A 144,179-nucleotide genomic window follows, 5' to 3' on the forward strand; every position below is an offset into this window, starting at 1 on the left:
ACACCGACGGGAGAAGCTGCCGCGCCGCCACGCGCTCCGCCCGCAGCAGGACAGCGAGCGCGGCCGCGCACCGCGCGTTCCCGCCGCTTCCTTCCCTCCCGACTCTTCCTTTTCCTCCTCCAGGCCCAGCCCTCCCACCCCCGCGCCGGGGACGCGCCTGCGCAGAAGCTGCCCTCCCCTCCTCCTCCCCCGCCCTTCCTTCCCTCCGCTCCTCCTCCCGTGCCCCGCCTTCCTTTCTCTCTCGTCGTTTTCACTGAGCGCTCCAGGTTGGGAGCGTTCAGTTGATTTCCCAGCTACCCCGCCCCCCTTCCTCTTTTCTCCCCACCCCTCCCTTCTCAGCCCCGTGGAGGATGAAGCGGCTGCAGTGGCCCCAGCCCCAGCAGCGGCACCGGCGGTGGCTGCGGTGGGGGTGGCCGGAACTGGGGTGGTGAAGAAGCGGTGGCGGCGGCGGCGGCGGCGGTGGCTGAAGGAGCGGCAGCCGCCCCAGCCGCTTCCCCTGTGCTTCCCTTCCTCTTTAGTGCAGCCAGGAAATTTTTCGCTTCTGTGCATGTGTGTGTGCGTGAGTGTGGGTGTGTGAGGTGAAGGTTTGGGCGGCGTTTGTGCAGGCGCTGGGTTTTTTGCCCACTTCTCTTCCCGTAACCCGGGTAGCTCCCGAGCCTGGGCTGTGGCCCGAAGAGGGGGCGCGGCGGCGGGCTCTCTCCTTTTGTTGTTGTTTCCTCCGCCTGGGGAGCTGAAGGGGGGACGCGCCTGGGTGGGGCGGCTCGGAGCCGGGGCCTGGTGGCCCCCGGGGCTCCCGGGCGGGCAGGGTAGGGCAGAGCAGAGCGGGCTTCAACATGATGGCGGCCGGGACCGGCAGTGAGGAGGGCGGCCCGGTCACCGCCGGGGCAGCCGGAGGCGGCGGGGCCGCGGGCTCGAGTGCCTATCCGGCGGTGTGTCGGGTGAAGATACCCGCGGCCTTGCCTGTGGCCGCCGCCGCCCCCTATCCTGGGCTGGCGGAGGCTGAAGTGGCCGGGACTCTGGGTGGCGGAGCCGGTTTGGGGTCAGGGTTCCTGGGACCCGGGTCTGTGGCGGGGGCACTGGGGGGAGCCGGACTGTCAGGGGGAGGTGCTGCTGCTGGCGTGGCCGGTGCTGCCGCCGCTGGACCCGGCGGGGAGATGGCTCTCACCAAGGGGACCACTTCGTTGCCTGCTGAGACCTTCGGGGCAGGCGGCGGATTCCCTCCTCTGCCGCCGCCTCCTCAGCTGCCCGCTTTGGGCGCGGGCCTGGGAACAGTGGACGAAGGTGACTCTCTGGATGGACCAGAATACGAGGAGGAAGAGGTGGCTATCCCGCTGACCGCTCCTCCAACTAACCAGTAAGTCAAAACCACTGTTTGGGGGAAGCTGACTCCCGGAGAGAAGTGAGAAAACATGTCTCGTTTTTCAGCTGTGATTCGTTACGAAAAGTTTTGAAGCTTAAGGTTCCGTGCGTAGGGATTTAATTTGATCACTCATCTTCCCTACAGGCATACTCCTTGGCGTCTTTGTATCTTTATTGCTCCTCTGGGAAGATGTAAAGTTTTAAAGATGGGAAGCATGAGAAAATGTGTATCCAGTGAGAACCGGATATGGTTCTGCCCCTTCCAAATTGGGGTGGCGTCCTGGGATTCAGCTGAGTTTGCAGCTACCAAGGCAGCCGCAGTCTGTATTAATCTGGTCGTGTTCCCTGTTGAAGCCAGATAATTAGTGAGGAGCTTTGAATACAAGTATTTGAATGAGTATACTAATATCACTTGAAACATGCATTGGTCAGAATGCTTTGTTTTTGCTGCCCTGCAAATCCTAACTTCTGCCTATTGAAATCAGCGTTGCCGAAGTCTTTGGATCACTTTTGAAAACGTGGGTCAGCAAGCAAGAAAAGGAGTTCAATGAATTTCAGGTGTGATTAAGGGCCCATACTCTAACATTATCTGTAACTTGTGTGGTAGAATTCCCATTTAATATTAGTGTAATTCTTTTATAGTTGAAACTTTTTAAGTAAAATACTGGCGCAAAACAAAATTAATAGTGTGCTTCCCTTCAGCACTTTTTATTGGTGACCATACAGCATTCTATTTGAAAATTAATTTTGACAGTCTTCTGCAGAATAGGTAGGACAAATGACTTTTCTATATATAGAACCTCCCGCTGTGCTCTTCCTAAGTGAACTTAGGTGTGTGTTCATAAAGGTGGACCTTGATGAGAGGAAAATGTTGATGGGAAGCGGTAATAGCAGGGAAAACTTGTTTAATAGTTCCTTCATATCTGTTTTAATTGACCTTTAGAATTTTTACAACCTTGCTGAGTATCAGGAAAAATGATTTGTTTCCTATGTTGACAATCACTCTAGACAATAGAAAGATTTTTGTTTAGTTTTTGGATAAGCTTCTTTGGAAGATTTAGAAAAGACTTAACGAATTAGGACATTTTTGACTTAAGGCTACATCTTTTGATGGAAAAGTAAAGTTAGGCTTGTTTATGTCAGCTGTAGGGGTGTTGTGTTCCTTTTGTGGTGTTCATTCTGAATTCAGTTCTTTTTGTCTAATTTTATTTCAACTTATTTCATGCCTATATATTGCAGACTTGAAGGTCTTCTGAGAGTGTTAAAAATTCAACTTTTACAGTACTATTTACACACCTTAAAGCCTTTCTGAAAAAATCAGTTAAGTATTAAGGGCCCTGTGGTTATGACAAAGTGCAACTTTTCATACCGAAAGAATATAGTCTTATGCCAGTTCATAACTAAATTGAATTAGGCATATTTAATATATTGCAATTCTGTTTTTTCTTAATTTGTTTTGTAGAGCAGATTTAGGTTCACAGCAAAATTGAGCAGAAAATACTTAGTGTTCCCATTAACTTTTAAATAATAAACATGAATGAATACATAGGAAAAATTGTTTGTGAAAAGTCCATTGTGTGAGATTTTAATCATTATTACATGTATTTGGGAATAGAAATAATATTTGTATGATTATATATAGGAGAGTTGTTTGTTTTAAAAAGTGTCCTCCATTTCTACTATATTTTTAAAATTTGCCACTGAGAAATATAAATTTCCCTCTTTTCTTTATCTTAGATATCAACCCAGAGTCACTGGAGGCAATACAGTGTAGTGGTTAAGCGAGCAAATTCTGAAGTTAGACAAGATTTGGGTTGGAATCCTGACTCTGCTACTTACTAGCTGTGTGATCTTGGAAAGGTCAGTTTCCCCATCTGTAAAATGGGGATGATAATGGTGTCTCCCTCATACTGTCGTTTTTAAAGTTTAAAGAGAACCCTGAATGTATGCAGCACAGTACCTGGCATGTAGTAAGTGTTCAATAAATTAATAGTCTCCCCAAATAACAGTACTATAATTTTATTGTCATTAAATTGGCAACTAATTTTCTAGCTATAGGAACTCGGTTACTAGTAGCTACTTTAGAGAATGTTTTGAATTCTGAAGGCCTATCTGCCATAATTAATTATATTAAAATTTTTATTTTAACTTCTAGCAGGTTAAGCAGGTTTGGAGATGAAATTCTAATATTTTATATAAATTTTTATTTTTAAATAAAAGGGAAAACCTTAACTTGATTAAATAATGTCAGGTCTTTCATAAAACTATTGAAGAAATGTTTTTGGACTAAATGAATACTTGACTACTAGTGACTGGTTACCTTAGTTGTTGATACTAAGGAGGTTCAGATCAGAGGATGGAGTCCACAGTGGTTTGTTAGATAGACCAGGGTTTCCTGGTCACAGAGTTCAACATTGTGTCCAGCTAGTTTGGTGCTGTTGGTCACAAGAGAGTCAAGTGACAATATGTAGATACACCAGTACAAATATAATAACACTGTTAGTATTTTGCATCTTGTTTTTCTGTGTGCATGGTGAATCGTTAGTCTCATGTTTATTACTGAGCATTTTCATTAGTTTGGTTAAGGCCAGAAAAGTTTGTGTAATTTTAACTCATATATTTATTTGAATATTCTCCTTTTTTTTTTTTTTTTTGCAAATTTTGAGGAAAAAATTCTAGAAAGAAAAATCTCCCTATATATTTTAATGTTACAAAAGGGTCTGTATATAAAACTGCTAACAAATTTCTTTTTTGAGAGAGGTTAAATTAAAGGAGTTGGTCACTGGTACTCCCTGTACTATTCCGGAGCTGCTTTTCATGGTCCTAATTATTTCTTCCCTCTCTTCCCAGAGGTAAGGGGTGATGGTAAAGGCTATTGTTCCCTTAGTCCACCTTCAATTATATATAGAGATTTTTAACAATGAACCTGCAGTAGCAGGAGGCTCTTGGCCTGAATCCTCCCAACAGATATATATATATTGCTTGCTCCTAGTATATTTGGAGCATTTAGTGATTAGTTGCCGCCATTTAAAAATAGGAAAATGTCATGTTTAAGAAGTCTCAATTTCTTTTTTTTTTTTTTTCAGCACAATGCTTCAGTCATACATGAGTGTACATATATTCGTTTTCATATTCTTTTTTTTAACTTTTTTTATTGAGTAATAGTCATTTTACAATGTTGTGTCAAATTCCAGTGTAGAGCACAATTTTTCAGTTATACATGAACATACATATATTCATTGTCACATTTTTTTTTGCTGTGAGCTACCACAAGATCTTGTATATATTTCCCTGTGCTATGCAGTATAATCTTGTTTATCTATTCTACATTTTGAAATCCCAGTCTGAAGAAGTCTCAATTTCTAGCATCACTTGAGAAATCACAGGACTTGGCTCTACCTGATTGCTGTTCCTGCTTAAGATAGATTTCTGGAGCCGAGTAGTGGTTGCCCCCATTTAGGTCATTTCTGAGCCCTACGGTTATCTGTAGTCTCCACCAGGCCTGCTTTGCCTTTGATGTTACTTGCCTGGCATCTGGCCTAACTAGATCTTACCCTGGACCTAAATTGCAGGCTTCTTAAGCCTGAAACTTGAAGGAAAAAGAATTAAGGAATGTAAATAATACCTTTCTTTTCCTTAAAAGTCATCTAGTTGTTTCTATAAAAATAAAATCATTCTTAATTGAGTCAAATAATTGTTAAATGTTAATGTTAGGACGTGTAGCATTCATTAACTTTGTCAGTAATTGCATTATAACTTTGACTGAGTCATTAGTTCTTCATAAAAATGGGAGTGAGAATTGCAAAGATTAGTTAAATACAAAGTGGTTGCTGACTAGGACCAGATATTTTTTACTGTATTTCTGTGAGTAGTAGAGCAATGTAGTAGGTGCTTATTTGATGGATACAACAATGAGTAAGATGCCGCTTTTCTCAATAAGTCTCTCTTCTGGGAGAGTTTTAGATGTAGTGGGAAATTAAGTAAACCTATTACTGTGATTCAGGCTATCTTAAGATAAATATCATGAGTGAAGTTTGAACAAACATGGGTTAAAATAATAACGATATTTATATAATCAGAATCAGTAAAGTCGCAGAGGAAAAAATAGCAGGTATGTTTTGCATGCTGCTTAATTTATTCTGAACAAGAGGTAATTGGTTCCTATGCCCTGTGCCTAATGATTCTGTCAGGTAAAAAAGAATTACGAATTAATGAGTATAACCTTTTGACCTCTAGTGCAGAGTCTTTCCTACTGAACTCTTAATTATTTACCTGTGACCTGGGGTAGGTTGAATGGGGTGCTTATAGTTACTGAGAATACAGAGCACAACCAAAGGCTCGAATTGGTCTGGATCATTGATTAGCCACTCTAGGAAAACGAGGCAAACGTTATTGACAGAGACCAAAAAAAAAAAAAAAAAAAAAAGCGGTGAAGAAGAAAGAAAATGAAGAGATCTTTTGGTTGCTTTAGTCCCTATCAGTTTACTGGCCATTAGGGAAATGAGAGAATGCCTTTAAGAACAGCTCAAATACTCCATACAGTACCCTGGGGTAGGGGGTAGGGAGGCTGTGATGGAACTTACAATGATTACTACTAGTAAGGATTATTACTACTGACATTTTCTAGTTGCTTACTACCTAACAGAAACTGTTCTAATTGGTTTACATGTATTGTAGCTATGTATTGCTTCATTCCAAAACTTAGTTGCTGAAACATTTATTTGCTCTTGATTCTAAAATTTGGGCAGGGCTTGATGGAGACTGCTCCATGTGTTATCTGTTTGCTGTAAAGTCCAAGGTAGCTTTTTAACTCGTAAATCTGGTACCTCAGCTGAGATGGCTGGCCCAGCTGGTGGATAGCTGAGCATCTGTGTGTGTGTCCATGTCTGTCTCCCATTCCCACCCTCCCCAACCTCCCAGCCTATTTCATTAGCTTGAACTTCTTCACAGCATGGCAGATGGGTTCCATGAGGAAATGTTCCAGGAGGACAAGCCTCACCATCCCAACACTTAGTAGGCCTCTATGTTTTCATGTTTGCTAATGTTCCAATGGCCAGTGCTAATCACATGACTCAGACCAGATTTAGTGTGAGAGTGAACTATACCAGGGCACCAATACTGAGAGTGACATTTATTGGGGGCATGAAAGTAACTGCCTACTGCATGTATTATTCATTTACATGTAAATATCAAATATTACTAGAATACTGTGGTGAGGGAGGACATGGAGAAAGGACAAGTACTTTCAGGGTTTTCCCTAGGGCCTACATGGTAAGTTGTCTTTCATCAAGTGATTCCGATATCCCCACAATAGATTTTGCTTCTGACCGCCGTTATTAATTTTAAAGCAATTATTGAATATAGATGTTGGTTATTGCTCATTGTTTAAATATGTAAATGTATGTAGGCTAAGTGTGTTATCTTGAAATCATCTGCAGTACATTTCAGTTGTGGGCTAAATAAAAATTAGTTGTTACCAGGTAAAATTTACTAATATCTTCCCCATATATCTAATTACATATCAATAGGATTTAGAGTATTTTAGGTGTTTCAGTGATTACATGATTTTGTGAGTAAAACAATTACCATTATGGGGGACAAAAAGAAATAAAAAAGAATATACAATCTAGTTGGGCAATAAGACATTAATGATAGAGAAACAGGATGATAAAATGAATCTTCTGACATATTGTACAAATACATTTTTCAAGTTAGGATAGTTTTGAAAGAGTTGAAAGAATGAAAGTATATGGAAAAGTGATAATAAAATTTTATACCATAATTCTTTTTTACTAAAGCTTTATAGAAAATTTGATTAGCATTTGTAGCATCAGTGTTTGATGTTATAGTAGTTCCCCCTTATTCACCACTTCACTTTCCACAATTTTAGTTACTCTTGGTCAACCATGGTCCAAAAATATTAAATGGAAAATCCAGAAATGAGCAATTCATAAGTTTTCAAAATTGTATGCCTTTCAAAGTAGTGTGATCCATCCTGCCCAGACACGAATTATCTCTTTGTCCAGTGTATCCTGCCATCACTTAGTAGTCCTGTCTTGGTTGTCAGATCGACTGTCACAGTATCACAGTGCTTGTGTACGAGTAACCCTTATTTTACTTAATAGTGGCTCCAAAGTGCAAGAGTAGTAATGTTGGCAATTAGGACATTGCCAGAAGGAAGCTATAAAATGCTTACTTTAAGTGAAAAGGTGATTTTCTTTATTTCTGTTGATTTCTATTAAGTCAAATTCTTGACTTAATAAAGAATGAAAAAAAATCATATGCTAAGGTTGCTAAGGTCTATGGTAAGAACAAATCTATCTGTGAAATTGTAAAGAAGGAAAAAGAAATTCGTAACAGTTTTGGTGTTGCACCTCAAACTGCAAAAGTTAAGAATACAATGTGTAATAGTGCTTAGTGAGTATAGAAAAGGCATTACATTTGTACAATAAGGTATTTTGAGAGAGAAACTACATTCACATAAGTTTCATTACAGTATATTGTTATAATTGCTTTATTATTATTGGTAATCTCTTACTGTGCCTAATTTATAAATTAAATTTTATCCTAGGTATCTGTGTATGGGATTCAGTACTAATTTGAGGTTTTAGGCATGCCTAGGAGTCTTGGAATGTATCCCCTTAGGATAAGAGAGGACTACTGTATAATCATAAGAGTGATATGTATAGACACATGGTGTTTTGCTGACAGAGGAAACTCTCATTGCCCAGGTGCAAAAGCAGAGTCAGGTAGAATGGCTTGCTTAATTTAAGGTCACATCACTGAGTGGTGGTAGAAGTGGGACAGAATCCAGTTCTCATGAGTTTTCAGATATTTTTTTAGACTTGAGTAATATAATTATTTTGGGGAGGAAATGGAAAGGCAGAGGACCATTATTGAGTAATCGTGTACTATATTCTAGGCACTTTATATAGGTTATCTCATTTGATTCTTACAAATAACACAGTGAGAATAGATATTATCCACATTTTGTTGTTGCTGAGAAATTTAATAGAACTAGAATTCTAATGCAAATACTACACTTGTTCCTTTGCCTTGCCCCTTCCAGTACGTTCAGTACACACATAGGTATGTGCACCCATAGAAAACTTAGCTTACTGCAGGGCTGACTAGCCACTAGGTGTTACAGACTGAATTATGTCTCTCCACAATTCGTAGGTTGAAGCCCTGACTGCCGGTGTGGCTGTATATGGAGATAGGACATTTAGGAAAGTAATCAAGGTTAAATGGGGTCATAAGGGTGGATTCATAATTCAGTAGGGCTGGTGTTCTTATAAGAAGAGGAGGAAACAAACAGGAGTGCACGTGCACAGAGAAAATAGGTCACATGAGTTCATGATGAGAAGGTGGCCATCTCCAAGCCAAGGAGAGACGCTTCACTAGAAACCAGCTCTTTGGCACTTTAATGGACTCAGACTTCAGAACTGTGAGAAAATAAATTGCTATTACTTAAAGCCATCTAGTTTATGGAGTTTTGTTATGACATCCTGAGCTGACTAATACACTGAGCTTTGGATGATTTTGGAGCAGATTAAATGCACATTTACTACTTGAGAAACAGGATCTTCATTCTTATTTCCTCTTTTTCACTGTAGGAAAGAAAAACTTTCCTTATACTTTACCTTCTTTTTTTATGAATTAGTGACTTATAGCTCCTCTTTTGGGTATACCAGTGTTGAAAGATTGAAAGCACTTACATGCATGTCTGATTATTATAGTATGAAAATATCCTACACAGGACCGTGGGTGGTAGATGTAGAAATGTCTCACCTATGGGAGAGACATTACTCCAGCAGACTTTCTGTATTTACTCTGTGTTCATTGCATAACATTCGTGTTATTTTTCAAATCTTTTTCTCTTATGTGTCTGTCTCTAGCTAAGGGAAAGACTAGAGATCCCTTTCAACTCTTTTAAGACTTCTTTGTAAGTATAACCCACCAGACTGTGTTCACAGTTAAGATCTTTGTATAGTAGCAGAACAGCATCTCTACCTAAATACTGACATATCACTCAGATTTTTCAAATTAAACTTATTTTGACGTAATTGTAGATTCATATTTAGTTGCAAGAAATAATACAGAGATATGATCTTCATTTTTCCTCAGTGGCAACATCTGGTGGTAACACAACTAGGAAGCAATTTCACTGATATAATTTACTTATCTTATTCAGATTTCACTGTTCTACATACACTCTGTGTGTGGTGTGCATTTAAATCTGTGCAGTTTTATCATATGTGTAGATTTGTGTAATCATAACCACAGTAAAGATACAGAAGAGTTTTATTATTACTAGGATCCTTTGTGATGTCCTTTTATAACCAAACCCACTTTCCTCCATCTCTAACTCCTGGTGGCCAGTAATCTGTTCTTTATTTTCTCATTTCAGAAAGATTCTTTAATTGGAATTATATAGTTATGTAACCTTTGGGGATAGCAGTTGTTACTCAGCACAGTCCCCTCAAGATTCATCCAAGTTGTTGAGTATATCAATAGGAACAAAGGTGCCTTTTGGTTGCTGAGTAGTGTTCCATGATATGGATGTACTACAATTTGTTTGATCATTCGCTCTCTGGACAACATTTGGATAATTTCCAGTTTGGGCCATTATGAAAAAAAAACTTGCTATGTGCATTTGTGTTTATGTTTTTGTGTGGACATAAGTTTTCATTGCAGTCAGATAAATGCCCAAGAGTGAAACTGCTGGATTGTGTGGTAATTGCATGTTGTTTTATAAGAAATTGCCAATCTGTTTTCTAGAATGACTATCTTTTTACATTCTCACTAATAATGCAGGAATGATCTTGATTCTCTATGTCCTCACTAGTCACCATTTTTAATTTTAGCTACTGTCATAGCTGTCTAGTGATACTTCATTGTGATTTTAATTTGCATTTTTCAAAATGACGACGATGAAAATATTTTTATATCCTAATTTGCTATCTGTATATCCTTTTGGGTGAATTGTCTGTTTATCTCTTTTGCCCATTTTCCAGTAGGATTGTTTGTTTTTCATTAGAGTTTTGAGAGTTCTTTATGTATTCTAAATATTAGTCCTTTGTTTGATATGTGGTTTGCAGATATTTTCTCCCATTCTGTAGCTTGTCCATTTCTCCTCTTAACAGGGTCTTTGAAAGAACAAAAGTTTTAAAATTTTGTGAGGCTTAATTTATTAATATTTTCTTTTATAAATTGTGCTTTTAATTTGACACAACATTGTAAAATGACTATAACTCAATAAAAAAAGGTTTAAAAATATTCTGCTTTTAAAGTTAAGTCTAAGAATTCTTTATCTAGTGTAGGTCTCAAAGATTTTTCTCTTGTGATTGTTTCCAAAAGTTTTATAATTTTATGTTTTACAGTTAAGTCCATGATCCATTTTGATTTTGTTTTTATAAAAGGTATGATTTAAAATGAAGGTTATATTTTTGCCTAGGGATATCCAGTTGCTCTAGCACCAATTTTTAAAAAGGCAAATATCTTTTTTTCCATTAAATTGCTTTTGCACTTTCGTAAAAAAAAAATTGGGCACGTATGTATGGGTTTACTTCTAGTTCTTTATTGTGTTCTATTGATAATATATCCTCCGTCTGCTAATGTACTCTTGATAGCTGTAGCTACTTAGCAAGCCTTAACATTGGATAGAGTGAGTCTTCTCACTTTTTAGTATAGTTTTAGCTATTCTAAGGCTTATATCGTCACATAAAAATTTTAGAACAAGCTTGTCCATGTCTACAAAAACTTTGTTGAAATTTTCATAGGAATTGGATCATACCTATAGATAGTTTTGGGAGAACTGACATCTTTATTATGTTGATGTGGTATATATCTCCATTTATTTAGGTCTTCCTTGATTACTTTAATCAGCATTCTGTAATTCTTAGTATTTTGATCCTGTACAGCTTTTATTGAATTTATACTTAATTCTTTTGTTTCCTTTGGAGCAATTTTGTAAATGTTGTTGTGTTTTTAATCTCAGTTTTTGTATGTTCATTGTTAGTAAATAGAAATGCTGAATGATTTTTGTATGTTGGTCTTACATCTTGTGACCTTGTCTAAACTTATCTTTTAGCCCTAAGAAACTTACAGATTCATTGGGGTTTTCTACATAGATAATCATGTCAACTGTAAATAGGGACAGTTTGCTTTCTTCCTAATCTGTATGCCTTTTAGTTCTTTTTGTTGCTGTTGTTTGTTATATTAACAGTGGCTAGGACTTCTAGGACTATATTGGATGAGAATGGTTAGAGCAGACATCCTTGCTTTGTTTCTTGTCTGAGGTGGAAAGGATTTAAATGCATTTCATAATTAAATATGATGTTAACTGTAGGCTTTTTGGAGGGGAGAGTGGCTAGATCGTCTTTAGGTTGAGGTAGATCACCTCTCTTCATAGTTTACAGTGAATTTTTTACCATGAATGTGTGCTGGATATTTTCAAATGGTTCTAGGTCCATTTATGTATTTTTTTTATTTAGCATGTTGATATGGTAGATTATATATATATATTTTAATGTTGCAGCATCCTTGCATACCTGGAATAAATCTCATTAGGTTATGGTGTATAATGTTTTTCAAGCATTACTGAACTCAGGTGTTATATGTTGAGAATTTTTGTGTCTAAGTTCATGAGAGATGAAAGTCTAACTTTCTTGTGATACTTCTGTCTTGTTTCAGTATTTGAGTAATACTGGCCTCATTGTAAGAGGTAGGACATGTTCCTTCTCTTCTATTCTTTGGAAGAATTTGTGACATTTTGGTATTAATATTTGGTACAATTCTCCAGTGAAAACATCTCAGCTTGGGTTTATTTTTTTGGAGATTTTAAAATTATGAATTCATTTTTTAATGGTTATAGGGTTATACATTTTATTTATGTTCATTGAATTCTTGTAGTATGTGGTTTGTTGAAGAATTGATTCATTTCTTATTTGTCTAACATAGCAGCAGAAAGTTGTTTGTAATATTTCCTAATTACCCTTTAAATGGCTGTAGGATATTTAGTGATATTCTCTTTTATTCCTGATACTTGAATTTGTGTCTTATCTCCTTTTTGTTTTGTCAGTCTTGCTAAAGCTTTATAAGTTTTATTAATTTTTTTCAAAGGTTTAGCTGTGAAACTTAGCATTTTAATTATTTTTAGGTGTATAGTTCCATGGCATAAAGTACACTCACATTGTTCAACCCTTACCACCATCTATTGCCAGAACTTTTCCATCTTCCCCAACTGAAATTCTGTACTCAATAAATACTTCCTCTCCATTCCTCTTTTCCTCAGTCCCTGGCAACCACTATTTTATTTTCTGTTTTTATGAATTTTGAGAACTACTCTAAGTACCTCATATAAATGGAATTATAGAATATTTTCTGCAACTGGCTTATTTTATTTACCATAATGTCTTCAAGATTTATCTGTGTTGTAGGATTTGTTGCAAGTTTCTTTTTAAAGCTGAATACTTACCCCACATTTTGTTTATCTGTTTATTCATCAATGGATACATGGATTGCTTCCACTTTTTGACTGTTGTGAATAATGCTGCTTGAACATAGTGTATAAATATCTGTTTGAATCACAGCTTTCATTTTAGGGGTATACCTAGAAGTGGAATTGTTGAATCATAATGGTAATTCAGTGTTTAAGTTTTTGAGGAATTGCCATACCATTTTCAATAATGGCTATACCATTTTATAGTCTAAGGAATGCATTAGGGTTCTAACTGCTACATAACCTCACCATTACTTGTGTTTTCTGGCTTTTTTTTTTCTTTTTTGGTAAAAACTATTCTAACAGGTGTGAAATGATATCTCATTTGACTTGCATTTTCCTGATAAATAGTGGTGTTGAGCATCTTTTCATGTAATTATTGGCTGTTTGTGTATCTTTTTTAGACAATTGTCTATTCAGATTATTGGTTAATTTTTTAATCAGGTTGTTTGTTTTTGTAGAGTTGTAGGAGTTCTTGATATATTCTGGATATCAGTCCTTTTTTGGATAAATGGTTTGCGAATATTTTCTCCTGTACTTGGGGATTGCCTTTTCATTCTATTGATAGTGTCTTTTGATGTTATAGAGGTTTTTTAATTTTCATGAACTTCAACTTACTTAATTTTTTGCCTCTACAATTTTTATTTCATTCATTTGTTATGATTTTAAAACTTCTTGAGTAGAAGTGTAGTCTGTTGAGTCTAGTGTAACTTACCCATATTTTTGCTTTTTCCATTGTTCTTTCTTTCTTAATGCTCCAAGAGTCTTCTTTTTATCACTTGAAGAATTTGCTTAGCCATTATTGAAGGATATATCTGCTAGTGACAGATTCTTTTAGTTTTTATTTATCTGCTGTGTCTTTATTTCCCCTTCATTCCTGAAAGATAATTTTGACAGATACAGAATTCATGGTTGACAGTTCTTTTATTCCAGCTCTTGAAAATTTTTTTTGTTACTTTCTTCTGGCATTTGTGGTTTTGGATGAGAAATCTGCTGTCACTTGAGTTGGTGCTCCTGTGTAAGGTAACGCATGTTTTCTATGTGGTTGCTTTCAAGATTTTGCTTTGACTTTGTTTTTAGATGTGAATGTCATGCTGTAATTTCTGTGGCTTTACTTGTTTGTGGTTTGCTTACTTGAATCTGTAGGTTTAAGTCTTTCTCTTTAATTGAAATTTTTCAGCCATTTATTGAGTATTCCTCAACTCCAGTCTTTCCCTTTTCTTTATGGGAATCTAATGATATGGACTTCCATCTTTTGTTATTGTCCTATCTATCTATGAGACGTTGTTAGTTTTTTTCAAAGAGAAGATTCAAAGATTTTTCTCTTTTTTATTCAGATTGGGTAGGTTCTGTTGATCTACCCTTAAGTTCACTAACTCTGTTCTCTGTAATACCTACAATTGAGCCCATCCAATAAGTTTTTGGTTATCTTTCTTACTGTAATTTTCAGTTCTGTAATTTCCCATTTGTTGGGTTTTTTTTTTTTAATAATTTCTATTTCGTGGCTTAGATTTTGTCTGTTTCAAGAGAATTTGTAATTGATTGATGTTTATGATGGCTGCTTTAAAATCTTTGTCAGATAATTACAATATCTAATTCATATCAGTTTTTGCATCTGTTGGTTATCTTTTTCTCATCCAGGTGGTGATTTTCTTGGTTCTTAGTATAATGGGTGAATTTTTATTGTATGTTTGACATTTTGTCTTCTGTATAATTTTTGAAAATCACTTTGTTCCCTAAGTATGATTAATATATGTTTACTACTGTAGAAAATTTGGAGCCTGTTGGAAAATACAAAGAAAGAAATACTTTATATTGCTAAAGGTAGCTGTTAATTTTTAAATTTATTTTATGCATGTATATGTATAAAACATCCATTTACTTATGGATGTTTAAATAAATACATCCTTAAATTTGAATGGGAAGCAATAATAGGCCTTTTTTTTCTTTTTTACAGATTTTTAATCTTCTTTTAAAAGTCATCTCATTTTCTCATTTTATTTTGTGATTTTACCTCTTAACAACAGAAAAAATGCCAGATTTGATCACACTTTTAAGAACATTTTTTTCTCAATGTCTATGCTATTGATTGATTTTGAAAAAATTTCTAATTATACCATGAAGTATACTTATGAAGGTTGTACTGATAATCACTTTCACCTAGTTCTGACTTAAGATGGGTAATTGGCAAGTTATAATTGAAGGTACTTAGTAAGATCACATTCAGTGGCATAATTAGTTCCTATTTTAGCTTTTTTCTGCTTTTAATATTGGTCAGTGCTCTTAGAATTCTTCTATTGTTTATAAGATGGTGAGAAAATGTCTTCTTCTGAATAAGTGTTCAGAAACGTTGAGTTAACCCTATTAACTTCCAGTTTACCAGCATACTTTCAGGAATCAGTATCTTGAGCCCATTGAGCCTTCATTCATCACCTTTTTTTTTTTTTTTGAAGTAAATCATTATTAGCTTCCTTATTTATTGAGCAACAAATTTTATAGAGATTCTTCTACGTATTATCTCACTTAAGTGACTGTAAATTCACCTATCACATTATATGTAGTGAGCTTGGTTACTTATCTGTATCATTGGATTTTAGATTAGCATGCATTTAGGGGAAATTCCTAATCACTGGATTAAATAGTGACTACATGAGGCCTTAGGAATATTTTACTGCCTTTTAGTTTCTCCTTGACTAAGAAAACTGATGTAGGTATCTAGAGTGGAGTTAGTACTGTACTTGTTTACTTACGGCAGACAGCAGTGGTAAGGTGATGGTAAGAGAAATTAAATTAGTTTTCAGTAGTTCTTCGGAATCCTATTAGAGTTTTCTACATTTGTCACTGCTAGCAATCTAAGATGAGATAACTGTGGTTTAATATTTGCTGTTAGTCGTTACACAAACTTAGTTTTTCATGGAATTAAGAAAAAAGGAATACAGATCTCACATTGACAGGGGACTGGTTAAGGGACTAGAGGATTAACTAGCATCCTCTAGTTAATACTAGAATTCCTGAATATTATCCTCAGAATGTTTTCATCATGAAGCCATTTTTGCAATAATTATGAAAGTGAATAGAAAATACCTGATACTTTTATTTTGACACTGTGTTTTAGGGACCTGTTCTATGTAATTTGATAAAATAACATTTAACATTACAGTGTCAGAAATGATACAAAGTCTTAGAGTGCTGTGGAGAAATAGTGCCTTTTAATAAACTAGTATTAATTTTTATGAAAGTGGTATTACTTGGCATGGGGCCTGTGAGTACAATAGAGGAAAAGTTGAAATGTAATAGCTCACAGATACATCTCGCTATACTTTAAATACCATAAGGAACTTGTGCATTGACTTGTAGGTATGTGAATTCCACAGAATGCAATCTTCTACTTAACTTTTCAAAACTTTTTTTTTGGTCTTTTAAATTTTAGTCAACTTGCATTTCTTTTTCTCCTTTCTGCATTCCAATGTAATTGTTTACTGTGATGTTTCTTTTCTACTTCCTAAGTTGCTTTAGAATCTTAACTTTTTTTTTTTTAATCTCCTGTGGTTTCAGATCCTTATTTTCTCTTTCCTTCTTCTGGCATAGTCTGTTAATTTTTTCCCTGTCCCTAATCTCTTTCTCTGCCAATTAATAGTTCTCTTTATCAGTGATTTTCAAAATTTTCTTATTTTGTCCAAGTTAAAATTAAGAAATTTGTTGTACATTGTGACACAACTTGCATGTGTGTAAATACCAAAAAAAAGAAACAAAATTTAATGAAAAATACCCTTTTAAAAATTACTATCTGTGACACTTTCTATTTTCTTTTTAACTCTATTCTACTTTAAAAAAAGCATACTAGTAGAGAGTAACTAAACTGAATTTGAGATCCCCAGCAGTTTGAAAAACTGCTTTATATTACTTCCAGGATGATTTTGTAAAGACAAATTGTACTGTACACTCTCTTGAGATGATTCCATGAGTATCCTTTTGTGTAACAGAGTAATGGCTTTCAAACCTAATTTTAACCATGACTCACCAAAAGAAATAGAATTTACGTGTGTGACTCAGCACATACATAAAACAAACATACATAAGAAACAAAAGTTAATGAAACAGTACTTACTCTTACTACCTTGGTTGCACTCTTTTTACTGTTCTGTTCTTCTCTAGTTCACTTCAGTATTCAAACAAACAAACAAACAAACAAACAAACAAACAGATTGTGACCTACTAAATTGATTTCTTGACCCAGTGGCTTGAGACCTGCAGTTTGAGGCAAGAAAATTAAAGCTTTAGTGTGATACACAATGCTGTTACCTTGTTCTCCAGTCTTTCATATTTCATCCATACTATACTCTTTATTGCTTAAACTAGCTGTGCCTTCTATCTCTCCTTTTCCTATTTATTCTGTCTAGGATACCCTTCTCTGTACCTTGATCGTGTGACGAATTTCATTCATTCTTCTGAATATAGCTGAGATGTTAGTGAAAGTGGTACATAATGACAAAAATAAAAGTTTCTTCTCAAGCAGTGATGACAGTAGTCTCATTAAACAAAACTTGGAAAGAAATGTTTTCTAAGAGAATTAAACTGCAGTATCTCAAGTAAATTAACATGTGATGAATTAAAGATGCTTTCTGTTTTGAAAGATCTGACATGAACCAGTTGTTAGTTCTGACATATTTAAATACTGGAGATTGTAGCAAATGACAGTCTTAATGGACTCATAGAAAATGTAGCCTTATTAAAGGTGTGTCACCAGTGATCATCTAAATTCAAGGGAATGTGCCATTTTAAGCCCAAGAATGAAACGATTTCTGGTGCAGTTATTTTTTTAATTAGACAAATGTTTTCATTACATACATGAATTATCTATATTCTTTGTCCAGATTTCATGCTCAGTAAACAACCTCCCCCACAAGTTTTTAAATTGGAAAATCTGCAGAAAAGTTGTAAGAATAATATACTGAGTAACCGTATATCCTTAACCTTGACAGTTTGCCACTTTTTGTTTATCCTTTAGTCTTTATACATTCATTCACATATTGTATTATTATTTTTGCTAAACTGTGAGTTACTTACAGAGATCATGTGACTTTCCTTTTATATTCTTCATCTTGTATATCCTAATAAGGCAATAGTCCACATAGCCAAATATAATGAATTTAATATTAATATAGTATTCATACTCAGATATCAGCCTATAATGTCCTTTATATCTGTTTATTTTGTTTTAATGAATTGCATTTAATTGTTATATCACTTTAGTCTCCTTTAATCTGGAACAGTTCCTCCAGCTTCTTTTTCTTCCATCATATTGACATTTTTGAAAAGTCCAGGACAGTCATCTGGCAGAATGTGTATCAGTTTGTATTTGTCTGATTATTTCCTCATAATTAGATTCAGGTTAGCTATTCTTAGCTGGAATACTCCATTGGTTATGAGTTCTTGGTACATCCTATGCATGGCACATGATGTCATTTGTCTTATTGATGATGTACATTAAGTTCAAACTTACTTTAGGTAGATCCCACCGGATTTCACCATTTAAAAGGTAAATTAGTAAATAATAAGTACTCAGGGTCTTAGTATTCATTGATGACTTTTACTTGAATCAGTTGTTACTCTGTTGTAGTGGTATTGTAAAGTGGTTTTCTTTCTTATTTATCACTCCTTTGAAATTTATTAGCTTTCTTCATTACACAAGTTTATGATTCTAATTTGACTTCCCAGTTAATAGGCTTGCAGGGGGAGAGTAAGCTGGGAAGAGCTGTATGGAGGCATTTATTTCTTCTTATTAATAGAAAAATTGTTGCGGTTTCTATGTGAGTCACTTGTAAGCTTTGTTAGAATGCATCAACAACCTTGAATCCAGTCTGCTTGTGAAACTTGGCAAACTTGAAGTTGAGTAGCAGACCCTGGAGAAGTCACCTGGGCTATTACTACTTCATGAAGTCTCTTGGCAGCCAGCAAGTTAGTTTTGCCTAACATCTTACCCCTTTGTTTTACTGTTTTTACAGTGATCTTTTCCAAATAATAAGGGCTGGGAGAATGCATATCAGAAAAGGTGTTGGATTTAATGTTAAAGGTAATGTATAATTGTAGGAATGCTATTTGAGTAAAGTGGTAAATGCTTGTAGGTAAGAGTAAAGGAGTATTGTGTCTACCCAACCCAATTTTTTTGAGTTAATAAACTTTATTTTTTACAGCAACTTTAAGTTCAAGGAAAAATTGAACCACAAATACAGAGAATTCTCATATATCCCTGTCCCCACACATGCACCCCCCCAATCAACATTTGACAGCACAGTGGTACATTTGTTACAATCGATGAACCTACAATTGACTCTCTCAAAGTCCGCTGGTTTACATTAGAATTCACTTTTGGTGTTGTTCATTTTAAGGGTTTTGACAAATGTAAATCTCATGTGTCTCCTACTGTAGTGAAATAGTGAGTAATTTCACTGCCTGTCCTGTCTATTCATCCCTCCCTACTCCACGCCTTGCCAACCCCTAGCATTCTTTTTACCATCTCCATAATTTTGCCTTTTCCAGAATGTCATATAGTTGGAATTGTACAGTAGGTAGCATTTTCAGTTTGGTTTCTTACACTTAGTAATGTGTATACATGTCTTTTCATTGCTTTCTGGCTCATCTCTTTAGTGCTGAATATTTTTGCATTGTCTGGATGTACCTCAGTTTATTTATCCCTTCATCTATGGAAGGGCTTCTGTTGGTTGCTTCCATGTTTTGTCAATTACCAATAAAGCTGCTGTAACCATCATGTTCAGGTTTTTGTATGGACATAAGTTTTCATTTTATTTGGGAAGATACCAAGGAGCATAATTGCTGGATTATGTGGTAAAGAATATGTTCGATTTTTGGAAAACCCTAAAACTGTCCTGCAAAGTGGCTATACCTTTTTGCATTCCCACCATCAAATGATGAAAGTTGCTGTTGCTCCTCATTCAGGCTAGCATTTGTTGTTGTAAGTGTTGCAGATTTTGGCCATTCTAAAAGGTGTCAGTCCTAAGTAAATGTCCTTTGCAAGTATTTTCTTCCAGGCTTGCCTTCTCATTCTCTTGGCATTGTCTTTCACAGAGCAGAAATTTTGAATTTTGATGAAGTTTAGCTTACCCGTTATTTCTTTTAATGCTTTTAGTGTTGTATGTTGAAAGTCATCACGGTACCCAAGGTCATTTAGATTTTCAACTATGTTATCTTGTAGGAGTTTTATAGTTTGCTGTACATTTAGGTTTGTGATCCATTTTGATTTATTTTGTGTGTGAAGTTTGTAAAGTCTGTGTCTAGATTTTTTTTTTTGTATTTAAATGTCCAGTTGGTCAGCATTGTTTATTGAAAAGACTATCTTTACTCCATTGTATTGCTTTTATTACTTTGTCCAAGATCAGTTTGATTATATTTGGGTCTGGTACTGGGTTTTCTGTTTGTTACCATTAATCTATTTGTCTGTTCTTTCACGAGTACCACCCTGTCTTGATTACTGTGGCTTTATAGTAAATCTTCAAGTCAAATAATGTCAGTCTTCTGACTTTGTTCTTCTCTTTCAATATTAAGATGACTATTCCTTTCCATATAAACTTTAGAATTAGCTCGTCGATATCCGTAAAGTAATTTGCTGGGGTTTTGATTGAAATTTCTAGAACGTAGATTGAGAGATCTAGAAAGTAGATCAAGTTAGGAAGAAATATGACAGCTTGACAGTGTTGAGTCTTCCTAGCCACGGACATGGAATGTCTCTCCATTTATTTAGTTCTTTTGTGATTTTTTCATTAGAGTTTTGTAGTTTTCCTCATCTAGATCTTGAACATGTTTTGTTGTACTTACACCTGACTAATTGTTTGGAGTGCTAATATAAATGGAAATGGATTTAAATTTAGAATTCCACTTGGTTATAGCTGGTATGTAGGAAAGCTATTGGCTTCTATGTATTAACCTTGTCTCCTGAAATCTTGCTATAATCTCTTTAGTTCTAGCAGTTTTTTGTTGATTCATTTGGATTTGCTTCGCGGATGTTCATACTGTATGCAAACAATGACAGTTTCGTTTCTTGCTTCCCAGTTGTACACCTTTTATTTCTTGTCTAATGCATTGAGACTTCCAGTACAATAATGAAAAGATGTGGTGTGAAAAGATATCCTTGACTTGTTTCCAATCTTAGTGGAAAACTTCATTTGTCACCATTAAGTGTGATGTTACTTGTAAGTGTTTTGGAAAGGTCTTTAAAATTGATAGATCTTTCCCAAGTTAAGAAAGTTCCTTTGTGTTTCTAGATTTTTGAGTTTTCTTTTATTAATGGGTGTTGGATTTTGTCAGTTTTTTTCTGCATATATTTATATGATCATGTGGGGTTTTTTGTTTGTTTTTCTTTCTTGGTTAGCTTGTTGACGTGATGGATTATATTAACTTTCAAATGTTGAACCAACCTTGCATACTTGTGATAAATCTTACTTGGTTGTGGTGTATATTTTTATACATTGTTGGATTTGATTTACTAATATTTTGTTAAGGAGTTTTACATTTGTGTTCATGAGATAGTCATCTGTAGTTTTCTTGTAATTGCTTTGTCTGGTTTTGGTATTAGAATAATTCTGGCCTCATAGAAACAGTCAGGAAGTATGCCCTCTCCTATCTTCTGGAAGAGATTGTAGAAAACTGGCATTAATTTCTTCCTTAAATGTTTAGTAGAATTCAGTGAACCCAACTGGGCTTGGTGCTTTTTGTTATTGAAAGTTACTAATTATTGATTCAGCTTCTTCAGTAGACATAGGCCTATTCATGTCATTTATTTCTTCTTGTGTGAGTTTTGGCAAGTTGTGTTTTTCAGGGACTTGATCCATTTGCTCTAGGTTATCAAATTTGTGGGCATAGAGTTTTTATAGTGTTCTTTATTACTCTTTAATGTCCAGGGGATCAGTCATAATGTCCTGTCTAATTTCTCGTGTTAGTAATTTGTATCTTCTTTCCTTTTCTCTTAACCTGACTAGAGGTTTATCAGCTTTATTAATGCTTCCAAAGACCAGCTTTTGGTTTCATTGATTTTCCTTTATTATTGATTTCCTGTTGTAAATTTTGGTGTCAGAAAACTGAGTTTTGCTCTTAACTTTTAAATTTATTTTCTTCTTATTTTGGGTTTTATTTGCTCTTCTTTTTCTCATTTCCTAACATGAAGGCTTAGGTTATTGATTTTATATATCTTCTAATTCATTTAGTGCTATAAATTTCCTTTTAAGGATTGTATATGTTACATCCCACAAATTTAATAAGTTGTATTTTAATTTTCATTTAGTTCAAAACATTTTAAAATTTCTCTTGAGATTTCTTCTTTGATGCATGTGTTATTTAGAAGGGTGTTGTTTAATGTCCAAGCATCTTGGAATTTTGGGGCTATCTTTCTGTTATTAATTCTTTTTTTTTAATTCCATTGTTGTATGTGACCAGATACTGTATGATCTCTGTTTTAAACTTGTTAAGGTGTTTTTACGGCCCATAACATGGTCTATCTTGGTAACTGTCCTATGTGAGCTTGAGAAGAACATGTTTACTACTGTTGGATGAAATAGTCTATAGATGTCAATTACATCTAGTTGATAGGGTGTTGTTGAGTTGCAGCTATGTTCTTGCTGACTTTTTGCTTGCTAGATCTGTCCATTTCTGATAGAGAATTGGTAAAGTCTTGAACTGTAAGTGTGAATTCATATGTTTGGACTTGCTATTCTAGTAGTTTTTTCCTCACATATTTTGATGCTCTGTTGTTAGGCATGTACACACTTAGGACTGCTCTGTCTTCTTGGATTATTGATTGCTGTATCATTATGTAATGCCCCTCTTTATCCTTGGTAACTTTCTTGCTCTGAAGTTTGCTCTGTCTGAAATTAATATAGCTACTCCAGCTTTTTTTTCTTTAATTAGTATCAGCATGGTATTTTTTTTTCTCTTTCTCTTTAGTTTGACACATAATTATCTAGCTACATTTCTTTTGTTTGTAATGAGAACGTTTAAGATCTACATCTGTTCTACTTTTAATCTTTGTGTATCTTTGTATTTAAAGTTGGTTTCTTGTAGGCAATATATAATCAGGTCTGGTTCTTTGATCCACTCTGACACTTTCTGTCTTTTAATTGGTATATTAGACCATTAACATTTAAAGTTATTATTGATACAGTTGGATTAGTATCTACCATTTTTGTTATTGTTTCCTGTTTGTTGTCCTTGTTTTTTGTTCCTATTTATGTCTAACACATTTTTTTCCCTGCCTTTTGTGGTTTTAATTGAACATTTATATGATTCCATTTTCTCTCCTTTCTTAGCATATCAGTTATACTTCTCATTTTACTTTTTTTTTGGTTTTTGCCCTAGAGTTTGCACGATACATTTACAACTAATCCAAGTCTACTTTCAGATAATACTATACCGCATCACAGATAATGCAGATACTTTATCATAGCAAAATATTCCTAATTCCTCCCTCCTGACCCTTGTGTCATTGCTGTCACTCATTTCACTTATACATAAGCTTATATATGTATGTGATATGTACATAAGCATACATAATCGAATATATTGTTGCTTTTATCTGCTAGATTAATTAAGAATAAGAAAAATAAAACTTCTTAAAAAATGGAAGTATAGTTGATTTACAATGTGTTAGTTTCTGATATACAGCAGAGTGATTCAGTTATATACACAGGAATACATATATACATGTATATAAATTCTTTTTCATATTCTTTTCCATTATAGGTTATTACAAGGTAATTGAATTTAGTTCCTGGTGCTATACAGTAGGGCCTTGTTGTTTGTCTGTTTTATATGAAGTAGTTTGTATATGCTAACCCCAAACTCCTAATTTATTTCTTTCCTTTCCCCTTTGATAACCATAAGTTTGTTTTCTATGCCTGTGAGTCTGTTTCTGTTTTATAAATAAGTTCCTTTGTATCACATTTTAAATTCTATGTATAAGCGATATGATATTTGTCTTTCTGTCTGGCTTACTTCACTTAGTATGATGATGTCTAGGTCTGTCCATGTTGCTGCCATTGGCATGATTTCATTCTTTTTTATGACTGAGTAGTATTGCAGTGTGTGTGTGTGTTTGTGTGTGTGTGGACACAGCACAACTTTATCTTTTCATATGTTGATGGACATTTAAGTTTGTATATTTTGTAAATTAATCCTTTGTTGGTTGCATTGTTTGCAAATATTTTCTCCCATTCTGTAGGTTGTGTTTGTTTTATGGTTTCCTTTGCTGTGCAGAAGCTTATAAGTTTGACTAGGTCCCATTTGTTTAGAAAAATTAAAACTTTAAATGTATCTTTACTTACTCATTCTCTGATACTCTTCCTTACTTTATGTAGATACGAGTTTTTGACCTATATTTTTCTTTTCTCTGAGAAACTTTTAACTTTCTTTGCAGAGCAGATCTACTGTGAACAAATTTCCTCCATTTTTGTCTGAGAAAGTAGCTCTACACTTTTGAAGGATAATTTCTCAAAATTCAGAATTCTAGGTTGGTGGTTTCTCTGAACACTTTAAATATTTTACTCCATGATTTTCTTGCTTGCATAGTTTCTGAGAAGTTGAATTTAATTTTTATCTTTGCTCCTCTAGGTGTGAGGTGCATTTTCTCCCTCTCTTGCTTCTTTTGAGATTTTTCTGTCTTTGATTTTCTGAGGTTGGAATATGATATGCCCAGGTGTAGTTCTTTTGGTATTTATCTTGTTTGGCGTTCTCTGAGTTGCCTGAATCTGTGGTTTGTTGTGTGACATTACTTTGGGGAAAATTTTAGTCATTATTGCTTAAATATTGCTTCTCCTCCTTTCTCTTTTTTTTCTCCTTATGGTATCCCCTTTACATGTGTATTATATCTTTGTAGTTGTCCCACATTTCTTGGATATTATGTTCTTTTTTTTTTTTTTTTTCTTTTTAGTCACTTTTTTTTTCTCTTTGCTTTTCAGTTTTGGAAGTTTCTGTTGTCATATCCTCAAGTTCACAGATTCTTTCCTCAGTTGTTTCCAGTCTACTAATGAGCCCATTGAAGATGATCTTCATTTCTGTTACAGTGTATTTTGATCTCTAACATTTCTTTTTGATTCTTTTGTTGAATTTACATTTTTCTGCTTACTTTATTCTTCTGTTTCTGCATGTTGTTTAAACTTTCCATTAAAACTCTTAGCATATTAATCAAAGTTTTTTCAAAAAACATTTCTGGTCTGCTAATTCCAACATTCCTGACATTTGGCTATGGTTCAGATGCTTACTCTGTTGCTTCAAACTGTGTTTTTTGCCTTTTAGTGTGCGTTGTAGTTTTTTGTTGAAAAGTGGACATGATGTACTAGGTAAAAGTAACTGTGGTAGCTAGGCCTTTAATAAAGTAGTGCTAAGGTGTTGAGAGGGAGGAAGTGTTTTTATAGTGGTATGATTAGGTCCTAGTCTTTTGGTGATCTTGTGCCCCTGGATTGTGAACTTCAGTGCCTCTCATTTTGTTTTTTGTTTGTTTCTTTGTTTTGTTTTATCCCCTTAAGTAAAACAGGAAGGTTGTAGAGCTGGGTATTTCCCTTCCTTCAGGTGGTTTGGACCCTTGATAAAATCCCAGCAAGTTAGGCTCTGGTAAATTAATTTCTTCCGGGGACAGTCCTTGTTAAAAATAGAATACTCTGGTGTTATTTCAAAATGCTTCCTTTCCCTCCCCCTGCCAGAAGCATGAGGTGATTTTTCTCAGCTATTCACTGAGGTCCTGGTAGAGCTTCTGAAAGTCTTGGGGTGCTCCTTTATGCTTGGGTCACCCTGGAGTTAAAACTCCTTGAGGTGTTCGCTCTGTGCCTCCAGTAATTTGTCAGTTAAAGTTCAGGTTTCCCTACTAGAGTGCGGGTTCCCTGGGGAGGTTTCTGCTCTGGTAAGTTATGATGCTCTTTACCTGCCTGTCTGCCTGTCTCTCAATTTTGGAGGCAGTGGTTTGCCCTGGGGCCTCACTTCTCTGATGAATTCAAGAATTATTGATTCCTCAGTTTGTTGAGCTATCTGCTTGTTGTCAGGACAGAGTAGCAACTTCTGTAAGTTCCTTATAGGCCTGACTAGAAACCGGAAGTGGCTTAAAAGGAGTTTTAAGTTAAAACTTTTAAAGAGGTTGAAAAGAATTTGATTTGTGGGAATTTGAAGGAAAATCCTTTAAGAGAATGGTAGCTAGAGGAGATAGCAAAGTGAGGGGAGCAGCTTTTTGAAAATAGATAGCAAAGAGAAGTGCTTTTTTTTAATTCCTAATAGTAAATATTTAGGTGTCTTTTTAAACAGTTACTTAGCTTCAATTTCTTGTTTTTACTCAAATATATTCAAAAGCAAGTTATCCTTTATTTTTCTGTCTAATAACATATTTAATCAAAGTCTAGAGAATTAAAGTAGAGATTTTATCATTAAAAGAAAGTACTTTGAAAAAATAGGTAATTACTAGCCAGCCAACAAGTGTTCACTGTTTCTTAAGTGTCTCATAGCATTTTGTAAATTGTGCACTGCATTAAGTTAAAGGATACTGGTATTCTCTGACTTTTTCGGCAGTGAATAATTTGGGTCTGTGTTCTTGGAAATCCAGAATGCACATAGTACAGGATTCCTAAGAGTATTTAATATATTAAGCAACCTTTTTGTTAAGTCTGCTTTTCCTAAACTTAAGTTCATGCTTGATGAACGTTCTTTGTAGAGCATGTTCTGAGAGACAGTAATAGTAAGTAGCTAGGTTTCTGTCCACCTTGTGTTTATAGGGGAAGTAGTATAGAGGAAGAACTCATAGTTTAGTCTTCAGAAAACTTGAGTTTCTGCTTTTAATCCTTTTAGTGAGTCACTGTATTGGAAAATATATTTAATTTCCTCATGATTTAATTTTCCTTTTGTGAAATATGGTAACTTTTCTCCTTTTCTAACTCACAGTGATGTTGATATTATAATTTATAATTATCAAAAAAGCTTTAGAAAGTAAGGTTTATGTATGGTTCTTACGGAAGGTGAACATTTGATGCCTACCTTCTGGGAGTAGGTGACATTGATGTGAATTGTCATAGTAACCATAAACCTGTATAAATATTGAAGCTGCAAAGAATCAAGTACTTAAGTGGATGTCTTGTTAACTTTAAGGCAAAGCAGCAGTGCTAAGAATTTGTTTTCATATAATTTTTTTTCTTTGTACATACTATAATTTGTGGCCAAGATAAGATAATAATAAAGCAAGAATAAATACACATTTTACTGTTACTCAGTAAGATTTACAGGGATAAGAGGAAACTTCCCTAGCTGGGAAGCTTATCCTAATTATTAATGACAGAAATAAGATAGAAACAGGATAGAAAGTTTTGGGGTATAATCATGCAGTTGTTTTTGAGATAACTTCCTTAGCAAAAGCAACTAAAAGTACAGATGTTAAAACAGCTTTAGAATAATGCCTACAATAATTGGGGGTGGAAGAACTTTTTATACGAAGAGGACTAAAGTATTCAGATTTTTTTTTATTATTGAAGAAGCTTAAAATGATGGATATGATTAAAGTTTACATAATTAATTAATGAATAGAGAAATTGAAAAATGGTGACAAAATCCCAAGAGGTATAAAAATACACATGCCAAAGAGGTGGAAGCATATATTCCCATCATGTCTCTGACCTCAGTGATCATGAGTTGTTAGTCACAGGAAGACAACTGGTGAGATGGGGCTAGGGCCTGGCTCTGTGTCATCCATTGACTTAGCTGCTAGTATGGATCATAGACTCTTAGGCTGTTGAGCAGAACGTAACGTAGATTTGCAAAAATTTCCAGAGTCTTGACCTTTGCAAACATTTGACACTACTAGGGGTTAAGGGAGATTGAGTCCAAGATGATACAATACATGAAGGGGATGGCAACAGTATACTGGATAATGTACTGGTATGCGGTGTCTAATGTAGATGTAACTTTGACTGCATAGTATTGTTTGTGTGTGTATATAAAAATATATGTAAGCATGCTGCCCTTTAATATTAAATTTTAGTATAAATAATTTTTCTGTACTTCAAATTGCTTTTTTAAAGTATGCTCTCTTTTGAAGTACAGTGTACGTAAAGTATAGTATCATGTTATCTCAGTGAATTTTAACAGTATTAATAGGTATTGTATATGTATAATACTATGTATTAATGCAAATTAATATATTACTAATATTATTTGCTAATATTACCTGTGTAATCCAGCTTTAAATCAAGAAACAGTATTAGCAGCATCCTAAAAGTTCTTCTGTGCCTCCTCCCAGTCTGATATCCATACTGCCTATGCCAAAGATAAACACAGTACTGACTTTTATACCATAGATTATTTGGGGGTTTTGAATTTTACATAAATTCAATTTTATATAAATTGAATTTTATAAAATTGAGTCATGTAATATGTATTTTGTGTTATTTCATAAACTTTGCTATGTTTATGAGATTTATTCATATTATTGCGTGTAGCAATATTTCATTCTTTCATGGCTTGTAGTGTTACACTGTTACTATACCAGTTATTATCTTTCTACTTTGATGGACATGACATTTAGGTTGTATCTACTTTTGTCTACTACAAATAGTACTACTGTTAATTTTCTTGTATTGTTTTTTGATCAACATAAATGCAGTTAGGATTAGAGTTGCTGGGTCATAGGATGTTCATCTGATAAGCATGGTAGATACTGTTAAATGTTTTGCCAAGTTCTTAGACCAATTTACATCTTCAGTAGCAATATATGAGAATTGCAGTTACTCCACATTCTTGCCAATAGTTGGTATTATTTATCTTTTTCATTGTAGCTGTTTTGGTGAGTGTGTGATGAAATAGTCCTTACGGTTTTAATTTGTGTTTTCTGGATGTAATGAATCACATTGGTGTCTATCTTTTTATATTTATTTACTTACTTGTATAACCTTTTCCACAAATTGGCTGCTAACATCCTTTGCCATTTTTCCTGTTGGCTTTTCTTTTTTCTTACTTATTTCTAGCTGTTCTTTATCCTGGCCATGAGTCTTTTGTTTTATATATATGTTAATAGATACTAACTTTGTATCTTTTATTTTTCTCTTAATACTGCCTCTAATGAACAGAAGTTCTTAATTTTAATGTATACATTTTTCCCTTTATAACTGGTGCTTTTTTTTTGGTCTTAAGAAATCTTTGCCTGCCCAAAAGGCATGAATGTATTTGCCTATATATTTTCTAGAAGCTTTACTATTTTACCTTTCACCTTTAGATGTAACATACATATGGAATTGATTTTTATATCTGGAGCAAGGTAGAGGTCAAGATGATGATTCTTCTGTGTGTGAACCTGTTGTTACATCTCAATTCTGTCCTTTGGTTTGCTTGTCTGTCTTTACAAAAAGTCTTGATAAATGATAGTGTGACTAATTGTTCTTCTGTGGGACCTTAAGATGTTCTCCCTTTACATTGCTGAAATGATAATTTATGACTTTTTTGATTAGTTTTGCTAGAATTATCAATTTTATTAATCTTTCCAGAAATCAACTTCTGATTTGTTTTCTGAAGTTTTGTTTCAATATCTTTGCTTTTGATTTCATTAATTCTGTTCTTTTCTACTTTCTTTTTCAGATTAGATTTTTGTTCTATCACTTATTTCTTAAATAATGGATATTTAAATAATTACTGTCATTCTTTTTTGATACAGGCATTTTAGGCTACAAATTTAACTCTTAAGTGTAGTTTCAGCTGCATGTCACAACCTTTTATATGTCCTAGCTTCATTATCATTCATTTAAGTACTTTCTATTTTCCATTGTGACTTCTTTGATTCAAGAGTTAAGAATTATGTTGGCTAAGTTCCAAATAGATGTGAGTAGTGTTTTTTTAATTTTCTTTTTTCTTTCTTTTTTATTTTGTTTAGTGATTCCTTGATTAATTCCATTAATCCAGAGAACATACTCTGATTTCAGTCCTTTGAAATGAGGATTCCTTTTTGATTCAGCATATGGTAGTTTTGATAAATGTTCTATGTTCATTTGAAAAGAATATATACTATTTTGTTATTGGATATTATTTCTGTATAGGTCATTATATTGTATTTGTGAATCTTGATCATATCCTTTTATGTTTACTGTTTTTTTTTTTTTCCTCTATTTTGTTTGCTTCTTTTATCAACTATTAAGAGAAAGGTGGGAAAGCTTCCCAACCTACTGTGGTTTATATTTTGATGTTACTTTCTTGAATATATGCACTATCAGCTTAGCTTAAATTCCTGATGAATTGCCCCTTTTTTATTATGAAATGCCCCTTATTAGCTGTTAAAATACTTCGTGTCTTAAAATCTAGTTTGTCTGACATCATTTTTCTTTTGATTAGTTCTGGTATATAGCTTTTCCCATCCTTTTACTTTCAACTTTTCTGTTTTCTTCCATTTTAAATGTATCTCTTATAAGTGTCTTATTTTTTATCCTTTCTGACAATCTTGATCTTTTAGTGATTGCCTTAGAGATTATAACACATATCATTGATTTATTGCAATCTCCTGAAAATATTTATTTTTACCACTTCCTTAACAATGCTAAGAACTTAGAACACTTGAAGTCTACTTACACTTCTCCTGCTTTTTACCTTATTGTCCTGAATTTCTACATATTCTTTAATACTCATTAGATAGTATTGCTTTATACAGTTAATACTTATTTAGATTTATCCCTGTGTTCCCTTTTTTACTTTATACTGTATTTCTGGGCTTTCTTATGTGAATCTTTTTTTTTTTTTTTTTTTTTTTTGCCTATATAGAACTTCTTTGCCTATACAATTTCTTTTGCTAAACATCAGCTGTCAACAAATTTACTTTCTGTTTATCTAAATACACACTTGTACATACGTCTACCTAGATGAGGCAAGCGGTCTTTCTTTTCTTTCTTTTCCCTTCCTTCCTTTCGTTCCTTCTCTCTCATTGTCTCTGTCTATTTCTCTCATTGTTTCTAGCTTCTTGAATCTTTTGATTGATACCTTTCTTTGGATTTGCAAAATTCTTGGCCATTTTCTCTTCAGATTTTGTCTTTGCTTAATTCTCTTCTTCCTTCTTCTGAGACTCCACATATATATTAACCACTTTTTTATTATGTCCCATCCATCTTATGTGCTCTTTTCTCCAAAAGTTACCCATTTTTTTGTTTTTAAAAATAAACCTAATTTGCTGTTACTCTCATATTTAGTTCTTAATTTTGTAAATTCAGATACTTTTTAATCATTTCAGTTTGTGGTTAAATTCCAGCTTTGTTTTACCTTTTCACGTATTTTTGTAAATTATTAAAGTCTCTTTATTAATTTCAGATTTATTTATCTGTGAGTCTGAGACTGATAATCTGTGGCATTTTTTTTTCTTTTGATCATTTTTTCCAGAATTTCTCCAAGTTGTTAATCTCTTGCAGAACAACTTTTTTTTCCTGAAGTTTTATATTATATCTTTGTTTTATTTTGCTGATTTATTTTCTTTTATTGGATCCTGTTTCTTGGTGTGCCTAATTTTTAATTAGATGCCAGACATTGTGTTTGACAGTTTATATAGGATCTGAGTGATAATCTGCTACAGAAGATGGCTCACCTTTTCCTCTGCTGAGCAGACAGAATGCGGTCAAATCACTTGAGTCACAAAATTTTCAAAGACTTCATTTTGCTATGCATTCTTTCCTGAGCTGCTTATTCCTGTAGCTTCAGAATTCAGTAAATGTCTCTAGAGGAGATTTAGTTCAGCCTTCGGTTCAATGTTCTCTTTTTCCTTTATAATGAGAATACTGGCCCTTCAGGTCTCCAGTTGGTTTCACCAGCTTTGCGTGACTGCCGAAAGCTCTGCTGGATCCCTTCCTCCTAACAGGACGCAGGCAGAAATGCTGGTCTTTTGCATGGATTCTCAGCCTCTTGCTTTATGACTGCAGTCAGCAAATACTGTGAGGGCAAGAGTGGGAAAGTGAGTGCTGGATGGCACTCTACTTTCTGTGAAATTTGGCTCCTCAAGTTTTGATTGCCCCCCAACTCTTAGGTGACTTCAGCTGGACAGGCCTCTGGTTTTGCTTGTATTGTCTGCCATTTCTAGTTATTGTTGGTTGAAGGATTATTCTGTGGCAAGTGATGTAGCAAGTATTACATATATACCCCTTGTTAAAAAAAAAATAAAAAAAGGAAAATGTCTCCACTCCACTTCTTCATACCTTCCTAATCTTACTGTTCTTAATAGTAACCATTGCTATTACATATAGATATATGTCTGCTGTTATATATATATGTCTGTGTATATAAAATATATATTTTTGTTTATACATATATGTATACCATATGTGTGATTGTTATGAGTGTTATTATTATAATTATTAAGATTATTAAGTTTACTAGTGGGCAGTATATACTTGCACACAGGGAAAAGATGCAGTATGTGTAAAAAGATCTAAAAAATTATTCTTTAGTTAAAAAATTTCTTTCCGCCATTAGCTCTGAGTTCTCTAGTTACACTTTCTAAGTTTAACTGTCACTTTTTGGGTATATTTATTTAACAGATAAACCTTTCTGAACCTATCTTGTGCCAGGCACTGTTCTAGATGCTTAGGAGAAATGAGTAAGCAGATGAAGATACTTCTTTGGAGGTTACATTTTGCTGGAGGAAAGACAATATACATGTTAAACAAACTGTACAAAATGCTAGAAGCTATAAGGGCTGTGATTAAAAAAAGAAGAAAAATTGGACAGGATAAAGGGGTATTGGTAGTGCCAGTGCAAATTTTAAATTGGGTGGTCAGAGTAGGGCTCGTTGAGTTTTGTCATCGTGTATGTTTGAACTACCTAATTCTTTTAAGTAGCTGTGTAGTTTTCTATTGGATGTATGTAATTTATTTACTCAGATCTCTTAGTCATTAAGTTTTATCCAGTCGTTTATATTGTAAATAGCTATAGTGATGTTCCTTGTGTGTGTTATATGATTATGTGTGCATTTAATACTCTGCTTACTTTTATTTTGACATACTCAGTTTTTGTGCTGTCATATCGCAATAATTGTGTGTATATATATATTTTTTTCTTTTTTGGCTTTTAAGCATGGATTGTCATATATCAAGATTTTTATAGTTGGTTTAAAAAAGTAGTTAATTTCTCTGACATTTATTTTGTTTGGGAATCTTAGTTGGTTATTTTCCAAACATCTAGTTGATTGTTGCCAGGACTATTATTGAATCCTTTTTGTGATATGCCTTCCATTGTATATTCAATTTTTATATGTGGTAAGGTACTTTTCTGGAATTGATGTGTACATGGTAGTTGAAAGTTAACGCTGCTTGTTGGATACTCTGGAGGGAAGGCTTTAGAGGGAAGAAGAGGAAGGAGGTATTTGTAATGTTTTGACTAGAGGAAGGACTCAGGTTGTTCACTATAGCAAGTAATGCCAAGGAGCTTATTGATTTCAAAGATCAATTGAGTGATGATTAACTGGCTTGAAATTCATTTCTTTTTGCATAACTTAGAGGGATCTCTAAGTAAGACATTCCTATTATGTTAAAGATAAGGAATGTAGCAAACCATCAAGTAGAAACTAAGGAATTTTAAAAGAATTTTGAAGAATTCCATAAGCTTAAGATTCAACTAAAGAAAAATTAGTAATCTAAAGAGAATGGAATTGATCATCAAAATATTAGTCAGTAGAAGGAAGATGTCAGCTAGAAAGTAAAAAAAATCTGAAACATATCAATAAAATGTTTGAGTTAATAAAACATTTGTAAATTAGGTACTTTTATAATAGAGTTTATCTTATATAAAAACAGTGACAACCAAACATTCATACCTCATGGAAGTTGGTGAGCTTGGCATAAAGAAATAGGGAAAAATTAAACTTTTGTTATAATATTGGTGATGGCCTTGTCTTTCGTATAAAAGATGATAGGCTTAGCTGAGATTGTTCAAGAGGTTGGGATAGCGTCCCTAGAATTGATAGACCACTGTAGTCTGCTTTGACTAAGATGCTGGCTTTGAACCCTGGGGTTTCCTGAGACCCTTTCAGTAAATCTATAAAGGTTTTCGTAGTACTAAGTAAGCTGTTATTTGCCACTTTTTACTTTGTTGACTTTTGCACTGATGGTTCATAGCAGTGGGAGGTAAAAACTTCTGGTATTTTAGTATAAATTAATGCAGTGTCACTAGACTGTTAGTAGTCATTGTATTCATCACTGCCATACACATGCAGAGAAAAAGAAAAAAGCCAGTTTCAATTAAGAATGTCTTTGTTGGAACAGTGCAATTATTAATTTTATTGTATAAGTTGCAGCCCTTGAGCATCTGTCTTTTTAACGTTTCTTGTGATGAAATGGAAAATGCACATAATGCTGCATTTCTAAGTACATTGTCTTGAAAAGCAGTTATGTGATCACTTGAGAGCTGAGCTCGCTGTTGCTTTAACACACTATTTTGCTATGCAGAATGACTGTGGTTAGTTGGACTTCAGTATTTGACAGACTTCTTGGTGGGGGAGAACAAAGTGAGCCTCTCACTTTAAGGAAAATAGCTGATGATATTTGATGGCTTTTAAGCAAAATTTGAGCTTTCAAGTAAAAATCAGAATTTTAGAAACTGTTATTCGCAGCTGTAGCATTGAGTTTCTGAAATACTTAACGCTTTTCTGATGATATTTTTTTTTTCTGGGCAAAAATTTATTATGACACTATTAAACTGTTTAACATTTTCTCAAGATACAAGAATTATTTGGATGAAATATTACATACTATAAGCTTTGTATACCTTTATATGCTACACTTATTTACAGACTATATATACATATATATATGTGTATATATAGTTTAACAAATATTTTTGCTTATTTTTTTCTAAAGAGAAAAATGACTTGTGAGGAAGTTTTTCCATGCTGCAAGACAAAGTAGCCTGCTTATATTTAAATTCCTAATATATTTAAAAGAGCAAATTTAATGTTGTAAGTTATAATTTAAAAAATAATAATTCAGACTCTTCTGGAGCTAAGAAAAATGTCAATTGATAAGCATCTCAAAAAATTTTAGGTCAGTATTTCAGTGTACTGTTTATTTGAAATGGTACCAATCCATAAACTACAATATGGATGTTATTCACATGTGCAACTGTAATGGCTAGAATTAGGAACAGACTTGGCATTTCACTAAACCAGAACAAAATTAGAAGTTTTATGCTGAACTCCAGAACAAATCAGTGGTCAGCTCTAAAGGATGTATAGTATACACTTGCAGTACTTTCTATTTCTTGAAGAAAACCCACCAAAGCCAGGGACATACCACTTTTTTGAAGACAGTGCCACTTTTTTTTAAGGTTATGCTATTACCTGGAAAGAATCGTGACACCTATGTTAGTGCCTGCTGACAGCATTTCTGATGGTATTGGAGGTGGTTGTCGGAGATTCCTAAAATCACCCTCAGATTCAGTAATTTTCTAGCTATGAGTAAGCAGAACTCGGCAAAGCTGTTGCCCTCACATCAACAGTGTATTATAGCAAGAGGATACAGATTATAATCAGGGAAGAAAGTGCTGTAGGGCTGAGTTCAGGAGAGACTAGATGCAAGCTTCTAGTTGTGCTCTCCCAGTGGAGTCACACAGTGCTTAATTCTTCCAGCGACGGTGTGGGACAACACATAAGAAGTATTGCCAATCAGGAAAGCTCACGTGAGCTTTGATGGTCAGAATTTTTATTGAAGTTTAGTGATGTAGGGCTGGCGCCCCCTTGCGGCTGATCTTAGTTACTCCATCAGTTTGACTTCAGAGATGGACTAAATCCCCTACCATAAATCGTATTAGTGTAAATTATCCATCATGGCCCAAGGTTCTCAGTAAATAGACGCTCTTACTGGGCAGGATATTTCAAGGGCATAGAGGTTACCTCCTAAGAGCTGGGCAAGGGCCAGATATGCAGTTTAGACAACCCAGGCCTACTTTCCTGTCTAGTGGTGATATAAAGAATGTGATATTTTGACATGCAATTAAACATGTTAACACTTGCAAGATCTATGTAACTCAGTGAACCAATATCACCTTGTGGCTATTGCATGATGTGGCTATTGCATGATGCTACAAAATATGCATGAATAAATGGTACATCAGTGGATTTTAATAGCAGAGCATAAAACATTTTAGATGTGGTTAGATTCTACATTTTATCTAACTTTTAAGTAACTACATTAGGTAACACTCAACCAAAACAATATACAGTGACTGATTGAATTCAGAAACATATATGGGAATCCAGCTGTCTTCTATTAAGTTAGCTATTAAAGAGTATATAAGAATGTAAAATAATTCTGCTCTTTTCACTACATGTTTTTGGGAAATTATGGTTACTTTTACATAAAGAATGTTTTCTATATTGGAAATAGTAACTCTATTATGTATTAATTTAAAATTAATTAGTAGACATTTAGAATGTCCTCAGTTTTAATTTCTATTACTGTTAATGTTGATAGATACAACCTACATAAACACATTCTTTGGGGTCCAGTCATTTTTTAGATATGTCGAAGTACCTAGAGACCAAAAAAAACTGGTCTAGAGGTAATAGAGGAATGAGATGAACGGCTCAACTAAGGGAAAGGTAGGCTTGTAACTGGGATCTCAGCGATAACTGGAGCCAGGGATTGGAATATTCTCATGAATCTTCATTTCCATCTCTTTATCTGTTTGGCCCTGTAACCTTCATTCTTTCTTATTATAGACTGGCTCTTCCATGTATTGGAAAACCTAGGAAACAAATAAACAGAAACCCTTTCTTTGGCCTTGCATCCTGTAACTTTTACCATCAGAAAAAGACTGACTCTCAGTTCCAGTGTGAAAAAAATAATTGGAAAGAAACTTTGACTCTGCTTGGTTCAGCATGGAATGATCGATTTTGACTAGACCACATTCTTCAAAGAAAATGAAAGCCTCCTCAGAAGCCATGTTGTTGGAAGTGAGGGAGAAAGAGTTCCCAGAGGGGGGTGTGCGTGTGAGTGTGAGTTTTCCCTGAGTGGGGAGGGGTTGCTGAACAGGCACCTCCCAAATCAGCATCTTTGAGTGTCAGCCAGTTGTACGGATTGCCAGCATTGGGGGACTTCAGAGTAGGAGATGTTGGGGTGTCCGGGTGAGGGAACTAGTGTTTCTACTCAATTTTTCTACTGAGAAAATTGATGTGACTACAAGGCATTATATGCTTGATGATTTTTAGATTTAAAACACCACATTGGGCAGAGTGGGTTTTAGATAATTCCTTTGGGGAGGTGGAATTTGGGCTCTGCCTGGAGGCCTAGTGTCCCCTAGGGGGAAGAGTGATAAAAGATCTCTAGGATAGAGTGGGTGGACAGTATGGGTTGAGGAATAGCTTGAATGGGAGAATGCAAGGCATTTAGCTAGATAGGTGGATTCCAGTAAGGGATTATGACTTCAGAATCTCAGTGTAGGCAGGAATTTTTGACAAATTTATTCTTCTTAGCCTCCCGCCCGTCAATGCCTACTGTGTTCAAAGCATTGTACCAAGTGCTAGGGTAGAGAATTGTGAAGATGACTTATATGTCCCCCGTATCCTCAAGTACTTTTCAGCCTAATGGAGAAAATGAATGTGAAAATGACTATATTACAGAAATGATAAATATCAGAAAAGGGTATATAATAAATAAGCTAGGAACATGATAGAAGAAAATTAATTATGACCAGAGGACAAAGTAGATGGCATCTGAGGTAGGCATAGAAGAATGACGTGGATAGGCAAAGGGCTGGCAGTAAGGACATTTCAGATGAAGGAATAGCATGATCAAGGGGATGGTGGCTTGAAAGTGTGTGCTTGGTATGTTTGGGAAGTGGCAAGCAGTCCTGTGAAGATTGGCAAAGTCATAAGAATTACTGAATGCCATGTCAGTAGTTTGGATTTTATTCTATAAGCAATGGGACTGTTTGTTTTTGAGTTGTGATTCAGGCATAGCTGTTTTGGGAGGCATTATTACAGGTGTATAAGGAAATGCAAGAGCAGTGAAGCTCAAAGACCTCATGCAGAACTACTACAGGGTGTGGTGAGGAGGGATACTGACAGACAGTGGGAAAGGAAGTGGTTAGATAGATGAAAGGGTATTGAGAAGTAGGAATTGTTAAGGCTCTTTGACTGGATATGTAGGACACAGAATAGAGGAATAAGTCAGAGATACTGTTGTGAGAGAGGTTTCCAATAGGTTTAACCATATGTAATTTTTTTAACCTTAAAAAAACAGCAATATATGGTTCTACCTAATAGCTTGGATGAGTTGATTGATGTGTGACATATGTAAGGATGAGAAACAGGAGAGAAAGAGGAGGAGGAGCGTGGGAGGAATGATGGTGTGGTCATTTTTTGATGTGTTGAGTTTGAGTTATCTGCTGAGATACTCAAATTGAAAGGGTCCGGCAGCTGTTGGAAATGCAGGTTGTCAGTTATGGCTGGCTGGAGAGTTAGGAATGATTTATGTTGATTAATACTCTATGTCATGAAACCAGATGAGTATGATGGACGTGTGACCTAGATTATACAAATGATAATCCTCTTGTTTTGGAGATGCTGAACAAAATCTTCTTGGAGGGGAGGATATAGCTCAAGTGCTAGAGCACATACCTAGCATGCACGAGGTCTTGGGTTCAATCCCTAGTACCTCATCTAAAAAAAAAAATTTAAACAAAATCTTAAATATTACACCTTTTGTTGAGGGCATTATATTTGGGAGCTAGGCAGAGAGAGGTTTCCAAATTGTTTAAAATATTGAGTTTTATATTAAAATGGATATGTTCTAAGAAAAATGGATATATTCTGATTTTCATAATCGCTGTTCATAAATATGTACAGAATTATGTGGAAGCTCTTATTAATGGCTAACAGGCAAAAACTTCCTTTTTAAAAGATCTTGTGCTTTTAAAGAAGTAGCTATCTTCTGGGGTTTTCAGAATGTCCCAGTCTGTGTGAGTACAGAGTACTGTTTGATACCTCATGTTAGAATGCTGATGTAAGAGAGGGTTGAACAACTGTTGGTGTTATATTTTATGTATTTAAGTAGTAGCATTTGAGAACAAGTCTTTTTTTTCCATTGTTTTTAATCTGTTAGTAATCAAGCAAATTAAATATTTCCCAGCAATTATTGTTATTCATCTTGCTTAAGAAACAATGTTGATGTAAAGTAGAATACACCATAGGTAAAAATAAACCTAATTTTAAAAAATGAGTATGCAGCCTGCTCCTTTGACTTCTGTTAGTGAAAGTGATTCTATTAGTGAAACTAGTGAATCAAATTTCTTTGACTTCTTACATAATTTGTTACTCAGAGTGTAAATTTAAAGCAAATATAAGAAATAATTATGAGCTTGTGCCTTGGCTCCCCTGCTTTTAACAAATGCCTTGGAAGGTCTTGTTGTTCTGGCCATGGTATTTGGAGAACAGTTCTTTCTTTGGACAGTTACTTTGGTTATCTTAACAAGGGCCTCTGGTTTCATAATGTACTTGGAGAAATAAAAGAAGAGCTGTGGGAAAAATAATCAGCTTGACAGAAGCCAATGAAGAGCTTATTCTGATTTCTAGGTAAGCAGCAGACAGTTAAATTTGACAATCACAAACATACTTCAAAACCTAAACCTCTTTTTCTTTTTATCTTTTTCCTCTAAGTTCTTCACCTCTCTCCCTCAAAGGTAGGTTGGTGCCTTTTGTGTTGGCCTTTGAGTGCCAAGTTGAATAGTTTATACATCATTTGGTAATGGGGAGCCATTTGTAGACTTTTCTGAGTTCCTAGAGTAAAGTGATTAAGCCTATGGTTTAGTAAGAATCTGTTCTGAAGATGAGTCTTTCTACAGTTGTAAGAAGGGTTGAAATAGTAGGAGAGGAAAAGAGGGCCTGGGCTAGAGTAATTGGTGAGGAAATGGAAAATAACAGAGTTTCCAGTGGTGTTGCAGATGCAATATGCAAGTTGGCAGTAGTGTTATGGCTAGAGAGATAGGAAGGAATCAATGTTGCTTTTGAAGTTTGAGTCTGAACTCTAGGAAAGATGCTCCTGCCATTAACAGTATAGAGTAGTAAAGAGGAAGGAGGGGTGTGTGTGTGTGCGCGCGCGTACATGCGCAGGGTTGGTTGCTGATATTTTAGATTTGGCTGTAATGACCTTAAAGTGAAGATTCTTAGCAGGTACTTGTTAAATTTGGCCTGAAGCTTAGGAGGAAAGCCAGATTTAGAGAAGAATTTGGTACTCATCCTCAGAAGTTATCGTTTGAGCTAGAGAGGTACTGATATTTCCATGAATGAGAGTAGAGAAATAGAAATTTCTGAGGAAAAAACCGTAGGAAATACCTTAATTTTAGGATGACCTGTGGCTAAATTGCATAATCTTTCCACCTCATTAAAACAGATGTTATATAGGAAAAACACCTTGAGAAAACATAGGAAATCTATGTCTAAAACAGTGCCTAAACATAGTAGGTGCTTAAAAAATATTTGTTGACAGAATAAATATGATTTGTTTGGGATATAAAGGACTTAGAGGAGAGGATAATGGGCATATTGTAGAGAACTCTAAGCGTTATGTTATAACACCTACTCCCCCCGCCCCTCATTGGGTTATTGCTCAGTGCAGAAGAGTGGATAGATCTGAGAATATTCTGAACTTTTAAAATGTTCTTTAAGATAGATTTCTCTTTGAGGTACTGAAAGAAGTTCAGCAAGTCAGGTTATCAGTTTAATCTAATTCAGAGGGTATATTCTTTGTTTTACCTGCTAAGAATTAGACTTGTAAAGTATATTTTGAAAGTTTAAAGTATTTTCATATTACCGTATCTGTATGTAAACTTTTTTTTTTGCCTTTGTCTTTACTTTTTCCCTCTGCCTGTGACAGTCTTTCTCACCTTCTCAGTACTTTGCTTTCTCTGAATTACTTGCTATTCATCTCTTAGGTTTCCGTTTAGCCATCAGTTTTTTCAGGAAGTGTATAGTAAAATGCTAAGACTGATGTTTTCCATATGCCCCCACATTCTAGTACTTGCTGTACCTGATTGCAGGTGCCTGTTTTGTCTGTATTCTCCACTAGACCGTAACTTCTATGTTATGGTGTTCTCTGGTGTTAACTTGTTTCCTACCAGTGTAGCACAATGCTTGGCACATAGTTTGTTGGAGATGGACTAGATAAGAGGCCATGCTAGACTGAAGTTTGCTTTCAAACTTTAGATTCAGTGTTTTAAAGGTATATCTTAAAATACAGGTTAAGGAATATTTTAATTGCAATAGGTAGCCACTGAATCACCATACTTTCCAAAGTTTTAGATTGAACATTTTGTGAAATTAAAAAAACAGTTTCTTAAGTAGAAAAACTACCCTTCAGGGTAGTTAGTTTATAACCATGTTGGAGTAATGCATTGAACCAGATGATCACAAGTCATTTCCTTGCCCGGTTTTCATGCACTTAGGTACTGTTATGACACTGTAATTGTTGAAGTTCTAAGAGAAACTCAACTGTAAGAATTGGTAGTTCTTGAGAAATGAAATTACACAGATATCCGAGATGGAGGATGTAAGGTAGGAACTGATGCTAGCCTCCTCCTAGTAAGTATTGTGCTTTTGCTTTCGTTGTTGTTTTGTTTTTTGTTTTAATAAATGTGTTTGATTAGTGCATAACATTTTTGGAGAGGGTGTGGCTTTTTCTACCCTTCATTATCTGTGTTCCAGGATGATGGGAGTCAAGGTTAGTGAGTGTGAGACTGTCTTGGTTGAGTGCACTTCAGTATAAACTTTTGGTTGTATGTGCATTGTGTTGTTGGTCCCACCTTGTGTATATTTCTGTTTCAGTAAATTGAATTTTTGGATGAATAGGCATGCAATGGTGCTGTTTCTTTACAAATACTCCCACAGAACTAAAACCTCCTTTGGACCCTATAAATATGTTACCTGTGGCAAAAGGAAATAGTTTCTGCTCTTGCCTTGAGCTAATGTGATCTGAGATATATAACTAAATACATAGACACACACACGCTTGTTATTTGCCTGAACACAAATGTACTCAAATGTCTAACATACGCATGAACATTTCTTCTCAAGTTTAATTAATACAGTTGGTGTAAGGGGTACTACATCTATTTTGCTTATTCTAGTGGTTGTTCAGGTGAATTTACTTGTGACCAAATTTTAGTCTGTCTACAAGTGATGAAAAAAAAAAGACTGAATAAAATCAGTATAAGATATCTTTTCTTTACTTCCCCCTTCACTTTGAAAAGTCAACTTATTTTTCTTAACTACCAGCTCAGGCTGTACAACTATAGGAACTATGTTTGTTAAAAGGAAATATGGGGATTTTAGGAGATTTATAGTAGTTTGAGCATATGTCTTTATGTCTTACTAGCCTGAGATAACCAATTTAATTTCAGAAAGAACAGCATATATGAGAAAACCTGATTAACGTCTTTGAGAGTCACAGAAGAACTTGAGAAGTTTGTAGTATGATCAGGGATACAGCGTTCCGAGTGATTAAGGTGACAAGAGATTTTTTGGCAAGTAGATTTGCGCACATGTTTCTCTGTAAGAACTTTGGTGCCTGTCAGTGACATAACCAGGAGGAAGAGCATAGTGGAAAGTAAAAGTGATCTGCTGGGAACTTCAGTGTAGTTTCCCTTTTGGACCAAGTTTGCTGATGGTAGCGCTATTTTCATTGTTTTCTGCTACAGTAGACAGTTTCCATTTAGGATTGTCAAGTTAGTTGTAAATAATTGTGTAGTTTGAATTAAGTGACTGTCTATATTCACACCAGCTTGTGTTCTCGTATGAACTTCTGTATTATTCTACCTGATTAGGAAAGACTAAAAAGCACAAAGGCCCCTCCAAGGCCCCTTAAATATACTACACCAGTATACAACGTGTTCATAAAAACATTCATGTGATTCCAAATTTAAAGGTGAAATGATTCCTGAAACGTGCGCAATTTGTCTCTTTTACTGTTGACTTATTTAATGTACAGTTTCATCTTGGATGTTATATTTTAGATAAACTGATTGTGTAGTGTCTGAGAAAATGAAATCAAGGGACCCCACTGCTGCCTGTAAGATTTCTCAGCAAAAGCTGAGGAAAAAATGTATTTACTTTTTAAATGTCATGCTGTTTCTTTCCCCCATCTTCCTTAGAGAGAGAGAGGGAGAAGGAGAGGGAGAGGGAGACAGAGGGAAAGAGAGAGAGAGAGACAGAGCAAGACAGGGATAACTTCCTTCTAAATAGGGAAACAGATACTTTATTATTAAAGTGTTATTTTAGGCAAATTTAAGTCACAGTATCTCAAATGCATACTGTTCTTGCCATCCCGCAAAAGCATAATCCCACATTGGGGAAAGGATGGAGCTACATGCGGGTTTCCTTCTAGAATTGCCAGGAGAAATGAAAGAATTTCTAGCTTACGAATTCTTTGGTGCCTCCAACCTCAATTAATAGTATGACCTGTAACATTCAAAACAGAGGTTTTGGGAGAAGAAATTCCCTCTTAAAATCAATGTCTTAGCAGAAACAAAGATTGGTTTCTCCTGTTCTCGTCCCAAAATTAGAAGGAAGGTAAACAAGACTGGAAAGCAGGAAGACAGTTGAGGCTTAGGTCATCCACAAAGTAATTATCCATTATGCAACAGTATAAAATTTGAGATTTTTGTTGATGAAGTTGAATTAATCAGTTCTGTAGTCTTTTATGTGTATGTGTGTATGTAATTTGTAAGTGTATGATTTTGTATTCATTCATAATAATATCTCATCAGCCTTCTATGAGGTAGGTACTGTTACTCTGTGCCTTTTTGTCAATGAGGAGACTTGGGCTCATAGATTAAGAAGTTAGCCCTGTTTGTACAGCCAGAGCTGGGATTCAGACACAGGCAGGGCCCTCGGGCCTGTACTCTTAAACACTGTACTGTGTATAGCCTGTGTAGTGCTTTTTCATTTTACAGTTTTCTTTGAAGGAGTTTAGGACAAATATTTAACTTATTTTGAGGTTGAGATGGAGATTATTTCTCCCTGTTTTACAAGTGACGGTAATGAGGTACCCAGTGTAGAGACTTGGCCATGATTGTGGGGGGAGGTTTCTGATAAGTCCTAGTCTCGTGAGTCTGCTTCACTCTTTGGAAGAGCTTGTGAGGTGTGTGCATGTAGCCATCCTTCTTCGAGCTCTGTCAGCCTAAATTGTTTTCATACTCTTTTCAGAGGTAGATAGCAACCTTCAAAGATCAGAACTATTACTGTGGACATTGAAGAAGAGATTTTTTCTCTTTCCTTTGCATTGGCAGGGAGGAGTCAAACTGAACTTCTAAAGTCTTTCAATATTGTGTTTTTAGATTCAACACTTCTTTCATTCACCAGATACTTTTTAGATTAACATTACTATGTACCAGGTACAGTCTGTGAATTATAATTGCCACATATATGAGCAGAATAAAAAATTTAACAAAAGTGATGGAGTTCATAGATACTCAGTAATCTCACTTTACACTCAGAATATCCTTTCTCCTGTAGGACCCTTCACTTATTCTGTGTTCTTTTGAAGTGTTCCAGATTCCAGTTGCATTTTTTGTTTTTCTTTAAATATTTATTTAAATAGTTATCAGAAAAATTATCTTTAAAGAGAGATAATAAGGCTTTGACTGTAAAGACTTAGAGAAATAGTAGGCATGATTAAATACATGTTTTCTTTCATTTTATTGAAATGATGCTAATGATGTTAAATTGAGTCTTTTAGACAAATATCCACTGGGAAAATGTCTCCTTGGGGAGCGTTGTATCTTTGGTCTGAGGGTATGTTTTGAGAAGTCGTACTCCTTGTTATTTTTTATATAAAATGAATGATAACTACAAATTTCAGAAAGTTAAAGTAGAGAGCATTTTCTTGGCTGCTAGGTTAAACAGAATATATAATGATTCTCCATGAGAAATCACTGCCTTAGGGATGCTGACACTAACCCTACATATTTTTTACCAAAAAAAAAATCTTAGGTTAAGGAGAAGTTGAGAGGCATTGAGTAAAGGAGACCTAAGGACTAGTGCTCAGTGGATATGAAGTATTTGAATCAAATCATATCACATTAGATTTGTGGCTTATTTATAAAATATTTGTTTTAGCTGCTTATCATGATTCTATAAAGCAGTTTTTAATTTATTTTTTATCTAGTATAATTGATTTTTTGATTTTCAGGTTTTTAAATGGGATAAAGACTGCATGTTTAATTGTGCTTTTATGCTTTGGTAGTAGTTTTAATAAATCTGTGCAGATACATTTAAAATCTTCTTGTTAATGTGATTGACCTTGATAATTTGAAGTTAACAAAGAGAATTCAAGAAATTCTGAATTTTGATTAAGACCATTCAATTTTTTTCCTAGAACAGACACTTGTAACAATGGAATGTTTTAACACTTTTTGAGGATCACACTCAATTTTGTATGTGTTCATAAACCAATTGTTGGATAATTTAATTTCAGTTTATAGTAATAATCAGGATTGACATGTTTTGCCTAATGAGTTCAAAACTTACAAACTTTTGGCATAAAGGGAATTACTAATATTCAGGAAACAAAGTTGTTTATTTAGATTTATGTCTCTGTATACCTCTGTTTTAATGCCAGAATCTTACAGAACTACATAGATGTAAAAACTAAAAATCACAAATATAAAAGTTTTTAGTCAGGTTTTTATTATATATTAGTAATTGTGTAATGCATCATTCACCTCTGTGTGCATCATTTCACGGTGAGTTTACAAATGGAGATTTTTTGCATAAAACACAACAGAAATTTAACAAATATCAAGTACACAAAAATAAGTACTTTTTAAAAATTGCCCTTAATTTTTCCTTTGTTCAGTGTGCAAATCTGCTCTGTGGGATAGCTCCACTACTTTGAGGTATTAAGGAATATGCCAATTTCACAATGGTTGAACTGGTACTAAAATTTTAGAGGAATGCTATGTTCATTGTTCATTCCTTTCTTCCTCTAATACTAATGGTTTACAATTACGTTTTTCCTATTAAGTTATGACCAAGCTCCATGATTGTTTTTCATTATTTTGCTTCTGTCTTATACACAGACTTTCAAGTAAGTGGGTTGGTTTTTATAAGAAAATTAAAAATAATTCTTTTGAGTTTTTTTTTTTTTAAATAAACTAAGGAATCAAATAGTAAGCTTTCATTACAGCAAGCTTACAAAAATAGTGATGGTAGCATAATAGTTTTGACTGTTAACTTATGGCTAGATATTAAGTATGTCACTGTAATATGAATGTTTATTTTCCTCTGAATGTTTCAAGTTAGACTACTTGTACTAAAGCATAAGTTTGGATGACTAATATAGTAAAAGTGTACAAATATTTCATAACAATTACATTGTAGATTTGTTACCATGACAATGTGATAATTCCAATCTGTTTCTAAGCATGCTCCAGATTATATCAATCCGTAAGGCTTTTATAGGCATAGATTGGTGGCATGGATGATGCTAGAGTTATAGCCAAGATATTGCCAGTGATTTAAACAGATCGTCAGGTGGTATGGTAGGTAGAAGAAAGTTAAATTGAGAGCAAGAAAGTTAAGGGGACAGAGGTGTGTATTTCCCACATGTTTGTTAAATAAACTTGAAGAGTTGAGTTCAAATGTGTGGTTATGATTAAGAGTGTCTTAAGACAAAAGGGAGTAATCAGCTTCATGTTGAAATAGGAAATTAGAACAGTAATCCTTAGTGTTATTCCATTTCCTACTTTAGGGCACAAACCTAAAATGGAATAAAGTTTTATTTTCTCCCAAGTACTATGTGCCTGTTATATTACATCTTGGTTCCTTATATAGAGAGAGGTAATAAATTGTTTGTTTCCATTTGTCTGTCTTAATCCTATTTTTCTAAGTAAGGATTTGATTGTAATAAGTGATTGTCTCTTGAGCAGATAGACAATCCTGAAGGTAGAGAGATGGGCAGAAATAGAAGAGGTGTATATGTGAGGTGATTAGGCCTGACATAGAACAAAATAAAAAACGAGTTAAAGGATTATTTTTGAGAGACTGAGAAATTGAAAACAGTTGAGTTAAAATTGGAATGACTGGTTCAGAGTAGAATGTAAATGTTTAAGTTACATGTAGGTATTTAAAACCTCTAGTAGTATGTTTTTCAACTACCAGTAGTAATTTTATGGTTGCTATTTTTATTCTAATCTGTTAATTTTTTTCCTTAGGTGGTATCATGGAAAACTTGATAGAACTATAGCAGAAGAACGGCTCAGGCAGGCAGGGAAGTCCGGCAGTTACCTTATAAGAGAAAGTGATCGGAGGCCAGGGTCCTTTGTACTTTCATTTCTTAGCCAGACAAATGTTGTCAACCATTTTAGGTAAGTCTATTCTTATTATGAGGCTTTATTATATAGCTTTCTTCCTGTAGTATTCATAAATATGCCTGCTTTAGTGACATTTAAATAATGGAGAAAGAAGTATGTTTTCAGTTAAATGATTTAATCAGTGATTTTGAATTTATTATTATTGAATGCTTACATTTTTGTTTGAAAACAGTATTGTTATTGGACCTTTTGTGCTAATCCTTAATGTAATTATTACTTTTAAAGTATAAAGAATTAAAAAGAAACGTTGGTAAAGTGGAAATAAAGGAAATAAATACGTTTAGACCACAAAGTAACAGAAAATACAGAAACAGTGTTTTAAGAGTCAAGGTGTTTGCCCTTTAATTCGTTTTAGCTTCACTGTTCTGAAACTCTTTGCAGACTCATTTCAGTTAAACAGACATGTAGATTTTTCAAGTGCAAAGTCTGTATGTATAAATATGTGTACATATAGTATTGTATTTGATTTCATTTTTATGGGAGACATTAAAAAAATCATCTAGTGCCTATAATGTTAACTGATAAAGTGTAATACTCTTGATTTTTAGATTTTAAAATAGGCTTTAAGAGTATTACAACGTGTGTGGAATGTGAAATTATTATATTCTGTATAAATATTTCAAGAGATCTGTAAGTTACTTTTAGCCAAAGAAAACTTACTAAAATTGCTATTTTGTCTTAAATATGGAAAGTAAGAAGAGGTATTTGAGGATGGATTTACAAATATTTTAATGAATTGTGTAATTGAGGTTTATAAGTCAGATATGTATCTCATATCAAATGTATACATATAGCTTTTTGAAAGAAGTAATCTCAAGTAATTTACATATGGTGAAGGTAGTAATAAGTGGTGTTTTAATATAGGGACACAGATAAAGGAAAAGAATATGAAAATTAGAGATTTATAGTTTCTACAGGGCTTGGTCTTCAAAACTGGCTGTAAAGGTTTTTGTTATACTGTATTTTTTTTCCTGTACAAACAGGATTATTGCTATGTGTGGAGATTACTACATTGGTGGAAGACGTTTTTCTTCTCTGTCAGACCTAATAGGTTATTACAGTCATGTTTCCTGTTTGCTTAAAGGAGAAAAATTGCTTTATCCAGTTGCACCGCCAGAGGCAAGTAAAACTTGAATAAAATATCTTTCAAAACTTTATTATTTCACTTTACTAATGGGGTTAGTTCTTGTTCAATTTCTTGTGTGTTTATTATAATATAATTCAGGAGTATTTGTTGTGTTACATTTTAATTCTGGTTGTAGTGTCAGAGCAAAACTGACAACTTCTTTAAAAAAGGAAGTACTTTTTCTGTAACTTTGTATTTAAGTTACAAGATTTTTTTTATCATACTATATGGTGATACCCTAACAAATATTTCTGAATGAATGAGAAGTAATTACTGAGATCAGAGTGCTAATGCTGAAGTTGCTGCAGGATTCTGAAATGACTTCAGCATCATAAGAGAAAGATTACCTTGTATGATCTGTGTAGTTTATTTAAAATTAAAAGATAACTCATATTAATTGATTAAAAACATTTTGGTTATATGGTTAAAAGAGTTTCTATAAAAACAACAACAAAATAAGATGAACATTTCTAGGTTTTGGTTATTTAGAGCCTCAGTAAAAAATAGTTTGAATGATCCTATGGAGTTTATAATGTGAATTTTTATTGGCTTTAACTCTGTGTGAATATACTTGATTTGACTTTGACATAAGAAGTTTACTTATCTTTTGTAAGTCAATTTTTTTGTGGTTTCTAGCCAGTAGAAGATAGAAGGCGTGTTCGAGCCATTCTACCTTACACAAAAGTACCAGACACAGATGAAATAAGGTATTTTATAATACATTTTCATGTATAGGCGTTTAAAACAGATATTTGAAAGACTCAGAAAATGTGTTGTTGCTCTTGGACTAGGAAGGTTTTGGAATTTGAGGAAATAACATCCAGCAAAGCATTTCTTTAATATTAAGCCCATTGTTCCCATCCTCCTGTGTTGGCTTACCCGTTCAGACTGTAGATTTGGATTAGAGACGCCACAGTGAAGATGCCAGGAGAAATAGTTTAGCTTTTATTAGACTATCTCTGACAGAGTAAGGGAAGTTCTGCTATATTCTATACTCTGTTTTAATTTTTATTGCTACATGATGTTTATGTGTCAACTGTAAATGGTATTCAAATGATGATTAAAGTTTATTTTACATTATGAGTGAATAATTTTGAGTGTTATTAGTGGTGTAAAATTATAGACATGAGAATTTTTTGTTTTTATTATGTAACTTAATTTACGTATGATTTCTTTTATTTCTATAGGATTTGATTTATTATATAATGTGGTCATTTTATTTATCAAATTATGTTAATGATCAAATAATCAGTATCTTTATAAGCTATTTAGCTTTACAATAGGAAATTTGTTTCTTTCTCATAAAACATTAAGGCTGCTTTTGAATAATTACTGATTCTGAGTATACAGCTTCTCGCTGAAATCAACAGCAGCATTGAAAATATAGTGGTAAACTTGAGAGGTACTAAAATTTTCTAGAAATGTGATATTTTAAAAAACAAAGATTGAACTATCTGAAATCTCAAAATAGGCATTCGGTTTTTGTGATTGTCCTCAAAATAACAACTTCTCATTTAATTCTTATTGGCCCACCTTTATTTGTGATTTAGGCTGGAATAGCCAATGAAGGAAAAAGAAGGGGTGAACTGCGTATTTTGAGGATTTTGGGTAATTTGTAAATTCTCAGTGGGATCATCTAGAGCAGCACCTCTCAAAGTGTGATCCGTGTAACCCTGGGGACCCTAGAGATCCATTCAGAGGGTTCATAAGATCAAAACTATTTTTATAATAATACTGAGACATAATTTACCTTTTTCACCGTGACATTTACATGATGGTACAGAAGCAGTGGACAGTCAAACTGCTGGTGCCTTAGCACAAATCAAGGCGGTGGCCACACACTTGCACTTAAAAAAATCCAGTTTCCTTTAAGAATGTTTTTGATAAGACGGTAAAAAATACTTACTTTACTAAATCTCAACCTTTGGCTATACATCTTTTTAACATCTATGTGATGAAATGGAAAATACTCAGAAAACACCTCTACTTTGTAGCAAAGCTCAGTGTCTTGAGGAAAAGAGACACGTTGAGAGCTGAACTAGCTGCTCTTTTTGTGCATGCCATTTTAGGAGAATGATTGACAGGAAAACGATAGTTATTCAGACTTGAGTATTTGACTTTTTTTTTTTTAAAAAGACAAAGTGAGTTTGTTCCTTCAAAGACAATAACTGGCAGTACTTGTTGCCAATAACAATTTGAGCGTTCAAGGAATAATTAGAATTCTGGAAACCCTATATTTGCCATCAGGAGTTTGACAGCTTCCCAAATACTTAATGATTCTTCCAATGAGATTGGTGGTAATATTAAAGAATGTGATATTTTGATACTATGTAATATGTTTACACTGGAAGACCTGTATAGCTCAGTGAACCAGTATATTCTAAATGAATGCATGTACAAAATTAATGCACAGGGAAAAGATCCATTAAAAATGCAAGATAGATCAATGGATGTTATTGGAATGAGTATGGGAAGTTCCCATTAATACATAGTTCTAGATTCCACATTACAACCAACCTTCTAGAAAGTACCATAAGGCAAGTTTTGGGATTAATGTCATAGAATATCTATAATTGTCTGAAAGGCTATTAAAATACTTATCCTTTTCTCAACTATGTATTTGTAGAAAGCCAGATTTTCTTCATATACTCTAAGCAAGAACCATATCATGACAGATTGAATATGGAAATAGATGTGAGGATTCAACAATTTTCAGCTAAGCCAGACGTGAGATTTGCAAAAATACAAAACAGTAATATTCTTAACTAACCTTATAAAAATTATAATTATTTTTCATATTTTTATGTTACCATATAATAGGGTATATTATTATTTTCAGGGGAATTAATAAATATTTTTAAGCATTTATATTTTGAATTCTAACATAGTAAATATAGATATAATCTGTATGAAAGAAAGCCTGTTAGGGACATCAGTTTTTAAAAGTGTAAAGGAGTCCTGAGAGACCGTGCAAAAATTGAGAACTTCTTATCTAGAAAGATGAAAATTTAAACAAGAATTAGAATGTATAAATTTTAATTTGATGACATAAATACGTATGAAGTTATAAGTCTTTTTAAAATTTGTATGTACCTGAGATTTTTTTTTAGGTACAAACATCTGATTATTAATGAGATTTAATAAAGCACTTTAACCTGTTTTGTGGGAAGATGCAGAATAATACAGAATGAATCTTAGGGTTATGTTATTTGTGCTAGTAAGCTTTTTATTTGTCTTTTTTTTTTCCATCATAAAATGTTAGTAGTAGAGCAACAATAACAGAAATCGAAATTAAAAAAAAAACTTATGACTGCTTTTGACCAAAAAATGAAACTTGTCATTTCTTTCTCATTTTGCTTTGACTTCTTGTTCTTATGTACTCCCCTTTTACTTACTTATAATTATTTTCTTAATGTATTTATTTAGGTAGTTGATTCTGGAAAGGAATAATCTTATTTGATTAAGTGATAATGTCTACCACTTTTCAGCTAGTGAAATACTGGTCCCTGTTCAAGGTTGTAGAATTAAGGGAGAAAGCAGTATTCTGTGCATATTTTAAAAGAGTACATCTCAAGTGTCATGTACAAGTTCTTATTTTTGACCTAGTCCAGGTGACAGTGTAGCTTGAGATATTCTAGAGAAAAGCAAAGTTTTCAAAGATATGGGAAGAAATTTACTTACTAGAACTTTGCTTTGTGAATATGAAGACTGAAAGGAAAATCAATTTTAAAAGTACATATATATGACAGATAGGGATATAGGTACAGCGTCAGTGGTAGCATCCAGTCAATTTTGAAAGCTTAAACACTCAGGCATTTGTTCAAGCCTAAAAGGAAGAGTTCAAGAAGTTACTGATGGTTTTATATCAATGACATACATCAGCAACTTTTTACTCCTGTAATTGTGTGGAGTTTGAAAACATCTAGATTCCAATGTAAAGAAACTAGATTGTGTGTACATCCCTCTGCTCAGATATTAATATCAGAAAAAACATGCCTGCATTCTCATAACATACTCCTTGGTACCACTTTTAGAGAAAGGATGCTGTAGTTTTTGGACCATGGATATCTCAGTGAATTAAGAAACCCTAATGTTTTTTATGAGTTTTAGTCTCATAGACATCTGTGTGATAAGGCTAATTATGCTTATTTGAAATAAACCTTTTCTAAAGTAACTGTATCTTGTGTATGTAGAATGAGGTAATTATATTTATTTTACATTTATGTTTTTATATTTAGCCTATAAAGGGTAATAACATTGAAACAAATTTTTCAGTTCAGTTTTTTTGGAGATATTCCCCAAAGCCTGTGATATATGTATAATTACTATTTACATAAATTCCAATTTGAATTTAACAATAATCCAGTGATACAGATAGGGCAGGTACCATTATCACATCATTTTACACATGAAGAAGTTAAGATTCAGATTTTTAAGTGTCTTCAAAGTATTACATGTAGATAACAACAGAAAAAGGACAAAAATTTAGGGTATTTGACTTTAATCCCTTGCATTTTCCAACATTGTATTATCTCTGTGATGTGTTACATGATTACTTACATTTTTGTGTGTACAATTTTTATTTAATTTTAATTTCATGATTGCTATTTTCAGTTTCTTAAAAGGAGATATGTTCATTGTTCACAACGAATTAGAAGATGGATGGATGTGGGTTACAAATCTAAGAACAGATGAACAAGGTCTTATTGTTGAAGACCTAGTAGAAGAGGTGGTAAGTTTTGTTCTTCATCTTCTTGGAATTCTAAATATTTTCTTTAAATTTTGGAACTTCAGATTAATGAGATAAATGAGATTAATCAGATAATCAGGTAAATTAGCTATGAATACATTTCTTTTATGAAAAACCTCAATTCATAAGTTCAAATAATTTTCATTAGAACTGTTAGTAAATGCTGTTTGTAGAGAGCATAACCAAGCTAGCATGTTTTAATCTGTAGCTGTCAATTTTCAGAGAGTTTTCATGAGTTTCTAAGAATTAAAAATGTATTAGCACTTGTGCTCATTTGTATCCCTTTTGGTCTTCTTGGTGTTCCTCAGAAATGATGCTACCTCAAACTGATCGTGGAGTCTCAGATGGTTGCCCATGTTTGCTTTCATATCTTTATCTCCCAAATAGTGTATAATTTTCTTAGTAACCTCGGAAAAACTTAGTTATACTCCGTATATATTATCACGTGGTTCTGTATGTTGAGTATTCCCCCTTGTTTTCAGTGTCATCATGAAATACATAGTCTTGCCACACAATATGAATAAACGAGTTTGTGCATTTTTAGATAAAGGTCAGCGTTCAAGCAGAATTTACATTTCAGATAAAATACTCAGTATCACCAAAACATATCCAACGTTATATTACAATTTTGGAATTCACTCTGCTCGTTCGGATTTGCCCAGTAGGATGGAATAGTTTTCTCTTATTTTTGCAACCCTCAGAGCTACTGTTTTCAAATTATGCCATGAACCTGGTAGTGTGCTGAAACCTGCGCTCTGAGTATTGTTCTGGGAGGACTCCAGTGGAGAGTTACTTTTCTCTGTTATTAATTCTGTTGTCTGCCTATTCTGGCAGCCAGATCTTGATATGTAGAAGTAAAACATACTGAGGGAAAATGGGGGAAGTTGAGGAAATGGTATGATATGATACATTCCATACTCATGATCACAAGTTCCTTAGTGGAAGAGCTATGATTAGAACTCCTAATTCCTAGGTTAGAATTCTATATTCTGTAGTAGGAGAGAGATCTATTCTGTTTGAGCAAGAAGTGTTCAGATTGAAGAATCTTATTATCTATGTTGGTTTTACTATAAAATTTCTTAGTTAAAACTTTTATATTGGATTTTTTCCCTTGCTGTAATACCCCTTCCTCCATTATTCTGATTATTTAAAATAATTAAAGTATAGTTGAACTTTTCTCTCAAATTCTTGGAACTCTGGGTCAAATCTAACAAGATAAACTTTAATAAGAAAAGTGAAAGTTATCCAATGAATACAGAAAAAACTAAGTCCAATTTAAGATGAGGAGACACGACCTAACATACAAGGAAAGAAAAGAAAAGAACAAGTTAACAACTCAGTGTGAGTTAACAGTGATACGGCTGTTAAAAACGAGTATAGTCATATACTTTGAATTAGTAGTTAGTTCCAAGTTGAGTTATAAGCAATTTTTACTCTAATATTTACAGTAATTTTTCATAATAGTCTTCATTAGAACATAGTGATTCCTTGTAGATTGAAGAGCCATTTGGAGATTGTCTAGATTTTGGGCATTTGGTTGGTGGTTGGATTTAAGAAATTTTCCACTCTGAAATTTGAATTACTGTTCTCCAAGCACACTTATACTATTATGTCTTAATTCCAGAATGTAAGCTCTGTGAGGACTTTTGTCTCTGATTCAGTGATGGAGCCCCATTGTACAGAATAATGCCTGGCATTAGTAGGCATTCAGTAAATGTTTGTTGAATGAGTGAATGTCTCTATGCCTATACTTTTCCCTTTTCCTTGACACTCCTGCCCTGATAGACTGCCTTGTGAAATTTGATTCATCTCTAGCTCAGATGTCGCCCCTTCTTTCAGTTTTTATGCTTTTCTTAGGCTAAATTGTTTCCTCTTGTGTTTTCCATAGCACTTTGTTACTTACATTCCATTATATTGTATATAAGTAATTTGTGTAAACCTCTTCTATAGAATTTAACTCCTTTTGGGCAATAATAATGCGTTTTGTTTTTATGGTTTTTGTTTGTTTGCTTTGTTTTTTTTAGCGTTTTGTAATATAGAGCGCATTCAGTAAGCGCTCACTTCTAGTTTGGTTAGATATTTGATGAAAGAGGACCAAACTGAGAGAAGTAAATCCTTGTACACTTAGTCCATTTTTCTGTTATTTCCTTCGTGATTCAGTAGAAACTGGATGCTGGGTCCTATGCTGGGTATTAGGACTACAGTTCAACAGATACTTGGTGCAAACCATATGCCCATTATTGTGCTACTGGTTGTAGTGGTAGTGGGTGTTAACAAAGAATGGCTAAGGACTTAAGATGCTTATAGCCATGATGATGGAATGAGTAACACCTAGTGTGTCTTAAATAATAGCAGTATCAAATTGAGTAAGGTCAAGTTCGAAAGTTGATGTAAGAAGGATGTTTTTTTCTATTCAAAGTAAGGACTCGGTGTCTTACTGAGGAGGTAGCATTTGAGATAGATCCTGCCTGGATGATTTAGGTTTTAACTAACAGGTAGGAAGCAGTCAGTGGAAAGGACATTCTAAGTACAAAAGAACAAGCTACAATGGTGGGAGAATTTCGATTAGCAAATAGGTAGTTGATCTATGACCATGGTCTGGATACCTACAGAGAATTGGTAGGATGAGGCAGGAAATGGAGACTTGAGTCTTATGGTAAAGGTGGTACACTGACGAATTTGTGGTCAGTAGAGACGTATTAAAGGTCTGGTTTTTAAAATGTGTTTATTTTGTTTGCTGTTTGTTAATGCAGGGCATTGCAATTGAAACTGATGAATCTAGATTGGAGTAGTGGGGTGGGATGGGACACAGAAGTGATTATATTATTGGGCTCCCATTAACCGTCTAAGGAAGGGGAGGAAAGAGGGCTCAATTAGGGTACTTGCAGAAAGGGGGGAAGAGGAATTAGGAAGAGTTTTAGAAAGACCTTTTGTGAACAGAAAAATCTTTCTTTTTTTAAAAAAAATTTTCTTATATATGCATAAATAAATATAAAGGGCAGAGTGTTGCTCTGTTTGAAGATATGATTTACTACTTTTAATAAAAATGGATTAATAATTATATAAATTACTGTCTTAATGTCTTCCCCTTTAGGGCCGAGAAGAGGATCCACATGAAGGCAAAATGTGAGTTTGAGTTAATTATTAAAAGGCAAAAAAATACATTGTAAACTTACTAATTGGAAAACTTTGACCTAAAAACATTTTAAAAGAAAATTGATACTTTTTGAGCTAACTTAATTTTTTTTTTATTTGGCTCAGGAATTGATAAAAGATCTAAATATTTTTTTAAGGACCTAGTGATAATGAAGGTGGCCTATACCTAATATTCAGCTCTTATATGACTAAAGACTTTTTAATAAATAGTACATTAATAACATTTTGAATATCACAATTCCTCACATTTTTTTTATTTTCTTATTGAATTATTCATAGTATTTTTTGTTTTTGTTGACATATCTTTTATGTATTTTATGGTTCAGCTTTATTTTTTAAAGTCAGAGAACTTTTCCTCAAAATCATGGTTCTTTACCATATTAATAAGATTCTGCAAGGACTTTGTTTTCATAATTTTTTTCAGGCGGATTTTAAATGTCTTGTAAGGGCTAATTCAAAGACCAGCTGTTACTGCACCTACTGTTGGGCACATTCTTCTCTTCTGTTCCAGAAGTTACTAGCTGTAATCAGTAACCTCTTGAAGAAGATCACTCCACATGGTATTTTAGCTTTGCTGTCACTTTATTAATATCCTTGAAGATCTTTTTTAGTGTCTTCCTCATCCCTCTTGACATTTATTTGTAGGTATGTTTTCTTTTAAAGACCTTAACCCTTAATATCAATTCTGTTTCTCTTATTACTTTAATAAACTGTTCATCTTCTCTTCTCAGTGGAACATTTTTTTCTTACCTTCCTGTCAGCATTTATGGACGGAATGTAAGGCTTGCCTCTCATGTGCTTGCTTATTCTGTTTTCTAACCGTTAGAGCATAAATATTAAACTGGATACTCCACTTTCAGTCACTGCATTTAGTTCCCCATCCCTCCTTAATACGACACATGAGAGATTTTCTGAGTTCATGTTCCTTATTGTTCTATGTAGCTGCAGAATAGACTTCATCAGTGAGACTGCACCTTGCTGATTGTACTAGTTTGAAGTCTCCTCACTACCTATATGAGGAGTTACAAATTCTAATTAATGCTTGGAGGGGACATGCAGATAATGTAGGCAGATGAACTGGGTCAGGTGGATATATTCCCATTTTTCTCACATCGCAATATTGATCTTTTTATTTTCTGTCTTTGATAGAGATGAAGGTACATGGAACTGTCTCCCTATTGTAAGAAAATAACACTACAAGTGTGGTGATAAGTAGAAACGAATATTCACTCTGTGTATTAGGGAAGACAGTAGCAAGTCGAGAACTAGAAAGTGTTTGCCTGTAGTCAGGTGACTGCTTTGTCTAATTGATGTGAAAGAATGGGAGTCAAGTGTTAGGAAAGCTTCCTGAATTTCAAGAGAAGCTGGAAATCTATATTTTTGTCCCTCATTAAAATAATGCCATAGATTTGTTTTAAAAAGAAAAGAGAAAAAAAGAGGTCAAATGCCAGTAACTATTTAAAGCTATATCCCGTTTTCTCATAGTGTGAAGTATAAATCCCACTTTCACTGGCATATCTTTTTTTAAAATCTAATACCATTGTGATTGTTCCATTTTCTCAACTTTATAAATTCTTACTCATTTGGTATTTGGCGTAAGTTAAATTTGCATTGCTGGTTTATTTTATGTATTTGTCAGCCCCGTCTAATCTCTTAAGGTGTTGACTGGCAGTGAAGCACCCTCAGTAACATCCCTGAGTGCCCTTTGAGACTAAATAGATGGCATGGCTTTAGCTGTTTTCCTTTCCAGCTCCATATTTCCATGACTCGGGTACCAAGTCCTGCTGTTTTTAATCTTCTAAAACATTTCTTGATTTGTGCCTTCTTCTCAGTCTTAAGCAACCATATTCTAATTCAGGCCCTCTTCATGTCTTATCAGGACTTGATGTAGCAGTAACCTCCAAGTTGGCCTTCCTTGATGCTTTAGTCTCATCAAATCCTTGCTTCCAACAGCTGGAATAATCTACCTGAAACATGTATCTGTCTGACTGTATCACCTTTTCACTTAGAATTCTTGCCTTGATTACCTTAGCAGAGCTTGAAAACATCTTCAGATCTAGCTCTTGTGTCTTCACGAGTCCTCTCTCTTGTTTTTTCTAGTTTATGTTCTGCCCTCCAGCTTGTAGGTCTTTACATGCATAGTACTGTTCTTCTCCTTTGCTCAAGCTATTTTCTAGCCCAGAATTCCCCTCCACTGTGTTCTGTTAATGCCTGTTCTTACTTAAAGACTTAGTTCGTTTATCACTCTTTCTGAGAAGTCTTCCATTATCTTCTCTCCTTACACATCCTACAGAATTGGTGCCCTTCTGTTACTCCAAAAATGCCCTCAGCGTGTACCTACCACTGCCCTTTATTATACTTTCTACATTGTTTTTATAGTTATACAGTATTTGTGTTCACTTCTCTTACTAGAATGGGGACTTCCTAAGATCAGAGACTCATTTTTCTATTATTGGTACAAACTGTATGCTTGAAGTATAAATCCTACTTCAGTATTTTACATATAGGTAATAAATGCCTGCAAGAGGAAACTCAAATCTAATCCTGTCGGAAAAGGATACTGCCAGTTTTTTCTCTATACTCCATTTGTTGTGCCCCCACACCCTTTGAAGTCCCTATTTTTCCTTTATTCTAGCTCTAAGATACAAGGTTGGCCTTCAAGCTCATCTGATCAACTCTCCCCCAGAATATAGAAATCCTGTTCTAGTGTTTGTAGAAAATGGTCATTTCAACTGTATTTGAATGCAGTGTAGAATCTTACTGCCTTTTAAGGTAATTAATATGGAAGTTGTAGTTCATAATAGATAGTCCCTAAGTTTTCTATATTTTGCTCAAATTATGCATGTTTACAAAGTGTAGTAACATAAATGTAGAAGAAATGAGATGAGCTGCATTGCATTTATTTCATTATGTCAGTGTGAATTAAACTTACTATATTATGTTGGTTGTTTAGATTTGCTTGTACAATGGCAAAAAAGACTTTTGACTTACATATTTAATATTTGTTTTTTTTCTAAGATGGTTCCATGGGAAAATTTCCAAACAAGAAGCTTACAATTTACTAATGACAGGTACTCGTATATTTACTAGACTTTTCTAATGTCCTTATTTAAAGAATAAAAAAGCAAACCAATCAGATTTTGCCTATAGCGTTACTTATGCATATTGTAATTTCTTTCTCAGCATAGAAAAATCGATGGGGGTTTTTGTTGGTTTTTGGTATTTTTAGTTGAAAATATATATGCAGTACAAGATTCAGTGAAGTGTGTTTTCCTTCTGCTTCAGGCCCTTGTATTCCTCCCCAGAAACATGAGGGTTTTATTTTTTTTCTGTGTTCCTACAGATTTCCTGTTTGTGTGTGTTTTCCTTTCTTACCATCTATATCCACCTCTACATGTATTATCTCCCCACATGCAACACACTTTTTTCATGTTAGGATATATTTTGGGAGATCATCCCATATTTGCATGTAGAAATTTTCATTCTTTTTAATGTCCATAGACTTTCTGTGGTATAAATACCAAACATTTTTATCAACCTCCCATGGAGGGATATTATGCTGCTTTCATTTCTTGCTGTTCAGGTGCAGCAGATGTTCTTGCATTTACCTTTGTACCCTTGAGGAATTATAAAATGGGGCTTTGTTTAAAATGTATTAATTTTAACATTTCCTAAATTGTATGGTTATAGAGATATGCAAATAACTTGTGTAAAAGTTGAATTGTATTGTGGCTTTATTTTTAAAACAAAAACTGTCCTGCCATCATTTATCCTAACTAAATGTTTAAGACTGAATTAATTTAACTACTAGTGTCTCGTCAGTAAACCACACTTAAGGAGGACTTGAGACAAGTTTAAGCCACAATCTGTAATTTAAAGTCTTACTTCTTTAAAAACAGCCAGAATTCAGTAGTGTATACAGTGAATAAACTACTGATTATTTAAAGATCTTATCTGAGCTATTACTTAAGTTGTAAGGCATTGTATTTTAATGTAATTAATGCTTTGCTCTTTTGAAAGATTTGAAGCAGTTTAGGACATACTCAGTTTTATTCTGAGGATATAGGTTAAGAAGGTTAAAAATAAAGAACATGATAGTGCTACATGATACTAAGAGAGGCTAAATGCTCAACCAAAATGATGTGCAGTCAGCTATCAGAGTGGGACCAAAATATTTATTTCAGTGAATTTACTGAATGTTGAATGTAAGTTTATAGTTTTTAACTTGCACCACCAAATACCTGAGGCACTCACTCTTGTTTTAGTCATGTAAATTGAAAAGAAGCTAAACTTCATTTCCTTACGTTATTTTTTCTTTGCTTTGGGTCATGTGTTCTTTTAAGAATATGGTGCTTTTCTTCCCTGAGAACACATAAGCACTTGCATGCAGCTTTGCAGTTATTCCTATTCTTTGTATTGAACATGAAATTACTTGGTAGTAAATGCCTTTGTTAGATGATTGGAACTATTAGTAAATTACATAAAAATTACACCTGATATTCTAAGTGTTCATTATGCTCTCCTAAAAGCAATCGAGTTCTGATCTTTTCTGTGTCATTAGGACATAATCAGAGAAAAGGTAAAAAAGCATCTTAGTGTTAAGAGTCACTGCCAATTGAAGATATCAAAAAGACTTCTAAAATTAGTATGAAAATATTTAATATATGATAATTTGCTTCTGAATGACTTTTAGGATCATGCCTTTTGAATGAAATATAGTTCATATGTATTGGCTTTTGATAAGGTACACAAATATTTAAGTTGTTTTGAATCTACCTTTGTAAGCTTTTGTTACTATTTTATTACAGTTATGACTTTTTAATGTTAGATGCATTCATTAAGTACAGAGCATTCCTAAGCAAAATTCGCTTCAACTTTCTTAGACTTTTCTTCTTAAGGGGATTTACAATGTAGTAGTATCTCCTACCTGCAGTTAGAGTATTCTTTCTAAGTTACGACAGGTATAGAATTTATTAACCAGAAGTCACTGCTTGCAAACTTCTGCCCTGTATTTTCATGTAATAAAGACAAACAACATGATGGGTGGTTGTGACTCATAAACCAGAAAATACAAAAATAAATTGTCTTAAAATTGTCTTTGTTATAAAACAAGTTCCTGGTGAAAATTTATGTGTTTATGACATTTGAATGTATTTTGTAATTATAATACTCAACACTTTTTGTTTTTACTTTGATAATTTGGGAATAAAACTAACAGCTTAAATTTTACAGTTGGTCAAGTCTGCAGTTTTCTTGTGAGGCCGTCAGATAATACTCCTGGTGACTATTCACTTTATTTTCGGACCAATGAAAATATTCAGCGATTTAAAATATGTCCAACACCAAACAATCAGTTTATGATGGGAGGCCGGTATTATAACAGGTAAGTTGTGAGAAATTTTTACTTACCTTTAATTTTGGCAAGAAGAGTTGAAATCTTGCTAATATATCAGAATCAAAATTGTATAAAAGTTTCTTACTTTGTAATATTTAAAGTTATGACATTTAATATAACTTAGTAGTAGTCCTGTCCAAGAATTCTTTAGACAATGTCAAATGTGAATATAAATTAATAACAAAATTTGTTTCCTTCCAAAGGAGTGTTTATAACTTGTTGATTATTTGTGCATAAGTTATTTGCAACAAATTTTCTAAGTCCATACATTATCTACAGGACAACAGAACATCTAATCTAAGACAAAGAAAATATATTACATTATTTTGCCAGTGAGACATTTTCATAGGAAAAAAGGGTTCTTCAAGAGTTACCTGACACTTATTACTAATGTTACCATGTAATTGGATTGTTCTCAAGTTGGTATTTCTTATCTGTAATTATTGGCTCCTTCTTCTCACCTTTAAGACTCTAAGTAAACTCTTAGCCTATCCCAAAACTCAGAACGGACTTTCATCTCTTGATTAAGAAAATAAGTGATTGCTAACATTTATCTCGAGTTCAAGAAAAGAGAGAGACACAGTTTTATTTATTAAGTAAATTACTAAAATGAAAGTACAGGATATAGCAACTCTAGAAACGTACATTTATTTTACAAATTTATAGTGAACATGTTTTGATTTTCTGAGATGTAAATTTGATTTCATAACTGGAACCTTTCTGGAATGTGTAGGAAATTTTAGTTTGTTGTGTCTACCTTGACTGTTTCTTTCTTTAGGTATATCTGGGTAGAATATGAACTAAAGGGTAATTAAAAAAAAGAAAAAACTTCTTAAAAGTCCAGGTCATTGGTAAAAATGTATCTGATTGGTTGCCACATGCTTGTAAATTTGCTCCTGGGCAATCTGAACTGTCCTCCACAGAAGTGTCTTATTCTTCCAGCTCACGGTCAAGAATTATACTGTAACATTGAGGTGCTACACAGGGTTGATTGCACTTACAGATATTGAGCCAGAAACCTTTGAAATTTATTGTCTTTTATAGATTTGGTGCCTTTTACTTTGAAACACATTGCCACCTCTGTAGTGGTACCTAGCTATCTTCAAATGTATTTTCTGATTTTCATTTTTCTTTAGTATTATAGTTTTCCTTTAAAAATATAAAACCTTCCTTTTTTGTGTGTGATAATATCTTTGTAGTTGTCTCACCCCCCACCCCCCTCATGTTAAATTCTGCCTCTGATATTTAGTTCATATTCATTTGTACTTGCTTTTTTATTTATTAGGCTTTTCAAGTCTTGTTTTGTTTTATAACATTGTACATTACTTACATTTAGTTTAAATTAATTTTGTGATATAGCAAAAATATGTTACCTTTAGAGATACATATATATGCATGTGTGTATATGTATGTGTGTATCTTTGGAGATACATATGTGTATGTGTATATGTGTCTCCAAAGATAAAAGACACATACATTCTGATTATAGTATCAGTAGGAAGAACATTAGAAAAATCAAGTGGTAAATGAAATATGTTTTATTTTAAGAAATGTTTCCTAGCTGTCCCTGAAATACCAATTCCTCTAGTGTATTAAAGGAAAGTTTAAAATTCTAGGATTTATGTATTCAGGACATTAAAATGGTCTACTGATTATAGAGAAACTTTTTTTATTTAAAAAACTCATGTCATGTTAAAATTCGTGTTAAAATATATTATATAATGCCATTTTATTTTCAGTTTTATTTGTAATATTTCCCAAATGTTAAGAATATTTTATAGTACTTTTTATCAAAACCATCAGTAAGCTTTTCCTGCTCTAGCAATAATCCTATATATGAGATACATATAAGCTCCTTGTCTTTCTTTCTTTCTTTTATTTGCTTCTGTTTTAACCTGCTATTTATATGTTTTATGACCTAACTCCATCTGGTTATTCTAAAAGCAGAATATGTAAATGTTTTGATGATAAATCTTTTTAGTTTACCTGAACTCACTAGTTGCTAAATAAATGCCATTTCTCTGTCAATTCTTCTTTCTCTATCTCTCAAATACTTTTGTTGAAAAAAAAAAAGTAGGCTTTTAATTCTTTCCTCACATACAGTGATTCTTAGAGGATGTGTATGAAAAAATTGGAATCTTGGACTCGGGTATTTTTGACCTGTAAATTAGTATTAGGAACATTTATGCTTTTGTAAAATAATGTGACTGTAATGATCATAGCTTCTATTAATGTATTCAGGTTATATACTTTGGAAAAATCTTGCAAGTAGATAATTGTTGCTAACAAGGTTTGTGTGTCTTTTTAAGATTTGTAATTTTATGAGACAGATTATGTCAGTGTTACTAATTTTTATCTTTACAGCATTGGGGACATCATAGATCACTATCGAAAAGAACAGATTGTTGAAGGGTATTATCTTAAGGAACCTGTACCAATGCAGGTCAGTGTTGTTTTTCTTTTTGCAACAATTAACATTTCATTTTAAAATGCATTTTTGGTGGTGTGTTTATACACACATTCATGCATTTAAAATTGGATAAAATTTAAAACTGCAGATTATTCAGATTCTTTCAGAAAGTGAGTAATTAAAAGAGAATCTCTTAGTTTTTATTTATGTTGGTTCTAGATAATTAGGAAGTCCTTGGTGGCTTTTTGAGAATAGAAGCAGTGGTGGGGACAGAAGCCAAGTTGCACTGGGTCAAGGAGTGAGTTTGTTGGAGGCAAAAGTGGAGACAGCAAGGATAAATCACAGCCAGGCTTATCTGGGTGAGCTTGGTAAGTAAAGAAAATAAATTAAAAAATGATAGCTAGAAGATGATGTAGGGTCAAAGGGGGTTTAAACTTTTTCTTTCCTTATTTGCCTGTAGTTTTATGGTGAGAGGGTGTTGAGCAGGTCTGCATACTCTGGGTAAAGCCAGTAGTAAAGAGGAGGGACAGTGTCGGGTGAGGGCTGGGGTGGTGGCAGTACCTGATGTCCTAGGGAGGGCAAGAGTGACTGAAATCCAGAACATGGGAAGGACTGGGCCTGAACAAGAGGGCCCTGTTGAATACCAGTTGCTTAATGTATAGGGTGACTGATTAGCCTGTTTCTTGCTCGTATTTTCTGAGGTGTGGTTATAAAAAAGGTTGTAGCAGAGGATAGAAAAAGGTACTTCAGAAGAGTGATTGAGAGTTTGCTGGATGGAAATTGGAGGTAGTGATATTCCAGGTACATGATGAAGATATTGTTCGAGGCTTTGGGTACCCAACTAAGTTTGCACAGGTGAATTGTCGTGTCTCTAGCTTGGCAGTTTTTTTCTCAGGTTTTCCTCCTAACAAGTTAGTTTCTACTATTCATTGCTGTTGCTGAAGGGGGATCATTATTCTGACGCTTAATGTAAGTTTAAGAGTCATCATCTTGTCACATTTTAATATGTCTTTCTTCACTTCCTCATGCTTTCCTGTTAGAATGTAAGGTTCAGGAGGCAGGGCGTTTTGGGTTGCAGTCCCAGTGCCTGGAATAGTACTTGGCATTAGGTATTCAGTCAGTGTTAATGGAATGGGTATCTCCTCCCCAGCAGGAAACACTCACGTCTCTGTCTCCGTATTCTCACTGCGGTGTCTTCATCTCCTTGTGCTTCTTGGTGTCAGTTTATTCTTTTCTGCCTATGTACATACTGCAAGTTTAAGATCCATCTCAAGTTTCACTTCCTCGTTGCCACCTTCCTAATAGCTATAGTTAGCACTGATGTACCACTTTTGTTGGCACTTCTGGTAGACCCTGACTAACTTTGTTTTAAAGCACATAGTGTGGTATGTGCTTTCTGGAAACTGCTGCTGAGAGTCTCTTTAATAGGGGTCAGAAATGCCTTAACCTCCAGGTGACAGATCCTGCCACTCAGTCCCATAGCTATATCCTCCATTCTAATTCACACTGCCTGTTTCAGTTAATGATGGTTTTAATTTGTTTCCTAAGTCCACAGTTTGTTTTATTTGCATACAAGTTGTCATGCATTTTCCCCATCCTGACTGAATGTGTGCTTAGAATTTTCTAATTTATTTTTTGCAGTTAGAAAAATAAGTAGCATGTGACATCTAGTAACCTTTTGTACTTAAGTTAAAAAGTTTTTAAGAATTACTTCAAATATAAAAAGTGCCCCACTCTTTGTATTTAGTTCTATAACCGAACAAACTTCAAATTATTGTCACTTGCAAAAGTGCCTATAATGCTTTGAATACTTTAGAAATAAATGATGCTAATAACAGAGCAATTTGATTACTTCATGAAAATCATTCATTGCTATTTGAAGTCAATTATTTGGGGACTGGAGTAAAAGTAGGTTACAGTAGATATTTGAGAATCCTAATTTATCAATCCTTCCCAGCAGGATTCTGACTATTAGAGAACCCAGAGGCTAGTAATATCCTTTTATCAATGGAAAAAGTGATGAGCTAGCAGAATCAGCTCATCTCCCACGCCTCGAGGTTACCCTGCCTATCCCTTCTCAGGGTAGGATGCTGGAAGGGAAGGAGCAGAGTCCTAGCTAGGGCTGCTTACTCAGCATCACTAACACTTCTTGAGACAGACATTAGAAGAAAAGAAGGATACTTTTGAGTCAATACACCCCACGGTAAAAATAGTTAATATTTTTTGACCACTATGTTTAGGCACTATTTCTTATACGTATTGATTTATTTAAGTTTCTAAACAATTTGATGAGGTTGGCCCTGTACTTGTGCCCATTTTACAGATGGGGAAACTGAGACAAGAGAGGTTAATTACTTAAGGCAACAAGTCATCCTTGTCTCTTCCTGTTCTCTCCTATACTCTGTATCCAAACTGTCAGGAATATCATGCTGGCTCTGCCTTCCAAATGTATTTAGAATATGACCACCAGAATCTGACTTCCTCTCCCTATTTCTAGCTTTGCCCTCTTAACACTGCACCACAGTCAGAGGGATCCATGCAAAATGTGAGTCAGACCATTTCACTTGTCTGTTTAATACTTAAAGGTTTTCCACATTTCATTCTGAGTAAAAGCCAAAGTCCTTGTCATGGCATGCAAGGCCCTAGAGTGGCATCCTGTGGTCCTCTGAGCTCTTCTTTTTCCATCATCCTTCTCTGCCACTCATCTGCACTCACACTGGCTTCACCACTTTTTTTAAGAGTACACCAGTCTTTGCTGCGTGAGAATCTTTGCTCCAGCTGTTCACTCTGGCCAAAATGACTTTTCCTCAAATATCTAGTTGCCTCACTCTTGTATTTCTTCCAAATTTTGCTCAAAAATTAGCTTCACAATTGAGACCTACTCATACACCTTATTTAATGCTGCTACTTGCCCTACCCTGTAGAGGACTTAACCACCTATTACCATATAATACATTTACTTATTTACTGTGTTTATTATCTCCTTTCTTCACTGGAATAGAAGTTCCTTGAGAGTAAGGATCTTTGATTTATTCACTGATGCATCTCAAGAACCAGAACAGTACCTGGCACTCAGCAAACATTTATTGAATTAATTTATTCAGTGGAGTTTTCTTGACCATTAAGTGACAAAGGCAGGATTTACAACCCATGTCCAGCTTCATGAGTGTGTGTACCTAACTTCTGTGCAAAAGCTGGCTTCATTGGCGGTTAGACTCACCACTCAGATTATCTCCTTCCTTTGGGAGGGAGTAGGTAAGATTTTCTTCCCCAGAACTGTGCAGAAAGACTGGGCTGAGAAGCCTTCCCTCCTGTCATCCAGTAATTGTTAGACATTGGAAAGTGAAGCTGTGTCCTGGCCTGTGGTGTCCTCCAGTGTGTTGGAGTCCTTTAGGAGTTGTAGCTCAGTTGATTAGCCCCTACCTTAAAATAATTAGGAAAGACCTATATAGATTATCTTGAAATCAGATATTTAAGTCCAACTATTAGTGTAGTAATTTGTCTTAAATAACAAACTAGAAATACGCCACATTCTGCACCCAGTAGCAAATATCATTACTACTGTAATAAAGACTGATAAGGACAAGTCTGTATAACTAGGGAAATAGTCATATTAATCATCGGGGTCCAATGTATCTTTCTAATTTTTTTATATTCTTAAGTCATTTTCTGAACAATTTATAGAATAAAAGCATGTTTTAAAAAACTTCATTAGAAAATTTAATAAGAACTTAAATGTAGCAAACTCAAGTTTTTGTTCATATTCCCTTGGTTATAAAGGCTTACATACTTGAAATGGAAGCTAACTGTTCATCTTCTGTCATGAATGGACCTGGAATATATCCATTTTGTAAATCCTAATTCCAGATTTCAGATACATCTCTTACAATTTCTTGCTTATAATTACTCTGGTTCCTCTCACACTCGACTGTCAAAATGCAATACTAATTCCAGATTTTAAATATATTTCTCTGGGTTCTAGTTTACTATTCTTTCTTTTTCTTCTTGTTTTTGCATCATCAGATGCAATACTTTTGAAAACTTTGATGGTTCATGATTTTGCTGGAGAGTACAGTCTTCTTTGCTCCATTTCTTTGCTCCGTAAGTGTAAAATATTTTTATCTTTAGATTTATAAACATCAATTAGAGTGATCAATATGGTGTATTTTAAAACTTCTACATTATGTTTTCTTTCAATAACCTTTGGATACAAAGTACCTTTGTCCATTTACAAATCAAATCATATTAAGTAAATCTTGGTGCACAATCATTAAAAATTTAAAGAACCTTTATTTCCTTTAAGGAAACAGGATAATCTAGATTGTTGTCACTAAATAACTGCTTGATGATGTCCTTCCTGTTGAGTCACTGACTAGATGAGAATACCGTGTTTCCTTTTTTTCCCCTAGAAATAAATCATTCACTCAGTGATTCTTGAGTTTGAGAAAATTCATCAAGGCTATTACTATCTGAAGAATTATAGTCTGAGATTTTGCTCATCAAAATCAATTTGTTTTTTACAATTAAAAAAATTTTTTAATGGAGATACTGAGGATTGAACCCAGGACTTTGTGCATGCTAACAAGCTTACACTCTACTGCTGAGCTGTTCCCTCCTCCCTCCCAAAGTTAATTTTATCATTACAATAGATCGCAGAGTGTTGCTGTTTCTTTGCATTCATCCTCTGACTCTTTTAATAATTGTCAGACATCTTTCTTTGTCAGTTTTTTTCTGTTTGCTGTTGTGAGCAGAAAACTAAGAATGCTGAATTTTCAGCTGTGTTCAGTGAAAATAAAAAGATGGCTTTTTATACTTTTTTGAAAGATGCTGCAATAGTTGGCAAGCACAGTTTAAAAAGCCAAAGAATGATGCAATAGAGATAATTTATTTCACTTTTGCATCATCCTCTAGGCCAAGGGTTGGCATATTTTTCTGTTAATGACCAGATTGTAAATATTTTAGGTTTTGTGGGCCATTCAGTCTCTGTCTCAATTACTAAACTGCCTTTGTAGTGTGAAAGCAACCACAGACAATATATAAAGGAATGAGGGCGGCTGTGTTCTAGTAAAACTTTGTCCGAAAACAAGCAGTAGGTTGGATTTGGCCCATATAATATGGTTTGCCAACCTCTGCTCTTCAGCATACTGGACCCATGAAGTCTCTAAGAAAACAAAGTCATAAAAATATTAATTCTTGCTAATAGTAAGAGCTGCTCAAAAAAGAAACTGAAAAACTAAAACTGAGTCCAGTGAACCCTGATGGTGATAATCATTCTAAAGGCCCTCTTCTCTTTCTGTTCTTCCTGACTTCATAATTCTTTTCGTTATTTGGGGGGATTTTGCAGTTTAAGACACATCCATTCCTGTAAGTCATGGTGTTACATAAAATCATGCAGTAAAACCCACAGGATTATGGGAAAAGTGGGATTAGGAGTACAACACCCCAACTTCATCAGTCACACGTAAAGAAACTAGTAAATATGTAGCATGGTCTTTATACATGCTAAATGGTTAAGAAATACTTAAATACTAGTAAATGTGGCACTTTGCACTGCACTTGTGGGAGAGGCCATCAGAGGGGCTGTGAGTGGTGGGAAGTGGTAGGAGGAGGACTGTCTGAGATCAGACGCATTCTAAACCAGATGTGGATGGTGGGTATGGCATCTAACACTCGGTGAGCTGGGCGGGCTCTGAGGTATCTGAGGTGTGTTTTGGATATTCTTACACATCTCAGTTCAGCTGGGTGCAGTTTTCTGCATTCACCTAGTGTTTCTCGCAGACATAATTGTGCATAAGCAAACATGAGTTTGCTTTATGCTTAAATTGGTTCTAATCTATCCGTTATGCTGGGACATATTCATGTTTTCAAAACATTGTTGCTGTAAAACAAAAAAACTGTATTTTGAAAATTAACTTATTAGTTGTCCATGTATTTGTGAAATGGTAAGGGGACTCTCTTGAGAATTTCTTTGGAAAACAAAGGATCTCTTAATAGATGTTACATGATTTTAGATTTTAGTATTAAGACACTTTTTAATGTCTAGACAGACACACAGTCTGGTTTTTAATTGGTATTTTAGTAGATTTTACTTTATCTCCATCAATAATTCATAACATAATTTTAATATTTTTGAAAATTCAGGATCAAGAACAAGTACTCAATGATACAGTGGATGGCAAGGAAATTTATAATACAATTCGTCGTAAAACAAAGGATGCTTTTTATAAAAATATTGTTAAAAAAGGTTATCTTCTAAAAAAGGGTAAGTGTAAACTTTTAAGACTAAAGATTCAATTTCAGTATTTCACTGTTAACATTTAATAGAAGCATTATAAATATTGGGCATAAAACTTATCATTGAGATATGTATTTAATAAGTTTTCACAAGAAATTCTTAATAATTGACCCTTGTTTAGAGCTTTTATCTAAGCGTCCTTCAGAAATCTAGAGTCTAGTTGTAAGTCCAGAGTTTTAGGAAACAAATATTTCCATGTATGTTTTTAAATCCTGAGGCCTATTCCAGTGCAAGGTGTCTGATTCTTTGCCCCGCTCTCTTACCCCAGACCTTTAAGAGAAAAAAAGAAAAACTTGGCAAATTCTGGTATTGCTGTTTCTATTTTATATATTTGCCTCACTTTGGCATTAAGAAATGTTAGGGAGTTGGAGGGGCCCATGGTTAGTGAAAGAGTTTTTTTGTGTTTGTTTGTTTTGTTTTGTTTTTTCCTTACGACTGGAAAGGAATTGATGCTAAGCAAGAATTTTAAAGATTTTATCATAATGAAACCTCTGAAGATATAGTTAAGGTACCTTTGTCACTTGCTCTGTGATTCATTAAAATAAGTAATATAACAAGGTATTTTCCTACAGATAAATTAGACATTGCTCGTTTTATAAGGACTGGTGTGTTACTAAAGCTTTGAAATAAAAATGAAAATATATTTAATTTTTATATTTAGCAATGATAATTTTTATGATTTTAATATATGTGACTTCACAGTTAATTATTTGGCTAAGGGAAAATAATCTTTTTTTTAACAGGCAAAGGAAAAAGGTGGAAAAATTTATATTTTATCTTAGAGGGCAGTGATGCCCAACTTATTTATTTTGAAAGTGAAAAACGAGCTACAAAACCAAAAGGATTAATAGATCTCAGCGTGTGTTCTGTCTATGTTGTTCATGATAGTCTCTTTGGCAGGTAAGAAATTGCTTTCTTTTTTCTTTCCGCCTCTGAATTTCCACTGTATTACATAGAAATCTTGGGATGGCATCTCCTCTTACAAGACTTGATCTGTATGCAGTGTGTTTCCTCCATGCACCTACCACCAGTCTGAGTGACTTACTTTGAGTCTTGTCATCTTTCCCCTATTTTATAATTCTGTGTGAACTCAGTGCATCTGATACTAGAGACACTCAGTTATACTATTAACTTGATTCCTGAGAAATTTGACATTAAGAAACAATTGTAGTATAAAAACAACTGTTTCAGTAGGAAAGAGGAGAGCATTTCAGATGTGGAATTAAAACCTTTTTTCTTACATTAATGTTACAGTTTTTTAAATAAATGTAAACGTATAAACTAAAGCTAACTTCTGAACATCAGAAGGCAAATTCAACTGTTGATTACATCTATCTTTTTTGTAAGCCTTTATCTTTCATCATTAGTATTATCAATGATCCATTCCAGTGTCTTTTTAGATAGACCTAGCACTTTTATTACCTACTGTTATGATTAGTAAAACACAAGGCAATTAAAACAAATGTTTTTACAACTTAAATTTTTCTGCTGCGGGATGGCATTTCTACTAGGCAAATCTAGTTTTACTCTATTTAAGTTGGGAAGAATTCAAGAGAAATGTCTTTAGAGCATATAACCTTGTCATTTCTTTTTTCAGACTGTGTTAGATCATGTTAGTGTTATTTGTGAACAGTCAATTTTTTATACGGTCAAATAGGTTTGGGAAATGCTGAACTGAACAAATAATTTTCCTTACAGTGGGGCATTTTGAAGGTTTAGCCAATGTTTATATGGTGAATCACTAAGAGGGGAGTATAACAGAAGTATTTCATGAATTCGTTTGACCTTAATTCTCTCCCTCTTTTTTATCTTAGTACTTCCTAATATCTCATAAAGACAGCTGTTCCAAAAAAACAAGCAAAAAAAGTTTGAGCGAGATAGGATTTAAGACTTTTTCCCTCTCCCTTAACAGCATGGGAATCTTGGCCTTCAGATATGGTTGGGTCAGACCTCTGGCTCTTTTTCTTTTCATCATTCTGCTCTGCCTGCCTTTGTGTGTACTGTATTCTTCTCACAAACTGGCTTCCTTCATGGTAGCAGAGTGGCAGATAGTCTAGAGAAAGGAGAAGTGAGCATTCCCTCCAGTACCTGTTGAAAACCCTGAGAAGGCACTGTTGAGCCACCTCTGAACGAGTCTCTAGCCTTAGGTCACCTGAAGTCACTTAGCATAGGAGTGGGATGACTGTCACAGAGTGAGGCCACGGGGTGCCCAGCCCTGCTGCTGGAGGTGCTCCCACCCAGATGATTAGGCTGCTGTACTCTGTGGAGGCGTGAAATAGATGTTGCGGAGATGAGCACACTTCACTACCAAATAGTTTATCAGTGCTGTGAACCATTACAAGAGGAGGCGATTTGGGGGACAAGCTTATTGAGATAAATTGGAATAGGGGTTCTTAAGCTGAGTCCTGGAGGACAGGTATGGATTATTTAGATGGTTAGAGCAGAGCTTCCCAGTCATGAATAAGTTATAGGTGTCCCTTGAGATATTGGTGGTTGTACAATGTTATTGTAATAAAAATATTAAAAGAACTGGTTACATTTCAAAAATAATACAACTTGAAATTATATGACTCCCTTTATAAGCTATTCTAATTCATTATTTTATTGTGTTAAAAGAATTGGTACATAAAACTTGTAGACAGAGAGCTCTCAATAGTGGCCATACTTCAGTACTTTGCTCTGACTTTCTTAGATCATTCAGTTACTCTGAATAGTTACTTTAAGTCATAGTTTTTTATGTTGATTATCAGTGAAGTTACTTTCTTTGTTCATATGTAACATTTAGTTTCATTTTGTTTTTACATTTTTTCTATTAACAAAGAAGTTAAAATTGTTTTCATAAGGGAATTATTTTAAAAAACCCTAATTTAGACTTTTTTTCATTGCTGCCTCTTTACGATCAGTTTTAATGTACTGATATTTGTTTTCACAAAGGACAATTTAGTGATTAAAGCTGAAAAGTCATTAAATTCACAAGATAAAAACAGTAATCTTAATTTAAAAAATTTCAACCCATTAGACCACTTGATAAGAAATGTACTGAATTTAGACAGTTAAACCCAGTAAATCTTCTCTTTCTCAGCTTAAATATTTCATTTGTATAAAAGCTGTTGAAGTAATCATTGGTGCCAAGCACACTGTGTTGGTACTGTACCACTAAAGAACTGGAAGCTCCAAATAAAAGTTTCTTCCCCCTCACCCCCAGCCCCTCCTGGATCTGTTCCTACAGTATCATGTTACACTTGGGAGATTTGTTAGAAGATCATGCAATTAATAGCTAAAGCTAAAGCCAAAACATTTTACAGAGTTGGAAAATTGTTTCACTAGTCAGCATGGAAGTTGACTAAATTTCAGGCCAAAAAGCCGAACAAATAAAAAAGACACACTTTAAATAGTATTAGGTTGCGTTCATGTAGTATTATCAATAAATGCATTGGTGAATCACATCTGTATACAGATCCAGAGATTACATTTTCACTGCAGACTGAGAAGCTATAGACTAATATTAGAGAAACGCTTGGTAGTAAATTATTGGTCATGCAAAGAAGTGCCAAAAAAATTAAGGATAAAGTATTCAAAACAGTAAATGGATCCTTTGAAACAAAAAAGATATTTTGGAAATTTTATTTAAATTTGTGATTAATGGTGAAGTTTCATGATAGGAACATTTAAACTTTTATATCAAAAATTCATTCTGAAAAATAAGCAATACTGAGATGCTCTTATACGTAAATGTTTATCTGTAGAGCTGAATTCTACATTATAGAATTATTAGGTAATTACAGAATTAATATTAACAAGTAATACTACAGAATGGAGACTGATAAAATCCAAGCTGCTTCAGTTGCATGTGTTTTCAGTTTTATGGGAGGAAATGGGATCAGAATACCATTGTGCTGTTTTATACTGAAGTACATAAGCTGTCCACAAGAAGAATTCTGCTAAAGTTTATAATATATAAGAAGAAACTTTGTGCTGAATGATTCTCACTTTGCAGACTGATTGAAGAATAGGTGAGCTTCCTCAAATTTAGAAGTACAACGCAAAAAGATACTAATATGTTCAGACTGCTTAGGAATTCAAAGCAGAAATTCGACATTGGAAAAGTGAGGTTAAAAATGATTCACTAGTAATACTTATTATTATAATCAGAATAATACGAATCTAAAAGAATTAAGAAGACTTACTGTATCTGTGGGAACTAAGCACAGGTTTTTAATTTTAAAAAACTGACTTTTTTCCCAAAGTATGTCAGTTTACCTTCAACCGTATTTTTGTGTGAAATAACCGGGGAGAACCAAGAAACACTGCCAAGGAAAACGGCATCAGCATAGTATCTCCCAGAAGGGAAAAAGACACCTCTGCAAGATAATAGGACTAGTGAAAAATTGGTTGATATCAAATTATATATCATAGTGTGACTATCATACCACAAAAGTAGAAATTGTAGGTGAATGCTGTTGTCTTATTCTTTGTTGTGCTATCAGATTGAAGCAGTCATTGAATATTTATTTCTTGCTTTGGATACGCATAGAACTCAGTACACTGCCTGACCTTTAGCATTTAGGTGACGTCTGATTTGAAAGTTAGTGGCCATCACCAGCAGGAGTGCCCGAGTGCGTGCCACGCCTGTGAAGGAATGCTACCAGCGCTGCTCCTTTGTCTGTTTTCCCTGCAGCTTTAGTTGCACAGCTGTTCAATTTTTCCAGATTATTTTCAGTATATTAACAGGTCCCTAAGCATTGTATTTCTTTATATTAAACTTCTGACTTTAATATTGCTTTACTTTAAAAAGCACAAGTTGACAGACATTTCAGTCATACAGGGAGTTACTACTGTAGCGAATATTTTCATGGGAGTTTTACACATTTATCTTTTATTAGGCTGACTCTTACTGTGGCAGTATTTATTGTTCTAATCTACATTTAGGAAGGATGTTTTTGCTGGACATTAAATTTTAGGTTGGTGATTATTTTCTTTCTGCATTTTAAAGATTTTCTACCTCCCAACATTTTGTCATTCTAATTGTCATTCTAATATCTCTATCTTTTAGAGATAATGTATCTTTTTTTTCTCTTCAGGGTGTACTGTATTTCATCTTTCTTGGGATATTTAAGATTTTTCCTTCCTTTTAAACTGAAAGATTGATAAAGTTTGAGTAGTGCAGACAAAAAGCTTTCTAAAATACATGCAGTTGACATTTTCTTTTCAGTAATCTAGTACAATTGATTATTTCTCTAAATTAAGAATTGTGTTAATTTTATATAAATTATATAATTATACTGTGATTTTTTTTTCTCAAGTTGGGATAAGTGCTGTAGTACTGCTTTTAAAACTTCTAATAACTTTTTTGTTTGTATTTTAAAGGCCAAACTGTTTTCAGATAGTGGTTCAGCACTTTAGTGAAGAACATTACATCTTCTATTTTGCAGGAGAAACTCCAGAACAAGCAGAGGTAAGTTAATTGTTTTATAAACTACTGTAAACTTTTATTTAGCCCATGCTTTCTTGTTAACTAGAATAGAAAACTACTGCATTTAAGATAAAGTGATAAAAAGGATGCCTGAAATCTAATCATCTTTTTATTTTAAGGAATGAGAACTTTCATGTGTAAAAAAATTTTTTTGAAAGAAATGCAGAAAAACGCAGCGAAGGGTTATTAGAAAAACTCCATTTTAAATTGACCTTTAAATACTCTATGCTGTTGAGTTGAGTCCAACTGAGCATGCTCATTTAAAATCCTCTCTGCAGAAAGGTTCTAGATATTCTCAGTACAATCGAAAAGGTAAGCCAGTCAGTTTTGCTAATAAGCATTGTTATTCTTTACTGGGTGAATTCCTTGTCTAAAAATAGAAGTTCAGTCATCACAAGGAAAATATTTGAGGAATTTTCTATTTTTCTTTGTCTAAATATAATGTCTACTTTCAGCACTAGCAATGCCCTTAAAACTTTAATTAAATTTTAAATAATTCTGTGAAGAAATGTTTTAAAAAATCTCCTTTTAAAAATTCTTTGATTTCTTTGAACCATAAAATTCCTGGGATGTTTAGTGGTATTTTGTAGAAATGTGGCCCTACTTCTGCTTATATTCTATGGAAGGAACCTGAAAGTAGTTAAGAGGAGAAAGAAAGTGACTTTGCTGAAAAAAGTTTGCCATCCCTGGATATGCAGCAGAAGCTCTTAAACTGTGGATCCTGGCTCAGGCCCCGACTCATACATTATGAAAATACCTTAGACTGTAGAATAAACTTGATGAATGAGCCGTTATGTTTTATGGCTCATAATTGAATGTCATGTTTCAAATCTTGAAAAAATATCTCAATTGAACACCCATTACTAACTTGAAACACACATGAAACCTGGTTTTGTGGGTATGTATCCCTCATTTTTAGGTGCATAAGTAGGGCTCAGAATATTTTTGTAACTTAGACTTTTTTTTTTAATTTTGGAAATTGAGTTAGGAAAGAAATTTAAACTTCAGTATCTTATCTTTCAGTTATTTTACCATGTTCTCTTTCTAAAGATGTTACACACCTTGATAACATTTTCAGTATGTTTTGCATGCTTCACTTAGATGTATAAATAGAACATTTTCTTATTGTATTTATATATACTCTTTCCATGTTCTGTATTTCCATATATCACTTAAAGTGCAAAAATACCACGAGTATTTCCAGTTTTTGTTACTTTGTTGGCCTGTGGGATCTCTGGTTACTCTCTCCTATTTCTAAAAGCTATGGTAATTGATTTAATCTTACTTTGCTACACTTTAAAGACATTTCCTAAAAACTGACAGTTTATTTAGTTTTATTGAAATAGACAACAAACTAAAGACTTAAGTGAGTGAAGCACTAGTACAGTACATGTTCTAGAAACATGTGTGCCAGATTTTTGATAAACCTAAAATTGTTCTCCTTTCTCCAGAGTACTAAACATTTTAGAATATAGCTGCAGTTTAATTTTAATATTAGACTGAAATATTTCTAAGGCTAATGTTATATTTGAAAGGCTTATAAATAACCCAGAACCCCTTATACATTGCTACCTGTTTCATGATCTAAGGTAAAGATTTGAATGCTTGTCATCAGATCAATCATCACATTATCAGTTGGTTTGCAGTCAGCCAGCCCTCTGGTCACAAAATGTATCAAGTTAAATTCTGCTTTAGGGTGTTTCAGAGTGTAACTGCTTAACTGTCTAAATTTTATTTTTTGGCTAATAAGTGGCCATTCGTTGGTGTACTTAAGATTTAGTGATTCTGCAGTAATAAAATCAGTATTTTACAGAATTATTCTAATTGTTCTACTTTTTTGGAGCACAGGTATATTTAAAGCCAGAATATTCAACGAGTATAGAAATGGTAGTCTAGAGAAGGAAAAAAACTTGAATTTGGGGAAGAAAAGCGAGATTGTGGATTGGAAACTGCATAAACTACTGTATAGTATATTTCTTTGAAATGCTGGGTTTTTTTTGTAGGATTGGATGAAAGGTCTGCAGGCATTTTGCAATTTACGGAAAAGTAGTCCAGGAACATCTAATAAACGCCTGCGTCAGGTGAAACTTCATTTTCTTTGATTTGTGATTATCACAAATTTGCAATTGTGTTTTGCTTTATCACTTTGTTCTTTATTTTTATTTCCATATGAACTATTTTGGGCAACATTTCAAACACTTTGGAATTCTTAACAGAGGTTAATCTTTTCAGGCATTTTAAAGCCATGCTCCCACTTGCTTCAGCAGCAGGAGAAATGGTTATTTCTTTATGAAAAGAGAATTTTTTTTATATACCTGCTGGTTACTTAGTCCATAATGCCATTTTGAATACATACCAAGGACTTTTTTTCTTCCACTTAAAATAACAATACCAAACCGACAATAACAGAAACTATTCTGTTTGGTAGTTTTTAAATATAATTTTTCAAAAAATTATTTTGGCCTGTATCAAAAAAAGTAGAACTAAAGGTATTTTTTGAAAAAGTCATCTGACTGAAAGTACTAATCCCAGTGAACTTTTGGGTTTTGTATTTTACAGTAATTGCTTTTGAAACCTATTGCTTAACTTGTAGGTAGGATCCTGTCTTACCTGAAACCTACCACGTCCTACATGTTCATTTATGGAAAGTTAAGCTAGGCTTTCTCTTTCTTCCTAGGTGGGTGAAGTTAACTTTATACTGTCCATTTCTTTGCTTTTTTTCTTTCAGTTATCCCTAGATAGTTGGAAAAAGTTAGATAAACTTAACATTCTTGGAGTTTTGAGGAAAGTTTGGTACAGTATTTATCAACCAAAGTGGCTCTGGTTTTATTTATGGGAATTTCCAGTAAGCTCGGTGCATTTAACATACCATTCTATTGGAAGTGAATAAATGGTCATTATTCTTGCTTTTATTTCTTCTAGGAGAAAATTTTTGAGATGTATGTCAGATGTTTTGCCTATATTTTCCTCTAGGAGGTTAATTGTATCTTGTCTTATGTTTAAGTCTTTGATCCATTTTGAGTTGATTTTTGTGTATGGTGTAAGGGAGTGTTCTAGCTTCATTGCTTTACATGCTGCTTCCAGTTTTCCCAACACCATTTGCTGAAGAGACTGTCTTTATTCCAATGTATATTCTTGCCTCCTTTGTCGAAGATGAGTTGACCAAAAGCTTGTGGGTTCATTTCTGGGCTCTCTATTCTGTTCCCTCGGTCTATATGTCTGTTTTTGTGCCAATACCATGCTGTCTTGATGACTGTAGCTCTATAGTATTGTCTGAAGTCTGGGAGAGTTACTCCTCCAGCCTCTTTCTTTCTCTTCAGTAATGCTTTGGCAATTCTACGTCTTTGATGGTTCCATATAAATTTTATTATGATTTGTTCTAGTTCTGTGAAATATGTCCTGGGTAATTTGCTAGGGATTGCATTAAATCTGTAGATTGCCTTGGGCATTGTGACCATTTTAACAATATTGATTCTTCCAACCCAAGAGCATGGGATATCTTTCCATTTTTTAGAGTCTTCTTTAATTTCCTTCAATGGTTTATAGTTTTCTATGCATTATTCTTTCACCTCCTTGGTTAGATTTATTCCTAGGTATTTTATTACTTTGGGTTCTATTTTAAAGGCATTGTTTGTTTACTTTCTTCTTCTGTTGATTCATCATTAGTGTAAAGAAATGCAACTGATTTTTGAACGTTAATCTTGTAACCTACCCTGCTGAATTCTTCGATCAGCTCTAGCCATTATTTAGATGGCTGCAAGTAGTTACATTCCCTAGAACCAGGAATTCTGACCCTTTCCCTGGGAATGTTTAATTATATTCATAATTGCTGCATATTTTAACACTTTGTAAGCTAGGGAAAGCATATTTTAACACTTTGTAAGCTAGGGAAAATCAGATCGAATTTTTATAGATTGCATCTTGTGTGGAATTTTAGGCACGAAATTATTTGTAGGTACAATATGATGAAATCATGATATAAGAGCTGACATCTCTTGAGCCCTTTTTATGTGCCAGGTATTCTTCTTTGTGCTTCTGTACATATCATTTCTAATCTTTACAGCAACTTGCAGTGTTGATTTTATCCTTATTTTATATCTGAGGAAGGTGAGGCTCAGAGAAACTGACTTGTCCAAGGCCACACAAGTAGTAGGTGGCAAAGAGGGAAAGAAAACTTGATGCTGGAAGATAGATGGTCTAAGTTTTGGTATTAAAATTGAAAAGTAACTTAGCTTCTTTGGATCTATATCCTTTTTTGTAAAATGAGAAGGTAGAATCAGTGTTTTGAAAGTATTTTCCCACTGTAGAACCCTATATAGAAATAAAATCTTCCATATGAACATTCTATAACATTAGATTTTGGTTTGGGTGGTGACAGTTGTTTACTTAAATTAATAATCTTCATCTCAGCTTCATTTTCTCTGAACCATTGTTTCATAGTAGAAAATGTATATTTCATTATTTCTTCACGAATATAATTGGAGGAATAACTTGTAAAATAAAATTGCATTTATGTAAGTGGGAAGAATTATATTAAATGCTTGAATGTTGTATCTTATGTCTTGTAAAAGGGAAAATACAACTGAAGGTCATGTTTTCTGGGAAAAAAAGGGGACCATATGGGATTTTTCTGGGAAAAATCACCATTTGGGGTTTTTATTGTATAATAATTGCCTTTGAAACCTAATGCATAATTCTTGAAATCTGGGGTAACAATTTTGTGTTTTCTTTAGGTCAGCAGTCTTGTTTTACATATTGAAGAAGCCCATAAACTCCCAGTAAAACATTTTACTAATCCATATTGTAACATCTACCTGAATAGTGTCCAGGTAGCAAAAACTCATGCAAGGGAAGGGCAAAACCCCGTGTGGTCAGAAGAGTTTGTCTTTGAGTAAGTCTTATTTTATCATTATATCAGATGATTTTCTTCTATGATAATGCATTTTTTTTTTTTTTTTTTGACTCTATCTAAACCATTTAGAACAAGGTGCCAAGTCCAGACATGTTAATTAATACATATATTTTTTTCTATTGTATTTGTTCACTTTTATCTTCAAAGTACTATGTCCTTGGTTTTTCACCGTGTTATTAATATGAATTACCATTACTGACAAATCCAAAAACATTTACTAACATATACATATGAAATGTTTTAGTGTTTCCGGATTTATTCAAGGACGTTGAAGATGTTAGGGAAAATGTGATTTGCTTGTCTGTCTTCCTGTGCACAGATAATAAAGTGTGTTTTGAATCTAGTTTTAAATCTAGCACATTCAACTGGGTTAGTAGCAGAAACAAGTGGCTTATTTGTTAATAGGAATAAAGGGATTAGATAATTTGATGCCAGGACATTTTCTTAATTCTTTTTCTCCTTGCTCCTTTAGTGATCTTCCTCCTGACATCAACAGATTTGAAATAACTCTTAGTAATAAAACAAAGAAAAGCAAAGATCCTGATATCTGTAAGTTGATACAGAAATTGCTTTCTAAAGGAAAAAAGCATGCTTTATGTACTTTTGAAGCTCATAATAAAATACAGTCTAAAATGGATATTAAAAAATAGATATGTAAGTAGTATAGCTTGAGATAGTTTCTTTTTGTACTTTTAAAAGTATTGATTGTTGAGAAAAGAATGTATCTAAGAAAGAAAGAAAAGAAGACCAAAATGGCTAAACAGTATATACCGTAAACTTAAGCCCTTAAGATTAAAGTGTGACTCTATTCACCCAGCTCTCCCCAGTGAATAAGAAGAATGAAAAAGTAGTAACGGTGGTCATCTTTCTGTGGTGCCCCTGTGCCTTCTTCCTACTTTCTAGGTTTCTCCTCCTTTCTAAACTTTGCATGTAAATGAAAAAAAAAATCTATTAAAATTTTTTTCTTTCAACTAGAGTACACAATTCACTTGTGGTAGTCAGTCTTGTTCTTAGTAGCAAAACTTCTCCCAGCCTGTTTCTGAAAAAGGGGGCAGTGGGATTTAGCAATTCACATCAGTGTGAATTAGGCTAATACCTTCTTACAAGGCAGGCTTAGGGAAAAAAGTAGTACGTGTTAACACAAAGAATCAAAGCTTGAATGTTTTGCTATAAATAATGTTTGTTCTGTAATTTCTGTACTATTTAAATGTTCAGTATTTTTTAGTGGTTCCCATTACTTTTAAGATAAAATCTAACCCCGTAGTAATGATACAGAAGAAATGCCCTTTGCTGATCCACTCCTGCCCCTTCTTACTCTAATCTTTGTATATCCTTCTCTCCAACTATACCAGCTTTCTTACAGTTCTTAAATCATCCATGGATTTTAAAACCATCCACCATACCTTCTGTTCAGACTGTGCACGCACTCTCTCTCTGTGTTTCTGCTTCGTTACACCTCCATATCCTTGTGCAGTCAGATTAAGGGTTACTTACTTGGAAGGGATTTTTAACCTCTACAGGCTGAACTAGGTATTATTTCTCTGTACTTCAGTAGCATGAACCACTGTTACAGCCTTATCACACTCTACCATAATTGATTTCTTTCCTCCTTGGCTAGACTGAGACCTCCCTGCAAGTCAGAGACCATGTCTTAATTATGTCTGCATCACACATCCCTGCCTGTCAAAGACACATAGTAGGCATTCAGTAAATGAAGGAAATAGCATTGAGTATTGAATTTAGTACTGAAAACTCCTTCAATAAAAAGCATATAACACTATAGAGAAGTCAGAACATTGGGAAAGTTTGTTTGTGTAACTAATTAATGTCATCTTTTTAGGCAGTAATCATTTGATGTTTTTCTCTCAAAGTATTTATGCGCTGCCAGTTGAGCCGGTTACAGAAAGGCCATGCCACAGACGAATGGTTTTTGCTCAGCTCCCATATACCATTAAAAGGTATTGAACCAGGATCTCTGCGTGTCCGAGCACGATACTCCATGGAAAAGATCATGCCAGAAGAAGAGTACAGTGAATTTAAAGAGGTATTGAAGTTGTTTACCAGTCTTAACTATTTTTAATGGCATTATCAGAAATATTTAATTTTTAGCAAGAGTCATTGAGTTAAATATAGTAATTTCATAATTCAGTGGTACACTGATAGGCAGAGAAGGTTGGAAAGTCTTGTAGTTTGACAGTGTTCTTAAGAGGATATAAACGTGTAGGCTCCAAACTCACTGTATTCTTAAAACATTTATTCAATAGAACATATTCTTAAGTATAAGAATACTTAAAAACATATTTCCTCTTAATCTTATTGAGAATGCTTATGCTGTATACTTTCAACAATCTTTTTTGATGTCATTTTTAGCTTGTACTGCAAAAGGAGCTTCATGTAGTCTATGCTTTATCACATGTATGTGGACAGGACCGAACACTACTGGCTAGCATCCTACTGAGGATTTTTCTTCATGAAAAGCTTGAATCATTGTTGTTATGTACACTAAATGACAGAGAAATAAGCATGGAAGGTATAGTATGGATATTAGTGTGATACTTTTAAAAATTGCGTTAATAATTAGATTTTATATATCAAGTATATATGGACTCTATCTTAGAATATATTAAACAGTTAAATCATCTTACAAAATAAGTTATTCTGTTTTTTCCTTAAACATTACAGTTGGAATATCAGTTCTGATTCTAATACTGGCTAGTATTGCAGGGGGTTAATATATAATACAAATTTCTGTCATCGCAAATTAGTATTGGAAGCTGTAAGAAAATGACTTGTGTCCAAATCAATGGCTCACAGTGCTTGATTATTAAGAATAGTTTGGTATACTTACCACGTTCTCTTGTTTATTTTTTGCTTACAAATTCATTGCACAGAAGTTGGGGGTCAGCTGCATTTTACTTCTAGCTTCTCTAGATAGGTAGTTCCCAGGCAGCACAGCCGGACACAGTGCTTTGTGCCAGCTTACAGATACGTCAGAATAACCCATTTCCAACCAGCACTTTGACTCAGTAATGATACTTGTTTCTGGGTTCCCCAGATAAACTGTAAAACCCTAACCCTATGTTTCTTCCTAATCATAGAAAATGTAAAAATATGTATATTTGTCAGTAAAGATAAAGTGGTGGTACATATTTTACACTGAGACTGTCTTTTCTGGCAATATTGTATTTAGGATTTTATTAAAAGTCATTAATAGCAAAATGTTTTAGGCTAACAAGTTGATTTATACTGGGATTTTATGTTACATTCTTGTTTAGAAATTAACTCAGATTTATCAAAGCACAGGCTCAGTGGACAGTAAAGCTGGATTCTTGTCCTACTTTTGTTACTAGTTAGCTTTTTTAGTCTTAGACAAATCATAACCATCTGAATCATTTTTCATGTAAACATGGCAGTGTCAATCCCTTCTGTTTATGATCAGGTGAAGTGTAATAAAAAGTCTTTTGAAGAGTCAAGTTTATACAAATATAGGATGTCATTATAATTAATACTTTAAGGCTGCAGGCAACTGGTTGAGGAAAAAATGAGTTCATTTAATTTCCAATTTGGTTCACATTAGTACAGTCCTTTACAAATAATCTTTTCATATAAATATTTATGTAGATGAAGCCACTACCCTATTTCGAGCCACAACACTTGCGAGCACCTTGATGGAACAGTATATGAAAGCCACTGCTACACAGTTTGTTCATCACGCTTTGAAAGACTCCATCTTAAAGATAATGGAAAGCAAGCAATCTTGCGAGGTGAGTAATGTTTTAAGTATTTCAGCAGAGTGTATTATAGGTAATGCTTTATAGCTAATTACACTTTAAGGAAAACATATTAGCTGTATGAAACTATCAAAGCAGTTACACCTTTTGTAATACATTTAGAAAAATGTTATGCAAAACAGACTTTTAAAAAAGATATACTTTATTTTGGGATTAAAAGTCTCAAACTGCATCAGAAATATGTAGAAGTACTTAATCATATTGCTTCTGTACTAATGATAAAGTATGTGCTAATTTCAGAAAGTGCGTAACATAAATTGAAGTTTATTTAGAGACTTCAGTTGTGTAGGTTTTATGTGGCACTTCATAATAACATCTAGGTTTGTTCTTGAAAGTTTTTGTTGGGGGGTGAGAAGGGCGGGGGTATAATATAATCCCTTCAAAAGCAAATAAAAACATCCTTTTGGGATTAATTATTAAGGCTTCAATGTAAATTCATAACAAACCATTGAGATAGAGTGGAATCTCACATGGCTGTTCTATCATTTTATTTTGAAGGTAGAGCAACTATAGAGGGAAGATATTAAATATATTTTTAGCTCTGATAACAAAATTAATAAAGTAAGGAATTGCTTTTGATAATGTATACTGGGGGAGCAGTCATGTTAATTCTGAACTTGTCAATTTTTACTAATAAACCTAAAGCAAAGATACTGGTAATTTAGTGTTGAAAACCTGGGGTTAGCACCATAGTTGGCCTAACTGTAAAGGATACAGAAATGCAGCAAGTCTGCAGAGAGTCTCTGGATGTTGAATGCAGGCTAGGGAGTGTAAATTCCTGTACGTAATTCTACTCCATTGATTCTAGATCAAAACTCTTAGCCTTCAGAGGTTATGGGCAGTTTTGAGAAAGGATCATGATTCCACCTGAGGCACTTGGTATTTTATTAGTCATTTAAAAAGTCTTATTCAGGAAAACCTTTCTACTTTGATCAGTTTTTTCCCTCAAATAAATAGAATTAAGGTAGACTTTATCATAATAATATATGGTGATCTTTCTTGTCATTTAAATATATTTGTGAGTATGTGGCCCTAAAGTTGGATGTTTTTTATCTTCTAGTTGGGAATATATTTAAAATAAAGTCTAATACAATTTTGTGTGCCTGTAAAAAATCTATGGTTAAATGTAAATGAATAAAAGAAAACTTTATTGCTGGTATTAACCTGAAAGCAACTGCAAATTGTTGAATAACCATGGCTTGTTCTTCAGTTGACTAATTGGGAATTAATGGTAACAAGCCCATTGGAAGGAATTCCATAGAGCAGCCTACTTGAAATTGCTGTTTATCCCCTTCACCCCCACCACCAAAAGGACTAATACAGATTGACAAATGGAAAAATAGCCTTGAAAACAACTGTTTGATTACCTTGATTCATTTGCATTTATTATTGCCAAGATGCATTTATATTGATTTATTCCTTCTCTTAGTTAAGTCCATCAAAGTTAGAAAAAAATGAAGATGTGAACACTAATTTAGCACACCTATTGAACATACTTTCAGAGCTTGTGGAGAAAATATTCATGGCTTCAGAAATACTTCCACCGTAAGTGGTGAACTTTTAATTTGACAAGAAATCGTGTATCTGCATTTTGAAAAATTTGTATTTCTAAAATATGTGTAAGTTTTCCCACTGTCCTGATGTTATTATATTCTGAAAAAATTCAAGAGTTTTTCATCTTTACACAATGAATTATTTAAGGAAAAGGAATGACTTAAATCAATGTGAAATATTTGTATCAAAATAAATCATGTTTTTATACAGGCTACTGTGTCTGGTTTATCTAGTAACTTGGGGAATGAACAGAAGCTTATAGTCTCAGATTTGAGGAGGTCATAAGTCCTCCTTAATTCTTTGCTAAATGTCATTACTTGTAGCAGAGTACTTTTTTGGGGGAAAAGGCCAGTTGCCTTCGTATTTCATAAATTAAGCTTTTGGTTGCAGTGAGATCAGTATTTTCACTTGCTTTCTGTATTGAAATGATTCTGTTCTTTTGGCAGGACACTGAGGTATATTTATGGATGTTTACAGAAATCTGTCCAGCACAAGTGGCCTACAAATACCACCATGAGGACAAGAGTTGTCAGGTAAGAGTCATCAGTTGATTTGTTAAATCATTTATGGAGCATGCACTGATAGTCTTCAATTTTCAGCTATCCACTTGACTAACAATATACAATTCAAGACCTTTTTTCTTTTATTTTTATGTCAGAACTCTGTTGAATATTTTATGAGTTCAGATAGCTTTTAAGCTAGAACTTACTGTGTTTTGTTTTGTTCTGTTCTTTAAGTTGCTATGAGATACTTAGCTACCTTTTGCATTTTCTAAAAACCTGAACATTCTTTTATAGTCAGTTAACTATTTGGGATTTTTTTTTTAACTTACAGAATGCGGTTAAAAGCTATATAGCCAATAAAATCTGTAGCTAATTTCATATATTACCTTTTATACACACATACACATGTATATGTGTATATATGCATATACATATAGACACAAGAAGAGGGATGGAGGAGAGAGAGAGAAAGAGAGAAAGATTGGTTTGTGCTAAATAGGATGAGCAATGATTGAACCATTTAGATATTGGTTGGTTTCTAACAGTCTGGGACTTGGGGTTAATCTCCAACCAGAGTTCTGAAGCTCTTTCCATCTGCTCATTGTGCAGTAATTAGGAGTTGCTTTGTCAAGTCAGAATTTTGTAGTCCCCCTTATATAAGGGGACTTTTAAAAAAATTATCATTTTAACTTACTTTTCCAATGAGGAGGCAGATCTGTAGAGATTAAATTGTTTGCTAAGGTTCTCTGTAACTTTCTATATAAAATTAGTGGCTAAGGCAAAACTTCTAAGACCCAAACTAATATCCTTAACACCCTTGCAGGCTTTTGTTAAGCATACCCAACCCATTCAGGACAGTAGGAAATTAGTGCAAAAGCATCAGAGAATACAGCAGTCTAATAATATAATTCATTACATAATATAATAATAATAATATAAACTATTACATAGAATATATGCTGCCAGTCATGTTGTATACCATAAAAAAATTGGGCAGCTACTGAAGACACCAGTATCATACAATTAGTTTTGAAAATGTGTGTTAATCCTGCCCCCAACCTAAATTTCATAAGGAGGCTTCTACTCTTTTTACAGATAAAATCTCTCTTGGTTAGTATAGGACATAAATATTTATGAATTGTAGATTCTGTATTTCTTGGCTTTAGTAGTGATTGAGAGGACTAGAGAAGAATTACAAGCACATACTGTTTCAGCACAGTTGTGTCTGATGTAAATGAAAAGTGTTCTATACACTATAAGTTTCAAACAAGTATAACTGTTGAGCAGACAGCAGGAAATTCTGTTATGTGGATTGTGTGGATATTATGGCCAAGGTGGTGGTTTCTATTCCTAGTTAAGCTTTTGAATATATGTGTAGACACCTAGTATCCCTCAGATCCCCTCTAAAAATGCAGAGAAAGTAGATCTGCACACTGAAAATTCTTCTATGGTTCGATGTTGCTAGGTTGTATTTCAGATTCAAAGACCTATTTAAGTATCAAAATGTTTCTAAGCAGAATTTATGCAAGATTCTTCATAAATCAGTTTAAAAGAAATTAAATTTAGTTAGTTGTTTTATATTAATTGGAATAAATGCTGTCTGAGAAGCAACATACTGATTTTCTAAGATTCCCCCAAACTAAGAAACAACATTGTTGGGAGGTAAATGCTGAGAAGTTGGATTATTCACTAATAGAGAACAGAGACTGTCAGTTATTTTTTAATCTCTACAAGGAATTTTATCAACTTGGAAAGAATGCTTGTCTTTACAAGGGCCAGGTGAGAGGTCAATTATTAGTGTAGATTCCTCTTAAGAGGAAATTAGAGAAGCATTATCTACATGAGGACATATACTCTAATGTAACTGAAGCAGGCAGACTAGGAATAGCTATATGTTTGTAGTTTTACTTTGTACATTGTTCCCAGAGTGAGATTAGCAGATAAAACCACTTTTATACTGATTTTTGGTTTTGCTATTAATATTTTGTAATTTGAGAACTTTTTTAAACTTTAGAGAGCCTAATGTCTTTTCTTTGTCTTAAAAACTCAGCATTCTATTGTATACGTTTTCATTTATCAAGATGTCACTTTTTTCCCTTGTACAATGGATTCTTAATTTTTATATGACTCAACAAAATCAGTATAACCAACTCGATTTGTAACAGACTTTACTGGGCTGTTCTGTTTAAAGAAAGGAAGATGGAGAACTGAGAATGTTAGTTTTAGGACCTTACAGGACTTTGTATCTATTAAAAAGGTTTATTTGTACTCCTACGGTATTTCAGGAGTTTTTAGTGCTCCTAAGGACACTAGTTCTTCAAAGTAAGTATAAAATGCACTAGTAGCTTGGAATAAATCAAGACAGCAAATGCAACTAAATATAACTTAAATCTTCCAAAAGTAAATCCAAAATTCTAAATTTAGGAAAAATGAGTAATATATTAAAGAAGCAGGTATGTATGTTCTTGAAAGTAAGATACTTCAGCTAAAAATAAAGCTGTGTATTTGGGCTTACCTACATAGTTCAAAGTTCACGGTTCTACAAGTATTAAAATTTTTGTTTATATTATTTTAATGTAACATATTATAGTAGTTCTCTAAAAAAAAAAAATTTCCCTCCCATTCAGTGGTTTTGTTTTCCTTCGACTTATCTGTCCTGCCATCCTGAATCCCCGGATGTTTAATATCATCTCAGGTAATCAGCTTTTGATAAATTTGAAATTAGAAAAATTAGTATAAAGTTTAAAACTATTAAGATTACTTTTCTTTCAAATCTGTTTTTATTATCCAATTCTAAGACTTGGTATAAAACATTCCAAAGCACCCTCTTCTTGTTCTTTTTGCTCCTTTACTTTTTCTTTCCATCTTCTATTTGAAGCCTGAGAGAGCATGATTAGACATACTGCTTTTTCCCCCCATCCCTGCCTGTGTTTCAGACTCTTATTATGATGATTTTTTCCAGCCTGCAGTGTGGCTTCTTCAAGGTGGGAAGAAGAGCTTTGTGTGTGCTTTTAGCCCATTACAGACCCTGTCACTACCACTGCAAGTTGGATTTTTAAGCTCAAATTAAAGTTACAACTGCAGCTGCAGTAGTCCTCCGTGCATGCTTATGAAGAAAGTGGCTCTTTCAGATTTCCCAATAGTGATTTCTTGTCACCAGCTATATAATGTTAATTGGCATTTTAACTCCAACAAACCAGGTTCGGTTTTGCTTATTACCCATATACCCATTGTGGATGGACTTTCAGATGTTGTAGGCTTCTTTCAAAGAGAAGATAAGAATTACATTTATGACTACAAATGTAATAATGAACCTTAGGAGGAGAAAGAATCTGAACCATTTTTGTCTTAATAATCTGAAGCTTAAAATTGTATTAAACTTCTTTTGGAATATCTTAGAAGTTTTACCTTTATAGCCATCACATCTCTGTAATTTTTTTTTTTTTTTTTTTTTTTTTGGTGGGGGGAGGTATTTAGGTTTATTCAGATTTATTCTTAGAGAAGTACTGGGGATTGAACCCAGGACCTCAAGGATGCTAATCATGCGCTCTACGACTTGAGTTATACCCTCCCCCCTCATCTCTGTAATTATCTCCTGTTGCTACTAACATAGTTCTATGGGTCTATTAAGAATTAAGGGTTTAGAATTCTTACGGGTTTATTTATCTGAATGTTGGACTCTGAACCACTGGGCAATATTTATAATTTAACAGCTTAAGGAAAAAAAAGTACAGTCTAAAATCAGGCAGTGAGATAGATGAGGTTTTTACTGTTTATATATTTCAGGGTTTAACACTGAGACACAAATATTTATTTACATCCTACTATATATAGGTGAATGTTTCCTGGTTAATCTTTAAAATATCTTTAAAACTTAATAAATATGCATGCATTTCTTCTCAAAGTAAGCAGAGATTCCAGACTTTGTTATTTAGCTTTAAAGTGAATTATTTGAGTCAGTGGAGGTTGGGAGCGGGGAATTGCTTATATTGCAAATTGCTAACTTGGGTGGATTGAAATTAGCTTTGTGAATTGTCCCAAAGGGTATGTGGAGTGACTGGTTTTTTTTTTAGCTATACAGATAAAGCTTACTAAAGCTTTAAGGTATTTTGAAATATTAACCATTTGGGAAATGCCCAGTCTTGTAGTAACCTTTTCACAAACTAAAAGCCTGATAAGTATATTCAGTTTTTATCCCTTTAACTTAAGGTCTTTTGAATTATACAGGTCATACATTTTTACAGAGTTCTGAATGGAACAATGTTAGCACTTTAATATGTCTTTACTGTTAAAAATACTAAGTTTATAATGATTTACCTGGAAGTACCTTTTGAGTTGAATGTTATTAGCTGTGCCCAATTCTGTTATAGATTCCCCATCTCCTATTGCTGCAAGAACACTGATATTAGTGGCCAAGTCTGTGCAGAACTTAGCAAATCTTGTGGAATTTGGAGCTAAGGTAAAAATATTTTGATACTTTAAAATGTCATTTATGAATTTATGACTTTGATATGATAAAACCATAAAATATAGTGTAAGTAAATTTTCAGTAGTGGATATTTCATAAAGATAATTTATGATTTTGTTGGTATGTTCACATTTTTCAAATGTTTTTAGATTTTACATTTTAATGGAATTTAAAAAAACTATTGTTTTAGCTAGTAGAAAGCTATTTTTTCAGTGTAATTTCCAGTATAATCAGATTCTGCCACTTTTAAATTTAAAAAATCAGAGCATATTTTTAAATGCACCCAAATTGATTTTATTACATTTTACCCCATAAACATTCTCTGTAAATATTAAAACTCTGAGTTTTTAAATATTCATATGTGATCCCTACTACCTAAGGATAAGGACTGTTCATGTTCTGGTAGGGATTGTACTGTGTCACCTGCTTTTGTCAATATTAACTTCTTGCCATACCTAGAAACATGGAACTATTTTATTTTTCTTAACTGATTATTTACTATGCCATCATGTAAACATTAAGTAGGCTTCCACTGGATTCTTAGATGCCTTCCAGTTTGTCACTGTGATCCAGATTGCTGTAACAATTATCCTTATGTATATACTTCCTTTCAAACCTGACCAGCTATTTCCTTAAACTACTTTTTAGTAAAATTATCAAGAAGACTTTTTGTTTCCTCTAGCCTTGCCAAAACTTAGCTAGTATTTTTACCCTTTTTAATTTTTGAGTCTGATGGGCATGTTTGTGTTTCATTAGTTCCTTACTCTTGTATGTATGATTTTTCATGTCTGTTTCTTTGGAATTGACTATTGAGGCCCTCATTTCACCTTACTGATTTTAAGAGAGTTTCCCATTTTACAATGTAGCATATTTTAAAATAGGTTTAAGATTTTAGTATGAAGAGCAGTTTATAGTATGACTTTTAGCTTTTGAATTTATCTGAATCCTGAGACAGGTTATAAGTACTTTATTTTTTACTGCAGTCCTTACCCCACTGTATTTTAATTCCCCATAGTCTCTGCTAGATTCTAATGACCTCTGGGTGCTTGGCAAATAATTTCTCAGTGATTACTTCTCAATTTGTGTCTGCCAGGCTATGTGTTCTGATTTCTTTTTTTCCCATCTTGTATTTCTTGTTCATTAAAAATACTCTATACTCCTGTTCCTCAGAATTAGCTGCTTGCTTATATTAGAAGGAAAATATGGTCACTGAATGGTTATTTCTTATGAATATGTACTGCTACTGATAATTATAAGAATGTTTCCTACATGTATGGTTTTTGCTATAGATCAGTGTTTTTGTGCATATACTAAGCTTTTAATTTCTACCTTTTTAGGAGCCTTATATGGAAGGTGTCAATCCATTCATTAAAAGTAATAAACATCGTATGATCATGTTTTTAGATGAACTTGGGGTATGTATCTAATTTTTCAAGTACTTTGGCACCTACAGTCAGTATAGCTGAGTATAACTCGTTTAAGCAACAACCTTTAGAAAGCTTTCCCATCCAGAACTAAAAAAGAAAAAACAAAAAGCTGCATATTTTTGTCTCCCTTCCTAAACAAGTTCATTTGATAACCATTTATTCTTATACAAAATGGTTTACACCAAGTATACATTATTGTGGCTTTTGGACTTCTTGTGTCATTTTTTTCCATTTCTGTCTTGTCTTTCAGTTATCCTCTTAGCTGTTCCATCTCACTATTGTGACACAATATTCTGTTGCTGCTTTAGCAACTTAATTTTGCTGCTACTGTGTGGAATTTGAAATAAGTTGGATGAGCTACAGTTCTGGCCAGTTAAATAAGTACATGGACTGAAGAATAAGTGTTCCTGTGGCTTTTCTAGGGATAAAAATAGTGGATTTGGATAAAAATAGTGGATTGGTTGAAACTTCATCTAGTTGGGACTATGTATGGTTTTATTGGGTCTTTATACATAAGTTGTTATTGTAAAATTAAGAATGGGATTTTTAAAGATAATTTCTAAGACCCTAGATTTCTTAAGTTAAACTTTCTTCTTATAGACTTCCAGATATCGAATCAGTTAAAAACCAAATTATTAGTAATGCAGTTCATATGTGTAGAAACCAGAAAGGGAGCACATACACGTGAACATAGCCCGGTGTATGGTGCTAGGGTACACTCGGGTAGGAGACTGTTCTGCCGTAAGGCATTCGGATTCACTTAAAGCACGAGTAAAGCACCACACCACTGTACAGTCAAACCACTTAGGACAGCCTGTGGGCACCTAGTTGGCAACTTCAGGTATAAGGAATTCCTTACTGTTATTTAGATCCATATTGATAATGATTTTGAGAAATAAAAGGGCAATGCTAAATGCCCATCATGTTTCTGTATGTGAACTCCTGGAGAGGTCTGAAGAATAAAAATATTTCTGATTACCAAAAATACAGTTGGTTAATGACTGAAAAAAAAATTTACTGTAATGTTGTTTAAGGAGCTGTATGAAAGTTTTATCCAATATTTAAGGCTAGCTCATTTATCTCAAGTCATATTTCTAGGTTTTCGTATGTTTTTAGATTCAAGATTAGGACTCCATTTATTTTCCATAATCATAAGTACCAACAGACCAGCTTTCTCTATCACTTTCCTAATGATGCCACACAATCTAGCCTTTCCAGCTGCTTAGAATGCCAGTATTCTAATACTCTTCTTTTTGCTTTACATCTGTATAAGTCAAATTTATCTTTCAATACTCACCTCAAACATCTCCTTCAGGAGGGCTTTGCTGAGCCCTAAACCTGCAATACATTTTGTTCTGCTTACCTAAGTATCCTCTGTGTATCTCTTGATACATAACTCTGTGATCAGTTTACTTCTAGTCTGTGTCTTCTCTACTAAATGCTTTGAAGCAAATACTGTTGTTTTTCATCTCTATAATCCTTCTTTCACTGAATGAGTCAGTTGATAAAAATGAATTGTATTCTAACTTGTGTTTATACCATAGAAAACCAAATATTTTGTAGTCTTTAGAGATGTATAGCAAATACTGTCACCATTAGGGAGAGGAATTGATTTATTTAAAACTATTGTTAATCTGAACTCATGTTAAACTTTACTCCAACGCTCAAAATAACATGAGTACTTAGTCACTATAACAAGTTGATTTATTGGCACTAAGTTACAGTATGAACCTTATCTGAAGATACCATAATTAACACTGTCATTTCTACACATTAGCAAGTGTTTTGGGCATAGTCCACAAATAATTATAAGTCTGAAAAGTTCTTATCAACACTTTCATAATGTAGCTGTTACTTATGTATGCTGATCAATTTGGACAAAATGTATCTTAGTAATAGGAAGTCAATCTGAAAGAGTGGAGGAATTTTAAGTTTAGGTTGCATTTAATATAGATTAGCATTTAATGTTTGCATCATTTATGTTCCAGTTAAAAAAATTCTTTACAGATAAAAAGTTTAAGAAACCCATTTGTTTAGAATAGCAGTAATACTGCACAATATTCTGCTCTGCTGTTGAAGAAAATGGAGCCTGGTTTTGATGCGAATACTAAGGTCAAAAATCTATCAACTTGAATTTTAAAAGCATTTTAAGAGGATATTGTATGTTAAATTCTATCTACTATACCAGTTAGGATCTTTTCAGAAGAGTCTATAAAGAGTTGTATTTCTAAATGCAGTTTTATGATTCCCTTAAAGAATGTACCTGAACTTCCGGACACTACAGAGCATTCTAGAACTGACCTGTCCCGCGATTTAGCAGCATTGCATGAGATCTGTGTGGCCCATTCAGATGAACTGCGAACACTCAGTAATGAGCGTGGTGCACAGCAGGTAGGTTTTTGCCAGCCTTTGTTAACAGTGATGCTTCCTTGGCACTTAAGCAGAATGTCAGCATAAGATTGAGAGGTGATAAATAGCTGAATTACAGTCATCCTATTTTATCAATTATATTAAATTTTTGAGAATCTGAATCATAATCCACAAAGATCTCGGCAAACAGGAATGGGCCCAGACTAAGATTATGCATTTGTGGTATTGCAAAATGTCAAATCTTGCTACAAAGTTAATGTGAACTCGACCGAAAAATGGTGGTGGTCATGCACTCAAGTGGCGTGTGTGAAAATGGTAAGTGAGCTAATGCTAAGTCAGTAGTGATGTGGCTTTTTCTTTCTGCTTCTCTCACACAGTGCATGGCCAAGTGATTTCACAAACTGTCAAACACATGAGAACTATTTGGGAAGTTTGATGGAAATATTTCAAGCTCCAGATCCAGAGGTCTGGAATGTGGCTTTAGAAACTGCCATTTTTGATAAGCTCTTCCTCAGTACTGTCACCACACTGGCCAGCTGTTTGGCAGGGACCTTGTAGAGAAGACTACCACATTGAGTTTGCTGAGTTGCTCTCAATCTGAGATACGAAAATTTTCAAGTTTTGATAATAATCTGGCTCATTCAGGTTCTAATCACTTCAGAAACTTATGCCAAATATGTGCCCTTGGGATGCATAATACCCTCCTTGCTACAGGTTTATTATATGACTTGCCTTAAAAAGTCTTAATTGGGCCAAGTTCTTCAGTAAGACTTTTTGAATATTTAAGAAAGGTATAGGAGCTGATTCAGTTTTAGGCCCAATGTTGTATTTTCCATGATTCCTTAAAGCGTTAATTGGGCTATATATAACCTGATCGCTCTTACAGGGCTTGAGATGTGTCATTTATAGTAATTCTGTCTTCACCAAAATAATATGACCAGAAATATTCAGTCAAGGACTGAATAAGCTTAAAACTATGAAAAGTATGTATTAGAGTAGAATGCTAGTATTTTATGAATTCCTTTGAGTTCATACGGCTTTTTTCAAATCCAGGTTCCCATCCCTGAGATTTCTGACCAAGCTTTCATTTATTTACTATTTTCATACTGTTTTTCCTTGTCTAGCATGTACTGAAAAAACTTCTGGCTATAACAGAACTGCTTCAACAGAAACAAAACCAGTATACAAAAACTAATGATGTCAGGTAGCAGCCTTCGCCTCAGCATTCTGCATGGATTCAGCATGTCCAACATGGTAATTCACATCCGTATAATGTCTCCTTTGCTCTTGCCAAAAATAGCACACCTTTCCACATTCCAGTGATGTGTGAGCTATGCAAACAAAACCCAAGATTCTGCTGGTGAGTAACTGTGCCAGCAGCTTTGTAAGCTATCTGTGCAGGATATTTGCACTTTTTCCACATATGGAATTAACCTTTACCAACCTCTGAGCCTTGGTGTACAGATCACCTTTCACACAATGCTGACTGTATCTTGAACTTTGAAAATATATTTTCAGTACATCGAATTGCCAAAGTTTTGCTGTCTCTTGGAAAAAGACCTATCAACTAAGAAAAAGCATTCTGTTAAGTATAACTGGATTGCAGACTGTTCTTATTATAACTTCTTCCTGAATTAGGACTATGACCGTTTGACTGTTCAATGACTTTATTTGTATTTACAGTTTCCAGAGTTTGCCATTATAATAGGAACAATCTTTGCTGTATACTTTTTTTTTTTAAAAAATAACTGTGCTATTTCTCTCTGCTGGAACTGTTGAAAGAAAATATATAGAATCGATCTATTGCTCATCAGCTTTATTTTTTAAACATACCACTTATTTTGTTTGTTGGAATTGTCAAAGACTGTATTTAGATCTCATAATGCTTTTGATAAATGTTTACAACAGTAAATAGTTTGAGTTCAATAAGTATTATTGGTCACTATGTACTGATAAGTGCATGTTACCCATTCAGCCGTTTTATAGAAAACACCCGTAGAATGCTTTTGTTGAAAGTATGTTTCTTGTTTCTTAATTCCAAGTTGATTTTTTAAATTATGCAAAAACCTCATCATCTACTTAACAGCTTTCCATCTTTGACCTTCTGACTACTTGTTGTATCTGCTGGATATTTAGTTTTGACTGTATAGTTTCATTTGCTTCTATATGTGTATTTTTGTGAAGTATTCACAGGGGTAAGTTAAAATAAAACTGAGGGATATCTTGAATAATTGATTACTTCTGTCTAAATACAGCTAAACATTTATTATTATTTTCTTCCTCCTTTAGGAACAGTTCAAATTTAGTACCAGAGCAAGGTCCAGGGAGAAGATGAAATGCCAGATTTTTCTTTCTGGCCAATGGTCTCTTGAGAAGTTGTGTATTTGGTAGGGGTAATAATTCTTTCCCTCCCATAATTGTGCGGGGGTGGGGGGAAGGCACACCAAAGTGGTTCGAGACGGGGATGTATTAGGGAAAGCATTTATACTTTCTAAATATCCAGGTTCCAAGAGTAACACTTTAAAATACAGGTAAAAACAAAATTTAAAAAAGGGGTAGTATAAAGTGTTAACTAATTGAGGGTTCAGTAGATTTCTGTGTAGTATAATTTTGAGCTATTAAGGTGTATGGCGGTAAGCTAGCCCTGGAGTAGCTGCGATCCCACCTGACGAGTGAGCAGATGCTCAGCACACCCTGTGTTCCTTTTCCATCCCTCCTGCTCTGCAGCTAGACGTCCACCATAGGTACGTGACATTTGTCTACAGATTCTAGTGCGTGACCCTTCCTTTCTCTCCCATTCCTTAATCTGAAATGCCTCTGTAAACCTAAAGTCATCCTGCTTTTTATAAATTCCTGACATGCTCATCACTTAAACTGGAATAGGAAATTTGTCATTTTACCTTTGTTGGCCTTGGGGTAACTAGCTGGTCAGTGATGAAATTTTTAAAGGGGCTGGGGAGGAAAATTTTCTGCCAAAAGTGTGGACCTTGCTCTGATGCCAAACTTTAGTGACCTAAAAGAGAAACGAGAAATTGTGAACAGTTGGCAATTCTGTCTAGAGGCTGGCAACAGTGCTACTTAACCTGGGTTGCCCTGGAGGATTGTCAACTTTGGCTTCTTCCACTCCTCTTCTGAATTCTAGTCCTCTCATTCCACAATGAGAAGGAAACTAAAACCCCAAAACTCAAGCCTAAAATATAAATATAAATATAAAGAATTATTAGAGAACAATATGAACATAGTAAATATTACTCTCAAATACTAAGATGTAACTAAATGGTACCTATACTTTGTGGAAAAGTACAGCCTGGGATACACTGACAGTGAGGAGAGGTATGTGTGTATCTATAAAACTTCATTTCAGAGCAATTTTCTCAGAACTCCTTCAAACCCATTTTCCAAGAAAAAAAAAAAACTTGACAGACATCCATAATTTGGTTCCAACTTAGAAACTAACATCACAGTTAAATAATTTAACAAATGTAATAGCCAATATTCCTTAGCACTTTTAAAATTGACTTACCCTTTAATAAAAAGGGTACCACAAAGACAAAACTTTTGGTACGTTTGCTTATTACATTTTGTTTAAAATATAGGTTCTATATTTTAAATTTGGCTACTATAGAAAATGATTTGATATTAGTCATGGTGGGGGCAAGATTGCCCAAACCAGGTACTTATTCTGGCTCTTTTGAAGATGTTTAGTTTCGATAAAACTACTCTGAAAGGAAAAAAATTTAAATAACAAACAGAAAAGCTTAATATATTTTGATGCTTTTACATTATTTCATTTTTAAATAAAGTTAAATGGCCAGATATGCTTCATCCTTCTGTTGATTAGTTTTAGCACTGACAAATCAATTTCAAATGGTTTAGAGAGAATCTACCAGGTCATCATCAGTCCATTCCTCCTAAGAAGGAAAGAAAATGTCGTAAGGATAACATTATACTGAAGCATAACCAGTACTGTTTACCTTCTTGCCTGCCTTTAGAAGAATGTCCTCCCCTGCGATGCTGTTTATAGAAGATAAATAAAATGGGAAAATCTGTAGCAGTTTAACCTTATAATATGGCATGGTCCACCAAACTACTCCAGTGACAGGAATAAAGATTACAGTTGTGACCTTATGCCTCTGAATATTCATTTATATTTGACTTGCCAGGCTTTTTTTTTTTTTTTTTTAAGGAATCCTTGAAGATTAAAATGCAGCAAAAATTTTGCATGTATGTATATCCTTACTGCCTTCTATGGCCTTAGGAGGGATTCTTCAAGTAACTGTTATACTATGACTATTTCAATACAGCCTCAGACAAAAGTGAGAAAAACTGCTGTCATAATGGACAGTGTACATAAAGGATGCCAAAAAAATTAAATTTTTTAGTACCTACACCTCTAATGCTTGCACTCTGGAACAATAAAATCTTAACATAAGAATATACAACAATAACTTGAAAAATTTACCTTTGGAGAACATACCTCCTCATGTCTGGATTTCTTTGAGACATAATCATCATCTTCATAACCTTTCCTCTTCTTCCTGTAATTAAGCCACCATCAATAAGCAATCTAATACTGGCAACAGAATCTATAAACTAGCAAGGCTATGATATACCTACAAGCCTGGATAAATGCAAAGAGATGAAGAATTATGGACAGGAAGACAGTATCTTTCAAATTACTCTTTAAATTCAATGCAATTCTATTAAGTGGAACTTATCAATTCTGTATGTGTGTATATAAAAACTATGGCAATTAGAAGTGTGGTAGTTGTCCCTTGGTATCTGCAGGAATCAGTTCTAGGACCCCTGCCAGATACCAAAATCCATGGGTGCTGAAGTCCCTTACATAAAATGGCAATAGTACTGTCAGCCCTCTGCGCCCACAGATACGGAGTGCTTGACTGTATTAGCCAAGAATTACACAGATCAATGATCAGAGCATATAGGCAAAAAACAAAGGATATATAGGAATTTAATCTGTAATTGATTAACTAGAGAAAATTATAAAATATTTTAAGATGGCTGGTATACCAGATTACTTATTTGAACAAAAATTAATGAGATTTCTATCTCATATCAGTCACAATTCTAACTGTTTAACAGCTGAATAAAAGGCAAAAATAAGATACATATTAATTTAGGTAAGAAAAGGTATACAAATATTAAGAGTACAAAAGACAAACTTCCTATATCACAAAGTGAAAGAAACAACAGAAGAAAATAGATGTATATGTAAGAAGATGAGTATATAAAATATATAAAGAACTACAAGAAAATAACACCAGAAAACTGGGCAGGGCAATACAAAAATGACTGTTGAACATAGAAAACCAATGCCTCCTAGTTATAGGGGAAACACAAATTAAAGTATCAACTGGATACGGATACTACCTTTTCACCCAGATCGGAGAAAGTTAAAACTACTACTGTTAAATGTTGTACAGTATGTATGGAAACAATGAAAAATTCCATATGCACAGAGTAAAGCGTGACAAAGGTAAACACCAACTATAAGTTACCTCTCAGGTCACAACTGGGATTTGCGTTTTGGTCAAAGAGAACTTTGATTTACCTGTATTATCTGACTTTAATACTGACAATACACTACTTCTGTATTGAAAAAAGATACAAGAATTTTAAAGACCAAGGGAAAACATATTTTATCCTAAAGTAGTGCTTTTAAGTGTGGTCCATGCACCAGTGCAGGTCCATGAACCATTTCCAGTGTGCAATGAGATAAGTACAGAACCTGACTGTATGTTTAGAAACTTTTATAGCAATTATTTAATTTATGGCTGTTGAATCTAATAAAATTTAACCTTATATTTTATGTCTTTTAAATTTCATTTTCCAGTAATTTGTTGTTTGTTATATTTTACAAAAGCATAGGTCTATAATGGCTTAAAATGAATACCAACAGTCCTTTACAGACAGTTTGAGAAGCACCATTCAAGTACTCATAGATAATGCAGGACTTACACGGTACAAAGCAGATGGTCACCTGGAGTAAGATGTCAACTCTGGCAATCAGGAATTTTGGATTATGCTTCATTCAGTTACCTAGCTAGAAGGGTAGGATCAAGGGTCTAATGCGGAGGTTGACAAAATTTTCTTTAAAAGGCCAGAAATTAAATATTTTAAGCCCTGTAGTTTGTTACAACCCAGCTCTTCTGCTACAGAGTGAAAACAGCTATACCCAATATGCAAACTAATGGGTGCATCTATGTTCCAATAAAATTTTCCAAAACAGGTACTGACCCATGGGCCATACTTTGCCAACCCCTGGTCTAAGCCCATTTCCAAATCAATGTGAGAAGATCATAATCACTGCTACAGTAATCTCATTCATTGAAGTCAACATTTTCCTTTACTTTTCTGTAAACTCTCCTTCCTTCCTCTTAGTTACCACTGAAACCCAAGAATGAAATTACCAATTTTAAGTTCTGTGCTAAGCCATGTTTTGCAGTTATAGCTACAATTTTAATAAAATAGTCCCATATTTCACACACTTCATAAGTCCTTGGATACTCCACTACAACTTTAAAGAATCTGAGTCCTGTATCTGACCTCAAGTCCTTGGAATGCTGTTTCTGGCTTCTCATGTATTATCCAGTAGCATATATTCACCAGTTACAGAGATCAAAAACAGCTCAAATGCATCTCAACTGTAAGAAGCCAGAGCTAACTCCCACTAAATTTTCTAATAAAGTTCTAAATAAAGTAGAACTTTTGAACCAGAATGCATTCCATACAAAATAGAAAATAACAGTTTCACCATTTCTGTTACCTGCACAAACCCCCAACTGTTTAAACTCCTAAAAGGTTAAAGTGGATCCTTCAAATCTCAAAGCATAGAGAGCCTAAATATGGTGATTTCTCCATTCAGCCTACACATCAATGAGACATTACAGTGTTCCTTACAGCTGCAAGAAGAGAACTCACAGCACATTTTCCTACTGGTTCTGTCTTGAGTATAAAGCTTACCACTGAGAGAAAACATGCCAAGTTTCCCTACCCTAGCTAACAGAAATAAGCCTGGAACAGTGTACTTGTTCTTCAGAGAAGATAACCAGACCTACAGAGAACCCAAAGATTAAAAGGGCAAGAAAAGGTTCAGGAATTCCCTAGGAAGACTGCCCCAGGGGATTCTACAAGGAATAAAAGGACAGGACAGGGCTTGCAAGCCAAAGAACACATTAGTCATAGCAGGAAGAGAAATACACTATCAAAGCCAAATTCTTGAGTATTTTGTGCTTAATCCTGTTAGAAATGTCCACTCAAAACAAAAAAAATCTGATTTAATGGATAAGTCAGTTTCCCAGTGTGAGCAAACCTTTCCCACTTAAATGATTTAAGGACCAACCGGACACAGTGGCAGTTGTTTCTATTCCTGAGTCACCGGGTCACATCTACTCACGTAATTACGTTAAGTGCAAGCTCAGCAGAGTGACACCTCTCCAACTTCTGTTTCAGAACAGCGACTTCCTCAGATCTCGGTGGTTCGTACTTTTTCACCAAGTTTCTCATGCCTATGGGGAGATTAAAAAAAAAAAAAAATTTATACCAGATAATAAAAAGGCTTGTTCTCATAAGGAAGTCAAATATTTTCCAATCTAATTTTAGGAACAAGTAACAAAACACTCTTAAAATGTGATTTTTTTTTATCAGGTTTAATATTGTTCCACATTAAAACCCAATGACCACCACACTTCAAGGTGTAGTAGCTGCCTGCTGCTTAGCCCGTGTCATGTACAGCATGAAGATAAGCATGTTCTTACTAGTATTTTTTTTTCAAATCCTACCATTGTCACTTTTTGCTCAGTTTTTAAGTCTTCTAAAAAACCCCTACATGATTCAGTAAACATGCTTTGTTCCCTGCCACCAGCCATATTCACAGCACCCTCTCCTACAGATGGTGGGCCGAGTGTGCTGCTTACTTACAAAGGAAAACACTATTACGGAACACGTGATGAAGGGAAGACGCTTAGTAAAAATGTGCCAGTGATCCTCTGCTTTAACCAAATGCAGGACCTATACAATGAAGCATCACCAGGAAAATAAAAATGTTTTCTTTAGGCTAAAAGCAAACTACTGTATCAGTGACTAAAATCACAGAAACATCCTCTACCTGGTCCATTTACAATAAACCAAAGAATATAAATCTCAAGATTTACAGGGGAATGATGAGATCCGGGGTTTATTAGCCAGCCACATGCTCCAAATGGGTGACTGACTTCATAATGCACATAATGCAGTGTTTTCAACTGAATTAATGCTTGTGACTCAACACTCTTAGGACAGTATCTTTGTCTGAAAAGTTATGAATAAAGTATCTTAATATCATTAAAGCTCAGTGTTTTATCAACAGCTAGTCTTATTTCTTATTAAAACAAGTGAACTGAAATAAAGGTACTGAAATGACATCAGTAATAAAAGCTGTCAGCTATAGAAAAGAGCATAGTGGGTTACCTTTAAGACCCTTTCTACCTACTAAATTCCCTGAACCTAGTATCTATGTCAAATCAGTTAGCTTTGGAAGTGAACCCTCTAGTGGTATAACTGAAAACCTACAGTTTTATGATTTCATTAATCACAAACCCACGTCATTCTCAATGAAACAGGGAAGCCCTCAAGGTCATTTCAAGCAAAAAATCAAGAAATGATACTTATATGTCCTGAAGCATCTTAACTTTCGAAACATAAAACATAGAGGTACACCCATTTACTATCATCCAAGATCTACATCTTCAATCTCATATTTTATTGATTTATTCAGTATTTAAACCACAAATTCCATTAAGACGACAACTGGCACAAAATTTTTTGAAAGCAAACACAACTAACTAAAGAGAAGCCTAGAAGCCACGAGCATTCAGTGTGACATGACCAAGAACACAGAATGGAGAGGACCGGCTCATCTAGCCAACTGATTTAGTGGAGGGTCTATTTGAACGCTTAAGGCAGTGTTTCTCAGCATCGATGCTACTGACAATTTGGCTGAATAATTCTTTGTTGTGAGAAGCTGTGTTAGTTTCCTGAGGCTGCTATTAAAAATTACCAAAACTTATTTAAGTAAGACTTATTAAAACATCAGACATGGATTCTCCTACAGTCCTGAAGCCTGAGAGTCTGAAATCAGTTTCAATGGGCCAAAATCAAAATACTGGCAGTGGCACTCTCTCTCTGGAGGTTTCTGTCCCAGCTTCTGGGGGCTGCGAGGATCCCTGAGCTTGTGGCCGTATCACTCCAATTTTAAAGGCCAATATCTACAAATCTCTGCTCTGTCTTCACGTTTCCTTCTCTGTGTGAAACCTCCCACTGCCTTTCTCTAATAAGGACTCTTTTGATTACATTTAGACCCTACCTGGACAGTCCAAGATAATGTCTTCATCTCAAAATCCTTACCTTTATCATATCTGCAAAGACTTCTTAAAAAATTTTTGCCATGTAAAGTAATATTCAGTTTCCAGGAATTAAAATGTGGGTATCTTTGGGGAGCCATTTCTCAGCCTACCAAGGGGCAGTGCTGTGAATTGTAAGATGTTTATCAGCTCTCTTACCTCCATGCACAAGATGAGACAACCAAGAATGTCTGCAGACATTGCAAAAAAATCATACCCTGTTGAAAACCATGGCTTTTGTAATATCAAATAACAAAATTACTGGCAAATGATACATTAATTAGTTGATTTATCTACAAAATAAAAGTTTCAAATTTAATCAGCCTTTTGATCCTTTAGATCTTTTGCAGTGCCCATATTTGGGTACTTTAAAAGAACCATGTTTTGAATCTCAACCCTTGCTGAATCTGATTATATTTTCACTTTCCTAAAAGTTCTGTATATGTGAAAACTACTTCCTTTCATGTACCTTCTATTTGTTCCTCCTCAATGTACCCTTCATGCCTCCATGATAAGTAACTCAATAAAAGTCTAATCTAAACAACAATCTATATGTTATCTCAAGGTGAATACCAAGATGTTATTGATTTAGAGAAAGTAGTTTTGTAATAGAACATTTTATAAAGTTTTACTTACTTTTCATTATGTCTAGTAACTGTGACAAGGAAATTCTGTTCTCCTTCAGCATCAGACTTTCTGATAAATAACTAGCAAAGAAAGGAAAAAAGCTTTAATATACTGAACACATACAGAATCTTGAGAAATAGGATATCATAAATTATTTTCCTCCATGTTCATTTCATCAAGTTCAATTTTTAAATAAATTTACTTTGAAATTGTTAAATAACAGTACTCTGAGCTGCACAAAACTATAGTCTGAAGGATTTACTACAACTTAGATTAAAAAGATGCTTAATGTTCAAATTAATTTATGTAAATTCTGTAATATATTCAGAGGGAAAATGATATCAAACTAACACTAGCGATACTCAATACTTTCAATGTTAAGTGTTTAATATATATACCTTATGAGTCTAACCTCACTGTACAGATGAGGACTCTGAGTCCGAGGGACAGACAAGTTATGAATAAAGTCAGGCAGCATCTGGGCTGGAACCTGGCACTAGGAAGGATTCTCTCTCCCCTTACTATCAAGTCCAGGTTACCTACAGTTGCTCTTCTTGAAACTAACAGGTATTCAAACGAGAAAGAATATCACCCAATGCTTTATAAGTCTATTACATCTTTTTTGCATCAAGTCCAAAGCAAAGGTGTTAATACTTTCCCATAAATGAATATAAAGCCCAATCAGCTGTTTTTTTGGAACCAATAATATGAAAATAATTTCTATATTTTATTTTTTAGTTACTCTGAGTTTTTTTTAATACTTGAACTTGATCTATAATTGATAAAAGCCCAAGTGAACAGATTCTCAAGGCAAAGTAAGCTTTCAAACATGAATGTAAAAAATTTTCTCTTGAATGACAAAGTTACACAAATTAGACAATTCTTTCAGAAATTTTGTTGCTATATGTCTCTTAAACCATTTACAGATTATTTAAATTATATTACAAAGTTCTGATAACTAACTTTGCTATTACATCTTCATCATCTGTTGTGGGAATTCATTTTAGATATGGAGATCAGTAACTCCCTTAACAACTGATACATTTCTGGTTACAAGTAATTCAAAATAACAATTAGTTTTTCCCCTTTCCCTTTTCTCCCTAAACTCCTCACACTTTTGGCACCTTTTTTTGTTTCTTTTCATTCTTTCTTTCCACTTCTTAAGCTTACAAGTCATACAATTGGTTCTAAGAGTGAGCTGACCAGACTTTTCACCTCTGTGAAACTTTTTAAAGTTAGCAGCTTTACTCTCAATCCTGAATTTGAATTTTAATGTTTTGATTTTTAAAAAAAAATCCTTAGACAAGCAAGAATTACCTAAAAAGTCAAACCAGGAGATAAGAAATAAAGCTCTAAATCCAATGAAAAAGAAAAAACCCCAGAACTAACAACAGAACATCCAATGAGTAGTAATCTAAACTCATCAGTAAGAATATAATAGCACAAGGACTTCCCCTTTTGAAATCAGTAATGAATGTAAATGCAATTTCTACATATTCCAAAAGCAGTAAAAGAAGTCACAAGTTAAAAATGATTTGAAAGCATTTCCTCACAGAAAAAAAATGCCCAAATGTCTATGGTCCCTGGGAGTGTAACAGAAGTGTATTTGATTTGCAATGAGCCTAAGGTACCACAATTTCACTTTCACCTGCGTATCAGAAATTATAACTAATTAAACTTCTAAGATGAAATAAACTCTAATTTGGACCTTGGGATGCTTCATACTTTTCTGCTGATGTAAGAACAATCACACCATTGGAGAATCTGCATATACACTGTGTAAGATACAATGCTTCAACAGTATAAGCAAACATTTGGTTGTTTGAACTGTGGAAAAGAGGCTTTCTTCCCTTAAGAGAATGGAAGCTCCACACCCACAAACTTGGTGGATATCAATTATTTGTACGGCTGTGCTTCCTAGCTAGAGAGAGGATTTAGCTTGTTCATTCTTACACTCTGGCAGTACAGTACAGTGCATGGGACACACAAGGCACTCAATAAAGGTTTGCTTAGTACATAAACGAGGTGTAGATCACTTTGGGATGAAATGTATATATTTATATACAGTTGGTGAACTGTGTTTGGAGAGGGGCAGCATACCACAAATTAAAACAAATATAAGCTCACAATCCCTTATCTTGGATTTGTTTTGAAATTCAGAATTGTTCATGTGTTAGAAAGGTACATGGTATATATATCATGGAATATGAAATACTTCGATGATGTTTCCAGGCAGAATCCTGTAATCTGTAATAGTAATATTTCTGCAAGAAAACCTAAAAATTGTCCCATTAAGTTGAATAAAGACTAAATCACATCTGTTCTTGTTTCCTGCCACCGTATCATTGCATTCTGAAATTACAGATAAAGGATTACATGCATGTAAAACAGTTTAAATTTAGCAAGTTTTATCATCTTTCCTCAACTATTTCCAGGAATGAAATTAAGCAGAACTTCAAAGGTCATAAAGAAATTAAAGGTAAAAATTCAGAAAGTCTTAATTTACTGCTAGCCTGTGCTTCAGTTAATTATAAATAAATATATTTAATCAATCTGTGAGCAAGATATTATTGTCAGAATCAAGTGAAATTTAATTCATGTCAAGTGCTTATCACAGAGCCTGCTTCTCAGTGTGCATTTATGTATCAGCTATGACTCTCTATAGCTCAACTGAAGTTCATTTGAAGTTCACTAGCACGTTATTCATTCAATAAGTCTCTACCGAATTCCATGTGCCACACATGCTGCCCAGCAGACTAATGATAAAACAAGGCATACGTACTTGCTACACTCAAGTGGCTTACTAGTTCACAAACCTCCTCAATTTGCCATATACTGAAAGCTGTATCCGTCTTTTGAGGATCACCTGGATTTACTTCTACTTCAGTCATAAATGGATCTTCTTAGCTTAAAAATATCTTACTCACATTTTAAAGGTTTCCTTAAAAAGTGATTCCATTTCTTCCCTCAGTTGCCCTCACCAACCCTCAACCACGGGAGATAGAAAGGACTACAGTCACAAAGGGAATCTTACTGAAAAACTCAGAACTCTGGGAAGGAATAAACTGAGTGACTAAGTGTGATCTGAGTTAAAACACAAATTAATACCTTTCCATACTAATTCCAGCTCTGGATGCACTAGACAGAATGGCAGTCAGGGCAATCTGAGAAGGTGTGTATAAAAGGGGAGCATCCGTCAATGCAACTCTATTGAGGAAGTCATCAGTGGTTTTCCTCAAAACCTCTGGATTCTCCAACATGGGATAGCGAGTCTAGAAAGAAAGTTTGCAAATGTTATCACTTCTGAGGGCTTAATGGAGTATTAAAAGCACAAAAATATTTATATAAACCAGAAAGTGCTGAACACAGGATACTTTTTCAAAGTGTTAATTCCTTTTCTATACCCCAGCAACAACAAATAATCTTTCCATGTAAGTTCTGTACTCAGCATCAGACTACCAAAAGTATGGTCACTAAATTTTGTATATTTTAGGAATCTTTTACTCAATGGCTTTCAAACTTTTTAAAATACAACCTATTAATAAGAGATAAATGCTTAAAGATAATATATCTAAGGTTCCCAGTATAGTACTTGGCACTATACTGATTTATGTTAACCCCTCTCTTTGTCCTTTACAACTGAGAAGGAAGGGGGAGGACGGCTCTAAGAGATTCAACTGGGTGTGAAAGCTGACCTAAGAAATACATGTTCCCAGGTAAATGCTCCCCAGGCAATCCAGGTGATTCAGCTTTAAGACCACATTTAAGAAACAAAGCACCACATCATTTTGATTTGAAATTCCTTCTACTTAAAGTTTACTTTTCGGAAGAAGTAAATGGAAATGAATCCTGGTTTCATTACAGAATTATTTTTAGTATATGCCCAAATATGGACGACCCTCTATTTCCCAACAATTCTTATCCTTTAAGATGAACCCTAAATCCTAACCCCTCAGATATATTTCAAATATCCACATTCAAGTCCCAAAGCACTATGAAATCATTTCGATACTCTGAAACAAAACAGCCAGTCATTTGTACAGTCACACCCAGGCTTGTCATTATTCCCAAATGCCTGCTGTCTGACACGACAAATCTGACATCCCACTCTGACCACAGTGCTCCCTTTCTCAGTATGGACATTTGCTCAAGCACTCCACAGCTGTTCTTTAACTTCTTCCTCAGAACCTTGGCTTCCTTACCCCTATACTTGCTCCTACTCACTGGTGTCCACTGGTCCTCATTTCCCTCTTGAATTCCCTGCCCCAATATGCTGCCAACTCATTTCCAGCCAAACTTCAATAGTGGCTGAATTAACCATCCTTCTGCTTTGCAACTATACCCAGATTTCTGGGTGTGGCTAGAGAAAACAATACAACCAAGAGGTCTGATAATATTACTATAAATTCAAGTTCACTGACCTCAAGCAAGGCTCTCAATACTGCTTAGCTATGGTAATATCCCACAGGAAATGTTTTCTCCCATTTTCTATGATTATACGTTAAACATTTTCTACCCATCTCAACATCTTTGATAATTCTCAGAAACTCCACTGCTCTCAGAAAATGATCTCCGCTGCTAACAAAAACACTATTTCCCGCCACCACCAAATCCCCAGGCATAACACTACCCTCCCCCATGCTCTCCTCTTCCCCTGTTAAGAGCCAATTCTTCTACCTCACTTTGAATTCCATGCCAGGTCCTCCTACCAACACTCCAAAGAAAAACTCGAGCTACACATTTCCCATGGAGCGTTCTCTACTAGCTCTCCACATCAGTTTCTTCCACAGAACAAGATGCAACCAAAACTGGCCTTTTTTCTATTTCTAGCAGTTCCTCCATCTCTTCAATCATCCCGTCTTCTTTCTCCACTTCAAAGACAACCTGTTTAATCCAAGTTGTATACACTTGTTTTCTTACCTTCTATTTATTCCCCAACCAACTCCAACCTGCCTTCTTCCTCCACACTCCCCGGAGACTAACTTCACCAAGATCACAAATCACCTTTCTGGCACTAAATCCAGCAAACATTACTCATCAACTTTTCCTTTGCCTGAACTCTGAGCAGGACTGGAGAGCTGCCCGTGATCATCTTCATAACGTATTCTACTTTCCTTCTGCAAAAGATCCTACCTCTTTGGATACTCTTCAGTCTTCTTACTACCTCCTTATGTTTCTCTAGTTACCCTTTTAATGGTCCTTATGGACAATCTACTTTAAATCTTCCTGGGACAATGACCCCCAAGCCTGTACCTCCAGTCTAGCCATCTTCTCTGACCTCCAGACACAAATGGTTTACCAACCTAAATGCCTTGTGCACAATGGAAACTCATCATGACCCAAAGCAAATTCACCAACCCCCCTCCTCTCCATCATCAAACAAATCTCTCCTGTGCCAGTGTTTCCTGTATCAGTAAGTCTAAGTGTATCACCATCTACTTATATGATCAGGCTAGAAATCTGTGGCTTCTTCCTCTGTCTTCACCTTCTATAGGCAATCATTCCTCAAGCGCTACTGATTCTGCCTACTATCTCTGAAGACCAAGCAGCTCTCTCTGCACCTACTGCCACTACATGAGACAAACCAACCACCATCTTTTTGCCTGAACTCCTCCAACAGCATCCTAATTGGTATCCCTTCATCCATTCTAATCCATTCTCCACATTATGCCTGACACATAGATGTGCAATAAACATCTGATGCAGACTGAGGCATAAGCCTGTCAACATGTTTTTTAAAGCTGCGAACCTAATCATGCCACTCTTCAGAATTAAACCTTTCACTGGCTTCCCACTGCTCCACTCAAAATCCTTAACGTCACTTCCACAGTCTGGACTCTGCCTTCTACTCAGGCAGCTCTCCATGGCAGCCTTCCCCTGTATCTCTGAGTTCTGTTAGGTTCTTAGTATGCCATGGTTTCTTAAACCTGGGCCTTTAACCAGAGAAGTCTCTCTGAATGGGATATTCTTCTCCCACCTAATTCCTACCCTTGCTCTGAATTTCACTTTAACTTACACTTTCTCAGACCTGTCTTCCTTTCTCTCAATCTGCTATCTCCTTTTTAAGTACCCTCTTCTTTCCCTTTCTGCTAACACTTAGCACACTGAATACATAACTCTCTCCTATTAGACTGTAACCCCTATAGAGTTGAGGCTGTTCCTGTCTTCTTTTTGACTACAGCCTCAAGCATGATGTTTAGCATAGAGAAGGTACCCGAATTTCACCACTCAAGATGAATGAACCATTTTCTGACTTCTGTTTCACTTTACTCACACTATCTAAGCCTTCTTTCAGGGCCAAAACAATTCAAGTTGCTTTTGTCAATGTTCTGACAAAACATTTTATTTACTTTTGGTTTTGATGCCTACATATTGATTTCAGTTCACAAAGCCTTAAAAATAGAAGTCGCTTACCAATCTTCTAGTTTAAAATTAAGAATTTTGTATGGTTTTTTAAGTGAGATCCATGACTTCAAAGTCAGAATTATCTCAAGTCTTTAAAAGCATTATTCTAAACGCACAATGGTCCTCATCACGGTCCCTGCACCAGTATTTGCAGGTCTACTAAATCAGAAGCTCAGGAGCTAGAGCCCGACAACTGAAGTTAACAAGCTCTCCAGGTGATTCCAACATGCATTGACGTCTGAGAACTACTGCCCTAGAGGTCTTGGCCAAACTCACATTTCAGCAAGCTCCTGTTGTAACAACTAGGAACATCATAAGTCATAATACATTTGGCTTATTTTGGTTGAATAACAATAGCAAGGGAGTACACTCTACCAGTTCACTTTGTATCAATAAGATTACCTTTAAATCAATGAGAAAGCCTTCAAAGGGTCTATAAGGATTATGGACAATAAGGTGGAAATTAAGTTGCTGTATAAGAAGTAGTTCATATTCCAAAATCTGCTCGAGTGCCTTCTCTTGTCCAAGAGGACTCTCCCGCAGATTTCCAACAAACTGTGGACTAGAAACATTGAATTCATCTACTTTGCAGGCCAAAAATGCACAAGTGAGCCTAGAGGGAAAAAAAAGGCGGAGGGAGATGTATTTACTTTGAGAAATAACTACATATTTCTCGAAGTATATTCTAAAATTGCCTAATATTCACAATTTACTATGCTAGACATCTCAGGAAATCGGTTAAAAAGAGTTTCATACACTTTTTATCTGTAAGGAAACTATAAAATTAGATTGAACTGTATAATATTCCCACAGCATTCAACTATTATTGACTTAATGGCAGTTTCATATAGTACAGCCTAAATATTTGGAAACACAAAATTACTGAGGAGTAACGGTACCCTGCATCATGAAATGTAGATGGAAGAGAAAAAAATGTAACAGTACACACATATGTATCATATGAGCCTGGGAAGAAAGGTATATTAAAGAAACACTGTGGAAAGCCATTAAGTGGAAGTCTCCAAGGGCAGTTAAATAGGGGATTATTACGTCAGGAATAAACCTGTGAAACTTCATGGCTACCACATAAACTTCATAGTGAGAAACTGGTACTAAAATTACCACAAAAATTGAGATTCAAAGCAACAAGGGCCTGACCTAGGCTGGTAGAAACAGGAATGAAAAACAGAAAATATCTGGGGACAATGTGATTGACAGCAAGCTCTTTAATGAGTCTCATACTAATTTCATCTTTATCTTTAAAGATAAGCATAGGTGTGCTTAGTAGAGAGCAGAAACACAACAGACCTCTATTCAAGTGAAATGAATATGGACTCTAGGACTTGTAAACTACCTAGATATAGAGGGAGAGGAGTTACCATCAATGATTCTCAGTCAGAGCAACTGGGAGAAGAAAGGTGCGACTAATGGAAAGGAATATTAGGGAAGCTAGTCTGAGAAAACAGAATCTGAATTTGGACAAGTTCAAATTCAGATGCGATCAGTATTACACTGAAGGAAGTATTATACAGCTATATTAAGGAGCATAAGGAGGGATCTTAAGTTCAGAATAGATAACAAGTTTAAATTATTCCATTAGGAAGTCATTTTTTCATACACACATGCTCAAATAGTATAAAGGTCTTCTTAAATGAAAATCAATAAATTAGACTTATACTCACATTATTATCCGGGGGTGATATTCCATTATGGAGTTATTAAGATAAAAACGCTTGAAATACATACAAGCCGTACCCTAAGGTTAAAAACATATACATTTTCAGAACCTATTCGCACATACAAGTTAAATTTTGTATTAAAAAAAAAGTTTTGTTTCTTTGAGAAAGTCACCAGCACAAAATAGCATAACTTGTTAATTCTTCTTAAATCAAAATAAACTGATGAATTACTATAGAAACACCACAGCCAAAAGACCCTTTGTTGTACTTCCTCACTCACTCTGGGTTATCCTTCCTGTGGTAATTGGCTTACTTTAAAAAAAAAATGTGTTTATTTTATGCAAGTATGGATATTCGTATAATACATATATAAATGACCATAGCTTACTCAATCTTGTAAAATACTGACAGAATAACATGATCAGGGCAATAAGCCTTCTTTCTAAATTCACTCAGGATCTGTGATATAACTGTGAAAATTGCTGCCAAACTAAACAGCAGAAGCAGAATCCACAATTTATGACTGCATTCCAGGTGCCAGACTCTGCCAAATACAAAACTATCTTGTTTAAATTCTTCTAACAGCTTGGTGAAGTACTGCTATTTCTACAGAGAAGGAAACTGAGTATCAGTGAGGTTAACTGACTTGAGCAAGGTCACACATCTAATAAGAGACAGGGATGGATTCAACCAAGACTGGCCTCTACTTTTAACCACTCTGTCATTGGGCTAGTACCAATGAAATAAACAGGATGGAAAAAGAAAATTTCTCTTCAAAAATTTTAAAAGTTTAGTTTTTGCCATTTTATATTAAAAAAACCCCAAAACAATCATGCTGTATAAAGACAAATTCCACAAAGAAGCTCACTCAAGGATTCAGTCTCTTCATCTGAAAAGATCACTTAATCCTACTACTTCACGTTATAGTTCTCTTATCAGAAAAGTCTAGGACCAAATCTGGATACAGAAACTAATCCAAGTGCACCTAAAATTCTTCATGAATGGCATCTCTTAGATGCAGGTCCAGTTAAAAAAAAAAAAGAAAGAAAGAAAGAAAAAAGAAAACATTATGAATACTTTTGGACTTGATATTTTCAATATACTTCAGTTTTTGCAACTATAAAAATGAAGATTACTTCCTAGGTCATTCTCTATCAGGCCATAAATTATTCACTCTGTGTAACTTTAAAACGTATGATCAACTTTCACTGAAGACAAGACTTTCATATTTGATCTTCACAACAAACCTGTGAGACAATGAAAATTATTTTATACTCCTCCTTCCTTTTTTAAAAATCTTTCTGCTTTTTAATCTCAGCTTATCTTCTATAAACAAGAATACACATAATAGGAACAATTACAAGGACAGTGTGTACAAATTCATATAGCCAAAAAGTTCTAACTACTTCTCTCCTCACCATTACCTCTCCACCACACACACACATACACACAAATAGGGTTCTCAGAACCATACATATGAAACAACCACAAGTTTTTACCCAGAAATAAATTTCCAGCTTCTACTACTCAAAGTTTCAAAGTTTCTTATACCATGAGTTTCAGCTGAGGCATATGATTACAAATGACAAATGAATGCATTATTTCAACTGTGTGTGACAGAGTTGAAAAAGCACAGGTCTATGTTCTGGTCCCAGTTCCACTAATCATTAATAATTGAGAACCTGGAAGGAAAGTCATTTGATTTTTGTCTTTCTCTATAAAATGAGGATGTCATGCCCTGCCTAAAAGACTTAAAAATTCCTTTGATATGAGATGATTCTTGAAATACTTTGTAAGATTCAATGTAGGAATTCATAATTTAAGGCATTTATATATGTGATAAGAACTTACATACATAAAATTATATATTTATATAACTAAGGTACATTTTTGAGTAAAGTGAATAGTAAACTAAGTTACAAATTTAGAAGAGGTCAGATTTCAGAAGTTAGCTAAAGGACATTATACTCCATCACTATGACAACTTACCACAACAGACCTTGGCATTGCTGGTCTAAACACCGAACAGAATTCCAACAATCTTTTCTCGTAGTATTTGCAGAGCGTCATTTCTTCATTGGGCTCAAGAAAGACTGGGTCATTTGGAAGAACCTTTGCATCAGAAGTTACAACAAAAATTCAATAAATTAAGATAATCTTGAAATATTTCTCCCTGTCCAGATTAAAATCTAGTTTTTATCTCCAACCAAAGAGAAATATACCGCATCTCATTTTCTCTTTATAGAATTTCAAATTATTACACAAAACTGCTTTTAAGAAACTAATAAACTAAAACTATACCATAATTGCATAATTTCTCAGAATGTCAGCAGGATATTTGCTTCACTACGGTATAAGCAATCATGACAGAGAAAGTGTGCATCTATGTTCACAGGTTTGATGTCATTATTTATAAATCAAAAAAAAGATACACGTTGTCAAGGGTTGGAAAGCTTTCAATATCCCTTTCTCAGACAGTTATTAAGTTACACAGGTTGAAATAGAAATTAACAAGTGTCTCAAGGATAATTCAGACCCTTAACACAATACCTCTTACCCACCTTTGTAAGATCCCTACAGGATACACTAGATGGTCAATAAATACTTCAGTTTTACAATGAATATCTACTTGGTGCTGTTGTTGGTTTAATTATGATTGCCAAAAAAGGTCTGTTGAGTCCTAACTCCCAGTAGCTCAGAATGTGAGGAAATAAGTTTTCTGCAGATGTAATCAGTTGAGGCCATAATGAAGTAGAATGGGTACCTAACTCAGTAAGACTGGTATCTTTGTAAGAAGAACATGGGAAGATAGAGACACAAGGAGAACACTATATAAAGATGAAGACAGACATTGGAGTCAGCTGCCACAAGCAAAGAACACTTGGGGTTACCAGAAGCTCGAAGAGAAAGGATCCTCCCCTAGAAGCTGCAGAAAGCACAGCTGGGCCAACACCTTGAGTTCAAACTTCTAGCCTCCAGAACTGTAAAACAATAAATTTCTGTTGTTTTAAGCCACCCAGTTTGTGGTAATTTTTTAACAGCAGTCCAGAAATTACCACTAACACAGGTGCTAGTTTCAGAGACAGCACGGCTGTCTAGAAGGAATGCTAGAACTAGATTCAATGGGTTCAAATCCTGGCTCTCCCACTTACTAACAATGTAGCCTTAAGTTCTTCAACCTCTCTGTACCTGTTTCCTCAGATGTAAAGTAAGGATAATGACAGCATCTACCTCATGGGGTAGCTGTGAGGATAAAGTCCGTTAACACTCGCTAAATGCTCACAACTTAGCATTTTTTTTGTGTGCAGCACAAAAATAAAGTGATACGAAATAGAGATGAGTTAAAGGTAAAGAGACATCAGTACCAACAGGTCTTACATGGAATACCTGCTAGAGGGAAACTTGTGCTGGAATGGATGATGGAGTTTTTGTGGTGCTTGCGAGAGATTAAACCGAACGGGGGGAGGGGGAGTTATAACAGGACAGACGTGGCTACCAGGCCAAAACCCAAACCATGTGTGGTCAACATGTGCTAACGGTTTATGCTAACGGTCTCTCATCCCCTTGCCTCCAACCTGCCCCATCCAGTCAATCCATTCCTTCCCAAAAGGCTCCTTCTAGAACAGAATCTGGTAAGATTACTTTCTCATTTAAAATCTTTCAAAGATTCCCCATCCCTCCACCACAAAGTTCAAACTCCTTACTTCCGCTTACAAGTTCCCTGTTTACCTTTTCCAGCCTTCCACCCACAGGTACTGAGCTTCCGCCACAATCATGAGCATTCCACTGACCAGCCCTGCAACTTCTGACCTCCTACGTTGCACCTGCGGCTCTGTCCGCCTGGTAAGTCCTTCCCCATCTTCTCCACAACAGCCACTAAGAAAAGCCTCCCCTCCACTACATTAACATACTACAAAGTGTCCTCTTCGCTATGTCACTGGTTATTTGTCTGTCTGACACTCCACTACGGGGGTGGATGGCCTTTCCATCTCTGTATCCACAGCACCTGGCAAGGTGCTCGTTGTTATTAAATATAGCACACTCCCTGCCGAGGAGGCAGAAGCCCGTGGAAGGGAGGTCCTGGGGGAGGAGAACCGACAAGAGTTTACAGAGCCAGAGGGGTGGAGGCGGGGTGAGGCGGCGGTGGGGATGAGAAGGGGGTGAGGCGGCGGCAGCCGGGTGAGGAAGGGGTGAGGCGGCGGTGGGGGGTGAGGAAGGGGTGAGGCGGCGGTGGGGGGTGAGGCGGAGGGGTTAAGCCGGGAGTGAGGGCGGGAGCACGAGGTGGGGCACAGGGAGCGGGGCGCGGCAGCCCGAGTCCTCACCTTCCCGTTCGCCACTACTTTGCATCTGAATTTGCGGTTGGCGTCTGCCCGCAGTCGCGCCAGCTGCTCCTCGCTGCCGAAAGTCCAGTGCCGCTTCTGGCTACTGTTGTGATACATCCTGAAGTCGCAGACCGGGCCCAGAAAGTCTGGAGAAGACCGCGAGCCGCACAACACCGCGGTGTGAAGCACCTAAGCAACCACCACAACCTCGCAGAAGCCGGAGTCTGGCTGGACGGCCGGCGCCGGCGCCGGCGCGCTGACGTCAAATTCACGTGGTAATCCCGTCCGCACTCGCGTTTCTGGCGCGGACCATGAGGGGACGCCTCCGGGGCCGTGTGGCCTCCCCGCCCGCTACGCGAGTGGGCGTGGCCTTCAGACACGCTTCTCCTTTCCGTGAGCCTCCGCCCTTAACCACGCCCCTTCCTGGAAGGATTTAAAGGAGAAGTGGCAGGCAGGGGTGTCCAAAAGAGAAGTAACTTGAGGCTGTGTGGAGACTAACGTAAACAATTCACATCGGATTATCAGAAGTGAGGAAAGGATTTGGGAGGATGTCAAAATCCTCCCTATAAGGAGGGTGTTCAGAGGAGGCCTCACTGAGAAGGTGACGTTTGAGCAAAGACTTGAAAGAGTTGGGAGAGTAGGGGTACTTATCATGTGTGGGTCATCTTGGGGCAGCTGGAACAGACAGGGTCCCAACAGAAGAAATCCTGGCTCTTTTAAGAGTGAGCCTGGGGCACTACCAAAATTCTCGGACTCAGGGAGACTGGAACATGGGTGGAAAACTAGAGGCAGTGCATGTGTATTTTTCTTTACTGTTCTGACACTAATATGTCCCTATCTGTTCTTTTTATGGGCCTTTCCCCCTCTGGTTCTGTTGATAACTAGCCAATCCTTTCCCCCAATTTCTATCTCTAAAGCCACTATGTATGATAGTTTTAGATTTTCTTGAGATTCCCATCTTTATTACTGCCCCCAAGGGAGCCTTTCAATAAGCTATTATTAACACTTAAGACATGAATGTTTTCCTATTACTAGTGCTTTCAAAATTGTATTTGAGATACAAAATTTACATTGATTACAAGAGCCTTTACTGGTTTTGATATTTGTCCTATTTAACCATCTTATTCTCCTGTGCATCATACATTGGGTTAGAAAGATGAATTTACCTATAGCAAATTTTTTTAAAAAAACAAAGAAAAAATGGAGTTAAGATGATGCGATACAGAGAGCTGGAAAGGCCACACAGGTAAAAGAAGGTGGCAGGGTATCACTAACTCTGCTTCCAGTGAAAATATGTTTAAAGGCTTAAGAAAGAGAGCTTTTTCTTCTTTTTCATTTGGTTGGGTGCTGTTGAGGGTAGACTTTGCCAGGTATTTGAATTCCTCCTCAAACTTAAACCATTTGTAGTTTTTAACTTTGGAGATCCAGACACTCCTTGAACATATGTTGGTAATTTGGACTAGTAAATTGGGTAAGAAAAAGAGAAAAAAGGAGAAAATATGATGTTAAGGAAGGACATGGCAAGTTACAAGTCCAATGTCTTGGGAGCATCCTGAAAGAGTCTATAATGGAAAGAATAATTTCAAAGGAAAAACAGAAAGGCAGGAAAAGTGCTGTAGATAAATGAATGTATGTATAAAATCTTAGAACTATGATGGTGATGTCTAACATGTCAATTCTTTTTATTTTGTTTTTCTGAAAAGCATTTGACAATTCCTTTAGTTTCATGCAAAGGGAAATAAAAATGGGCATTTGAGAGAGATGCCAGAACACGATTTCCACAGGGATAAGAGTAAAATTGTTGTGTCATAGTTCATTAGGAAGACAAATATGAAAACCTGGTGTTGCTGGTGTAACCATTTTTTTTAAGACTTAAACAAATCCCAATCTATGAAAATTAACATTGACCATATTTTGTGGCTGTAGAAGGAATTGTATCTGAATTAATGATATACAAAATAAAGCTGATGCCCTGACATTAAGGCTCATATATGATTTCTTCTTCTTAAGGTAAGTGAGTTGGATGTTGCATTTTCAGTCTGCCTAAGTGACATTCCCCTGTTCAGCCTGTTGAGCACAAGTTTATTTCTGTGCTGTTTCTACAGTGGAAGGCAGACTGTAGACTTGGGAAGTGGTGCCTTTACCTATTTCCATTTCTAGTTCCAACTAAAAACTAGCATGTATTTCTCTCTACTCTTTTTACTTACTTTATGTTATTTACAGCAAAGTTCAAACATAAAGAATAAAGAGAAACATGTTTTAACAAGTATCAATACATGGCCAGTTCCCCTCCACTCCTTCCCATCCCTGTTACTTTTTTCCTTCCAGCTTTGAGATATAATTGACATACTGCACTGTATAAGTTTAAGATGTACAGCATAATTTGACTTACATGCATCATGAAATGATTATCATCTATCATCTCATGTCGATATAAAATTAAAGATATAGAAAACAATTTTTTTTCTTGTGATGAGAACTCAGGACTTAACAATTTACATATATAACATACAGCAGTGTTTAAATTATATTTATCATGTTTGTTTACATTACATCCCTAGTACTTAGTTATTTTATAATTGGAAGTTTGTACTTTTTGACTGCCTTCATCTTTTATCACCATTACCTTTAAGTCACAATTTCCCTGCTGCTAGATGGAGGTATTTCAAACAAACTAAACAAAACAAAAACCCAAACAGACAGAATCTAAACTCCCTAGAAGAGTAATGGAAAAATTCGTAACTTGAAAACAAAGATGTAGCATTTCATTAGGCACTACCCAGAGTGAATATTAATAGGAAAGATTAAAGTGACTTTTTAAAGTAAGCACAGTCTGTTTGGTTGTGCTGCAGTTATTAAATTGTATTACAGTGTGTATTTATAGACAAACTCTAAATATTTTTGATTACAGCCATTATCTTGACACTGAACGTTGCCTCAGAGATCAGGTGATACAGAGCAGGGGTCATCTATTGGTCACTTAGGAAAGGCTCTATACTTACCCACATGCTATGCCAAAGGTTCCCATGAGAATCTTAGGAATTCCTCTCTTTTGCCTTAGGACTATCTTCTCTCTTTTTCAGGTTCCACTCCAGTGATCTTAATGTCTGGGGGAAAATAAAGAAGATCAGACTGCTGATCTTAGGAATGAAGGAAGAGAAGGGGAATTAGAAGGGTGAGGGAGGTGACCAACAAGTATATGTCGGACTAGGAATAACTTTGCAGGCTAATAAAACATTTTATTAAGTACTCTGAGTAACTTGTAGTTCTTCTTTCCCAAACACATCAGCACGTTGGTCTCCCCACAGTGTCTGATTTCAAGGCCACAAAGTAAAAAAGTGATGGTAGCGGGGTTGGGAATAAACCACATGTATACTCACAAAAACATACAATGTTTTTCTTACTTTAAGATCTGACATGAAACTGTACCCCTTCAGCTACTGACACGTTTCTCACATTTGAAATGTAGTTTTGCAGTGATATTCCAAAACAGTTAAGCCCCTTGCAGTTCTATTTGCTACATACAATTAGCATTGGCTCTAATAGCCTCTCCTAGTTTTTTTTTTTTACCCAGTTGTCCAGTTACAACTAAATGAAAAGAACTTGCCTGCAGCAAATACCTAGCTTCTCCAAAGCAGAGTACTACTTAAGGAAAAGAAAGAAAAAGAACAAGCATTTTTAAAATATCCTTGATCTAAATGTAACCCCCAAATTGAAACATTTTTTTTCTTCTATGTTTTAGGACTATTTAAAAAGAAGGTGTAAAGAGGAGCAAATTCTATAAATCTATGTCCAAATCAGCGTGTCTTACTGAATCACCACTATACTAAAGGCCGGACACTGCTTGTTAGGTGGTGGGGACGATGGTGATGAGGACATAAAAATGGCTATTTCACAGTCCCTACCTCAGGGTCCTTAGAGAATAGTAGAGCGATTATGATGTGTAAAAATACAGTCCCTTCTCAATGACGGTAACATGGGGTAGGGCCCAGTAGGGAGCTGGGTAATCAGATTTCTTATCCCTGAGTGCTGATACCTGGTTTTAATGTAGACAAGACCCTTTAGGTGGTTTGAAACCAATGGAAAATCCAGAGCCTAGTTCATTCAGAACCAACTAGCCATGGTTCATTCTGAAGGCTTACTGTCTCTTCTGCTAGTCAGAGGTGGATGGTCAACATGAAAGTAATTTTTGTGTTTTTTTTTTTTAAGTCACCATTTAACCCCCTCCCCCAAAACAAACAGAGTTGGCCTTAGTTCTGTTACAACCATGACTGGGAGTGTTACCCTCTTACCCTGTTTTTTTGCCAATTAAATCAAGAGTGAATACAACTATTATATAAAGTACTATATGATCATTTCCAGCAGTTTTATAGCAACTTAACAAGGTGGAGAGATTTCATTTGTGATTCAGTAGAAGCAGTCTTTCAGAGCTCAGGATCTGAAATCAGAATCCCAGCCTTACTACTTGCTACTGAGTATTCCTGGAAGAGTTACTTCAATCTATTTTCCTGAGTTTCATCCTTTGAATAGTGAATAGTTGAAGCTACTTCGTAAGGTGGTTGTGAGGACTAAATTAGTGAATGCACATGAAGGTAATAGCAGAGTGACTGGCTTCTATATATTGTTCAATAAATGTTAGTTATTACTTAACTGACACATGGACTAGGCTAACTGGGGGATATAATATGTGGATTTGAATTCATTATCGATACTAAGGGAGGGGGCACTGTAGGTAGATGGGATCTGCTTGGGCAAAGTAGTAGAACACAAGTACAAGGAGTATCCATGGACCAAAAAAGAGCACAGCTTGGCTAGCTGGAGAATAAGTTGAAATAACTGAGATATGAATTAGTAAGAAGATTAGCAGAGGGCCTTGAATGTCAAGCTGAGTAATTTGTGTGGAATAGTGAAAAAATTTGAGTGGGAGAGTAAAATGATCATAGTTGCATTACTTTAATCTGTAAATTATTTGTGATTGTTTTTTCATAATGAGGACTTTATAAAGTACACGTTAAAATGTATGAAAGTAGAACAAATGGATCAATTCTAATAGAGAGGCTCCAGTGTCTACTCTGGACAGCTACATCAGATTCAAGATTATGAAGGTGAATTCCTCACCATGTTCCCAGATGGAGAGACAGTATATCATATGTATCATATAACATATATAAGACATAATACTTTTATATCATACATTTTTCTGTGTAACTCTGGAGCAGGGCCTGGGAATCTGCGTTTATAAAAACCTTAGGTTTTTTTTGATGATAAGCATTAGTTTTGGAAGTTTTGCAAATGTAAAATATATAGGACTTGGCTAAGCCTGTGAAAATGCAGTCCAGAGATTCCTGGTCAATAGTTCCGGAGCGGAACTCCAGGAATCTGGATTCTTAACAAGAGTTATCTTACGTTTGGTAGTTTTCAAACTTTAATGTTGAGCATACCCACTTGGAGAGCTTTTAAAACACAGATTGTGGGCCCCAGTGCTCCCCTGCTCCCCTGCTGCCCCGCCACCTTCTTGTCTTGGGCAGACCCAAGAATTAGCATTTCTAACTGGTTCCCAGGTGATGCTGGGAACTTGGATCACCCTTTGAGAACAACCATTCCAGTTGCTTCAGTGTGGTTGATTTTTTCAAGGCCTGAGGGATGGGGACAATGACAATGTCCTTATCATGGAGAGTCTTTACCTTTTCTGTTAGGTTGATTGACAGAAACCATACTTTTAGTCTAGACTGCCTTTGTGAGGAAGAATAACGGAAGCTGCTTAATCATATATTTGCTTTACGTTTATATACGTGCACCATGACCACAGTGAAATTTCATACTCATTTGAAAAAAAAATTAATAACCACATTCAAACTAGCTCAAAAAGGTGGACAAAATATTATTTGCGTAGAATTGGATTAAAATGTCCTTTGGCTATAGAGTAATAAAAATTACCAGTGTCTACAGTTATTATTCTTCTATTGTTGTAGAGTCCAGAATTTAGACAATAAAAGTAATTGAAGGGCTAACGTGTCTTCAGGAGCTCGACTGACTGCTCAGTGTTCTAAGATGGGAGTCGATAAACCATGGCTCAGAGGCCAAATCCAGCCAATGTCTGTTTTTCTATGTCTTACAAGGTAAGAATGGTTTTTCAATTTTTAAATGGTGGAAAAAAATTAAAAGAAGTATAGTATTTCATGATACATGAAAATTATGAGAAATTTAAATTTTGGTCCATAACTGTATTAGTCAGGGTTCTCCAGAGAAGTGGAACCAACAGGATTGATTGATTTGTGTGTTTGTTTATTTATTATAAGGAATTGACACAGGTGATTATGGAAGCTGAGAAGTCCGATGATCAGCTGTTTGCAAACTAGAGACCCAGGAAAAAGGATGGTGTAAGCTGCAGTGTGAATGCAGGGGAAGGTCAATGCCCCAGCTCAAAGGCAGTCAGGCAGAGAGAGCAAAGTCACCTTTACCCCTCCTTTCATTCCATTCAAGCCTCCAACAGATTGGATGAGGCCCACCCACCCTGGGGAGGGCAACCTGCTTCACTCAGTCTACAAATTCAAACGTTATCTTATCCAAAAACATTCTCATAGACACACCAAGAATGATGTTCATCCAAATACCTGGGATCCCCCCGTCCTAGTCAAGTTGATACGTACAGTTAACCACCACAATAATCAAGTTTTATTGGAGTACAGCCGCACTTGTTCCTTTACGTATCGTCATCTGTGCCGAGCTGATGCTGAGCAGCAGAGCAGAGCAGGCTGCAAAGCCAAAATATTTATCTGGCCCTTTATAGAAAAAAGTTTGCTGACAATATTCTAAGAGAGTGGCTTAAGATTTTAATGTAAGTACAAATCACCTAGTGTTCTTGTGAAAATGCAGAATTTGATCCAGGAGGCCAAGACCAAGACTCTCCATTTCTCACGTGCTGCCGGGTGAGGCCAACACTGCTGGCCTGCAAGCTGCTCCCTGGTTCTCAGTTCCTGCTCTTGTCACTGTCCCTGGCTACAGTGCCCCAAACTCCCTCTGCCTGTGCAAATCTCTTTCAGACCCATCCAACCTAAATCCTGTTACCTCTGTGACTTCTCCTGACTCTTTCAGCTGACTCTCATCTCTTCGTGCTCACCGAACTTACTTTGCATCACTCCTTTGGCTTTCAAATGTAATCTTTGTTGCCTTGTTGTTCGACTTTTAACTTTGTGACTGTCTTATCTCCCCCAAAGACACAACTCTCCTGAAGTTGGGATCCTGTTTTTAGACATCTATCACCTGAAATGCTCACATAATACCTTACATCTGGCAGATATTCTAAAAGTATTTATTAAGTTAATTACTGTCTCACACCTAGAAAAGACATATTTTGTCAACAGGATGCCATTACAGTAAATGAGGTAATGCTCTTATATTCACATTTTTAGAACTAATGTGTTTTCATCTTCAACAGATTTTGATACATTTCAGTGGTGAGGGTTATGTTTCTTCCAGAACAAATTTTGAAGTAAAATATAAATCTCTGGATTGATATATTAAATCAGATTATAAAACTGAAATTTGAATTTGGTTCAAACCTTGAGATGAAAAGTACAGCTTAATTATGGACTGAAAATTGCTTATTGAGCAAACTGTCTGGAGGCCGGAGAATTAGAAATGCAATGTTAATTTCACTAGTTTAATAATCTCATTTTCAGAATTTGCTTGAAGGGATATTGATAAATTACAATAGCCAATCATGTATGAAAGTTTACAGACTATGAAGATGTTTTATTTTGCCATTAAGAATCACACATTTCAAGCTTTGAACGAGAATTATGTGATAGTTAAATAAGATGAGAAACTTCTGCAGTCATAAAAAATAATCAATTTATTTTGCTCTTTTTCTAATCGCTTTAAAATTTCTACCTGAATTATTCCAGTATATTCCAGGAATAAGAGTGGTATGATTATGAAACTACTTTCAAGGAACCCTATACAGATTTAAAGCAATTATAAATGTCTGGCATTCAGGTCCTCAAAGCAATACTCTCTACATCTTTTACCCCCAAAAACAATTTTTACCCAGAAACAACGTGAAAATTTCACTATTTAATAGATTTTTAGGCTTAATAAAAGCAAACAAATGCCTTTTCATCAATGTTGTGCCCAAGGAAACATTAGAAAGCAATTTCATACGTAAAGCATTTTAACAGATTGGAATAAAGTATTTGAGTTCTAAATCTTTTCAGGTGTCAATACATATTTTTCTTCTAATCAACACACTGTTTTTGGCTTTTAATTTATTTGTACTAATATTCTCATGTTAACAGCAAACAGGATCTGAGGGAAAAAAAAAGCAATCAGCTGACTTGATACATCAGAGTTTATCCACATGGTGGAGCCCTGGAGACACCAGTTTTATTATACTCTACCAGTTTTATTCTACCGTTTTGAAATGTCATGGCAAATCCAACCAACCAAATTTCTTGTTCCTAAATGCAGTTTTCTCTGGTACCATTAGTTTAATTCCTTATTATTTCTCACTTGGCACAGAGCAGTCTTGTTCCTTTCCATTCTTCCACAGCAGTGGTTCTCCAACCTTGACCGCACATTAATCACCTGGGCAGTTTTAAAAAGCCCTTATCCTTGGGGTCATACCTGAGGTTAATTGAACAGGATTCTTTTCAGGGTGAGGTTTGAGCATTGGCAAGTTTTAAGACTCCACAAGTGATTCTATCCTGAAGGCAAGATTGTAAACCAGTGCTCCACACCACTACCATAAATATCTTTTTAAATTATAAATTTAATCCCATCAGTCCTCAGTTAAAATCATTCATTGGCTCCTCATCAACTTTAGGATCAAATCAGCTTCCTTAACAAGGCAAACAATCCCCTTCAAATCCTGACCATTGCCTTTCTCAGTGTCATCACCATCTCCCACAAAGGTCACCACCATCCCACACCACTCAGCCTGCAGAATTACTTACTTTTAAAATCACCAGGCTTTTCACTCCTCCAGGCCTGGGCTCATATCCCTAGGAACAAATACAGTGGGCACTAATTAATATTCACTGAATGACTAAATGAATAATGTAAAATGACTTCATCTTATTTAGGACAGGGATGTTTATTTTTGTCAAACAACTCCCATGTGTTTGCTTACCTGTCTGTGGCTTGGAGCACAGAAAGTGGCATCAGGTCAACCAACATTGTTAAATATACTCTATAGCAGACACTGTTCTGCCAGCTTATTCCATCCAAAGGGAATGTGTGAAAGCTTCCCTAGGAATAGCTGCTTCTACACTGTACTTCTTTTCCATTCAAATTTTTCAACCCTAATATGTGTGTTTAAGTCAACAGAGAACGGACTGTTTGCCTGTGGGTAATGATGCTTTACAGTTATTCTTTTTGAATTAGTGAATTTCTTGGACTCACTGGCCAGTCATTTAGAAACTTTGGTTTTATACTAGTTCTCACCCTAGAAGTGAACTGAACTAGAGTTTCAAGGCTGAATGTTCTTGAAGAGTAAGGAGTGTGATTTGGTGGAAATCCACCTTATCTATTGGGCACAGTGGCACAGTGCCTGGTGACCCCAATGCTTTTTGGGGTCTGTGAACATGTTTCAGTGTCTTTTAAATCAAAATTAGGCTTTTAGGTCAAAGAAAAAAATTTTAAATAGGAAATATCAATATATTCATCTTTACGCCAACACAGTGATCAAATGCAATTTGTAATTATTTTTATGGACAAAGGGGCCCACGAAGGCAAGAGTGCCCAGGGCCCAGGAATGTCGTGTGGCCCTGATTTCAGGGAAAGTGGAGAAGGGGTCCCCATTCGAACCTGCCAGCTGACACAAATGCTGATAGTGGCTACTGGGGTAACTTGGTCTTTATTTTCAGCCATCACTATCTATCCCCAAACACGTATTTTTCTTTTCAGGAGAGACGGGGGTAGTTGCTGGTCCTCGTTATGTCAGACAACTATAAATTGTCCCTCTAATCATCCCCTTAGCCTGCATTTTTCGTATGGCATGTACCTTTCTTTCATCGAAGTGAGCCATTTGGCCTGTAAAAGACACTTTTTTTGAACAGACACCTCTTGATGTGTCTAATAAAAAGGTGTCAATACTAGAAATAGATGCAAACAGTCATAAAAAACACAGTCCTGTTATGTATACCCAGCCTTCAAAAGCAGTCTTCAAAAATGGCCTCTAGGGGAAGAGGTTGCCAAAGTTTTCAAATTTATGAAAATAAATGTTTTTGAAAGTGTTCCTCATTGCAAAGAGCTCATGTTTAGGTGAGCAACTATGACATCAAAGTCCATGATTAGAATACAGATGTTATTTACATGCGATACTAAACAAGTGGTTTTGTTTTTCTAATGTAAATTCAAACATGCTGTTGAATCAATTAACTAGTGTGTCTGTGACATTGGATAGGCTTAGTACAGTTTTTTATAAAAGAAAAATAATAAATTCTACAGCCTTATTGGCCCTACCAGGCAATCACTTTTTGGTGATAGGAATATTTTAGGGTTGATGATCCTTGGTAACTACAGTGTGTTTAGAATATATTTCTTGACTACATAGAACATTACTATTATTATTATTTTTAACCTCAGTGTCATACTCAAAAATAGTAGGAGGCTCTTAGCTATTTGGGTTCCAGCTTCCTAGGTGGTGTTCAAGGTGTACACCTGAGTAACAATTGATCTTTTTTCTTTGCAAAAACTAAACCAATGATATTGATAAGATTAGTCTATACTTGTAAAGATGGACCCATAATTGTCTAAACTATCGTTGTGGATATTTTCTTGCTTGTTTTGCCCAGCATCTTTCTCTTCTTCTGGGATTTAAACTTGACATTTAGTGAAGGTTGCTAATTATAATACACCATGCCCACTGTGATTAATCCAAGGATTAATAAGATTCCTTCCTACTAATTTGAACTTAAGTTAGACAGATGAGCCCTTTTATCTCAAGTGGTAAAGATGTGAGGATCCTAATCCAGGGGTTGGCCATGGTGGTAATTTGGCCCTGTACTACCTATTCTAGGCAGACAAACAGAAGAAATACAAGAAAAGAAGGAACCAGAAAAAAGAAGGCAAGAAACTGAGTCCTGAGGAGGACATTCACATCTCTCCTTCCAATACCTGATGTCCTTGAAAACCCTGTTTTAATGTTCCTGGTCCATTGTTCCTATCTTTGAGCTATCCAACCTCCTTCAAATAGATCTGCATCTCTTCCCTAACACCCGTCTTATCCTAAGCTTAAATTTGTCATACCTTTAAGCAGAATATTTAAAAATATTAACCAAGGATGAAACATCAGACACGTTAATCGGTTAAAAAAAATTTGAGGATAATAGGATTTTAGGATTAAATGAAATATACATATCTAACATTTGATTAGTGCCTGGCTTATGATAATTCAATAAAAATGTTAATTATTATCTTTAAATTATTATCTTTCCTGGTATTTGCACAACCCATGTTTTGAGAACTGTTGTAACTAATACATATGATTGTACTATTTCAGAACTTTTAGTTTCACCAGACAAAAAGTCAACTTGAATATATTTTCTGCTTATTAGCATAAGTAGCCATTCAAATCATGGAAACCTACCTAGGGCCATTCCTAGGGTATACAGAGTTCAGGGCAAAAATTTTTTTGTTGGGCTCCTGTCTATGTGGCTAAATTGAATTAAAAATGTTAAATAGTGACATATTGATAACAATTTAGAATAATGAACAGACTTTTTTTGGTTATTTGTTTACTGTTCAATTGATGTTCCTGAAAATTCATTGTAGAGTCTGCCAAACCTGTTAAGCCTGTGAGAGCCTACCCTCCTTGCAATCTAACAATTTAATTGATTTCTAATTCAAGGATGCCAGCAGAAGACAGGTGACTCCTGGGTCAGAGACAAAGGACTCACTGGTTCAGAGCATATAAAATAGCATGATCATTAGCATGTCTGTATTGGTTCTTTTTGCTAAGCCCCACCAAATAATGCAATGGGCCCAGATGACGCCTGCACATGCAGTGGGTTACATTACAGAAAAGGATCCAAGGGCCAAGAAGCAGAATGTTTTGAGCAAGTTGCAAATCACTGTAACAACTAGCAAACCACTCAGCCCTACCTGCCACCCCAAATCTTGCTGCAGTCACCTTGACCTACTTAGTATCTTTCTGTGTGACTAGTTACAGAAACTGATCAGCAAGAGGAGCTGGACAGACCTTGCAGCCTGGCACACTGAGCAACAACACCCAGGACTGCTCAGGGCCCATGGCAGATGGCCTTTCCTAATAACACCCAGGCATGATCGCTTCCTGTTCAGGTTCAGGCACCATCTCTTCAGGTTCTGTGTTGTCAAATGCTTCATTTGTAGCTAATTTCAACTCTCTCATTGAGAAAAAAGGCACTCAACTTTGTCATTACTGTCAAGTCATAGCTCTTTGGAACCTGCTTGTATTGAAAGACATAGATCTTGCCTCTGCAGTTCCCTAATACCTTTTACTTAATTCTGCTTACGTGATTACTCATAACTGCATCCTCTGTACTGTGTCCTATTATTGTTGGCTTCCAAAGACTTTCTCAAATGTTGTTACTGTGCTTCCTTCATGATGACCACAAATGTAAGCCTTACTCAGACTACGCAGGGAAATGTGAACAATTTATATCCCACTCTTGTTAAATTTACCGTTTAGAATGTTATTGCATAAACACAGAACAACGTGTCTTCCAAACATGTCTTCTCTTGAACCCTTTATGCCACAATCACTGCATTCTTTCAGTGTTGACTGCCTGTCTTCCTTCCACACACTCCCATTAGCAAAGAGAACAGGTGAGGGGCTTGTGGGGAGGGGAGAGCAAAAGAGCAGTCTGATTTGTACAAGGAAATCCAGTTTAGAAGAGCATGGCATTACCACATAGACCAAAGGCAAGAGTGAGAGCCACCCAAATCCCTTGGACAGACAAGAACCGCCACACTCACAGGGCTGTCAGACGTTTGACATCGAGTTTGCAGAGGGAATGGGTGACTGCGCTTGGGGTTAATAGCCAGGGGTGTATAGGGTGAAGTACACCTCTGGATGCTAGATGGCGTTGTGGTCAGAATAGAGAAGACTGAGAGCTCCTTCACAAGCCCACACACATAGCTTGAGCCCAGGATGTGGCAATGGATGTAGCCAAGTTCTGAACTTTTCTTATACGTGATGACAGAGTCAACCCAACGTCTGCTGTTTGTCACTGCCAGTATGGCAACTCAATCTCATGGGATCCTGCAAAAAGAAATGCTGCGCTGACCATTGGGAGTTACCTACTCAATAAGCCAACCCCCTGGAACAGGGACCAACTCTGAGGTGCAGGACAAATCCATCAGTGTGAGTCCCAGGGCTCCTAAGGGCAGTTGGTTGACCTTATACTCCAGGAAGAGGGCTGGAGTATTCCCCAAAGCAGAGAAATGGGGACTGAAGCCCTTGTGGTTCATGATTTGAGCTCAAAGAGCACTGTCTGAATGACATCACCAGCCATGGCGAGCATCAGGGGCCAGAGGAGGCTTTAGAAAATTTAGAGAAAGGTACTCCAGAGTGTGGGGCCCTTCCTGATCTAAAAATATGCAAACTTATGTGCATCCTACAGCCTACTATTTTACTGTTTCAATTCTAACTTTTAAAGTTTTTAAGCTTTTGGACTTCAAAACCAATTTATATTTGTTTGTTCTTTGTACTAGTTCTTCTTGAAAAACTTGCACCACTCAGAATTTAATGTTAATTGAAAATGTTTCTTTTGCAATATCAATAATTTTCTAAGAGCTTGATACACTTTGTGAAAACAACAGCTATTCCATGTCATTGGGAGAATTGATAAAGCTGTTGAAACTACACCCAATAGTGTTTCAATGTCTCTCTCACTCCTGTTTAAGTACTCCTATTTAATATTTGTATTTTCTCATTTTATGTGGATGGCTCAGCTGATTTGTAGCTGCTAATTAAAATCATTCTTTAATGAGTAAAATTTGCGTATGACAGGTGCAGTATTTCATTAAACAATTTCTCTTATATTTTTATGAGTATAATTTTATAATGGTTTGCTGTGACTGTGTCCATTATTTTATTTGCTCTTCACAATAAATACAGGGCATATGATGAGCTGACTCTGACAGATGAGGAATCTAGGGAGAGTGACTTCAAGTTGCCCAAGGTTACATATTTGGTGCTCAAACTATGCAGAAAACTGGGTTTGCTGGACTTCTCATCTGATGCTCTTGCTCTTTTGGTAACTACCACTTGCTTTCCCCAGGCACACCTGTCATGATTAAGTTAGTATTTATTCTGAGTCTTTTTCAATGTTCAATATGTCAAAGAAGATAACATGTCATTTTTCTTTCTTTCTTGATGCCTCTATTGCTTCCAGGGAATATAGTTTTAATATTCAATAGTGAATATTAAATACATCTATTAAACATGATATATGACAAGAAATCTATATCCTGCATTAAGAATTTTACTGTTACTCAACATCCTGATATGTATGTCAGTGCAATGAACACAATGGATCCTCCTGCCAGCCACCTATCAACTACCTAAATCTCGCGGCTTCTCAGAGTTGCAGGTAGGAGGATCTTGCTGCAAGTCAGATTTCATGCTCTCATGTCCCTTTCCATATATGGCATAAAGAACAAAAACTATTAGTATTCTTATCTGGTTGGTAACTGATAAGAGAACCCTGCCCCATATTTTCCAAAGAAGTGATGCTGTCACAACCTGCCCTCAGAGTTCCAGCACAGCTTCTTGTCACTGTACAAGATCCTAGGGAACTTATAGGTTCATTATGATCTCCTAAGTGTGCAGTTAGGGGTGACAGCAAGAATTCTGGAGTTGACAAAACTGGGAAGACTTTTACTTTGCTATTTACTAATGGTGGGCTATGGTCAAGTCACGAGTTTAATATGCATTTGTACTAACATCAACATGTATTTTTTCCAACAGAATTTCCCAAATGAAAACCATTTCACATTCTTCTCCAAGTAACTTGAAACCTTGACTTCTTTGGTATCAAAATCTCCAATGCTCTAAATGATTTTATGATACAGCCCATGTTCATCTGCAGAAGGTTGGAGAAGTAAGTTCAGTGAGTTCTAGGAACAAAAGCTCAACATTCTACACTATTTCATCTAGTTCTTTTTTTCCCCTCCCCTTTTTGATGATAAAAGTTCAGTCTTAAAAAAACATTTTTTCATGATATCTAATGTAGTATACAGGAAGAAGAGGTGTGGCAGGCAATGGTGTACATTAGAAAAAAAAGATGCAAACTTCATTTTGACTCCTTTTTTTAAAATCACGTTCATGCACTTTAGGTTCCCTCAGGAAAATGATGCTACTTGTTAAAATCCTCTGTGGAAGATGTGTGTGGGAAAAGCGGTGCAGGCCCAATCTGTCTTTATGACCTTGTTTTCTCCTTAATTCTGCATCACAACCAAAGTTAAGTCATATCTGAATTTACTAAAGGGTTAACAAAAGCTAAAAGTAATGGAGAAAGAATTGTAAATGAGTATGTTAGATATGGCTTTCCCATGGTCCAAAGGGAAAACACCCAAGAATGTCCACCTTTCTTGAGAGTCCTCCTGGGAAGGTGTGCCAGTTTCAAGCCTCATTCTGTCTCCAGATTTCTAAGAATTTTTCCTTGGAAATTTCTCCAATTACTGTTAGAAACTATATACCTTATCCACAAGGGGTCAGTTTACTCCAGAATCTATTTCCTTCTCTTCCAGAAGTATATTCTCCCAAGTGTGAGTTAGAATAATCCCCCGGGGGCTCAAAAAGGAAGTTCCAATTTGGCTTACACTTCAAATCTCATAAAAAGGTCCAGGGCAGGTGTGGCCTTTCCAAGCTTGTCTCCAAGAGTCTCCCAAGTGGTGTGAGTTGCAGATGGACATCTTCACTCAGTGTTTAGTGAGTAGCTGTTGAATTATGACGCAAGCACAGACACATACACACTCACACGCACTCACCCCCCGTCCCAGGGCAAGTATTACCGTTTAGGGACAGAAAAGACTAAATCCATAAAGCAGATGAGAAGTGATTTCCTTCCTTACAATTTTCAAGGCCACCATTACCCAAAATCTTGCTTAGTATTAATTCTTTTCATTTACTCCCCATTTTCATTTAATTTCCACTTCCATATTGTACCTCCTAAACCTACTAGATATTAGTAAGTAACTGATTCCTATGTTTCTTATAGCTGCTTCCTGAGCTGCGTATGACAAAAATCAAAACATGGGTATTATTGCTCTTAAATAATGTACCATTCTTCTCTCTGGCCTTGGGAGGCCGATGTAGTGAAGAGGCAAGTGGGAGAAGAAGTCTCATATTTTTCTAGTTAACAACTGTAGGACTGAATTGATTTGGCTAATGTATTTATGGGGATAATCTTTGAAGTAATAGCCAAATAAAATTTGTTTTTTAGGAATATTGTAAGATAAACATTCTGTATGTACTTAAGCTCTAGATACTGCATTTTAGCCATGCAACTAGAACTCTTCTAACACACATGCAGTAAAGGAGTAGAACAAATTATTTGTGCTTGGCTAAAGATTACACTTCTGTTAAATGATAAATTTAATTATTAAGATAACAGTAAAGTATATCACTTGAGACTATAAGAACTCAGAGATTGTGAAATCTGTTATATTGAGAGTATTTTCTATTTTTCACTTGAAATTTCCTTATGTAGAAATATCACTGTTTATCTAGTTTAATTTTTGACATGCAAAAACATGGAAAGGGCAAGGACATTGACTAGCTAGCTGAGAAATATCAGGGCAAAAAAAAAAAAGATGTAATTAGAGCTTCAAATGATGTCTAATTTTCCCATAGCAAGTAACACAAATTCCTGAAATCAGGGCCAAATGAAATCTAAATTTTATACTTGGCCAGAGAGATATAAAGTTTCGTTGATATGTCATCCATTAAACATTTTTTAAAATGTAACATAAAATAATAACTGAACTTGAGATTTTAACCTTAACTTTTTTATTCTGGGGGAAGGTCAGATATAAAGGTTGATTTTTTACTAAATTATTGATTTTAGAAATTTATATGTCTGTCACTTTCTCAGTGATTGGGGTAACTGTGTACATATTTTACCATCTCTTTTCTTGCATTAATATATTTTTGTATGAAAAACTCTTGCCCTTTCACTGATATATATCACGACCACATATAATTTGAGTGTTTTTCACATAAGGTTCTCAAATTTTAACTCTCTGGCATGATCATTTGCATATTCCAGGCAGATGCTTTTTTAAATGGTTTGATCTTATTTATGGGCTGGAATGGTTTGGGTTTCTGGTGCAAAGTAAATCACTCACAGATATATCTTGTAAAAATGAACAGACTAAAATCAAATATCTATTCAAGCCTACAGCCTATTCTGTTCATGAATGTAGCCAATTAATACATGTTAAGCACTTATAAAAGTGCCTGCATGTAGTTTAGAGCTCAAGAACTGCTAGGCTCAAGGAGTTGTAATTCCCCACCTGCTGCCCTCATATTTGTAAAATGATACTTTTGAACTATCACAGTGGTTTTCAACTTAAGCACAATCTGGTGAGCTACAAAAATCTCCAGGTTTAGGCTCCACCCCCAACCAAGGAAATTAGAAATTTTGGGGATGAGACTCAGGCATCAATGTTTTTCCAACATTTTGAAAAACTGTCAAGGCTACAAACTATCCGCTAGAATAGTAAATTAACATCTATATCCCCTTGCAATGTTTGCTTTAGCTCTCTATTTGTGTAAGTATTAATATTTTTTAACTCTTGAAACATTTGAGAGTAACTTACTCTCAATTTATGAAATTTTACCTCCAAATATTTTCTCATGTAACTCAAAGAATAGGACATTTTTCTATATACGCACAACACAATAACATTCAGAAAATTTAACAGTGATAGATCATTATCTGATACATGGTCCATATTAAAAATTCTCCACTTATCTCAATTATGTCCTTTATAACTTCTTTTTGACTCAGGATCCAATCAAATACCTCATGTTATATTAATTTGCCTTTTCTCTTTTTTTCTCCTTTAAACTAGAACAGCTCTCCAGCCTGTCACTGACCTTCATGAAATTGGGTTTGTCCTTCAACTTGGATTTGTATGATTTGTCTTCATGGTTAGATTAGGTTAAATATTTTTGGCAGGAAGACTGTCCATATCTGAGGGCACATGATGTGGCTTATCCCAGTATTGGCAATATTAGCTCTGATCCCTTGGTTCAGGATTTCTACAATAAAATATAACCTTTAACTCTGTGATTAGTAACTTCATAAATGAGGTGACACTTTGAGACTGGATCAACATGCCATTCCCCCAAAATCTTTCACCCGATGACTTTTGCACCCATTGTTAATTCTCACCTGAATCAGTTATTACAATGGTGTTGGTAAAACGATGATTTTCAAAATTCTTATCATGCCTTTTACATTTATAAGTTGGAATTCTAAAGAAATCTAAAGAAGACCTCTTCTTTCTCTCCCACCATTTTCTTTAATTTATATATATATATTTGGGTTTTTAAAATTCAATGTCATATTCAGTATCTGTCATTATTCATTTTAATGCTCACGTTCTCCCAAACTTGACCCATGGGAGCCGCTTCAGATGGCTCTGTATCCTCTCCACGTTGCACCACTCAATACTGGGGAAACATTTTTTTTTTCTGGTGCAACAGGATATTCTAATCTCATGTCGTGTTTTTCCTGCTCCATATCAGAATCAATTGTTTTTTTCCAATGCCCTGGCTCCTTTAAGTGGGAAATGGCATTTTGATGTGAGTACCTAGTGTGCTTGTGTGCTAATGGGACCATCATTTCTAGGGCTGTTCAGTGGACAAAAATCAGAATTTTATGCATATTTAAGAGTTGACATGAATACCTCTATTATGGGTTTTATTCCTCTTCATCCTCTGTTCAGTATGTAAAATACTCATTCCCAACCATACTAAATGTTTACGCATTTCTCAGACCTAAAAAACCATGAAATATAGTTTGGAATTGCTACACCTACACTACTATTACCAACAATATACCTACTGAGTAAAGTTCAAGAGATCTTTGCAGTTTCTTTGATCCTTAGAACATGTTTCAGTGTTCAAAAGTTAATTGAATTAATTCAGTTTTCCTTCTGTGTGATTATGAATTTGATATATTGACAGGTTCATTTGATTCTTCTTTTATTCAGTTTTTTTACTATTTGCTTGATTTGGGGGAAGACATAAAACATGAACATTTTACTAAATCAAAACTATAAAAAGACATAATATCAGAGAAGTTTCTTTTGCTTCCCTCTCTCTTCCCACCTGCTCTTTGTTAGGCAATCATTTCATTATTTTCTGGTGTATGGTTCTTGTATTTATTTTTGCAAAAAGTGACTCTATATATAATATAAAAATATACTCTTATTATGCTCCTTTCTTTCATAAAAGTTTATAGTGTGTATATATATGCATATGTGTATATGTATGTGCGTATATATATGTATGAGTGTGTGTGTATATATGTATATATGTGTGTATGTGTGTGTGTGTGTGTCTATCCCATATAACCTTGTTTTTTTTTTTAAGGTTGTTTTTCTCTTATGGATAATCCTGGAAATCACTCCATACCTATCGGTACTTAGAGATCTTCCACCTGCTTTTTTACAGCTACTTAGTCATAGCTCTTTATGGTGTGGACAGATGGTTTATTTAATCGAAGTCTTATGTATAGAAATTTAGAGTTTTTTGATATTTTGCTTTTACAAATAACGTTGCAGTAAATCATTTTGTGCATATATTTTTTTCAAGTGTTGCAGATGCATTTTTAATGTTAATTCCTTGATTTAATAGGATTTTTGTGTCAAAGGTAAAATACATATGTAGTTTTGTTAGGTGTTGTCAGATTCTCCTTAGATGTGTCAAATGACAAAAATAAAACAACTTAGTAACAAATTTGATGTCCTTTACTCAAGGGAAAACAACCATGGATTGGGAAAGCACAGTGCTTCATAAGCAATGGAGCACCCTTCCTGAGGGATGGTGGGCAAGACGAATTTTAGAGTGTTGGAAGCTGCAACATGGAGATGGGGCGTGATTGGCTGGATTGCATATCTGCCCTCAAAAGATCATAAACAGAGAAGGCAGTACAGAGCTCAGACTGGGTAGGCATTCGAGGATTGTCTAACCGAATATACTTTGTTTCTGGTCAGGTAGATCACCTTATACAAACACAAAAATTTGACTTGCTGAATTTTCAGGGGAAAAATTGTAGGACTGGCTCTGTCTTGGGCTTAGAAATTTATTTCAACAGATATGTCATTTTGCCCTTCTATCAGCAAAGTATGAGACTGCCTATTTTCCCATAGCCTCAGCAACAGGATACAATATCCAATTTTAGAATTTTTCCTAATTTGAGAGGTATGGAATATTATCTCAGTATAATTTAATCTGTATTTATCTTTCTACAAGTGAAACTGACCAGCTTTTCACATATTTAAAAGCCATTTCTACATCTTGTTTTGAATGTCTGCTGATGCCTTTTGCCTGTTTTTCTAAATTTTGTTCTCTGTTCTTTTAAAAATATTTCTTAATATATTAGTATTATAAATAGTTTCTCCTCCTTTGTCATTTGTCTTTTTACTTAGTTATGGTGCGTATGTATTTTTTTTTAAGATTCTCTTTCTCTTTGTGACTTGCAAAAGTTTGTTATATTCCTCAGGTGATTCCAAAATGCAGTCAAGGTTGAGAACCACTGACCTGATTAATGTAAAATCAATATCAAGATGTGAAGTCTCCATTTCTTTCACTCACAGAAAAAATTTCCTAGACTATAAAATCCGAATAATGACCAAAAATATTTATGTTTTACATTGTAATGCTCAATTATTTTTTGTTTCTTTTAAAATTTATTTTTTTAATTCTTATTTTTAATTGACATGTAGTCAGTTTACAATGTTAGTTTTAGGTGTGCAGCAAAGTGATTCAGTTATACATATACATACATACATATATACTTCTTTACCATTATGGCTCATTACAAGAAACTGAATATAGTTCCCTGTGCCATACAGTAGGTCCTTGTAGTTTATCTATTTTATATATAGTAATGTATATCCATTAGTCCAAAATTCCTAATCTATCCCTCCCCCTTCTCTTTCCCTCCTGGTAACCACAGTTTGTTTTCTATGTCTGTGAGTCTATTTCTGGTTTGTAAATAAAATTTGTATCTTCTTTTTTTAAGTTTCCACATATAAGCGAGATCATATGATTTCTCTTTGTCTGACTTATTTTACTTAATATGATAATCTCTAAGTCCATCCATGTTGCTGCAAATGGCATTATTTCATTCTTTTTTATGACTGAGTAATATTCCAGTGTGTGTGTGTGTGTGTGTGTGTGTGTGTGTGTGTGTGTGTGTACCACATCTTCTTTATCCATTCTTCTGTCAATGGACATTTAGGTTGTTTCCATGTCTTGGTTATTGTAAATAGTGCTGCTATGAACACTGGGGTGCATATGTCATTTTGAATTAGAGTTTTCTCTGGATATATGCCCAGGAGTAGGAATGATGATTACATGGTAAATCTATTTTTAGTTTTATAAGGAACTTCCATACTGACCTCCATAGTGGCCGCACCAATTTATACTCCCACCAACAGTGTAGGAGAGTTCCTTTTTCTCCACATCCTCTCCAGCATTTATTCTTTGTAGACTTTTTAATGATGGCTATTCTGACTGGTGTGAGGTGATACCTCACTGTTTTGATTTACATTTCTCTAATAATTAGCAATGTCAAGCATCCTTTCATGTGCCTGTTGGCCATTTGGATATCTTCTTTGGAGAGATGTCTATTTAGGTCCTCTGTCCACTTTTTGATTGTGTTGCTTGTTTTTGTTTGATATTAAGCTGTATGACCTGTTTGTATATTTTGGAAATTAGTCCCTTGTTGGTTGCATCATTTGCAAATATTTTCTCCCATTCTGTAGGTTGCCTTTTCATTTTGTTGATGGTATCCTTAGCTGTGCAGAAGCTTTTAAATTTAATTAGGTCCCATTTACTTATTTTTGCTTTTATTTCCATTACTCTAGGAGCTGGTTTGAAAAAAAGTATTGCCACAATTTATGGCAAATTATTTTTATAAGTTCTTGATCTATATATTTAGTCAATAAAAGATTACAGAAATGTTATGATGTTTCAGGAAATACCAAAGCGAAAGGAGCAGGATGCTAGATGCCTGGGAGGGAGCAGATGATTAGGAACTGACTTCCTTAAGAAACAGGGGAGACCCTCAGAACTGGAGATGGAAGCCAGAGAGATGGATGATTTTTTTTTCCTCTAATAGTTTAAGTTTCTCTTCATCTCACATCAGTCTGAGTCTCTTCTTCAAATTTCACTTTTGGGTGTTTTGGAGAAATTTTTTTTCTAAGAGAAGCATTGCTAGGAAAAGTATTTTGGGAACTTCTTGCATTGAAATTCACAAGAATAAAAAAATCCTCTGGCATTATTATGATTTTTAAATAGAAATTCGATTGTGCATCTATCATATGTATTGGTCCTCTTGTCACCTTTGAAGTATAGAAATGACTCCTTGGGACAGGATACTAGGTTTCTACCTGCCTCTTTTGCCTCAGTTTCCAGCCCCTATTCTACTGTGCACCCTGCTCCCCTATTTGGGATTACATCTTGTCATAGATGTCTCTCTGGCTTGACAGACTTTTGTCTTCACCTGAAATGATCTGCTCTCACTTGTTCGACCAGTGAACACCTACCCAGCCTCTCAGATGCAGCTCCTCTTAACAATTCCCTTTTTTGGACACCTCCTTCACCAAGCAGGACTGATTATTCCTACCTTTTTACCCTTTCACAAATGATCCTTCAATAGCTGTCCTTTTGTGAGGGCACTTCCACTGGGTTTATTTATTTTTGTCCATAGTGCCTTCCTTTTGGAGTTGTGAATTATTTGAGGGAAGAAACTTTCTTAATCATGTTATTTCTCCAGTTTTCAGCCTAGAGCTTTACATACAGCATTGCTCCATAAATATCTGACAAATGAGTGAAAGTTCAAGACTCAAATATTAACTCCATAGTGGTGAGAATCTAGGAGGTTTCAAGAATGAGTTAGACTAATATTTCAGGTCTCTAAAATAACATTTCTCAAGCTTCAGTCATGGTTGTGGCCATATCTGATAGCACACATTATTTTACTATTTCAATTTAAAGTTATTACTTTTAAAACAGAAATGCTTATTTCTCAACCCCATCCAAAGCAATATTAACAGTGACAATTATGGTGTTGATGTGAGTTTATTTTTTCTAATGTACATTAAAATATATTCATAACAATTAAAGATTTTTTAAACGACCTGTCTCTATGGCACCTAAAATCAACTTTTCTGTCCCCAGTGGTACACGTATTAGTCTTTCGGAAAATTTCTTTAGTATAAATCTTAGGTAATTCTTAAAAACACCCAGCCACAGCACATTTTGTAGCTATGAAGTAGATTTTATGACATTTGAGTTTAGAAAACCAACAAAAATTTATAGGCCAAATAAGTCTCTTATTCTTGATACTTAAAGCTAGCTTCAAGAGATATATTGCCTAACCAACATTTTTACTGGGCCATCACATTTTTATTGGCCTCATCCACTCTTTCTAATATCACAACAGTTGCTCTAGTGGCAGGAAAAATCATCCAGATGTTGCCAGATCGGTCAATCAGATCATTCAGTCAAGTAGAGCACATACACTTACATGCAGATGTGGCTATTAGGTGATGTGCAGAACACTTAGAAGCAAAAACTCAGCACTTGCCTTCAAGGACTGTGGAGTTTGATCAGCCATATTAGTCAAATTAAAGATATTTAAGCAGATGATTACATATTAAATGTAGTATACAAGAAGTACTCAGGATTTTATAATAGGGTACATAAGAATTTTCCACTAGATAAATCAAGGAAGTCTTCTTGATGAAATTGACATTTGATCTGAGAACTAAAGGATGGATAAGATTTAGATAGGGAACTCTGAGATAGAAGTCCGTGATAGAAAAACACACAAAGTGTGTCCAGTGGATTGTGAACAGACTCATCTGATTGATTTATTCACTCAATCTTTTAATTATTCCTTTTAATTATGTATTATATAACTACATATTGAGCACTTGGCATGTGTCAGGTGTTCAAGCAGACTGTGGGATAAAATGGTAAATGAAATGGGCACAGTCCCTGCCATCGCAGGACTATACTATGGCATGGTGAGGAGAAAAGGAAATGAGGCTGGAGCTTGACCACAGGGACTTGCTGTGTTAACAACTTTTGTCTTTACTGTAAGAGTGATGGGAAACAACAGAAAAATTTTAAGTCAGATGATGACATGATTGAATTTATGTTTTAAAAATGATTCTGGCTGCAGCATGGAGCATGATGGATTGGTTGGTGACGGTAGATGCTATAAGTCTTTGGGGACTAGTATAGAATATGATCTAGAGATGGTGGTATTCTAGATCAAGATTATTGTGCTGGAGCTGAAGAGATAGGAGGAGGAATATAATTAGGAGGCAAGACCAACATGACTTGATGATGAATTGGATATGTGAGATGGGCAAGAAGAAAAGTCAAGGACCATTCCAGGTTTCTGGCTTGCACAACCAAATAGATACAAAGGCTACCCATCAATAAGGAATATCAGAACAGAAAAAAAATTAGGAGAAGATTATGAGTTTAGGTTCCACTCAAGGTGTCGTTGAGACAAAAATAAATCAATTTCATAGGAGAAATCCATTTTTTTTCCTTGATACTGAGATGAGGAAGGACTCTGGTCTTCGTAAAGAGCACACTACATAAAGAAATGGGCAACATCATCACAGTCATTTTTATAATAAACACAGTAAGGAGTTACATACGTCTGATTCTTAAATTTCCCTCCAGGATGACTAACACAATTCTGTGTGGGGGCCTAATGACTTATTCAGGAAGAGATTTAAGAGAATTGAGAGGGGAAAAACAGATAATGTCCTACAGACAATCCAAAACGGATTAGGATTGAAATCATTTTATAAAATCTGCACACCTTGGTCAGAAGTATAAGCCACCCTACCTCCCAAGGAATTGCCTTGGTGGGCTATCAGGGAACCAAATCGATAATCTCATCACGAAGTAGATTTTGGTTCTTTGAGTTACACAGACAAGGGCTTCTTGCCCTAAACATTCCCTGCCTTTGACCATAGTTGCAGAAATTTTAGCATTAAAAAATTTTTTTAAACAGACAGTAAACTGAATATTTATCTTCTTTTTTTTACCAGAAAATATTTTAAAAGAAAATTCCTATTCTCCATAAAGTGTTCATAGGACATCTAATCTATGGTATTCTTAGCTTTACCTCATAGCAAATCATCTATATTTAAGATTTTCTCTTGATTAATTTTTCTTTCTGTAGTGGTTTTAAATTTCTGTCAACAAATTCTTCGATTTTCCCTTCAAGAAGTGAAGCTTAATTTCTCTCTTTATTTAGTGACTCTCTTCTAATGAATACAACACAGTGATGGTGTGTTCTAAGGAATATTCTTCTTAAATGTATTTAGTAAATACAAATATGTTCTCTTTAAATTATAGTCAATGGATATATTCTCCCTAGCAGTATTTTAAGATATATTCAAACTTCTGAAAACAAAGAGTAACCACTGATTTAATCTCCTTTTATTTTGATATACTGAATACATTATTAAATAAACACATCAATATAATTTCTGTGAATGTTGTTTTATGAGCCAGAGTGGTAAAGTGGGCCAAACTCTGCAGCTTTGGCTGTGGGACCTTGGGAAAATTACTCACAGAACTGTGCCTCTATTTTTCTCTAGAAATAGACATAATATTACAATATACACCTTATAGGACTGATGTAAAAGAGTACATAAATTAATTTATGTAAAGTACTTAAAATACTGCCTGACATATTGTTAGGAGAAAAAAAGATTCATTCAATAGATACACTTAAAAGATTCATTTTCATTAAATATATTCTAAATATTTAAGAATATTTCTTAAAACAAGTTATTGGTAAATTTGATCAGTCAATTTTCCATTCAGGAATTGGTTATTCAGTAAATTGATTTTTATAATTTAATTTTCTGTTAATTTCTATGCTTTCTATTGATGCTGATTCTCTACTTATATATTTATTGTTCGTGATTGTGCTTTAAAATTTTATTTCTCCAAAAATCATGCCATAGATGCTGTACATGATAAAATATGCAATTACTGTTTTAAAAGGCAATGATTAGTGTAAAAAGTCCTTGAAGATTTCAAAAACTGGTATTCCCAGCACATATGGTAAGAAATCTAATTCTTCAACCAACCAGAGATTTCTCTGATATTTGACATCCTTAACTGAAAAATGAAATAGTAGGAACATTTTGTTCCATTATTTTCAAACTTGTTTATAAAATCAACAGAAATAGATGTGGAAGGTATGAGTTGTAAGTGAAGTACAGGGTTTGTTGAAGGAAAAATACAAACCCTGAGTCTGCTAAATGACACAATCTAGAGTCACAAGAAAATATCTTCGGCTTTGCCGTACTGTACCAGGTTTTCTAATTGCATCTAATGGAAAATTTTTATCAGATCATTCTTTAAGGGAATGAGAATAGAAATCTCTGCCTTGTTTGGTTTTGTTCCCGGCCCAGTGCAGACTGGACATTAATTAACAGTTAATAGCAGAACAATTCAAGCAGCCTGTTTTGGATCCAAAAGTACTCTTAAAGATGGAAAAGCTATATTAACTGCAGTAAGCTGTAATATTCAGCTGGTTCTGCTGATCCCAAATCATAGGATTTTTGCTTTGCAAGGAGCTCTGTAAATCATCTAGCCCAAACCTTCAATTGAGGCTATTTAAGGG

General features: G+C 35.0%; 2 protein-coding genes across 5 annotated transcripts; one reads left to right on the forward strand and one right to left on the reverse strand.

Moving 5' to 3' along the window:
* Window positions 1–214: 214 nt before the first annotated feature.
* Window positions 215–97,073, forward strand: RASA1 (RAS p21 protein activator 1). Its single transcript, XM_006187957.3, has 25 exons — window positions 215–1,354; window positions 47,057–47,209; window positions 48,199–48,334; window positions 48,978–49,048; window positions 52,956–53,073; window positions 56,186–56,217; window positions 59,266–59,318; window positions 61,480–61,630; window positions 64,007–64,085; window positions 70,194–70,314; window positions 71,091–71,247; window positions 75,715–75,802; window positions 77,824–77,901; window positions 80,554–80,711; window positions 81,205–81,281; window positions 82,604–82,776; window positions 83,103–83,262; window positions 84,354–84,496; window positions 85,953–86,068; window positions 86,524–86,610; window positions 89,208–89,275; window positions 90,951–91,039; window positions 92,386–92,463; window positions 94,732–94,866; window positions 95,970–97,073. Exons 1-25 carry the CDS (start codon window positions 834–836, stop codon window positions 96,051–96,053), a joined length of 3,126 nt encoding a protein of 1,041 aa, XP_006188019.3. The 5' UTR covers window positions 215–833; the 3' UTR covers window positions 96,054–97,073.
* Window positions 96,495–117,541, reverse strand: CCNH (cyclin H). Of its 4 annotated transcripts, none has more exons than XM_032475642.1 (9): window positions 117,280–117,541; window positions 114,947–115,069; window positions 112,961–113,034; window positions 111,681–111,891; window positions 107,982–108,145; window positions 104,883–104,953; window positions 102,263–102,374; window positions 99,323–99,383; window positions 96,495–98,035 (listed from the first exon to the last, which is right to left on the reverse strand). In XM_032475642.1, exons 1-9 carry the CDS (start codon window positions 117,394–117,396, stop codon window positions 98,030–98,032), a joined length of 939 nt encoding a protein of 312 aa, XP_032331533.1. In that variant the 5' UTR covers window positions 117,397–117,541; the 3' UTR covers window positions 96,495–98,029. The 4 variants fall into 4 exon arrangements, with proteins under 4 accessions (XP_032331533.1, XP_032331523.1, XP_032331528.1 ...); XM_032475632.1 differs by having other exon boundaries at window positions 96,495–98,756; XM_032475637.1 differs by having other exon boundaries at window positions 99,308–99,383.
* Window positions 117,542–144,179: the final 26,638 nt, after the last annotated feature.

This window comes from Camelus ferus, chromosome 3, assembly GCF_009834535.1.
Source record: "Camelus ferus isolate YT-003-E chromosome 3, BCGSAC_Cfer_1.0, whole genome shotgun sequence".
In the NCBI taxonomy this organism is placed as follows: Eukaryota; Metazoa; Chordata; class Mammalia; order Artiodactyla; family Camelidae; genus Camelus; species Camelus ferus.

Coding starts and splice junctions, on each gene's coding strand:
- RASA1 (XM_006187957.3), top strand. CDS start 834: ATGATGGCGGCCGGGACCGGCAGTGAGGAGGGCGGCCCGGTCACCGCC. Junction 48,335..48,977: donor ATCCAGTTGCACCGCCAGAG/GCAAGTAAAACT, acceptor TGTGGTTTCTAG/CCAGTAGAAGATAGAAGGCG. Junction 70,315..71,090: donor AGGTTATCTTCTAAAAAAGG/GTAAGTGTAAAC, acceptor TTTTTTTAACAG/GCAAAGGAAAAAGGTGGAAA.
- CCNH (XM_032475626.1), bottom strand. CDS start 117,396: ATGTATCACAACAGTAGCCAGAAGCGGCACTGGACTTTCGGCAGCGAG. Junction 115,070..117,279: donor AAGTAGTGGCGAACGGGAAG/GTGAGGACTCGG, acceptor TCTGATGCAAAG/GTTCTTCCAAATGACCCAGT. Junction 108,146..111,680: donor GCTTTCTCATTGATTTAAAG/GTAATCTTATTG, acceptor CTTTCTTTCTAG/ACTCGCTATCCCATGTTGGA.